This window comes from Bubalus bubalis, chromosome 24 (assembly GCF_019923935.1).
Source record: "Bubalus bubalis isolate 160015118507 breed Murrah chromosome 24, NDDB_SH_1, whole genome shotgun sequence".
NCBI lineage: Eukaryota > Metazoa > Chordata > Mammalia > Artiodactyla > Bovidae > Bubalus > Bubalus bubalis.
The window spans coordinates 40,619,928-40,732,077 of record NC_059180.1 but is presented as its reverse complement, the minus strand read 5'-3'; the positions used below and the strand labels follow the sequence as shown (position 1 = coordinate 40,732,077).

The 112,150-nt window shown below is 58.2% G+C and overlaps 12 protein-coding genes and 3 non-coding genes across 21 annotated transcripts; 7 read left to right on the top strand and 8 right to left on the bottom strand.

The window, feature by feature from the left end:
* Positions 1-25,141: 25,141 nt before the first annotated feature.
* On the bottom strand, positions 25,142-31,349 carry HS3ST6 (heparan sulfate-glucosamine 3-sulfotransferase 6). Of its 2 annotated transcripts, none has more exons than XM_044936017.2 (2): positions 30,841-31,349; positions 25,142-25,890 (listed from the first exon to the last, which is right to left on the bottom strand). In XM_044936017.2, exons 1-2 carry the CDS (start codon positions 31,221-31,223, stop codon positions 25,275-25,277), a joined length of 999 nt encoding a protein of 332 aa, XP_044791952.2. In that variant the 5' UTR covers positions 31,224-31,349; the 3' UTR covers positions 25,142-25,274. The 2 variants fall into 2 exon arrangements, with proteins under 2 accessions (XP_044791952.2, XP_006076914.4); XM_006076852.4 differs by having other exon boundaries at positions 30,811-31,348.
* A 10,903-nt stretch (positions 31,350-42,252) lies between these two features.
* MSRB1 (methionine sulfoxide reductase B1) lies at positions 42,253-47,170 on the bottom strand. The gene is made up of 4 exons (XM_006076849.4): positions 46,963-47,170; positions 45,125-45,273; positions 44,430-44,544; positions 42,253-43,127 (listed from the first exon to the last, which is right to left on the bottom strand). The coding sequence occupies exons 1-4, from the start codon at positions 47,015-47,017 to the stop codon at positions 43,096-43,098; spliced, it is 351 nt and encodes a 116-aa protein (XP_006076911.2). The 5' UTR covers positions 47,018-47,170; the 3' UTR covers positions 42,253-43,095.
* Positions 47,171-47,526: 356 nt separating this feature from the next.
* Positions 47,527-54,455, bottom strand: RPL3L (ribosomal protein L3 like). The gene is made up of 10 exons (XM_044936016.2): positions 54,311-54,455; positions 53,654-53,846; positions 52,088-52,256; positions 50,836-50,971; positions 49,391-49,577; positions 49,136-49,296; positions 48,846-48,947; positions 48,286-48,381; positions 47,920-48,039; positions 47,527-47,667 (listed from the first exon to the last, which is right to left on the bottom strand). Exons 1-10 carry the CDS (start codon positions 54,311-54,313, stop codon positions 47,611-47,613), a joined length of 1,224 nt encoding a protein of 407 aa, XP_044791951.2. The 5' UTR covers positions 54,314-54,455; the 3' UTR covers positions 47,527-47,610.
* A 2,155-nt stretch (positions 54,456-56,610) lies between these two features.
* Positions 56,611-58,959, top strand: NDUFB10 (NADH:ubiquinone oxidoreductase subunit B10). The gene is made up of 4 exons (XM_006076848.3): positions 56,611-56,873; positions 58,057-58,195; positions 58,399-58,538; positions 58,803-58,959. The coding sequence occupies exons 1-4, from the start codon at positions 56,726-56,728 to the stop codon at positions 58,904-58,906; spliced, it is 531 nt and encodes a 176-aa protein (XP_006076910.1). The 5' UTR covers positions 56,611-56,725; the 3' UTR covers positions 58,907-58,959.
* Positions 58,960-59,143: 184 nt separating this feature from the next.
* On the bottom strand, positions 59,144-61,425 carry RPS2 (ribosomal protein S2). Its single transcript, XM_025275207.3, has 8 exons — positions 61,310-61,425; positions 60,967-61,146; positions 60,793-60,882; positions 60,338-60,445; positions 59,908-60,081; positions 59,662-59,821; positions 59,347-59,438; positions 59,144-59,263 (listed from the first exon to the last, which is right to left on the bottom strand). Exons 2-8 carry the CDS (start codon positions 61,141-61,143, stop codon positions 59,183-59,185), a joined length of 882 nt encoding a protein of 293 aa, XP_025130992.1. The 5' UTR covers positions 61,144-61,146; positions 61,310-61,425; the 3' UTR covers positions 59,144-59,182.
* On the bottom strand, positions 59,505-59,635 carry LOC112581921. Its single transcript, XR_003106593.2, has one exon. It is a non-coding gene; the product is annotated as a small nucleolar RNA SNORA64/SNORA10 family (small nucleolar RNA).
* LOC112581920 lies at positions 60,151-60,284 on the bottom strand. Its single transcript, XR_003106592.1, has one exon. It is a non-coding gene; the product is annotated as a small nucleolar RNA SNORA64/SNORA10 family (small nucleolar RNA).
* Positions 61,426-61,520: 95 nt separating the features above from the next.
* On the top strand, positions 61,521-67,012 carry RNF151 (ring finger protein 151). Its single transcript, XM_006076889.4, is given in 6 exon segments — positions 61,521-61,671; positions 61,832-63,004; positions 63,366-63,511; positions 63,816-63,912; positions 66,493-66,938; positions 66,940-67,012. Coding segments are annotated over 5 exon segments (783 nt in total). The 5' UTR covers positions 61,521-61,671; positions 61,832-62,944; the 3' UTR covers positions 66,974-67,012.
* Positions 61,632-61,758, top strand: LOC112581933. The gene has a single exon (XR_003106605.1). It is a non-coding gene; the product is annotated as a small nucleolar RNA ACA64 (small nucleolar RNA).
* A 1,343-nt stretch (positions 67,013-68,355) lies between the features above and the next one.
* TBL3 (transducin beta like 3) lies at positions 68,356-74,478 on the top strand. The gene is made up of 22 exons (XM_006076842.4): positions 68,356-68,507; positions 70,044-70,095; positions 70,190-70,285; positions 70,372-70,419; positions 70,526-70,667; positions 70,753-70,837; positions 70,916-71,086; positions 71,168-71,243; positions 71,328-71,421; positions 71,498-71,679; positions 71,775-71,916; positions 72,013-72,071; positions 72,151-72,254; positions 72,609-72,756; positions 72,842-73,072; positions 73,161-73,231; positions 73,305-73,461; positions 73,546-73,604; positions 73,751-73,854; positions 73,944-74,015; positions 74,099-74,257; positions 74,336-74,478. Exons 1-22 carry the CDS (start codon positions 68,428-68,430, stop codon positions 74,443-74,445), a joined length of 2,442 nt encoding a protein of 813 aa, XP_006076904.4. The 5' UTR covers positions 68,356-68,427; the 3' UTR covers positions 74,446-74,478.
* Positions 74,479-74,569: 91 nt separating this feature from the next.
* NOXO1 (NADPH oxidase organizer 1) lies at positions 74,570-79,012 on the bottom strand. 5 transcript variants are annotated; one of them, XM_006076846.4, is made up of 8 exons: positions 78,880-79,012; positions 76,474-76,554; positions 76,231-76,306; positions 75,956-76,136; positions 75,651-75,832; positions 75,421-75,534; positions 75,100-75,217; positions 74,570-75,010 (listed from the first exon to the last, which is right to left on the bottom strand). In XM_006076846.4, exons 2-8 carry the CDS (start codon positions 76,552-76,554, stop codon positions 74,758-74,760), a joined length of 1,005 nt encoding a protein of 334 aa, XP_006076908.4. In that variant the 5' UTR covers positions 78,880-79,012; the 3' UTR covers positions 74,570-74,757. The 5 variants fall into 5 exon arrangements, with proteins under 5 accessions (XP_006076908.4, XP_006076907.4, XP_044791949.2 ...); XM_006076845.4 differs by having other exon boundaries at positions 78,268-78,964; XM_044936014.2 differs by having other exon boundaries at positions 78,149-78,962.
* GFER (growth factor, augmenter of liver regeneration) lies at positions 78,994-81,820 on the top strand. 2 transcript variants are annotated; one of them, XM_044936015.1, is made up of 3 exons: positions 78,994-79,785; positions 80,050-80,246; positions 81,582-81,820. In XM_044936015.1, exons 1-3 carry the CDS (start codon positions 79,099-79,101, stop codon positions 81,670-81,672), a joined length of 975 nt encoding a protein of 324 aa, XP_044791950.1. In that variant the 5' UTR covers positions 78,994-79,098; the 3' UTR covers positions 81,673-81,820. The 2 variants fall into 2 exon arrangements, with proteins under 2 accessions (XP_044791950.1, XP_025130991.2); XM_025275206.3 differs by having other exon boundaries at positions 79,005-79,785; positions 81,122-81,820.
* Positions 81,821-84,388: 2,568 nt separating this feature from the next.
* On the top strand, positions 84,389-88,619 carry SYNGR3 (synaptogyrin 3). Its single transcript, XM_025275208.3, has 4 exons — positions 84,389-84,662; positions 86,521-86,758; positions 86,929-87,071; positions 87,157-88,619. The coding sequence occupies exons 1-4, from the start codon at positions 84,564-84,566 to the stop codon at positions 87,364-87,366; spliced, it is 690 nt and encodes a 229-aa protein (XP_025130993.1). The 5' UTR covers positions 84,389-84,563; the 3' UTR covers positions 87,367-88,619.
* A 2,055-nt stretch (positions 88,620-90,674) lies between these two features.
* On the bottom strand, positions 90,675-101,196 carry ZNF598 (zinc finger protein 598, E3 ubiquitin ligase). Its single transcript, XM_025275756.3, has 12 exons — positions 100,890-101,196; positions 95,997-96,109; positions 95,344-95,473; positions 94,985-95,196; positions 94,664-94,881; positions 94,177-94,294; positions 93,395-93,588; positions 93,140-93,224; positions 92,235-93,004; positions 91,587-91,731; positions 91,338-91,488; positions 90,675-91,249 (listed from the first exon to the last, which is right to left on the bottom strand). Exons 1-12 carry the CDS (start codon positions 101,112-101,114, stop codon positions 90,896-90,898), a joined length of 2,715 nt encoding a protein of 904 aa, XP_025131541.1. The 5' UTR covers positions 101,115-101,196; the 3' UTR covers positions 90,675-90,895.
* On the top strand, positions 101,113-110,167 carry NPW (neuropeptide W). Its single transcript, XM_044935846.2, has 3 exons — positions 101,113-101,266; positions 109,040-109,751; positions 109,984-110,167. The coding sequence occupies exons 1-3, from the start codon at positions 101,113-101,115 to the stop codon at positions 110,066-110,068; spliced, it is 951 nt and encodes a 316-aa protein (XP_044791781.2). The 3' UTR covers positions 110,069-110,167.
* The last annotated feature ends 1,983 nt before the right edge of the window (positions 110,168-112,150 follow it).

Genomic DNA, 112,150 nt, shown 5'->3' with positions numbered 1-112,150 from the left:
GTGTGTAAACTAAAGCTACTCACATGTAGCAGGAGATAGCGCGTCCATCATTTGCCTCAACCCCACAGGTTGCAATTTCCTCGCAGACTTCGATAAATACTGTGTATTGTTTCCTAAAATATCTCCATCTTTTCCCTAAGTGCCCTCTCTCATGGATCCAGGATGCCCACCCCCTGGCCAGGGATCTGTGGAAGAGATGCAGGTAAAGGAACCAGAATGAGAACAGGGAATGGAACTCACTCCTGAAACAAATGACACACGTTTGTATCCCTCGATTGTGTAACCACCAGCAGCATGAGTCTGACCTGCTTAGCGATTCCTGGGGGACAGGTATGGGGGAGGTTCTGAGGTCTGTCCTTTAAGACTATGTTTGTCTCATAGATGCTGTTCTTTAGGAATCTTTCGCACTGGTTGCCCTCATCACAGCTGATAAAAACGTCTGCAGTAGGTGCTTTTTTTTTAATTTTATTTTATTTTTAAACTTTACATAATTGTATTAGTTTTGCCAAATATCAAAATGAATCCACCACAGGTGCTTTTTAAAAATTTTTGTTTATTTACTTATGGCTGCTCTGGGTTGCTGCACGTGGGCTTTCTCTAGTCGGGATGAGCGGGAACTACTGTCTAGATGCTCGGGCTTCTCATTGCAGCAGCTTCTCCTGCCACTGAGCACAGGCTCTAGGGTGAGCGGGCTTCAGTAGTTGCGGCACAGGGGCTGCACATGGGCTCAGCAGTTGTGGTGCACAGGCTTAGTCCCTTTACCTGCATGTGGTTCCTTTACCTGCACTCAGCACGTGGGATCTTCCCGGACCAGGGATCAAACCCCTGTCTTCTGCATTGGCAGGCGGATTCTTAACCATTGGACCACTGGAGAAGTCCAGCAGACACTTTTTAATCACTCTGATTTTCCAAGTGTTTGCTGGAAAGAAATCCTGCAGAGTCTTCTGAAATACACAAATTCGGATTTTTTTGTGACGGGTAGATGGAGCTGAATTCTGGAAGAATTCAACCCAGCCATCGAGGGGTCTTTTTCTTCATTATCAGTGGATCCCTGCGTGGGAATCTGCACCCTCACTGATGGTCCAGGTGGGTTGATGGTCTCGGTTTTCCTGGCTGCAGGGGAGGGGCGTGTTGCATGGAGTTCCTTCGGAGAGTCTGCATCTATTCCTGCTCTTGTTGCTGACGACTTTGAGCGGAGCAATGGGATGCTTGGGAGTGATTATAAACATTTGAAGGACAGAAAATCTTCGGCTGTCTTATCCTATCACTCCTCATAAACATTACTGTCTCCATGAGATAACAAAATCATTCCAGGGTACCTTGGGGACATCTGGCTTGTGTCTCCTTTCAAGGCTGTGTGCCTAACTGTGCCATTTTGAATAGTAGATTCTTTTATCAGATTTTAGGGTGAGCTACCTTCCGGTCCCTTGGATGCTGGCTTTCAGAGAAAGGCTGGTGAGGCTCAATGTGGTCCTTTCTGCTCGAGGGCTGCTGTCGACAAGGCCAGGGGGCTGTGAGGCATTTCTTCTTTCTTCCTTTTGTCCTAGTCTTTTAAAAAGTTTTGTGGGAGTTTTTTCCGATAGTAGGAAAACCGATACCCTTGTGGACAGGTTGTCTCATTCATAAATTCATCCATGTGTCACACGCTGTTTGGAGCCTTCCCACTGCCTGGCACTGTTCTGATCTCTGAGGGTCTCTAGATGGGGGTGAGCCAGTGGAGGGGGGCTGTCCATTGAGTGAGCGTGGTGGACTGAACTGCCCCAGTTAGGGAGCAGCATCGGCAAGAGTGACAGGTGTGATTGGCACCGTTCCCCATTGGCTGGCATTTATTTTCCCAGATCATCCAACTAAAAAAAAGAGGAATCAGCCTTTCAAATTATTCAACTTTCAAATTCCAGACTTACTTCTCAGCTGAAATTCACAATGATAAAAAACATTTTTTCCCGGGAGTATAGGCGGTCCGTTCTCATTACTGGCAGATTCCATATTTGCAAATTCGCCTGCATGCTAAGTCGCTTCAGTCGTGTCCAACTCTTTGTGACTCTGTGGACTGTAGCCCGCCAGGCTCCTCTGTCCATAGGATTCTCCATGCAATACTGGAGTGGGTTGCCGTGCTCTCCTCCAGGGGATCTTCCCGACCCAGGGATCAAACCCATATCTCTTCTGTCTCCTGCATTAACAGGCAGGTTCTTTTCCACTAGTGCCACCTGGGAAGCCATGATTGGAGGATAAACCTAAGAAAATCCAGGCGTGAGCCCTGGTCCCTCCTTGAGTTTCCGAGGGCCCATATGTGACAATGTGCCATTCATGTGTTCCTTGGATCCAGGAAAGTAGCATTCCAGCACTTTTATGCAAAGGCTTGAAATCAGAAGCTTGTAGAAAAAACAAAAAACACTCTTTTAGTCTTTCCTGGTGGCTCAGTCTGTAAAGAATCCACCTGCAGTGCAGACGACACAGGAAGATGCAAATTCAATCCCTGGGTCAGAAAGATCCCCTGGAGGAGGAAATGGCAACCCACTCCAGGATTCTTGCCTGGGAAATCCCATGGACAGGGGAGCCCAGTGGACTGCAGTCCAAGGGGTCGTGAGAGTCAGACACGACTTAGTGACTAAACCACCAGCCAGAATATTGTTTCAGGTTTCAGTTTTCTGTTTTCTATAGTTATGCTTCTCAAATCTCCAGGTTTAGAGACATCACCACCTGGGGCTCTTGTTAACAGGAAGACCCACATCCCAGGGGAGCCAGGTGGGGCCGAGGTCCTGTTTCTAACCAGCTTCTGAGTAAGGCTGAGGCTGACAGCGGTAAACTCCCTGTGTGTAAACCTGTTTGGACTGCTGTTTTCCTCACTTGCACCCAAAAGATATCAACTGCCATCCGGAGACCTCAGGCTTCTTCTTTCCCACCCTCCATGCTGTTTTTTATCCCATGGCTTCCCTCAGGCCTCCCTTCTTTGGGAAGCTTAGATATTGCCTCCTCCAGGGAGCCTTCCCTGATTCCTGCTTCCTGCCCTCAGGGATTCTCAGAAGCAAACCCCCGGGCAGCCATTCACAACCTGGGAGCTTGGAAACCATCTGCTCTCCAGGCCACACCCCAGACCAACCAACCCAGAATGTCTACAGTTGCAACCATATCTGTGTCTTAAGAACTAGGCTCCAAAAAAAAAAAAAAAAAAAAAAAGAACTAGGCTCCAGGTGTGTGTTACCTCCAACATTTATCAAGTTTTAACAGCATCTGATTGGCTCACCAAACTGGGGGAAAGTCCCAGGTGAATGCTCACCTCGGTGAAGATGATTCAGCCTTAGAAAGGAATGAAGCTCTGATACATGCTTCAACATGGATGAGCTGTGAAGACAAGTCTTCAAGACTTGGTCTCCTGCAGGAAATTCCCTGGCAGTCAGTGATTAGGATTCGGGCGGTGGCCTGCCTGGGGTTCAATCCCTGGTCAGGCAACTAAGATCCTGCAAGTCATGGGCTGCGGCCAAAAATTTAAAAAATGGTGCTAGAAATAGGTTTGTTTCTTATGTTACTAGCATCCAGAGTTTCATGGGAAGAGGTGCAGAATCAGAAGAGACCCTTAGCTCGCAGCACACGCAGACTGCAAAGGCGAATGTTAGTCACCTATTTCAGGAATGGTGCGCTGTGTGGGAGCCTCCGTGGATCCTTATTCATGAGCATGCTTTTCATAATAGATGCTAACTAACATGAGTGAAGATATTGACCAGAACTCTTATGAAATAATTCTGTCACGGGTCCTGATTTATCAGCATCCCAGGTGTACTTTGCCTGTGTTTGTCAACAAGAGAATTGAGTCAGCAGTCACAAGCTTGGTTACCATTTAGAATATTGACATGGCCTCAACCTAACTTCTCCCATTTGAATTTAGCATCTTAAATGGGCCAGAGATTCTCAACAGGTGATACACATGTGAGCTACTCACAAAGTTTTATAAGAATGTAAATGTCTTCTCAGACTTCCTAGTTGGCACTCATGGTAAAGACCCCGTTTGCCTATGCAGCAGACGTAAGAGACAGGGGTTCAATCCCTGGGTCAGGAAGATCCCCTGGAGGAGGGTGTGGCAACCCACTCCAGTATTCTTGCCTGGAGAATCCCATGGACAGAGGAGTCTGGGGGGCTACAGTCCATAAGGTTGCAAAGAGTCAGACACAACTCAGTGACTGAGCACTCACTCATGCAGACATCCCCTCCAGACTTACTGAATCTCTCCGCTTGATGTTGCTTGTTTAAAAAAAAAAAAAAAAATTATGTCTAAGGATGACTATATGTTCTGTCTTGAGATGTTTTTTCATTTATAAAATTTATGTCCATTCACTTTTATAAATAAGAAGTAATATTCAATGTCTTCTTTGAAAACAGTCTTAGTCATTAGGCTCAGAGACATTTTGTCTTAAAAAAATTTTTTGGAATGGTTTTATGATCTTGCTTTGCATGCCCCAGAGCCAATCAGATTTCCTCCACAGTTGCATTTACTCTTATTATGAACTCTCATCAGACCTTTCAGATTTGAAAATTATCATTAATAAGTTAACCAGAGTCACCCAGTCTCAGTGTCCACAGATAGTTTTTGTTTTACTCTGATGCTTGCATGGATGTCTTCCTGTAAGCTATGGACCAGAGCTTGTGCCTTCAATAGGGAAGAATCTTCTGGAAAAAGGACTGTAGCAGGTTGTTTGAAATTATCGATGCTTCACAGAATGACCTCTTGAGAACAGTTTGGAGCTGAGGCTACTAGAGCAGCTTTCAGATGATACTGTCTGAGTCAGGATTTCCAGACTTTCTTATTGGAGAATCATAAAGGCTTCGTGAGACCCCAGGTCCAGCAGAACAAGAATCAATCACACAGGAAAACAACTTAGAGGGAAGTGTTATTACAATTACTTGTTTGGAATATGGTTGGTGTAGTACTAATATTCCATTTTCTGGATATATAAGGAAGACTTTTCTTGCGCGCAATCTCAATCACTCAGTCCTGTCCCACTCTGTGATCCCCATGGACTATAGCCCACCAGGCTCCTACGGCCATGGGATTCTCCAGGCGAGAATACCAGAGTGAATAGCCATTTCCTCCTCAAGGAGATCTTCCCAGCCCAGGGATCAAACCTGCAGCTCCAGCATCTCCCGCATTGACAGGTGGATTCTTTACCACCAAGCCCCTTTCTCTTCTTAAACAATTTGAAATCCACAGAACTTCAGCAAACTCTGCTTTCATAAGCCAAAATGAAACTTTTAAAAATGACATATGATTTTCACTGAATTCAGAAACTCTTACTTTTCATGAGATATTTCATTGCACAGGTTCAATAAGAATCTTTTACCAGGATATAATTGGATACATTTTTGTACACCCAAGGTGTACAAAAGATCATCATGGTAGAGATGATGATCACTGAATCAGATAAGACCAGCCACTTTAAGGAAGAAAAGTTGGTTTTACCCATAAATTCATCCCAGGAAAACAGCCCCTATACAAGGCCTAGTGGGTAAGGAAGGGCATTTAGGACAGCCATTAATGTAGAGAGGAATTTGCCCAAATGTATAGAGTCTGTGGATGAAATCCAATGGAGAGAGCTTCTTGGACTTGGTTTCATATCTCAGGAAATAGAAGCTTTTGAAAGTCCAACCCAAGAGTCCTTATAGAGACTTCTGGCAAAGCAAACTCAAGAAGTCTTATGTGGTGAGCTAACTCATTGGAAAGATACTGACCCTGGGAAAGATTGAGGGCAGGAGAATTGGGCGACAGAGGATGAGATGATTAGATGGCATCACTGACTCAATGGACATGAGTTTGAGCAAACTCGGGCACATAGTGAAGGACAGGGAGGCCTGGCGTGCTGCAGTCCACAGGGTCGCAAAGAGTCGGACACGACTGAGCGACTGAACAACAACTGGGTCTGAGAAGGGATGTCACAGTGTGAGCAGCCTCTGGCGCGCACGACCCTGGACGTGGCCTGTGAGCTCCCGCCAGCACCAAGGTTTGGGGTGGGCCTCCTTCTGGACGCCGTTAGTAGGCTCAGCCTGGAGCCCCCTGGTCACCCATCTCCTGCTCGTCCCACTTGCTGGTTTGATCAACAAGCCCGCTCTGCCTTGGATCCTGTCATCCCCCGGGGGCCAGGGACACAGTCGCAGCCCAGACACCACCACCTCCACCAGCAAACACACCAAATTAAAAAAGAATGTCCCAGCCCCTCAGCTGAAAGCCCCGGAAGGGGGTCTGAGATCTGCTTTCATGAGACGCAAGCTTCTTCGTCCCTGAGTAGTACTTGTGCCTTTGCATCTTCAGGGAGAACCACACACGCCTTCGCCATCCTCCTGCCCACAGGTCCCCCCACAGGATTGCCCCACTCCTGACCCTCCCAGGGCAGCACCCAGCCAGACGCTTAACTGACACAGGACGTGACAAGCGCCGCTGCCCATTGCCCCCTCACCGCATCAAGTGCCCAGCAAGCGGGGCTATCTCCTGGGGAACATCCCAGAGGTTCCAGAGGCTTCAGGCTTGTGTGAGCGTCTCTGCCAAGACTCTCCAGTGACTCACCTCCGCAGAGGTTTCCTGAGCACAGACTCGGGGTCAGACTCTGAGCGGGGCCCTGGGATGGAAGATGGACGCATGACCCCTCCCCTCAGGTCACTGCCGTGGGGCCCTGTCCCGTGAAGACTCGGTGGGCAGAACCCAGCCACTGGAAGGGAGAACCCCAGGAGCTGGGCGCAATCTGTCCGGCCGCATAGTGGCCCACCTTGGAAGGCTCTGGGGTGAGGGGCCCATCTCTGAAGGTGGCCGGCAGCCCGCGGACCTTCACCTGTAGAGACTGAGAGGCGGGAAGAGTCATAACTGCCCAGGAGGTCAGTGAGGGCCATCCCTTCAATGGGCTCTGCGCAGGGAGTTCTTTCTTTATATGCTTTTTTAAAGCCTGACATCCAAGAACAAAGCCGACGTTGGCAGCAAGAAGTACCCTCTTGGGACTTCCCTGGTGGCCCAGTGGTTAAGAATCTGCCTGCCAGTGCATAGGACATGGGTTCAATCCCTAGACCGGGAAGAATCCATACGCCACAGGGCAACTAAGCTGGTGCCCCTCAACTGCTGAGCCGGCGCTCTAGGCATGGGCTCCACAAGAGGAGACGCCCTCTCACGACTGAAGAGTAGCCCCTCCTCTCTGCAACTAGAGAAAAGCTCGCACAGCAACAAAGACCCAGCACAGCCTAAAATAAATGAATAAATAAAATGAAAAGAAGCACCTTCTTGGTTCCCTGTATACATGACCCAAGGGATGGCAGAGGCACACGCTATGTGAGCACGCCTGGAGAGGCACGGAAAGTGACGTTTTACGCTGGTCCCCAAAAGTGTCAGCAATAGGCTGGCAGGCCGCTGCGGAGGGTGACTGGCGTCCATCAACAGAGCTGTGCTGCGGCTGCGCTATCAACACCTGACGTGTTTGTTGTAATTGGTTTCCCAGCCAGCCCCGCTGCCTTCCTTAATTGCACGCATTCCTTGACAAAAATGACATGCTGGTGGCAGCGACATGGGCTTGAAGACGCAGGCGCCTTTTGATCTAGCCCTAAAGTCACGCTTGTGACCAGAACCTAAGACGGGGGCAGAGCCCGCAGGTCATTTCTCTCCTGGGAGCATGGGATAGAATGGCCTGTTCAAACCGCCTGTGCAATTGTGTCACCTTGATGTGCCCACTTGGTGACAGTTTTCCTGGGTCTGCAGGTCTAAACGCATAATGGACTTTAGACAGACTTCATCTGCAGACCTTTGGAAGCTTGAGTTTAATTGTGCAGAGGACGGGGAAAGGATGTTCAGAGAATGTCTGGAATTCGAACCGAACACTCAGTGCATCGCTACAATGAGTGGGTAAAAGTGTGAGAAACAAAATAAGTGTATGATTCCAAGGTACCTCTCTCAATTTGTATTCATTGCTGAGGGAGAAATAGTCACTTTAGGGGGCAGACACCACCTTAACTAGGGGACGAAGGTTCACAGTGCCAGGAACAAGACCCAAGGAGCCCATTAGGGGATACGCTGAAGATCACCTCCCCTGAGAAATTCTTAACCTAAATCCAGAACTTCTATCCAACCGTGAGAGTGCATAGGACAAAACCAACTTGAGGGACTTGTTACAAAACCTAAGAACACTGTTCTTTAAAAGGATCAAGGTCACACAACTTCCCTGGTAGTCCAGTGATTAAAAACCCACCTTCCAATGCAACAGATGAAAGAGATGCAGGTTTGATCCCTAGGTCGGGAAGATCCCCTGGAAGCGGGCATGGCAACCCACTCCAGTAATCTTGCCTGGAGAATCCCTTAGACAGAGGAGAGCCTGGTGGGCTACAGTCCATGGGGTCTCAGAGTTGGACATGACTGACTGACTCTCAGTTTCACTTTCACTTTTCCAACGTAGGACACCAGGAACTAAGATCCTGCATGCCTTGGGGCAACTAAGCCTAAGTGCCTCAACTACTGAGCCTGCGTGCCTCAACTAAAGAGAAGCCCTTGCCCCGCAAGGAAGATCTCACATGCCGCAACTAAGACTCAACACAGCCGAAAATAAAATAAATTAATTAAAAAAAAAAAAGATCAAGGTCACAAAGGGAAAGGAGAAACTGCAAAACTGTCACCGACCAGAGAAGGAGATATGACAATTAAAAGCAACGTGGAGCCCTGGGACAGAGAAAGGACATTAGGAGCAAAGCTGATGACATCTGAACACAGTCCATAGCCACTGACATGTGCGATGTCCGTAATGGTTTCTTGGTCATTGTACTCAGTCGAACAAGATGTCGACATCAGGAGGAAAAAGCTGGGTGGCAGATGACATGGGAACCCCCTGAGTAATCTCTGCAAGTCTTCTGTAAGTCTGAAATTATTTCATAATAAAAAGTTTTTCAAATGTAAAAAAAAAAAAAAGCTCAGCTCTCCCCCACCTAAGCTGCCACACCCCCGGGGCCACCCCTGGGGAAAGTCTGCTACCTCCAGCTGTCTCTTGTTTTCCTGCATTTCATTCTTATAACTGTTAAATCAATAGCTACATCTTCATAGTAAATAATTGTGTCTGTGGTATTTTAATGGTCTCCTACATTTGAGTTGTCAGGAGCATTTTTGTCAGCAGAGCAAAACCATTGATTTTTCTGTCTGAGCATCCAAGGTGCACATGGATGAGCTGCCTGTAGCCTAGGATCAGAGCTGGGGAGACAAACCCCAGAGCCCGGGACTCTCCGCCAGCACAGGCACCTACAAACAACAGATAAAATATTTTATCTCCGCTGAACCAGGTTCCAGTGCAGTTAACTTCCAGGGCAGGAAGGGTTAAGCACCTTCAGTCCAGGAGAGCTTGGGGAATCCCACGTATGGTGGTATGCTCTGCCATTTTTCTGGGGTCTGAACCCTAGAAGCAAGTGAGCAGCATCACAGAGAGAACACGGAGTCAAACTGGTGGGTGACTGAGTGCCTGGGAGCTCTTGGCTAGCAAATGGAAGCATTGTCATGTGTGTGTGTTCAGCCGCTAAGTCCTGACCAACTCTTGTGACCCCATGGACTGTAGCCCGCCAGGCTCCTCTGTCCATGGGCTTTTCCAGGCAAGAATCCTGGAGTCGGTTGCCATTTTCTCCACCAAGGGATCTTCCCCACCCAGGGATCGAACCCAGGTCTCCTGCGTCTCCTGAACTGGCAGGCAGGTTCTTTACCACTGGGCCACCTGGGAAGCCCACATGTTCTCCTGACTGACCATGAATTGCAGCTTCCAACGGCAATAGCTCCATGATTGCACAGTTGTATTGTTCTTGATCGCTTTTAAAGTAGGACCTGTGTGTGCACGCTTTGTAGGCAGAAATAAATGGTGCATGTCCCTGGGGAGAGGCAAAGACCTGAACGGGCAGTGTTTGTGAAACATGCTGCCCTCCAGAGCGCAGCTCGACTCCAGCAGCCACCGAGGGCAGCCAGGAAGGACTGGGAGGCAGGCTGGGCCAACCACAAATATTTGCACAGGTGAATACAATTTAAGAAAGGAAGTCAGTGGAAGCATTCAGATGAGAGGGGAGGAAAGATGTGGTCCCACTGAGCTCCATGCCCTGGGGTTTGACAGGGAAGCTGCTGCAGCCTGAGTTTATGCACTGGTCCAGCTAGTGACTCTGGTTGGCATCACTTACTCTGAGGTGGCACCTCCTCCCTTCTGACCTCCGAGGAGCCTTTCTGGGCTTCCTAGGAGGCTCAGTGGTAAAGAAACTGCCTGCCAATGCAGGAGATGCAGGAGACGTGAGTTTGATCCCTGGGCTGAGAAGATCCCCTGGAGGAGGAAATGGCAATCCATTCCAGATTCTTGCCCAGAGAATTCCATGGACATAGGAGCCTGGTGGGCTACAGTCCATGGGGCCAAAAAGAGCTGGACACTGAGTACGATCTACATGGAGCCTTTCTGCTCATGTGTAGTTGGGAAGGTCTCCTTGACTTCGAGAAGGAGGACTATGTGGTCTCTACCTGTTATCTGGTTTTTCCAGTAGTCATGTATGGATGTGAGAGTTGGACCATAAAGAAAGCTGAGTGCTGAAGAATTGTTGCTTTTGAACTGTGGTATTGGAGAAGACTCTTGAGAGTCCCTTGGATGGCAAGGACATCAAACCAGTCCATCCTAAAGGAGATCAGTCCTGAATATTCACTGGAAGGACTGATGCCGAGGCTGATGCTCCAATACTTTGGCCAACTGATGCGAAGAACTGACTCATTGGAGAAGACCCTGATGCTGGGAAAGATTGAAGGCAGGAATAGGGGACAACAGAGGATGAGGTGGTTGGATGGCATCACTGAATCAATGGACGTGAGTTTGAGCAAACTCCGGGAGATGGTGAAGGACAGGGAAGCCTGGCGTGCTGCAGTCCATGGGGTCGCAAAGAGTCGAACATGACTGAGCAACTGAACAACAGCAATCTTTTATCTGGGCAGGGCTCAGCTCCTCTCTTGTTCCTGTTCTTTTGGAGTATCTGTCCACAGCAGAGGAATCTCCTACCTCAGCTGGAGAGACCCATCAGGGTGGGGTGTAGAGGACCCCGTGAGGGTCCTTGGCCCAGGAAGTGTTGCCTTGGGCCAGCCCTATGCCTCTTGCTCCTTCCAGACCTCCTGATCCTGCCCAGCCTTTGTGTCTGACCTGCTCCAGGCTCCCTCTGGGGACAAGCTGAACAACACAAATCTAATTTCAGTGATTCTGCATACCAGTTCACTGCAGGATACAAAGACAGATGGTAAAAGTCATCCTAATGTTTAAATTTTAATTTTTTTCTTTACTTAGAATGACATTAAACAGCAAATAAAATCACCGTGACACTTTTGAGTGCAAGCGTATGAGCCTGAGAGAAAGAGATTGTGGAAAAGAGGGGAAAGCTTTCTAAATATTTTAGTACCTTTAATGGCACTTTATTCCTACTTTTGAAAAAAACAAAAAAGGATCCCACATTTTCATTTTGCACCAGGCTCCAGAAATTACCTAACCGGCCCTGGTTTTACTCCACACGTGAACAAAAGCCCTTTGGGGTCTTCAATGTTTTTTGAAGATTTTTTTTATGTAGACCATTTTTAGTCTTTATTAAATTTGTTACAATATTGCTTCTGTTTTATGTTTTGATTTTTTGGCTGCAAGGCATGTAGGATCTTAGCTCCACGACCAGGGATTCAATAATTCTTAAGAGTGCAAAAGGAGTCTGGAAAAAAAATGAATAGATTTTTTTAAATGAAAAAAAGGAGTCTGACACCAGAAAGTTTGAGAACTGCTGTCCTAAGAGTCTCAGCTCAGGACCTTCGCACATGCCGTTCCCTCGGCCAGAAAACCCCACGTCTGCTTTCTGCCCATTACTCCTCTCATTTCTTAGGCCTCAACCCGAAAAATCACCTCTCAGGGGAACATCACTGAGTCCTTATATTAATATTTGCTTCCTCTTGCTGGCAGGAAGATCCCCTGGAGGAGGGCACGGCAACCCACTCCAGAGAATGGGAGAATTCTCTGGACAGAGGAGCCTGGTGGGCTACAGTCCATGGGGTCTCAAAGAGTTGGACACGACTAAAGTGACTGAGCATGCAGCAAGCAGCTGCTATAACAAATGCATATTTCTCTTACGGTTTTGGAGGACAGAGGTCTAAAATCGAAGTGTCCACAGGGCTGGTTCTTGCTGAGGACTCTAGAGGAGAATCCATTCCCTCCACTTTCTGGCTTCGTGAGTCCCTGTGTCCCTTGACCCAAGGCCCCTTCCTTGCAGCAGTCAGACCTTAGCTTCCGCCCTCATCCCTCCTCTCACTCTGACCCTCCTGGCTCCTTCTCTTAAGACCCCGTTGACGACACTGGGCCACGCACAGGTCACTCCCCGCTCCTTAACTAAATCCCATCTGCGGAGCCTTCACCCTGGAGGGGACATCCTCACAGGATGCAGGGACATCTGAGAGGACCACACACCCCCGCCTCCAGTCCCCGCTTCTTGGCACTTTGGACTGTGGATGCCGGGGTGACTGTTTATCGTCTGTCTCCCTTGCAGACAGACCCTGTCATCTGCCAGGCTGGGGCCACTTCTGCTCAAAAGGCACCTCCAGAGCCTGGCACGTGGCCTGGTATGTGGTTCACCCCTGGCACATGCTTAAGGAATGATCAAAATCAAGGTTCTCTGCGAAAACAACAGCCAACAAGACCTCCTCGGGTATATCCAAGCTGCAGCTGAAGCAGCTAGGTGGGAGTGGGGGGTGTCTAGAGTCCCCCATCCTGTCTGGTGGTCCGGGACATCTCCCAGAATGACTGTCTTCCCTTTGCCCCCTGGTCTTGCCTCTGTCCTTCTGCCCTCCATACCGATGATCAAGCAGAGCAGTGCTGTGCTGTGCACGAGCCACGGTCTACCTGCCCCAAGATGACTGAAACCCCCTCCGCACTGAGATGCAGAGACGCAGAGCAGAGGGCGGGCAGGGGGTCCCGGGCACTGGCACCAGCAGGAGGGCCTGCCTTGGCCCTGGCAGACCCTGTTGATATGGCCACTGTCCAGTCAGTCACCTCTCTCCAGGAGCTCTCCCTGGCAGGGTTAGAGCAAAAAGTCCTTCCCTGGCAGCTCAGACGGTAAAGAATTTGTCAGCAATGCAGGAGACCCGAGTTCGATCCCTGGGTTGGGAAGATCCCTGGAGAGGGAAAGGACTACCCACCCCAGTATTCTTACCTGGAGAATCCCATGGACAGAGGAGCCTGGCGGACTATAGTCCATGGGGTCTCGAAGAGTCAGACAGTTTCTTTTTTCTTTCCCAGGCCCTAGGAGAGAGGAGCAGGGTCCAGAGGCCCGAGGGCCAAGACACACGTGAAACAAGGGCTCAGGAGCACTGGAGGCAAGGCAGCTACAAAGTCCTGGCAAAATCAGCACACAGCGGGGAAGACAGGCGTGCATTCACTCCCCGCAACTCAGTGCCACTCCCCCCATCCGCACCCATGACAGAGCACGAGGTCAGTCTATGCCCTGCACTTCCTCCAGGGCAAGGAGGTGCCCTGCCCATCAGACCAAACACGTGACCCTGCGCCCCTGTCCTCGGCTTCTCCACCTGCCGTTCGGACTGAGGGGGCTTCAGGGAACCAGACCCTCTAAGAGGAAGCCGGACAGATCTGTGCTTGTCTTCTTGATTCGAAGCCATCTGAATGTGGAGCTGAGAGGCAGGGACTCCCTGCCCACCCCTCCAAAAGAAGAAAAGAGAGAGAACAAGAGTGACTGTGCAGACAGGAAGTAGAGTCGAATCGAGGGGCTTCGGGTGTGATTTAAAAGCCCATACCTAGTCCCCGACGAGACACGACTTTGCCTCTCTCTCGATCTCAGAGCAGGATTCGGCTGATTTTTTTTTTTTTCTGGAATGGGGGAGGGGTGCTGGAGTCACCCTCCTTCTCCTGGCATCCCTCGGCCCCACGAGGCAGGGGACGCGCCCACAAATCATGTCAGGATGTGAATGCAGGAGGGGCCGCAGGCAAATTCTGTGGAGGGCCTGTCAGCCATGTCACCGTGATGGGCAAGAAAAATCCAGTAACCAGCAGTTAAGGTCACACCATCATCATCAGGACATCGGTGCCAGTCATCACATGGTCACCAAGGTGTCTCCCCTAAGCTTCAGGCTGGAAGCAGGCAGACCCGCCCGCCGTGGTGGCTGGAGTCAGGCTTTCCCTGGAGGAGAGAGAAGAGGCCAGTGGGGCAGCCACAGGGAAGATGGCATCAAGGCATGGATGGTTACCAAGACAGAGACCCGGGCTGCTGCAGCCCCATGACGGCCTCCCTTTCCTTAGGGCTTCCCACATGAGCAGCTCTTGGGAGGAAGTCCAGCCCAGGGGGCTGCTCTGAGGGTCTCTGTCCACGGAGCCCACGGAGAGGGGCCTTCTGACAGTGGCTGTGTTGCTGACCAGCAGCTGCCCCCCTGAACCCTTCTTCCCCAGGGCTCCCTGCCCCTGGGCCTTTTTCTTCCCTCTTTATGGGAGGGGAACACAGGTCGGGGGTCCATGGGGCACACACGGAGTCGGGGCCGGGCCCACACGGAGCCAGGATGAGACATGGCTCTTCCCTCGAGGACTCATCTTTGGTTGGTACGAGGCAAGAGGACCCCAGAGGCTGCAGGCGAGAGCCTGTGATTGAGACTTGCGACCGGGCCTAGACAGGATGGTCAAGCCCGCGTCTCTGTGTCAGCAAGGGAGCTCCAGGGAGCGGTGAGGCAGAACCCCAGCCCAGCGTTAGAAAGAGCTGACAGGGACCTCCCTGGGGGTCCAGGTTAAGACTCTGAGCTCCCACTGCAGGGGGTGCGGGTTCAATCCCTGGTCACGCAGCTAAGATCCCACATGCTGCATAGCATGGCCAAAATAAGTAAATAAAATAACTTTTAAAAATTTTATTTATTTACTTATTTATTTTTGGCTGCACCGGGTCTTGGTTGCCCAACCCAGGCCTTCTTGAGCTGCGGGGGCCGCTCTCCAGCCACAGTGTGCAGGCTTCTCATTGCGGCGGCTTCTCCAGGAGCAGAGTACCAGGCTTCAGTCATGTGGTTCCCGGGCTCCAGAGCACAGGCTCAGTAGTCGTGGTGCACGGGCTTAGCTGCCCCTCGGCATGTGGTATCTTCCCAGACCAGGGATCGAACCCGTGTCTCCTGCGTTGGCAGGCAGATTCCTAACCACTGCATCACCAGGGAAATCTCAAAATAAGTAAATTTAAAAAAAAAATGCTTTTAAATAATAGAGATCTATTCTCTCACCTGCGAGGAGACCGGAAGCCTGAAACCCAGGTGTCGTGGGGCTGAGCTCCCTCTGGAGGCTGGGGTTGTGGCTGGGGAGTCCTTGCCGTCTCTTCAGCCTCTGGTGTCACCAGGCGTTCTTGGGGTTTCTCAGCCTGCCTGCTGTCTCTGCCCCACTCACAACATGGCCATCCTCTCTGGGTGTCTCTCTGTGTCCTCACCACTTAAAAGGACATGAGTCATATGGATCCAGGAGGCTCTCATATCAAGATCCTTAAATAATTGCGTCTGCAACAACCCTATTTTTAAATAAGGTCACAGACACAGGCTCTGGGTGGACATGGACTCGGGGGAATGCTATTCAAGCCACCACAGACCCCCTTGGGCAGGGAAATGCCTGTGGACTCTCGCTTTCCTGTCTGCTGAGGCAGGAGCCTCCCTCTGGGAAAAGTCTCCATTTCCCACTCCGCTCACATCCAGGGCTGTGGGAGGATTGTGAGGGGGAGTCCCTTGGACGACCGAAGAGTGAGGTCTGCCTGAAGCACGCCAAGCATGTCTCAGGACTAGAAAGGTCCCCAGGGAAGTTCCCGGCGGCAATACACACCCTTACACAACCCCTCCCAGCCGCTGCCCAGAGAGGACACAGGCCACTCCCGCCACTGTCCGCCAGCCCCGGCTTGATGCAGCCACAGGCAGGAGCCCAGGGTGTTGGCATCAGGTTCGGGATTTTCTAGCCCTGGCTCTCCTACCACTCCTGGAGCTGTCCTCCAGCCCAGCGGCTCTGCGGTGCAGCTGGGGACTTGGAATAGACCTTACACATCTTCCCCGTGACCCAGGGACCCGTGTCCCAGAGCATCTGTGTTTACAACAGGACAGGGACTAAATGCTTGCTTCTGGCGGGAATTAATAGTGAGCTTATGATACTTAATAGAAACCAGACGGTACCCCACGGGGTCTCACCCAGAGTGGCGCCAGGCTTCCCAGTCCTTCGGGGAGGGGGAGTAGGGTAGGTGACCTGAAGCGGGGTATGCCCACCCGTGGGGGCCCCCGGGCAGAAATGAGTCATGGCCCCGTGGCTTCCAGAGTCTCCCCCACACCTTGTCGTCCAGAAAGTGAGGGCAGAACCCTGTCTGAGCCCTGCTCCTCTCTTCCAGAACTTTCTTTCTCACTGGCCACTCTGTCGTGTTGTTTTCTATGCTGACCAACAAATGACCACAAATTTAGCAACTTGGCCCAGTGTGGAGCTTGGCACGCTGGAGCTTAGCCCCCTGGAGCTTAGCTTGGGATCAGCCAGGATGGGGGGCAGGGGCCACCTGAGATCCAGGTACCCCTCCCAAGCTCCGTGGCTGCTGATGTTTCATTGCATCTGTAAGATGGAGGCCCCGTTTTCTTGCTGGCTGCTGGCTGGGACCCTCAGCACTGGAGGCAGGCAACTCCTTTGCAGGTGGCCTTCACAGACCCATTGCCATGTACTGTTGGCTGTCTTCCAGGCCAGCAAGGGGACTGTCTCTGACTTCTTCTGTAACTCCCTCCTAGACCCGCTGTTATAGACTGTGTGTCCCCACGAAATTCCTGTTGCAATCCTAACCTCCCCAGGTGATGGCATTAGGAGGTGGAGCCTTTGGGGTAACTAGGTCGTGAGGGTGGGATCGTGCCTTTACGAGAAGAGACGCTAGTGTTGCCTGCTCCCTCTGCCCCCCACAAGCGAGGACACCGGGAAACATGACCGTCTGCAGGCCAGACACCAGATCTGTCGGCACCTTGGCCTTGGACTTCCAGTCTCTGGAATGCTGAGAAATGTGTCCATTGTTTAAGTCACCCGGTCTGGGGTCTTTATTGCGGTAGCCAATGCTAAGCCACTCCCTTTGTACTGTTGTGTTTTATTTGTGGGGTGGGGAGGGCTGCACCGGGTCTTAGTTGGAGCATGCAAGATCTGTTAACAGTTCCCTGACCAGGGATCAAACCTAGGCCCCCTGCATTGGGAGAGTGGAGTCTCAACCACTGGACCACCAGTGTGTGCGTGCTAAGTTGCTTAACCCCATGGACCATAGGCCGCCAGTCTCCTCTGTCCATGAGATTCTCCAGGCGAGGGTACTAGAGTGGGTTGCCATACCCTCCTCCAGGGCATCTTCCCAACCCAGGGGTCAAAGGTGGGTTCTTTACACGTAGTGCCACCTGGGAATCCCACTGGACCACCAGGGTAGTCCCTTATTTGGTTTTTATTGCAATGAAATTCACATAACATAAAATTAACCATCTTAAAGGGAACAATTCAGTGGCATCCCTGGTGGCTGAGACGGTAAAGCGTCTGCCTACAATGCGGGAGACCGAGGTTCAATCCCTGGGTCGGGAAGATCTCCTGGAGAAGGAAATGGCAACCCACTCCAGTATTCTTGCCTGGAAAATCCCATGGACGGAGAAGCCTGGTAGGCTACAGTCCATGGGGTCCCAAAGAGTTGGACACGACTGAGCGACTTCACTTTCACTTTCAGTGCATTCACAGTGTTGTGCAAACCATCGCCTCTGTCCAGTTCGACAGAGTGTTTATCACCCAGATGAACCACACCTGAATGGGCGAGGCCTAACCAGAATGCTCTTCCTTGTGATAAACTCAAAGATAACTGAGTAGCAATAAGTCACAAGGATGACATCCATCAGGTGCATGCTTAGGGGGAGGGGGTCTTACAGGACACGCACACCACGGACTGGAGACTGTGGGGGCCGTCTCAGAATTCTGATTACCATGCCTGTCCACCAAGGACCAGCCCTGAGGGTCTGCTTCCCTTTCTTCTCCAAACTGGTACCCACTTGAACACCTCACCCCACAACACGGGCGTCCAGGGCCTGAGCCACAGGCAGACGGTCCTGGGGTGTGTGCTCGGCCAGCTGCCGGTAACTCGTGTTCCTTCTTGGCCTCGGTTTGCTCAGCTGTAAAGCTACCCGGTAAATAAAATAGGGCCAGTTGAGCATCTGCCCGACTCTGGCAGTGCACTCAGTACTTTCAACACATTCTCAGTACTCACAACTGCCAATTCCTGGTGCAGAGCGAGTGCCCAGGAAATGCAAGCGGTCACCTGTGTCCTTTCCTTCTGTCCCGTTCTTTCTAATCTCCCAGCTTTGGGGCTCTTTCTGAGCCCCTACGAGGAGTTCTTGGAATTCCCTAGGCATGAAGGGAATCCTGGATTTTCTCCTCCTGCTTCCTGCAGGTCTTGCCCAGGGCTCTGGGCCCCCAGCAAGGCTCGTCCTGGCCTTTGAGCCTCTCCCCACTTCACACCTGACAGGACCAGCGGCGGCGAAGGCACCAAACACCCCTGCCTAAGAGGGCTCCTGCCACCCACTCTCCACCAGAGTCCAGACCGTTTCCGGAGGCTTCCCGCCCCCCAGAATCTGCCTGGTTGATGGAGGGGTCGGCCTGCTCCAACAGCCGTTCCTTTCTTCCCCCTCTCCCACGGGAGGCAGACTTCCCCGCAGCGGTTGCTCCTCTCCATCAGATACCATCAGGCTTTCCATCAGATACTCATCCTTTCCCAGGGCAGACAGAAGCAGGTGATAGGTTCTGACCCACAGGTGGCTGTCGGGTCAGAGGCTCTTCCTTGGGTGCTCAGAGCCGCCGGGAACTCCCGTGGAGGGAGAGACTGGAGAACAAGATCTCTGATTGTTCTCCCCGGCCTGATTGCACCCCACTCTCCCCTTGCTCGGCACCCTGGTGTATGGAATCGTCCTGGCAACGGTTTTGCATTAACTGTCTTGGTTGACTGGCTGTTTTGGTTCGGCTCTTCCAAGAAAGCACAGGCAATGTGGCTCAGATTAAGCAGGAATTCCTCGGCCTGAAAGCCTGGAGCTTGGCTCTGAGCAGAAGAGACCCCAGCCTCTTGTCTGATGGCCCTGGCTGGCTGGGCAGTGCCTGTGCCGCGGATCAGTTTAGAGGAGTCTCCTCATTTCTGAAAGGCGGTGCTGACGGTCTCAGGGCAGCAGGCTTGGGGTCAGAGACAATGCCCGAGGTCAGTGGTCTGCAGTCCATACACGCCTGGAGGGTTTCCTTGGCTTTCATGGGTCTTCCTGGTGGCCATCATGGACAGAGGCCCCAGTGAGCCAGGCCTTCAGAGCTAGGCTCTGCCCTCAGCTGTCAGGAGATACAGCCGGGCAGCCCTCGAACAAAGGGTGGTGCCCTGCCTCCGGACCCCGACACATTGGCCAGCCTCCTGGAGCTGTCCTGAGCTTGCACCAGCGTGTCCACCTTCAAACCCCACCCAGTGTTTTGAGCAAATCTCTCCTCCCCAAGCCAGCTTGCCATCCTTGCCCTGGCAGCGGACCAAAGAGTCTCCGAGGGGAGCAGGGTGCGGTGGGGTGGGACGAGCTGTGAGGAGCTGCTGTGCCTGGCCAGTGGACACTGTGTCTCAGACACATGCCCAACCCAAGGCTCCAGCGGCCCAAGACCCAAAATGTGCCAGAGCACAGTTCACATCAAAGACAAAAGCCCAGCGTGAGGGCTGTAGTCCAGGGTGTAGCAAGGGGCCAGGGCTGCAAAGGGACAGCTCTAGCACAAAAGGACACAGGCTGATGTTCTGACTGTGTTTTCTTAGATTCCATGCTTGTCTGCATGGCACCATTAATCTCAGGGCCAACCTGCCAGCCGCAGCTGTTTACATCTGCCCTGGACCCAGGGCCCGCATCGTGAACCCCTCCACTTCCAATCCTCCCACCAAGCCAATGTCAACCCCTTCCCCCTGCCGAAGTCACCCAGGCCAGGGACCAGACAAAGAGGGTCACCCCCTCTGCCAGAACACACTCACCCATTAGGGGCTGTCCCCTTATCCTGTGTTTGCCTGGGAAGCCCCAGCCAAGGCTGTGATCTCAGCTTCCCTGGCCTCTTTCCTCCTCCTGGGCCAACTCTAGTGCTTCCCCAGGTGGCCCGCCATGGCATGGCATGCCCCTTCTCTCTTGAGAAATGTAAGTAATAAAAATATTCTTTTATGGAACTCCTCTAGCAGCCCAGTGGTTACGACTCCATGTTTCCACTGCAGGGAGCATGGGTTCCATCCTTACCAGGGAAGATAGGATCCCACAGGCTAGCACAGCATGGCCACAGATAAATAAATGAATAAAAGTTCTTTTAATGGCATTGGCCTCTCTGTGTCATCACCCAGTCCATTCACCTCCATGAATGAAAATCCCAAGGGCACAATCTGAGACAGTTGGTCCACAGCCTGGACCTCTGGATCTAATTGCAGGTCCTAGGTGTCCACAACCAGACGGAAGTCAGAGGAAAGGGCAACCTGCAGGCGGTTTCTGGAGCCAAGTTGAGGTTGGGAAGACCCCTCTGACCTTCAGAAGCACCAGGGACCCCAGAGGTGCCGTAGTCCCCAAGACTCTAAGGAGCAGAGTGTGCCCACGGGGGCCAGACATGCCCCCCAGCATGTTAGACAGTGCATCTCCACCCAGCATCAGCCGCTCACCCCCACGTCTTGTACAAGAAGCCCCAAGACCCTCTTCCCAGAACCTGGAGCCCCTCCACCTGACAGCCCCCTCTTCAGGGCATGTCTTGCTCAGAACCGCACCCCCCTTCCAGGTGGTGTTGGCCCCACAAGGCCCTCAGTGGCCCCCTGAGCCTGCGGAGACAGTCAAGGGCCACGCACAGCTCAGTGCAACTGAGTAACAAGGTATGTGGACTCGAAGCCACCTCCCGTGGTACCAGTCTGCCTGGGTCCATCCCGGAGCTGGACTCTCTGACGGCGAGGCCTGTGCACGCCGGCCCCTCGGAGGTCCAGGGAGCTCACGTCCCCCTCCTCCCTCCCCCGACAGCGGCGGCGTGACCCAAAGGCTCCTTCACCTCTAGATGTCAGGACCCTCCTTGAGTCTTAGATGAGGATGAAGCAGGCAGGAGGGATGGGTGAGTGACCGTGGACACCGTGGTGGGCACACGCCTCCAGCCAGTCCCAGCGTGGGCCAGAGTGGTCAGACTTGCCCCAGGAAGTCCGCTGGGAGTCAGCCCTGCCCATCCTGGGATCCTTGGAGGGGACGTGTCCCATTCACGGCGACAGCGGTCCAGAGCCCGGCCAGGGCTGTTTGGTCTCTTTCTTCAGGATGACACAGTCACTTCTTTCTCTCTGACGTGAAATTCTCTGCTTCCGGCCGAGATAGAGTAACAGGAGCTGAATTATCCCTTCTGCCTGAAACAACTGAAAAACGGGACAAAACCCTGCAAAATCATGCTTTTCAGACATTGGACAGCAGGCAGCACCAGACAGTGTAGCTGAGAGACAGGAGACAGGCAGGTGAGCCCCTCACCCCCCACAGCTTGCTGCCCGAGGCGGGCAGGGAGAAGAACCTAGGCCGGCCAGGCGACTCCTGGGAATGCAGAGCTGGGCTGAACATTCGGGGACCAAGCGGCTGGAGAAGAGAGACCTGCGGAGGGCCCCATCTCAGCTGAGGGCTGGGGGCGCAGGTAGAAGACGCGTGGCTGGGGACAGGGCACCTCCCCGACAGCAGAGCCAGGGTTGTGCACCCACCACCACGCCCATTAAGTGCTCACCCCCAGGCCCCGCCCCAGTCTCTGAGCCCCTAGAAACCATTGATCTGTTTCCTGTCTCTGTGTATGGACTTGCTCTTCTGGAAACTTCCTATGCATGCAATCATAAGATATGTGATGCTTTGTGACTGTCTTCTTTCACTGAGTTTTTTCCAAGTGTGCTAATGTTGTTGGTTTGTCACTACTTCGTCCTTTTTATGGCGGAATAGTATTCCATCTTATGGATGGACATGGTTTGTTTATTCTTTCACTCAATGGACACGAGTTGATTTTACCCTTTGGCTCTTGAGAAGAGAGCAGCCACGAACACTGGTGTACAAAGTTTTATTTGCACACTTGTTCTCCACTCTTCTGTACCCACAGAGGGCTTGTTCCACAGGCACAGTTTCCTTACCCAGCCCTCCGTCTCCTGACCTCCCCTGTCTGCCTCCCACTCGAGCCACCTGCCGCCCCCGCCCCTGTGCTTTTCCTGTTACTTTGGAAGGTGGTCCCGCTCCTCAGGAAGCATAATGTGGACACGCAGAAAAGAGAGAAAGCAACTTCAGAGCCAGAGAGCCCCGGGGAGGAGCACAAGGGACCCCACGGATGGCAGGAGGATGAAAGTCAAGCTGCCAGCACTTAGAACCTCCCTGGTGGTTCAGTGGTTAAGACTCCGTGTGCCCAAGGCAGGGGGCCCGGGGTTCGTTCCCTGGTCGGGGAACTAGATCCCACATGCCCCAACTAAGACTTCACACACCACAACTAAAGAGCCAATGCAGCCAAATAAATAAATATTTAAAAAAAAAAAAAAGTTGCCAGGACTGAGGGGCTCCTCCCCCCATCTAGAATTAGGATGCATGACAGAAAAGGATTTTGGGGTCAATGGGAAGGCTGGATCTGGGTCTCCAGCCTGATACAGGAGCCATTCAGGCCCTCAGGGTCTGCTCGGGGTCTCCAGTGCCTATAAGGCTCAGAGTGGAGAACGCTGTCCTCACCCCACTGGAACCAGTACCAACCATGGCTAGAAGTACTTGAGGAAAAGCACCCCCAAGTTTGAAGCAGCCACCTCCCCAAACAGCTCCAAGCCCCTCCCGGACACCCAGGGCTTTGAAGAGCCCCCAGCCACCCCCCCAACCCCATCTCCTTCTCCACTGGGAGGAAGAGGAAGAGGGTAATTGAATCAGCATTGCTCACTCCATCTGGAACATTCCAACATGGAAAACCCACTGAACAGCTGGGGAAGCAATTTAGGGGCTTTAATTAAAGGCCGGTGGCTCTCCCGCGGAGCCCCGCCTCCATGCACAGCCAGGAGGACCCCTACGGCTGCCCTCAGGGCCTTCCGAGGCCCAGCTGGGCACCGGGCACCGGGCGCTGGCCCTTCAGCCTGGTCTCCATGGGCAGCAGGTTGAGCAGAGCAACCCTGTCCACCTTTCTCCTCACTGCTCCCAGACTGCCTGCTGAGTGGGGCCTGGCCCCCAGACCAGACAGGCTAGGGCCCCCACCAGCTCTACATCCAGGAGGCTTCGGGAAGGAGAAGGGGGTCACATGGCAGGCTTGTGAAAGGAACTCTAAGCACCTCTCAGGAGAAATGAGCCAGCTGAGAGTTCAGCTGCGGGGCCTACAGCTGCCTCCTTCTCAGTTGACACCTTCTGCAGGAAACAGCATCCCCAGCAGGGGGAACAGCACGTGCAAAGGCTCTGAGGCAGGCAAGGTCCTGGCAGGTGGGAGGAGCCGATGGGGAGAAGCCTGGAGGCTAGCTAGTGAAGGCCAGAGACCAGGCAGAGGGACGTGCCTCGGAGGGCCTTAAGAGGTTCAGTCAGGCATCCGGTCTTCATTCTAGAAGCAAGAAGGTGGGGAGAAGATTGGAGGATTTTAAATAATAGCATCTGGGTTACTCTGAAGATGCCCTTCTGGCTGCCGTGTGTGCAGAGTGCTCATTGCAGGAAAACAGAAGAGGTGCCCCCGGAGCCGTCCACTCAGGAGGTGGCGAAAGTCTGCACAAGGGTAGGTCCCAGGAGAAGAAGAAACACACAAGGTCCAGGCTGGCCGCAGGGCCAACGGCCTCCCCTCCTGCCCCGTGCTGGCCCTAACTGGACGACTGGGGAGTGAGGCAGAGCTGCCAAGGCGGGTGCTCACCACCCAGCAGGATTCCAGAGCAGGGTGTCACCCCCACTCACCACTGTGACAAGCCAGCCCTCCCCCACACCCAGATCAGGAATCTGAGTCTGGGGGGAGGGGGCTGTGGGCACGTCCACACCCACCCACATCTGCCACCTTGTTTCCACCAGCCCCGGCCCAGCCTGGCCATCTGACACGGACCCAAGGACTGGGCCAGGGTGTGCCAGGCCTGGGCCTAAGGGGCCCTGGAGATCATAGTTAGGACAGCTGGCGGGCACCTGACAGACAGCACTATGCCCAGAGGCAGGTGACAATCATTACTGAGGGGGCCCTGGGTTTCTAGGGAAAGACAGACGGAGTGGGCACCCCAGCCTGCCCCAGTCTGGCCTAGCCTGGTTAAGAGCCGAGCTGGCAGCTGGGCTGCAGCTGGGCATTCTTGCTTGCCCATCCTCAGGGAAGGAAGTTGGATAAACACCACAAAAGTGGGGCCCAGAGGGCCGGGGGAGTGGGCGTGGCCTGCAGAGTCTGGTGGGCGGGGCCTGTGATGGTCAGAGCCTGGGGGGTGATGCAGGGCTGTGCAGGGAGCTGCCTGGAGGCTGTCAGAAGAACCACTCTGCACACAGGAGTCCCCCACACCCGCTGTCTGGAGAGTCCACCAGGTTTCCACGAACAGGTGTTCACTGGGCATATAGGGACACAGAGTGAGCTGGGATCGTGGGTGCATCCTGGAGAGCCGCACAGGCTCATCTCAGGTGGGCAAGCTGGGGCCTCTGCTTCCCCACCTGGAACAGGGACGGCCCAGCTCGGCCTCCCAGGGCTGAGAAGAGAGCCCGAGGGTGGTCTCCAGAGTCACCAGGGCGGAGCTGTGTGTCACCGAGCGGGCCCCTAACCTCTCTGAGCCTAAGTTGCCACTTGTGACAGGCAGCCAATCTCACTGCCCACCTCAAGGGATGGATAAGGCTCGGGTTTCTGTCCACTCCTGGTATGAATGGTCCCCAGTCATGATTATCCCCAACCCCCAAGGGTCTGACCTGGTGACTCAGATGGTCAAGAATCTGCTTGCAATGCAGGAAACCCAGGTTCAACCCCTGGGTCGGGAAGATCCCCTGGAGAAGGGAATGGCAACTCACTCAAATATTCTTGCCTGGAGAAGCCTATGGACAGAGGAGCCTGATGGGCTACAGTCTATGGGGTCCCAAAGAGTCAGACACGATTGAGCAACTTTCACTTTCCACTTCTACCTCCAGGAGGTGGCACCTCCAGCCCCACCCTCCAACCCTCAAGGGCTCCTAGAAGAACACAGATGCCAACTTTATTTTGTAAATATTTCTCTCTGCCCAGCGTGTGCCCAGGGTCTGCTCTGGCCGGGTGATGGGCATAAATTAAGGTCACTGAGCGTTCCCAGACAGGGTGTGGGCCCTGGCCCCATCAGTCCCAGCCGAAGTCCTGGCCGGTCATCTGGTAGAACTTGCGGTTGAAGGGCCGGTAGAAGGCCCGCAGGCGCTGGACCACGGACTCGGGCACGCGCGGGTGGGGCCGGCCCTTGGACTTGCCCAGGCAGCGCGGCCGGCCGCTCCCCTGCGCCTTCTTGAGGCAGGGGAAGCCCTTGGTGGCATTGAAGTAGAAGTGCTTGTCCGTGACGACCCGCTTGAGGCCCAGGAAGTCCTGCACACGGCCCAGCTCCCCGGCGGGGTCGCTGACCAGGCGCTCGCCACTGACGAAGAGGAAGCGGGACAGCGGGAAGTAGTGCAGCCAGTTGTCCAGGTGCTGCGCGTACAGGCCGATGCGCACGGCGCTCCAGGCCGTGTCCACGGGGCCCAGGCCGCGGCGGAAGGCCAGGGCGCCAAAGCTGGGCAGGCCCGGGGTCTTGGAGAGGGTCTGTGCGTAGTCGGAGATGGCCCGGGTCACGGGGTTCCGCACGACCACGATCAGCTTTGTGGCCGGGGACATGCTGTGGATGCGGCGTGGGGCCTCCCGTGTCACGAAGTAGCTGGGGGTCTTCTCCAGGGTGATCTGCCCGTCCAGGGTGCGGGGCATCAGGCTCCTGCGGGACGGAGTGTGGAGAGGGGGCGTGAGTGGGTGCTGGCCCTCCTCCCACACTAGATCTGCCCCAGGGCCAGTATTAACCTCCTCCGCCAGGGAAGCCCCAAACCTCCAAGGTAGCTGAGCCTCCCCTTTGCCCACCCTGCCAGGCCCACCCATCCAAAGTGCCTGCGTGGGCAGCCTGGGGTGTGGACCATGAGGGTGCTCAGCCTTGGGGCAGGCTGGAAGTGGGGCCCATCCTGCAAGGCTGCTCACACCCCCACAGGGCTCAGCTGCACCCCAACCCTGACACGGGTGCCTCTCACCCCAGACCTGGTGCTCATGAGGCCAGGGGCCCCAGGCCTACCGCCCACAAGGCTCTACTTGTCCCCCCAACCCCCGTAGGCCCCTGCACTGTAATTACCCTGGTCACACTCTCATTAAGTGGCTCATGGCGTCCCTTGAATTAGGTCATTAGTTATTGACCAGTGTCCCCAGCAAAGGGCATCCCGCCTTCCTCTCCGTCACTCCCCCCCCATCGCCCCCCCGGCCTCTGAAAGCAGCCCTGCTAATTCTCCCCAACCCACTCCCCACCTCCCAGAAAGCTGAAAGCCACAGCCCAGCCCAGGACACTGCAGAAGTTAGTGAGGCGGCCTGAGGACCCATCTCAGCCGCCAGGGCTGCCCAGACCCCTCTGGGAACCCAGAGCGCAGGGCTGCATGCAGCCTTCTCAGCAGTCCCCTCTCTCTGGCCCAGGGCTGGGGGGCACTGATCCTATCCCAGGGCAGGTGAAGCCCCTTCTAGCACCCCGCCTTGGCAGCGTCCCGAGGCCACCCTGCCAACCAGTAGAGCTGGGTCGGGTGGGGCAGGGTGCAGCGGTGGGGCCAGCTGAGCAAACAGCTCCAAGGGAGGGCAGGGAACTAGGTCAACAGAGGCAGAGGCTGGGACCTGCGCTCCAGAGGTGGGGGGTCTCTGCCCGCTTCTGACAGAGCTGCCCCGCCCCCGCAGACAGCCCCTAGGACTGCCCCCCACCCCCAGGAGGGTGACAGACAGGACAGAACTGAGGTCTCAACCAGCCTAGTGACCCCCAGACTCGGCTCTGGGGAGGCAGGCTCCTCTTCTGCTCTGCTAGGTGGACAGACACACGAGTTAGGGTACCAGCTTGGAGGATGCTGATGTCAGGACCAGAGAACATGCACATGGGAGTCCCGGGGGTCCTGCCACTCCCCCAACACCCTCATTTAGCTCTAGGGAGTGGGGTAGGCAGTGTGGTCGGCCAGCTACGGGAGCTGCCCCCATCCCTTGAAATAAAGCCCTGGGCAGAGCCAGTCTACAGAAGTTATGGGGGACAGTTCTGCTCCCCCACATCCCAGGAGTGAGCTGGGACTCCTTCCACACCAGTCACTGCCCCATCTATAGAGAGGCACACTGAGGTTCAGAGACGAGCAGGAAGTGCTAGGGAGGGCATGGGCCCCCACCCCATCCCTGCATTGCAGCTGTTGGGAGGTGGTATCAGCCCGGAATGCAGGTGGGGACTGCAGGGTGAGTTCAAAGAGACTGGGAGTGGGGACAAGGCCCAGGGCCGAGTCCAGGGCTGCAGCCTGGGATGGCCAGCTCAGGGAACCCCCCTTCCCACAAGAGGGAGGTCAGAAGGAGGGGTGTTCTCCACACTGGACCTCGACGCTGAGACTCACAGACAGAAGCCAGTGCCCCCAGACCCCAGCAGAAGTCAGCACCCCCCGCAGGGAGGGAACCAGCCCTGACCGCTCCAGGACCCTTCTCACCGACTGATACCCCTTCCCATCCGCTTCCTACCCAGGTGCCCGGTGACCCCAGGAGCACCCTCTCTCATTTCCCAGACAGGCCACCCCGATTCTGAGCAGCCCCATCCCCTCACACCTGGGGGGAGGGGCTGCAAGGAAGCCAGGGAGACTGACAGGGGCCTTAGCGCCCATTGTTGCTTTCTCTCCAAGGAAGGGGGAGGTGCCCCACCGTGGAAGGGGAATGGGATGGGATGGGGTGCCCACGCTTGCCACACAGCAGCTTGGAGAGCTAAGATCAATGGGATCAATGACTTGCCCCCCTCCACGGGCCTCAGAAGCCTGTCCCCCAGGCAGGCGGGCAGGAAGGAAGGTGGGGATGGGGACTCCTGGGGGGCAGGAGAGAAGGGGGAAAGGATGAGAGGGGCAGGACTCTGACCCCCCACGGCCAACATCTGACGGGCTGCTCCGAGGACACGCGCTCCCTGATCATCTGGTCTGCATTTCCCTGCGGCTTCCATCCAGCCTGTGTGACTCCTCCCCTCTGTCTCTGCCTCAGGACGCCCCTCCGCCTTGGGGGGCCATCCATGCCCCTCTCAGCTCCCCCTCTGCCCCGGACCCCTCTCTGTCTCAGCCTCCCTCCACCTCGGCGCCCCTCCTCCGTGTCTCACACCTCGCCTGGGCCCCATCCTGCGGGCCCTGGGACTCATCAGGAGCCAGCTAGGGTTCCCATGTGAAACAGGACAGTGCCAGGAGCCAAGGGGGTTCCCAGACCTGCACCCCTCCTGGTCTGTCTGCTTTTCCAAAATGCCACAGTCAGAGTACAGCCCCCACTTGCCCCCAGACAGGGCACTCCTGCTGAACCGAGATTTTGGGGTGTTTGCATGGCCCCAGCCTCTGCCAGACAGAAGGTGATCGGTAAGTCAGCAAATGGATGAACAAGTGCTGTGTGAGACACTTGAGGGCCCCAGTCCCCAAGGAGAAGGACCCTCAAGAGCCTGAGGGAGGAGATGAGGACCAGGGAGGGGGACTGGTTTGGCCAAGGTCAGCTTTGAGCAGCCCAGGATGCCTGCCAAGGCCAAGGGAAGGGCCCGAGACACCGCCTGGTCACAGCCCAGGAGGAACTGGTGTCCCCAGAACTCAACTGGGGCATTAGCCACTCCTCTGCTCACTGCTCCAAACCACCACCCAGAAAGAGCCCTGGAGGCTGGGTCCAGGGTCCTGAGAGCAGACCTGACCAGGGGTTGGGCATCCTCTTTGCAGCTAGGGAGACTGAGGCAGGGGTGGAATTTCAGAGGCTCACTGCACACACACGGCCGCTGGAAGGACAGTCAGGTTCAGGGACACAGGTGTCTGGAGCAACACGAAGCCCAGCTGTGCACGTGTCGGCACCTCCCTTGGAGGGCACGTGGATACGTGCCCTCCAGAAGCTCAGGCCTGCACCAGCAGTGAGAGGTCAGCGCTAGCCAGCCCCAAGGGACAGCTCCGGATTAGAGGGGCAGGAGGGACGGTGCCCCTTCCCCCCACAGAGGCTGGGTGGAGGAAGGACTCCTCCTCCACCACTTAAACAGACCGGAACCCCCACCCCTCCTCATCTCGGGCCTCAGGGATGCCAGGGGCCCAAGAACCCCTCCCCAGAGCTGAAGACCTGACCCGGAATCTGGGTCCAGCTGGCTTCCTCTCAGGCCCCTTAGGCTCCCCAGGCCAGTCCCCCAAAGCTGGAGTGTGTGCCCAGGGAGGGCCCGTCTGGATGGGGGTCTCAAGACCCCCGGCTCTTTGAGAACCCAGCTCTAGATGCCCCTGCAGCCCCTCCCTCATTAGCCGATCAGGGCCAAGCTCTGAGGTTTGCACTTTGGTTACCAGTGTTTCCTCCCCTACCTTTCCCTCCCCCTTCTCCCTCCCCTCCCCCTCTTTCTCCTGTGCACAGAAGTGGTAAATGAAAGATGCTCTGGGATGCTGGAGCACTGTCAGAGCGGGCAGTGGTCTCTCCGTAAGCATCGAGAATGCAGGGATTCAGACACTCGGGTCCAAGGATGGACCCACCTCCCCCATCACCACACAACTTCCCAGACCCCTAAAGGCAGCCGTCCTTCAGAGTTCAGGAGCCAGACCCCCAGTTCTCAGTAGGAACCCTGCAAATCCTTGAGTGATTCTGATGCAAAAAGCAAAGATAAAAAGGAGATGGAGGCCGGGTGGGGTCTGGGTGCAGAAAGCCTGGTAAACATGGAGGTCAAGAGTCTGGGTCCTGCCACCCCCCACTCTCTGCTTGTTCACCAGGTGACTGTGGGCAGGGTCCTCCTGGCCCTTAGGGGTTAGGCCTGGGCTTGGGGATGAGGTGGGTGCCACAGGGAGTGGGGTGACTCACTCTCCATCTGTAAGCTCTCATTTACCCGAAGGAAAGTATAAGACACCGAGGCAGACTTGTGCCTGAGGCAGCAGGCAGGGCCTCACGTTCACTCTTCCCTGAGAACCTCCGCAGGGAGGAGCCGGTGTTTGATCAGCCACCAGGACAGGCTACTTCAGCGTGGGCTGGTGGCCCCCTCATTCCTCCAACCCCCAAAGGTCATACCGGGTGGGAATGAGGGCGGCTACAGAGCCCCATGACATGAAGTTGGGGTCCCAGTTCCCATCCCTGGACACTGACTCAAAGGCACCCTCCTCTTTTGTAAAGACCAGACTTTCTCCAGACCCCCAGGACTGCGGAGAAGGATTCCTCTTTCCAGGATCAGGGATCTTGGGGTGGGAATGGAGTGACAGATACTTCTAGGAGGCTGCAAGTAACGGGGAGGCCCTTCCATAAGGTAATTGACCAGAGTTTAGACAGGCTTTCCTTCCCCGAGAGATGCGGCAGAGAGGTGCGACTGAGCACGAAGCATTTCCAAAGCGCCTCAGACTCCGGTGGCTCGAAACTACTTCTCTGCCGGAATCACACTCTAGCCCCCTAGCCAAGGCTTTCCCCGGAGTTTTCAAAGTTTCTGGGAGCCCACGGCTACCCATCTTCTTTTCCATAAAATCCACTGCAGGAAGTCAAATCTCAACCCGCACGCAGGTTGGTCTCAGCCCCAGAAGATACCCTGAGTCCTTGCCCCGCCGCGCCCCAGCGAGGCCCCTGGAGCGCACCACGCCGTTTCCCGAAGGCACCCGCCAGGAAACCGATGGGGCCGACGGGCCCGGGCGCTCACCGGTACCAGGCGAGGCCGCGCTCGTAGCACCTGTCGAAGAAGTGGGGCTCCGAGCCGAGCGCGCGGATGTCGGGGTGCAGCCGCAGGAACTCCAGCAGGGCGCGCGTGCCGCCTTTCTTCACGCCCACGATGAGGGCCTGCGGGAAGCGCCGCCGGCCCGAGCCATTGGCCACGGGCAGACCGGGCTCCCCGGGGCTGCGGGATGCTCGGGGCGGCTCGGCGCGCGCAGGGGCCGGCGCGGGGACCCGGCCGGCCGGCGGGCAGCGTCTGGGGAGGGCGCAGAGGCAGTAGGCGCCGAGAACCAGCGCGGCGAACAGCAAAGGCGCACGGGACGCCCGAAGCGCGGCCCCGGGCCCTCCCGCGGTGCCCTGGCTGCTCCCGGCCCCGCCGACCAGGCCGCCGCTACCTGCCATGGGGCCGCACCGCGCCCAGGCCTGCGAGCGCGGGCTGCAGGAGGGCGCACATCCCCGCCAGTGCCGCGCGCAGCCCGCCAGCGCCCGACTTCTGCTCTGCGCCCCACTGCCGGGTCTTCTGCGAGCGGGGCGGGACCAGTGCGACGGCGGGAGGCCCCGCCCCGCCCAGAGGCCCCGCCCCGCCTAGACCACTGCTCTTCCCAGGACGCGCCGGCACCCACGGGCGCGACTCGGAGCCTCAGAGACTAGCCTGACACGCCCTCTCGGAGACCCCAGGCCCCAGCCCGCTCGGGATGCGGCGGCGGCGGCCGCAGGACGGTGACAGGACTGCGCTGCTGTCCAAAGGACCCGCTCCTAGAGGGCCGATCGCCGCGCCTGGCGGCGCGGCAGGTGCGCGGGCGGAGCAAGTGGGTCAAGGTGGCTCGCGGTTCCGGGCCTGGTGCTCAGAGGGGCTCCGGAAAAGTGGGAAGTCTGCGGCGGGAACCGGGCGCACCTTACTGACATGGTTTGCTATTGCCCTACGCCAGGGCCACGCACGGACAGGGCGGTTGGAGAGGACTAGCCAAGTTGATTACCATTTTAAAGTCTGGGAGACATGCTCAGGGGAAACAGGCCCAGTGAAATTCAGACCTGTCTCCTGAGCCTTTCCACCTGTCTGTATGTGCAGCCTAGTCCCCCGGGGTCCCCCTGGGATGTCAGTGACCCATCTCTGACACTGGTGAAGCGGCTGTATTGGAGATGTGAAGAATTCAGGAGACCTACCTGCGCTGGGGAAACCAGAAGGAGAAGGTGTCCTTTGAGAGAGCTTCCTCTGAGGGGCAGGGAGACTCAGGGCCCATCCCAGTGGAGACCTGCTGGGCACTGGACACTCAGGGAGTTTTCTGATCCCCCAGGCTCACTGAGCCCCTAGCACAGCACAATGAAGGCCGGCCAGGAGAGGGCGAGCCAGCCCCAGGGACAGACAGAATGGAACCCATGTCCTCCCTTTGCCTGTTCCCCAGCCTTCCTGGCCTCGGGGCTGGGGCAGGTGGGCATGAACTCCTCGAAGAGTCCAGGCTTCCCCCAGTCAGCGCCCAGAAACCAACGCCCCAGCTTCTGCTGGTTAACAGGCCGCTCCTGGGCCTAATGGTATCCAGACCTAAGAGCACCCTGCAGAACTTCCCCCAGGGCAGGAGCCTCCACGACCCACCTGCAGAGCCAAGGGGTGAAAACCACTGACCAGGGTCCCAGCCCAGTTCCCAGATGCCATACCTGCACCTGCTTGTCAAGGCAAGACTCAGGCAGGAGCCCCGTGGGCGGAGTGTTGGCAAAGCACCATCTCAGGTGCGTGCCAGCACATGCAGGGTCACAGGAAGTTCTTCTTCTGGTCTAGCTTAAAACAGGATTTGTTCCAGACAGTCTGGCTCTCGTTAGAGCCGCCCGCTCCACCTGCAGCACCCACCCACAACCTCAGCAACCACTTCTCAGGGCTCTGAACTCCAGCTTTAAACCCTGGTGGCCCCTCTGTCTCCCTGCCCCAGCACCAGCATTGGCTAGGCATTGGCTGTACTCCCTCCTGGGAATGCCTTTCCCTTAGTCCCCGGCCTACACACACACACCTGTTTGGAGACTTTCCAGGAAGAATTCACCAAGAACAGCAGGACCCTGAACACACTGCAGGTGGGGGAGTGATGTCCAGGGACAAGAGTCTGCTCAGTGTTTGGCAGCTGATCCCCTATCTCCACCCACCACCTGGCTCCCAGGTGAGTTGTCATTGTTCAGTCACTAAGTCGTGTCCGACTGTCTGTGACCCCATGGACTACAGCACACCAGGGTTCCCTGTCCTTCACTATCTCCTGGAGTTTGCTCAAACTCACATCCATCGAGTCGGTGATGCCATCCAACCATCTCATCCTCTGTCATCTCCTTCTCTTCTTGCCCTCAATCTTGCCCAGCATCAAGGACTTTTCCAATGAGTCAGCTCTTCACATCCTAGGTGGCCAAAGTATTGAAACTTCAGCTTCAGCATCAGTCCTTCCAATGAATATTCAGGGTGGATAGTTATTCCCTTCTCCGGGGGATCTTGCCAACCCAGGGATTGAACTCGGGTCTCCTGCATTTTAGGCGGATTCTTTACCATCTGAGCCATCAGGGAAGCCCTCTCAGGTGAGGGGTAGGTGCAGATCTGGGGACATCCAGGATGGCAGCCTTGGGATGTTTGTTCACCAGTGTATCCCCAGCACCTCATGGAGCCTGGTACCCGACAGGCACTCAATAAAGACCAGCCAGTGGAAGGATGGGAGTGGAGGGAGAGGCTGAGGAAGGATTTCTAGAGATGATGGTGAGGCAAGTGGCAGGACAGCATCCCAGTCGGCCAGGAGAAGGCTCAGCTCAGAGAGCACAGTGATGGGAGCTGGGTGGGGAGGCGGAGAACGTGTAGAGCCAAGGCCGTTCCCGGGGGAGTGGGTCCCAGCCTCCTCCTCCTCTAGAGCTTGTCCTCAGGCTCCTGCCAGCCCAGACCTCTGGTCCCTAAAGTGGAAAACTCCATCCTGACTCTGAAGGAAGAGCTTCAATGAAACACAATTCCCGTACCATACAATTCAGCCATCTAATTCGGCCACCATTCTCAAATTCAACAGTTTTCAGCATATTCACGGTGTTGTACAATCATCACCACAATGAATTCCAGAACATATTCATCACTCCAGAAAGAAATCCCAGACCTGTTAGCGGCTCAGTTCAGTCCAGTCACTCAGTCATGTCTGACTCTTTGCGACCCCATGTACTGCAGCACACCAGGCTTCCGTGTCCATCACCAACTCCCAGAGCTTGCTCAGACTCACATCCATTGAGTCGGTGATGCCATCCAACCATCTCATCCTCTGTCATCCCCTTCTCCTGCCTTCAATCTTCCCCAGCATCAGGGTCTTTTCCAATGAGTCAGTTCTTCACATCAGGTGGCCGTATTGGAGTTTCAGCTTCCACCTCAGTCCTTGCAATGAATATTCAGAACAGATTTCCTTTAGGATGGACTGGTTGAATCTCCTTGCAGTCCAAGGGACTCAAGAGTCTTCTCCAACACCACAGTTCAAAAGCATCAATTCTCCCCTCTCTCAGCCCCTGGCCACCACTATCTACTTTTTGTCTCTGAATCTGCCTCTTCTCCACGTATCATATATGTGGGATCATACATTATATGACCTTCTGCAGCTGGCTTCTTTCACTCAGCCTAGTGTGTTCAAGGGTCGCTTATACTGTGGTGTGAGTGTCAGTGCTTCGCTCTTTTCATGGCTGCATAATACTCTGTGTGGCTGGATCACGTTCTGCTTATCTATTCATCAGTTGTGCTTTTTCCCACCTTTTGGTTACTGAGAATCATGCAGCTGTGAACGTTCATTTACAAAATCTCATGTGAGCATAAGTTTCGTTTATGTTGGGTATATACCTAAGAGTGAAATTGCCCAGTCAAATGGTAACTATGTTTATCCCTTTATGAAGAGTCCTCTTTCATTTTTTTTAACTACATGAAGCTTGTGGGGTCTTAGTTCCCCAACCAGGGATTGAGCCAAGGACAGTGGAAGTGCCGGGTCCTAACCACTGGACCACCAGGGAACTCCCTGAAGAGTCCTTTTGAAGGTTAAATATGGAAGTTTCAGCATCTACGTCTCTGTACTCCTCAACCTCAGGGCTGCTGCCTTCCCTCCTCCCCAGGATGTCTGAGTGGCCCCTCCACCCTGCCTTGCCATCAGAGTCCAGCCCCAGCTCACCACTGGCTGTGTGACCTAGGGAAGGTGGATCACCCTCTTTGAGCCACATGGTGAAAAGTCACTTTGGGGCCCCAGAAGACAGTAGGCCATGGGGACTCAGGGCGAGTGGCTGTCCCTGTGCTCTGAGAAAGTGGCTTAACTCCTGCCCTGTCTGGTCACACTTCCTGTCCAGAAAAATCAGGTGTCAACCAGGCCTTTCTGTCCAGTCTGATCTCCCCAGGAGCCCCTTAGCTTTGAGCGCTCCACATGGCCCAATTTCAATTCCCGTTTCACCTCGTCTGGGTCCCCTGCCCAGTCAGGGGCCAGGCAAAAGTCCATCTGCTCACCCTCCCTGGCCAGCCATCGGACATGCAGAGAAGTTGGATCTAATATGGCAGAAGGGCCTGAGCAGGGAGAATGTGGAAGAGGAGGTGGACTGAGCTGGGTCAAGTACACAGCATCCCTGGGAGAGGGCCAGAGCGGGTAACCCCAGGGAGAGAGTCCAGGGAGCAAGGTCGTGGTGGATGGACAGACCAGCCTGGCCTCACAGGTCTATGAGCCAGCTAGCCCACTTGGGTCTGCATTTCCTTCGCAGACGGTAATGATTTCCCTGTGGGCGATTTTGATCTCCATCTACCTCCTCCACCTACCCATGCTCTCTGCAAGGCCAGGGATGGAGTCAGTCTTGATCCCTTCTGTGGCTCCCTGCCTAAGCATGGTGAGTGCTCATGAAACTTTGTTGAGTGGCTGAGTGACTGATTCTGCATGTATGTCTGAGACAGTCTAGGTGTGGAGCCCCTCCCCCATTCTCCTCTCCTTCCCAGGCTGTCCCCTCCCCAGCCCAGGCCCCCAGAGGCAGCATTGCAGGGTGTGCAGCTCTGCTCTGGAAAATGATTAATAACACCGTTCAGTCCCTCCCTCCATGGGGCACAGCTGGGGGAGATTTCACACATGCGGGGCTTCCAGAAACTTCCTCCCTGAGAACCACACCCTCACCCCCCAGACCCACTGCCCCGCAGCCCTCTAGGATTCCTCAGTCTGAGAGGGGAGCCGAGGGGAGGGGGCTGAGGCCGAGGGTGGGCCCAGCTGTCCTTGATTTGTGTGGGGTTTTTCCACTTCAGATGCCGGGTCTACCCGAGCATATAGAGGATGCGGTTTCCTTCCCGGGGAGGCGCCCCTGAGAGACGTCTCCCCACCTACCCCACCCACCCCCAGAGCCCAGCTCAGTCTGGTAGGGAGCGAGGGCCAGGAGGCCATGGGGAGGGGGGCGCGCAGCACAGCACAAAGCCAGCAGCAAGGCTTCTCGGCGATGATGGCGGGCTCAAGCCCAGCTCTGCCCCTCCCAGCGTGTGACCTGGGCAGGTAGCCAGCCTCTCTGAACTTCACTCTCCTACTTTATAGGGCGGAGATGACACCAGCCCCCACCTCTCTGGGTGCCTGGCTTTTAAGCTCTTTATGATACGGAGGCAGTGGGCATGTGACAGCGACTCTGGCACAAGAAGGGGAGCCCTGAAGGTGCTCCCACCCTGGGAGCCCTAAGTACTTCTTAATTTGTCCTCCTGGGGACCAGGCTGGAGAGGAAGGGCCTCCCTAGTCCCAGGGTGTCCCAGGTGGCACTAGTGGTAAAGAGCCCTCCTGCCAATGCAGAAGATGCGTGTTCCATCCCTGGTCGGGAATATGCCCTGGAGTAGAAAATGGCAACCCACTCCAGTATTCTTGCCTGGAGAATCCCATGGACAGAGGAGCCTGATTGGCTACACTCCATGGGGTCACAGAGTCAGACATGACTGAAGCAACACAGCAGAAGTAGCAGCAGGATCTTCTTCCCAGAGACCAGCTAAACGTGAGGACACAGAAGGACAGAAATGCTTGCAGGGCGAACAGGATCCCTAGGAGAAGGGGCACACTGCGTGTTCACACAAATGCGCCGAGCCTGCCTGGGGCCCTGGGGTTTGCCAGGAGGAGCCAGACCCGAGCAGGAATGGCCCCAGCTTGCCTCCAGGCACCCCCACCCCTCTCCCTTGGGTCTTCCTGGGGGGTGCGGCAGAAAGAGGCCCATTTGCCACCGGGCCCCTGCTTCCCCAGGAGAGGGCAGGGCTCCAAGTCCAGGACGCATAAGTGGGCCCTGCAAACTGCTTCCCACCCACCAGCCTGGCCCAGCTCCATTTATAACAGTCCTCCCAGGCTGGGAGTCCCAGCCTTACAAAGGAGAGGGCTGGTAACCGCCTTTAGACCCAAGGTGAGTCTAAAGAGGGGAGAAAGGGGGGCCCACAGAAACAGGACTCCCTCTGTCCCCCGTCCACCTCCTCCAGCTTTGCAGCCGCATGCCGGGCTTCTCAGAGCCTTGGGGAAGCCTGCAAGTCATCCAAGAACCCCCATGTTAGGCCGCTGGGGCTTTGTGGCCAGGTCTGTCTGTGCCCTGAAGAGGGCCCCCGTGGGCTGAACACATTCCATCAAGAGCTGGGGGCTAGTGCAAGCTCAGGAAGCCCATGCTCTGCAAGGGCCAGGACCATGCTCACATACACACAGGCAAGAGGGGCTTCAGAGGCCTGCCCACCGGCCCCTGCCACCATCCCCTGCCCTATGTGGAGAGCCCCAAGTTTGAACCTCCCTGCACACCAGTGACCTACTCACAGCCAGCAAGGCCAGGGAACAGCCCCCCATGGAGGCCCATGCCCACCCATCCCCTGCGCTTCCAGGGGAAACACCCCATGCCCACAGTTGGCCAGACAGACGGGCAGATGGGCATTCAGCCAGGCTTGTTCAACTGGGGCTTGGGAAGATCCAGAGCCCAGAGCCCCGGGGTCGAGCATCTTGGACATGTGCCTTGCACTCTGCTCTACTCCCCTCCAGACCCCCCGCTAAGTGGCAGACTCCCTGCTTGGACAACAGGACCTTCAAGCCTGACCGCCACACTCTCCTCAGAGAAGTGATTCCGCCCTTGTCCCCCATATGGTCAACACTGTCCTTTCTCTGACACTGGCTTCCCTGTCCTCCCCCAACTTCCAGGTACACCCCAGGGGCTCCGGCCTCAGAGATGGAGCATAAACACCCCACACCGACCGAGACTAAAGGACCAAAAAGCCACCAGCAGCAGGCAGATGGCATCCCAGGGAGCAGAGCCCATGGGGCCTTCTCCTCTCTACTCCAGCCTCTAGCAGTGCAGCTGCCAAGCCCTTTGAAGCCAACAGGAGCTTGTAAATGTCCTGACTGGAGATGAAACATGATAAGACATGAAGCCAGAGGCTGCAACACAGATAATCTCCACAGTTTTACAAGGAACAAGTCACGCCTAGAGACAGGTGCTGGGGGAGCTGAGGTGCTGGGGCGGAAGGAGATTATCAGCAGGTAACCCCCTTCCCGGCAGCCCCCCTCTTGTCTGCTGCCAGAACCTCACCAACCATCTTCCCTGCGCATCTTACCCCTAAGCTCTTCTAGCAGAGCCCAGGGCCAGGGGTAGGGTGACAAGTGGTCCTGGGGTTCCTGCCTCCTCCAGGCCATGGATACACTCACACAGATGTGTGGTTTATTCATCCTGAGACTATGTGGCTCCCGCAGAGGGAGCAAGCAGAGGCAGTGCGGTTTTATGCACGTTCATCTGGTGCTGCCATAGGCAGCCCCCTTTCAGGGCTCACTCTTTGGGGTAGGGAAAGAGATTGTCGTTGTTCAGTTGCTCAGTCGTGTCTGACTCTTTGTGACCCCATAGACTGCAGCACGCCAGGCCTCCCTGTCCTTCACTATCTCCCAGAATTTGGTCGAGATTCATGTCCATTGAGTAGGTGATGCCATCCAACCGTCTCATCCTCTGTCACCCCTTCTCCTCCTGCCCTCAATCTTTCCAAGCTGAAGGTCCGATACTTTAGCCACCTGATGAAAACAGCATCACTGGAAAAGACCCTGATGCTGGGAAAGATCAAGGGAATGAGATTCCACCACTCTAGAGTGGAATTTGCCTGATCTAGAGGCCCAGGCACAGGGGGTTTGGGTGCAGATGGTGTGCGTAATATAAACAACACAGTTACGATAAATAAATAACTCTGCTACCACTTATGGAGTCAGGGATCAAGGATCAAGCCAGAGAGGGGGTTCTGCGGAGCCTTGGCAGGCAGAGCGTGAGGGAACCACTGAGGGAAGTTACCTGGTCTGATGATTATTTTTCAAAGACCACACTGGTGGGGACAGCTGGGAGCTGTCTCTACTGTGCGGGAGAGAAGTGGACAAAGATGCATGGGAGGTGGAACCTCAGGAATTGGTGCCCCCTCAAATGGTAAAGAATCCTCCTGCAGTGCTGGAGACCTTGGTCCGATCCCTGTCTTGGGAAGATCCCCTGGAGGAGGGCCTGGCAATGCACTCCAGTATTCTTGCCTGGAGAATCTCCATGGACAGAGGAGCCTGGTGGGGTACAGACGATGGAATCGCAGAGTCAGACACTGAGCAGTTAACTAAGCACTCAGTGTGGGCCAGCAGGTACAATGAAGGTGTGGAAGGGCCACAGAGAGGAGGCTGGGGCTTCAGAGCAGGTGGGTCCCAACCAAATGCCCTGGAGAAGGGTCTGGGGCTTGGCTGGGGCTGGGAGGGATCAGTCACCACCTTCCCAGCCCCCAGCTCTGTCTACTTCTGCGGACTCCAGAAGGGGGCACACTAGGCCTCCACTGCTCTCCCCACACCAGAGCATAACCCCTGCTTCCTGCTCTGAAAGCAAGGAGTCTCCACCACTGGGCTGCCAAGGAAGTCTCAACCAGAAACTTTTTCTTTTTTACTATTTATTTATTTCCCTGCACCAAGTCTTAGTTGCCGGCATGTGGGCTCTTTGACCTTGGCTGTGGCATGCGGGTTCTTTAGCTGCAGCACGTGGGATCTAGTTTCCTGACCAGGGATCTAACCTGGGTCCCCTGCATTGGAAGGGCAAGGTTTCAGCCACTGGACCACCAGGGAAGTCTCCCGAGCAGTAACTGCCTTGAAGCCCACCAAATGCGCCTCCGCCGCACCCTCGGACGCCAGGAGGCCTCTGCCCGTGGTGGAGGTTGCGGGGCACCGGCTTGTTGAGCCGGCCGGCTTGGAGCCGGGACGATGCGGGCGCTGACTCCTGGGTGCGGCGGGGAAGCGCGGCGCGGGCGGGAGCCCGGCGCGGGGACCCGCCCAGCGGTCGAAGCTGCTGCCGCAGCGCCCCCGGCGGCGCCACGGGGAAGTGCCGTGCCGCTCAGACCTGCTCAGGCGCTCCTGGGGCCCGAGCGGCCTCTGCCGGTCCGCCCTGCACACGGTCCCTGGGCCCACTCCCTGAGGGGACCTTGAAGACCGGTTGATTCAGAAGGGGATCATAGCGCTAGACCCCCCAGCAGGGCCTGGGATGGGGTGGGGGCACGTGGCCGGCTTGGTGGTGACCTTCACCGACCTCTGCTGGTGCCCCCTTCCACGTGCGGCCCCTGCCCACATGCATGCAGAGTGTCAGGGGGTCCTGAGACCTACCAACAGGACCGGAGTAGCACCCTCACCAGGGTCATGGCTCTCCCTGGCACTGGACTTGTCACTCAGAAGAAATGAAACCCTTGGATGAGCGAAAGCCCCAGGCATCATCAATTCAGTCATCTGCTCTGTGTTCACTGAGCCCGGTCTCCAGGCTTCCCAGGTGGCGCTAGTGGTAAAGAAACTATCTGCCAATGCAGGAGATATGAAAGACTCAAGTTCAATCCCTGGGTTGGGAAGATCCCTTGGAGGGGGGCATGGCAACCCACTCCAGTATTCTTGCCTGGAGAATCCCATGGACAGAGAAGCCTGGTGGGTCACAAAGAGTTAGACACGGCTGAAGCGACTTTGCATCCACTCACACCTCCAGGCTGGGGATCAGCAGAGTCCCACTGGTCCCCTGCCTGAGGTGCCCTGCCCTGCCAACGCCCAGGCCTGCTGGCTGGGTTTGACAGAGCAACCGGAGCTGTCTGCCCCTGAATGCAACCCTTGGCTCAAAAGGCTGTGTCCCGGGGCCTCCACCTGGCAAAGAAGCAGGCAAGGGTAGGGGGCAGAGGGGGATGGGCTCTCAAAAAGCCTTTTGTTTCTCAAGAAGGAACTGCAGCTGCAGGCCGGAAGTTGTGATGCAATCCTTCGGGGGGTGGGGTGGATTTATGATTCCCCCCAGCCCTTGGTAGAGACGTTGTCAGGGGCCATCCACTTCCAGGTTCGCAGTATGAGGGGACCTTGGGGTCCTGGTGCTCACCCTCCTCACTCCCCTCCTCCCAGAACACTGCTTGCCAGCCCCCAGTTACCACCCTGTACAAATGAGCGTGAGGTCCCTGGGGTGCAGGCATCAAGCACTGCCACTCACAGCTCCCCTACAAGTCCCACCATCCCCAGGCCCAGCCCTCCGGGCTATAGCTCTGAGCCCAACGGGCAGCCACAGGGGCGTGGCCTGGACACATGGGCCCAGCTTGCCCCAGAAGGCCAGCTTGCTCTTGGGCCAAGTTCAAGCTCAAGGGTCACCCTAGCCAGGATGCAGAGCCAGGAGTGCTGGAAGACGTGAGCAAAGTCCAAGGTCCTTCCTGGCCCTGGAGCCCAGAGGTTCCTGCTGACCACTCAGCTGGCTCTGATTCATTCAAAGGGTTCTGGGCATGCAAACTGGCTCAAGGGCTTCCCAGGTGGGCTCAGTGGTAAAGAATCTGCCTGGCAATGCAGGAGACAGAGACGTGGGTTCCATCCCTGGGTCGGGAAGATCCCCTGAAGGAGAAAATGGCAACCCACTCCAGTATTCTTGCCTGGAGAATCCCATGGGCAGAGGAGCCTGGCGGGCTACAGTCCATAGGGTCACAAAGAGTCAGACATGACTGAGTGACTTAGAACAAACTGGCTCAAGCCTGTGAATTGACAGAGGGAGTCTAGTGTCTGTCTTTATGATTCAAGTTAGATCTCTGCTCATACAGGGCTTCCCAGGTGGCGCTAGTGGTAAAGAACCCACCTGCTAATGCAAGAGAGATGAGATGCAGGTTCAAGCCCTGGGTCAGGAAGATCCCCTGGAGGAGAAAATGGCAAGGAGGAAATCATCTTTATGATTCAAGTTAGACCTCTGCTCATACAGATCAAGTGAGATCAGACTTCCAATCTACTTCACTTTGAGAAGCACCCTGCCCAACTGGCTGACTCTGTAACTCTGTGTGAGTCAGATCATTCTGACAGCTGCTTTGACTCTGTTGACTGGCACGATGAGCCACCATTGGCCCTGCTGCCCTGGGACCCAGTGACTCCCATGCATTCCAGGCTTCAGTTCAATGACAGCAACTCTCCTGTAATTCCTGATGTTGTTAATAAAGACAGCAAGCCTGGGTTCCATTTGTTTACTGGTCTCCTCCTGATTACTCTAGAGAGGATTCAAGGTGGAAGGGGCTTCACTCTCCTCCCCCCAACCCCACCCCCACCAATGGCAGGGGCCTCAGAGCACATGCACTGAGGTTCGCTCACTGTCTACCGGGAGGGGTTGATGGGAAGCTGTGAGCTCGGGGTCCCCAGCCTCACACTGTCAAGGTGATGAAGCAATAGCTGCTTTCCTAAGCCCGAGTAAGGCAAGCTGCATCCGCACAGATGGTGCAATGGGGTTTGGGATTTCTCCTCCTGTAACCGAGGTCAGAGTCCATCCCCTCCGCCTGCTCCCCCAGGGGGTCACGGGTCATCACCACTCTGGCTGCCTGCAAGGGTTTAGCCAGAGAGAATCATAGAGTGACCGGGCTGGGGCAGCTGGCAGGGCCACCCCTATCTGCATCCTATCTCCTGGCACAGCCTGGAGAAGGTGGGCAAGAGCTTTGGTGAGGGCGGAGCCATCTTAGGGCTGGGCCCCATGGGGTGAGTCCAGAGAGGCAGCGAGGGGGCAGTGGGGTGACAGGAAAGGAAGGTGGGGCTTGCAGATCATCCAAAGATAGACCAGGCCTGGAGTCCACACCCTGAGACACCATGTGAGCCAACAGAAGGGCCCATCCTGGCAGCCGAGTGTGAGTCTTCTTCTCTTCCCAGCAAGAGCCTGTTCAGAGCCAAGGGCTCAGGAGTCTTCCTGAGGTTTCAGCTACTCCCTTCTCCCAACCCCGACACCCCTGCTCTGAATGTCTGCGGCTCCACGACCGAGGTGGGTGGCATCAGATGGTGTCCACCTGATCTGGGTATGGGCAGCCTGCCTACTGTCCCTGGGAGGCGGAGGTTTCTTCGGCTGAAAGAAATGAGGGAGGAGAGAGAAAAACAAGTCGCTGTTAACAGGTCTGCCACCACTCCCTGGGCTATCCCAGTGTCTCCAGCCTGCAGCTCAGGGAGGCCAGGAGGACCCAGACCCCTAGCCTGGGGGCGTCTGTGTGCCCGGTTCATCCGCTGAGACTGCAGGATAACCCAGAGTCTATCCTTCCTCACATGTCCTGGAGGACAAATAACTACAGAAGGACAAGGTATTATCAAACCTTTATCACATGCTGGCCCTTCCAGACACCTTCACTTAACCGCCACAGTGAGGGAACAAGCAGGTGCTATTAGCAACCCCATTTTACAGAGGGTAAAACTGAGACTAGGAGGACTTCCCTGGTGGTCCAGAGGTTAAGACTCTGTGCTCCCACTGCAGGGAACCAGGGTTCGATCCCTGATTGGGGAACTGGATCCCACATGCTACAAGTAAGAGTTTGTATGTCGCAACTGGGACCCAGAGCAGCCAAAGAAATAAATATTTGAAAAACAAAAACTGAGATTAGGGGCTGGCCACAGTCCTATGGGCAGCAAATGAGGAGAGGGAATTGAGCTACAAAGAGTGCAGAGAAGTTCAGAGGGCGGCTGGGGAGGCAGAGAGCAGAGGGCCAGAGAGGAGGCTGGGCTCAGATGGGGTTAGTTGCTCAGTCATGTCTGACTCTTTGCGACCCCATGGACTGTAGCCCACCAGGCTCTTCTGTCCATAGGATTCCCCAGGCAAGAGTACTGGAGTGGGTTGCCATTTCCTTCTCCAGGCCTGACCCAAGGATCAAACCCGGGTCTCCTGCATTGCAGGAGGATTCTTTACTGTCTGAGCCACCAGGGAGCTCAAATAAAATGCACACAAATGAAAAATGGCCCCTAAATATCTACCAATGATGAATACTGCCAACACAAGCACACATTTGCTAGCTCCTACTGCATGCCAGGACCCAGCGCACTTTAGGGCAGCCAGTCTCAACAGGCCTGGGAAGGAGACTCTGCCATCACGCCCACTACACAGAAGAGGAGGTGGCTCAGACAGGCCGACAAGCAAGCCTGCAGCCACACAGCCCTGGTCCTCAGCCTTTGTGCTGCCCTGCATGTGACCAACCAGCGGGGGAGGCAGGACAGCTGTCTTTTGTCCCTGCCCCGCAGCCACCCTCCAGTGGCCCTGGGCAGAACCTGGGTGGTGTGCTTTGGTGCCCCCACCCTTTGTCATCATAAATGAACAAGAACAGTGTACCCTTGGGCCTCTGAAGTTTACACAGGCCTGTGCCCAGGTGCCAGGAAGCAAACGCACCTTTAGGGATGAACTTCAATGAGCTGCTGAAAATTCAGAAGCGGGACTGTCCGCGCTTGGGGCCATCGTTCAGGAACTCATGGCCCAGCCCGTTGCCACACCTGCCACAGGACACCTGGGGAGACAAGGCAGCCATAAAAACAGCTACAGCCATGGCCCCCACAATGGGGGTCCTCACGCCCATTTCCCAAGGTAACTGCTGTCGGCCCCATCTCACAGCCTCCCCGGAAAGCCGTCATTTCCCTGTCCTCACCAAGGCCCCAGGGTTTCCCAATAGTTTGGGGTGGCAGCTCCCCAAGCTGCGGCCAGAGGCCTGGAATAGACAGATGCTAGGCCCCCGCAGCTGAGGGGGAGTAGCAGGAAGGGGGGCCCGGTTCTCGGGTCCCCTTGGCCAACACCCCTCCCCCGCCTCCCTGCTGCTGCTGCTAAGTCACTTCAGTCGTGTCCGACTCTGTGCGACCCCACAGACGGCAGCCCACTAGGCTCCTCTGTCCCTGGGATTCTCCAAGCAAGAATACTGGAGTGGGTTGCCATTTCCTTCTTCAGTGCATGAAAGTGAAAAGAAAGTGAAGTCGCTCAGTCATGCCGGACTCTTAGCGACCCCATGGACTGCAGGCTACCAGGCTCCTCTGTCCATGGGATTTTCCAAGCAAGAGTACTGGAGTGGGTTGCCATTGCCTTCTGCTACCACCCACCTTTATGGCTCCAGGCCGATTGTGCTCTGGCCGCTTGGCCACACTGTCAGCATGGATGGTCTCGGTGAAGGCCGGCCACGGGGATGAGTGTGCGTACTTGGAGCGGCTGGAGAAGAGCTCATAGCCACACTTGGCACACACATAGATACCTGGGGCGGAAGGGAGGCAAGAGCAGAGATGCTGGCTCCAGCACCTTGGGGGAGAGCTCCCAAATCCTGGGCAAGACCCCAGGAGAGGACAGCAGGACTCAGGTTACTAGGTGGGCTACACATCCTCCCCACACACCCACCCACCACCCACAGGCCTGGACATTGACTCTGTAGGGGAGACACGGCATGGAGTTCATGTTGAATGGTTCTGAGCCTGTGCCAGAGACCAGGAGAGTCACTTTTCACACTTATCTCACTGGCTCTTCTTAACAACCCTGTGACGCAAATGTTCCCATTTTACAGATGAGGAAGCTGAGGCACAGGCATACAAAACATTCAGCTACAGGGTGTGCAGCCAGGAAGGAACCCAGGCAGTCTGATGAGGACACAGCTCTGCCCCCCAAACACGCAAACAGGCCCCACCACCACTAGCCCACCTCCCTTCCCATGTGGCTGACCCTCTGCCCAAAGAAGCCTTGAGCTGGATGCCCAGCCACCGGCCTGCTCTCCAAACAGGAAAAGAAAGATCCCAGCAAAAACACTTCCGGTCCAGACAGAGGGCCCAGGAAGACAGAGGGGCAGGGAGAAAAATGGGTTAAACTATCCCCAAAAGATCACTTTGATGGGGGGAAAAAAGGTTGCAAAATTGACTTGCAGAACAGGAAACTGCTTGGGGGTCCCTCAAGGGGTACTGAGTCACCTTTTGCCCCCTGCCAGGCCTAGAGACAGTCTACCCTGGAGTCCATGACCACTCAGCGTTTACCAGTAACTTGAGGAAGAAAAGAGGAACCAGGAGGTACTGTGGAAGTGAGGTTTCTAGTGTGGCTGAGTACCCGGAGGACAACCCCAAGTCCCACAACCAGAGGGTCCTATGTCGCAGCTGGCTCACAGAGATGCCAGGTGTCACAACCCAGCCCCCTAAAGGGTTGACACCCAAGAAACCCCGCCCAGGGGTAGGTCGCAGCTCTAGTCTTGCCTGTGGACATATTTTTACCAAATTAGTCCATGATCAGGCAGCACAGCCCAGAATGTGATTCACCTGGATCTCTAAGCCTGGGTCCAGGGCTGAGGGTGGGCCATGCCCCAACCAACCACTCACCCCCCACCTTCCACCCCTCCTAGCTGGCCCAGGCTGTTCAGTCAAACTTGACTGGCCATTGGCAGCCTGGCCTGGTTACCCAACCCTGGGCCCCCCGAGAAGGCTGGGGAGGCACCCAGGTAGTTATATTTGGATCCCAAAGAAACATTCTGTGCTTTCCAGCTCACCCCGCAGGTCTGGGGAACTGCGGAGGAGAAAAGGCTGGGGTCATAACCGGTCGATGCCCCAAGGAAAGGGAGCCAGTCACAGGAGCTGCCCCTGGACAGGACCTTCCAGCGCGTCCCTCTAAAGTCCCGATCCTGACCGGGATACCCCGAAGGGCGTCGCCTCCCGCGCTTACCCCGACCGCACAGATTTCCCCGGAAAGGGCCACGCTCGCACTCAAGGCCTGTGCTCTCTCCAGTGTCTCCCTCCCCTCGGGTACCCCTACTCTCCGGGCCCCCCAGACTCCTCCCTCCTCCATATCGCCTTTGCCCCGCATGCGCTCTTCCCCGCGCGGCCACACTCGTCCGGCGTTCCTGGGGCTCCACCGCCACCCGGAGGGCAGCGACGGCCCGGCCCGCTGTCCTCCCAGAAGTTACAGATCGTACCCGGCTCAAAGTGGTTCTGGAAAATCTCGCCCCCGAAGAAGCTGCAGAATGACATGGCGCCGGAGGCACGGCCGCACGCCCGCCGCTTCCGACGGATCCGAGGCCAGACTCAGGACCCGCCGCTTGTGTCCGCCTAGCGAGAACCAATCCCTCTCTGATCCCCACCGGGCCCAGGAGCCCCGAGGCCCAGCTCCCCCAGGCAGCCAATCAGGTCCGGGGATGCCACATACCCTCGCAGGGCCCGCCTCCCACTGCCCCGCCCCTTTCCGCGGACCAATCCCTCCCCGGGGCTAGCTCTCTGACTTCCGCCTCTGGGAGGGCCCTTCCGAGGACACGCCCCCTCCATCTTCCAGCAGGCCCCGCCCACCACCCAGGACCTTGGCTCTGCGGTTCCCGAGGCCCCGCCCCGAGCCGCAGTGCGCTCAGCCGAACTGCGTCCGCCACCTGGCGGCGGCTTCAGAGAACCGGGAGACACGTCAGCTTTCTTCCCTTCCCGGCTCTAAGCCCCGGAGTACCGGCTGTTGACCAGCCTTTCCGTGCCCTCCAACTCTGAGAAACCGCGGAAGAACTGCCTCTGGCTTTTATTAGACTAGGGCACCAGCGGGGGTTGCGCCGCGCTTCTTCCAGGCCCCCTCCGTTCCATCCTGCCTACAAGTCTCCCGAGGTCTCCGGCTTTTCCTTCTCCAGATGCTTCTTCTGGGGACCCTGGCGGGCGAGGGATAGGAGGAGGGTTAAGTCACAGGGTCTCACCAGCCGCCTGGGTTCTCGGAGCCAGCCCCGCGCCCCCTCCCGCCAGTCCCTCCCCTGCTTCCTTTCCGGCAAGACCGCGTGCCCAGGACTAGACCCCTGAAAGCCCCTCCTTTGGATGAGTGCAGGGGCATATGTGCCACAGATGCCTGCCCTGGGGCAGATGGGATGTGGGGTCTGAGCCCCAGAGAGCAAGGCGGATGGGCTCACCATGAAGGCCCTCTTCTCTTGGGCTGTCTGGAAGCGGCCGTGGCCAAACTTGGAGGTGGTGTCAATGAACTTGAGCTCGATGTTCTCCAGGGCCTGGCGGTTGTGGTGCACCAGGAGGGACTGGGGCCCGTGGGAGAGGGAAAACAACAATGCGGGAGGTCCCCACTCAGCCCCTCCCATCACCCCCAGTCCACACAGGAGGGTCTCACTCAACCCACCTTCTGTTAGAACCCCTCCCTTTTTGCTTTCCCCACCCTGCCCTCCTGGAGCAGGCTGGAGGACAGAGCAGGCCAGCCCCCCACCCCCAACACACTCACTCCACAGCCCATGGGGCTCCCACTCCCCAGCTCGCCACCTGGCACTGACCTTCCTCAATGTGATGACCCGCTTCTTGGTGCCCGCGATGCAACCCTTCAGCATGACGAAGTCGTTGTTGACTTCCCCGTAGTGCGGGAAGCCTCCCTGAGGGAACGTAGGTCCAGAAAAGAGGCTCTGGGTTTAGGGGCAGCTGAGAAAACTAGGGGAACTCCCCTGGCCTGGGGTGACACTCTAGATCACATCAGGACAGTCTCTGAGCCAGACCCTAAGTCCATCCTGCGACTGTCTTATTTAAAACTCTGTATTTTACAGAGGGGGAAACTGGGGCTAGGGGTGGGGGGTGATGTCACTGCTCCGAGCCCTACAGTTGCCACATCCTGCGGCTGGGGTGTGAGCCCAGGCAGCCTGGCTCCAAGGGCAGAGTCGGAGCTGCTGCACCCCGAACACTGGGACAGCAGCTGGAGGACATGCTGTCTGCAGCAGAGACTCTGAGGCTGGCGGCGGCTTGCTGGTGCCTGAGTTCTTGGGGAGGGTGGTGCCCCTCAGGCTTGCCCCACACACACACACACACACCAGACCCCTCAGCCAAATCAGCCACCCACTCTCACCAGTGGCGTGATGGATTTGTCAGTCACGTCGTAGCTAGTGGATGCATTGTTCTTAACCACCTTCCCGTCCTCCATGTGGAGCCCCCGGCCGATGCGGTAGATCTGCCAGGAGGACAGAGCATGTGGGGGACAGCAGGTGGCTTCTGGGGTCAACAAGATGTCCATGCCCATGAGAACGTGGGCTGAGACCCAGGTGCTGGAGGAGGCATTTCAGAGCCTCAGGAGCGAGGAGGTGTCTGGGTCCCTGGGGTGTGGCCATGGACATCCCCCCACCAGACCTGCAGGCACACCTTCTTGTTGAGCTCCGTGCGGTGATGGTAGCCCTTCTGCCCAGCCCGGGCGATGGAGCAGCCCACGCGGGCAGGGTGCCAGGCACCAATACAGGCCACCTTGCGCAGCCCCTTATGGGTCTTCCGCGGCAGCTTCTTTGTATGCCAGCGGCTCGTGACGCCTGCAGGCAGGAGGGGCTGGTGGCTGAGAGGCCAGTTTGGTCCCCACCCCCTCCAGGCAGCCTTCCTGGAGCCACCACCCCCATGCAGCCCTACCTTTGACGCCCCTGCCCTTGGTGACGGCAATAATATCGATGATCTCATTCTGGCTGAACACGCTGTGGACGGGCACCTGCTTCTCCAGCCGGGCCTGGGCCCAGGCTACCTTCTCAGCCACCGTGCCGCCGTTCAGCTGGACCTCCATGATGTGGGCCTTCTTTTGCCGGAAGGGCAGCAGCTTCATCTGACGGATGCAACATGGCTGGTTGGTTCTCAGAAAGTCACACTGACCCCCCCCCCCATCTGTAGACATGGCATGGCCAGCTGGTGTCCCCTGGCAGGCCTCTATGCACGTGTTCATTCAGCAGATGATCCTGTCCTCTGGTGTGGCTGCATGTCCCATTCTGTGTGAGGAACTGGGGACACAGCTTGCCATGAGCAGACAGGGTCCTGGCCCCCATGGAGCCACCAACCAACTAGGGAACAGAAGCCAAGAAAACTCTTGGAGAGGCTTATGTGTTGTGATGGAATAGAGGGTGGAGGAGACAGTCATCGCATGTGAGGGTGGTCAACGAGGCCCTGTCTGAGGAGGTGACATCAGAAACAAGAAGGATCCACTAGGTGAAGATCTGAGAGCTTCTAGGGCAGAGGGAACCACATATGCAAAGGCCCTGTGGCAGGGAAGATCCTGGTTGGTGGGAAGGGGGACAGAAACAGGGCCAGTGTGTCTGGATCACGGTGAACAAGGAGGAAGGTTCAGGATGGGGAGAGGCGAGCAGAGGCCTGGCCAGACAGGTCTCACGGGGATTAGCTGGGGATTTATTCCAAGCGTGGGGGCGATGTGGTCGGACGCGTGCTTTTAAACATCTCTGTGCCGTGTGAGGCACAGGCTGTGGGGACCCCCCCCCCCAGCAGAAGCAGGGTTGGGTTAGGTCACAGCATAGGGCTCAACCAGCACAAATGGATGACCTGCTGGGGGCGCAGCAGTGAGAGGAAGTTACAGACCATGAAGTTCACGTCCATGCACGGAGACAGGTTAACCAATGATGCACATAACTGGAACTGCAAGTGTGAGAGTAACTGAGGCAGGTGGGCAGGGCCACCGCCACGGGCCTGGAAGGCTTCTCTGAATGTTCCAGAATAAGGCGGAAGCTGTTGGTTACCTGGACCCTACTTACAGATGGGGTTCACACACATGTGCCCAGAGGGAGGACCCAGCCCTCCACACTGCCACAGGGCAGGAGACCCGGGGCCTCCGGGGCCTTGGTTGCCCGCTGCTGTGGTCAGTGCCCCGCAGCCTGCAGAGCTCACAGACGCCCATCACGCCAGCCCCAGGCTGCCAGCGGCCCACGTGACCGGTCAGCCAGCACCCTGGGCCTGTGCCCGGGGCTCATGGTATTTTTAGGCTGACATTTGTCAGGGCTCCCGGAAGCCCGGTTGGGGGAGGGTAGGCCTGGGGGCTGGACTTACTAGCCAGTGTGGACCAGAGAGTGGGGACTGACCTGGGTGTGGACGATGACCCGGATGACCTTGCAGTACTTCTTCATGGCGGCAAAGTCCTTCTGCAGCTGCTTCTTGCCGTCGGCATCACGCCACCTCTTACAGGCCTTGGTGAAGGCTTTTTTCTTGCTCTTGTGCCTGAGCCGTGCACACAAGGTACTCAGTGTGGTGAGCGGGGTGGCCTCCACTGCCCATAGTCCACCAAGCACAGGCTAGATGTCCCCCTCCGCCCTCCTCCCCTTCCCAGGGGAGGCACTGCTGGGCCCCTGGGGTCCCTGGGCTAGTTCCAGTCGCCCTCTTTAAGCATAGATGGTCCCACCCTCAAGGCCTCAGTTTCCTCCTCCATAAAGTGGGTACCCTCCCTGCCTCCTGGAGCTGAGAGTAAGCAGCCGTGCAGGAGCCCCGGGAAGGGACGTGCCAGCCGGCCTGTGGCCACATGCCCACCTGGCCGCGGCTGCTGAGCCCACTTCTAAAGTGAACAGCCGGGACTGGCCAGGCCCCAAGCCCTGTCATGCCTAACCCTCCGCAAGACACTGGAAGATGGACATCAGTATTCCCACCCTACAGACGAAGAAACTGAAGTTCACGAAGGTCAGAGCCCCCGGACGAGGAGCAAGCTGATCACAACTGCAACAGCAAACATAGGCCAGGTGGCACTTGCCAACCTCTTTTTCTGTGCTGAGCACTTGACACGCACTGCTCATCTCATCCTCATGACGGCCCCATGACGCGGGGACCTGTCCTGTTCCTGTGTGATGGTGTCTGTGGTGAGTGTGTGTATGGCAGAGGGTGGGGTGAGAGGAGATTCTAAGAGGTCCATCAGCTTGCCTGTGGTCACACAGCCTGCTCTGACACTGGGGCCCAGGACCCTCACCTCCCGTGGAGACTCTGGTGCCTCTACCTCCATATGGAAGGAGGGTCTGTGAGGGTCCTCAGGCAGGGAGGGGGCCTTCCCTTTCAAGACTTAATGCCAGGGAAGATTTGAGACCTAAAGATGCCTTTCTTTCTGATGAGCTTGTCAGTTGTCATTTCCCTTTTCACCCTGGCTGCTAGGAAGCTCAGAACCAGCTCTGACAGGCATCACCCTGGGGGGAAAACGTTTGCTTTCTTTTTTTCCGCTAACAACTTCCTCTCCAGCCCTTAGTCCTTGTCTTCTCCTGGAGTGAAGGCACCACACACACACACACTTCCCTGTCTTCTGCTCGCTGTGACACCCCTCCCCGCACCCACCCACCCTGCAGGAATGATCCTCACCAGTCCTTGTAGAAGCGGCGGCGGCACTCATCACTGAGATGCTCTGCAAAGATGGTCTTGAAGCTCCGCAGGCCCCGCGGGGTGGCCACATAGCCCACCACACCCACCACCACCAGGGGTGGCGTCTCCACAATCGTCACTGCCTCCACCTCCTCCCGCTTGGAAATTTCTGGATGAAACCCAGAGATGGAGAAGACATGGTGGGGGGGCCTCCGTGTCCCATGGGGAGGAGAAGGGTGGAGGAGCTGACCACAGCCCCATCCGCCTGCGAGAGCATGGAGCACCATAGCCCCAGGGCTGCTGTGGACAGAGGCCCCCGTGTGCAGGGCCCCAGGCCCCCAGCCCTCAGCCTCCCCACTCCCTGCCCTTCTCCCTGCTCTGCCGTGTGCGTGGAGTCACTGCCGGGCAAGACCCCGCCATAGGTGTCCACGCGAGCTCTGACTTGGATCTCAGGCAAGGCCTGACCTGCTCCTGCCTCAGTTTCTCCACCAGGCTGCCCGGGAGAGGGCCAGGAGAGCCACAGCCTGGGCAGCTTCCCCCAGAGGGTCGGGCTGGCCTCCTGCAGTGGAGTACAGAAGAGCTCTAGAAGAAACCAACGACTGGTCCAGACGCATGATTTTATAGATGGTGTTACTGAGGCTGATCCAAAGAAGTGTACATTTAAAATATATATTAGAGGACTTCCCTGGAGGTCCAGGGGTTAGGACTCTGAACTTTCTTCGGTTCAATCCCTGGTCAGGGGGGCTTCCCAGGTAAGTGCTAGTGGTAAAGAAGCCATCTGCTAATGGAGGAGATGTAAGAGACGCATGTTCAATCCTTGGGTCAGGAAGATCCCCTGGAGGAGGGCATGGCAACCCCAGTATTCTTGCCTGGAGAATCCCACGGATGGGGGAGCCTGGCGGGCTACAGTCCATAAGGTTGCAAAGAGTTGGACACGACTGAAGCAACTAAGCATCACAGGGAACTAAGCTCCCACCAGCCTTGTGTTGAGGCAAAAATATATATATACAATAGAAGAGATGAAGAGCAGATGAGGGTTTCCAGGAGATTGGGGGTAGCAGCTGTGGCTGTAAAAAGGTCACCAGGATGGACTCTTGTGGGAATGAAGTGTCCCAGGGTGGTGGGTACATGCATTTACATGTGACAGAACCGCACAGAACTACATAAACACACATCTTATTCAGGAGAATCCTGCATGTCACTCTCTGGCTGTGACATAGTACCATGGTTACAGGAGACGTTTCCATTGGGGAAACCTTCAGGGTACGTGGCATTCCTCTTAAAACCACACGTGAATCTACGATGATCTCAAGACCAAAAGTATACTGTCACACCTGCCCTGAATCCCAGCTCATAACTTCTCCATTTCCTCATCTGTGAACCAGGGGCGATGACAGATGGCTTCTGGGGGCGTGGCCAGCAGTCAGCCTCTGACCCTTTCTGGGGCTGTTCCCTCTCCGTGAGCCCAGCTGTGGCTCCTGGCATCAGAAGGGCCTCTAGATCTCCCGGAGGTCCGGGGTGCTCTGCCCGCCCCCCGCCCCCAGCAGGGCCCCTCGCAGCACTCACTGAGGCCAGGCCGGTGCACCTCCCGCAGAGTGTGCGTCATGCCCGCCTTGTAGCCCAGAAAGGCCGTGAGGTGCACGGGCTGGCTGGGGTCGTCACGAGGCCACGTCTTCACCTTGCCCCGGTGCCGGCGGCTCCTCTTGTGGGGCAGGAAGCCCAGGTGTCCATGCCGGGGGGCAGAGAACTTCCGGTGGGACTGGGGGTGGGAGGGGAGGTAGGTCAGAGCTGGGGTCTCCCCGGGAGGGGCAGCTAGATGGTCCCAGAGTCCAGACTGGAAGTGAGCCGCAGACCCCAGGCTGCGGCCGGTGGTCCTCCGGGCCTGCATCGTCCACGAGAAAGGAGGGAGGCTTCGCCGAGGGCAGTGTCTTGGGGACAAAGCCAGCTTCGGCCTCTGGCCCCCAAAGGCTCCCCGCTTCAGTGGTCCTGCCCAGCTGGGCCCAGCAGATCCTCGCTGTGGCCAGGGCAGAGGGGCAGGGGGCCACTGCCATCCATCCCCCCACCTTGCTGGTCCTGGAGGCCTGAGCCCAGGCCTCCCGCTATCCCCGTACTCACTGACCCCTTCACAGGCCCACGGACCTTCTCTGCTGGGAGAGACCCCAGGAGCCCACCTGCCCCTCCCCAGGAGGCCTCCATGCCCTGACCCACCCACAGCCCACTGACCATGGCAGCTAGTCCTTCGGGTCAGGAAGGGAAGGGGCCTTCCCAGCAGGCGCTGGAGGTCGAGTGGCAGGGCCAGGATGCACAGTGGCCAGATCCCAGATTTAGCCCCTGGCAGGGGAGCTCTGTCATCTCCCGTGGCGGGTGTGGGCTCTGGTGCCAAGAGCGGGCCTGGCCCAGGGCCAGGTGAAGGGGGGCAGCTGGGGCAGCCGGGCGGACACCTGGAGCCAGGGCTGGCACTCCTTCCCCAAGGGTCCTGGGATGGTCACACACCTTGTCTTCTGCCTCACGGGACCCTCCAGGACAGGAACAAGTTGGCCTGGTAGAGGGCTGAGGAGCCCAGGTCGAGGGGCTTCCCTCTGGCAGCTGCCATTAAGAGAGTCTGCATCCAGTTTGCTGGCCTTGAAGCTGAGTGGATTCCTGTCCTGTCCTGAGGGCTGTGAGCCTGAGCTGGGCAAACTGGGGGGAGACGGCGAGGGCTGGATGAGTGCCCAGAGGATCACCAGAGTATCATTCAATGTCAAGGCCCTGGACTCCAGTAGCTGTGAGCCAAGAACTCTTAGATACTTTTATGAACTTATATATTTTTTTGGAACTTATATTTTGAAGCTAAGTTTTGAAAGAAAAGGGGATTGAAAACTCCTATTTTTTTTTTATTCAAAGAGTCCATGGCTATAAAGCCTTTTAACTTTAGAGCGAGAGATTTTTTCATATTTTTTTATTTGACTGCACTGGCTCTTAGTTGCTATGTGTAGGATTCTCAATCTTCATTGCGGCATGCAGAATCTTTAGTTGCAGCATGTGGAAACTAGTTACCCAAGCAGGGATCGAAACTGGCCCCCTGCATTGGGGGCACAGAGTCTTAGCCACTGGTCCACCAGGGAAGTCCCAGAATCAGATTTTTTATAGGCCTGAGATATCTCTGCAAGGTCTGTAGACTTTGCATCACTGGGTGCTAAAATTCTGTGCTAATGAAATGTTATAATTCTTCATTTTTGTCATTGTTTTTTAATGACAAAGCTATTTTTAATCCTTTGGGCTGCGACCAGCGGGGAAAAAAAAAAATCCCTGGGCAGTGGTAACCCCCTCAGCCCAGAAGTGACCCGGGGAGAGGGACTCTCTGAAGGAAGGAAGCAGAGAAAGGACACACTGCAGACTCAGGGCACACACCCTCGTGCTGCACCAAGGAGCACGTGCTAGGGGCTGCAGACACACAGGAGCCATGAAGCTTCTTGGGTTCCCCCTTCTCGTTTGCCTTTTTCTTTCTGCTGCATGATCTCCAAGTCTGACTGTGGCAGGGTGGCAGCAGAAAGCCGTCATCTGGGCGCTTTCCCTTAACGAAGTACTGAACTCTGCTTTCGCTCATTCCTGTCATGGTGATGCCTCTGGCCCACCGCCGTTGGGTCCCCTGGTTCAGTCCGACACTGCAGTCCAGTGTTATGATTTGCTGACTCTGACAGTGCTATGAGTTCATGATTTGAAGATCTGAGGATGCTGTGATTCTGGATTCTGTGTGTCCATAGAGTTAATGGCTGACCCCAGCCTCTGGGCAGGAAGTGACCAGCACCCACCCTCCTTGGTGCTAGCCAGTGGCTGTACCAGGTATGGAGATCACAGAGGGTAACCAGCAAGGCCCTGGTCAGTGGAGCTGGCCTCAAGGGGACAACAGTGCTCAGGGCCAGGATGGGACCCTCAGAACCAGAAGAGAGAGCCCTGTATCCAGGGGAGGAGCCACTAGTGGGGGTGGGGATGGGGGTAGATGGGGCAAACCTTACACCCTGTGCTGCCCCAGGCAGCATCCTGTCCCCCCAGGCGTCCTGCAAGCTCACGGGCATCAGCCAGTCCATGAGAGGCCCTGGCAGAGACAGTGGGGCCCAGAGAGGGCTGTAGGGAATGGACAATCCAGGAAGGCTTCCTGGAAGAGTAGGGTGTTTGGTAGTTTGCTTTATTTGTTGACTTTACTCTTCTGGAACTGAGTTCGCCATCCTGGTGTGTTCACCATCCTGCTCCCTGCTGCACTTGGCACGTGCATCTGAAATGAGTGGTTTCCTTACTCCTTACTTACACTTCTTAAAGTGTCTCTCCGCTCCCAGAATTAAACTAGGGATCCTCTGTTTCCTTCACCTCTGATAGCAACGCCCAGCGCACGGCAGGCACTCCTCCCGTATGCGATAGCGCTGCGATCCCACGCGGGGGCGCTCGCGCCGGCCGCGAAGAGTCTCCAGAGAACCCGTAATCCTCCCGAGGCCACCCTTGGGCGGTCCGGGCAAACTACAAGTCCCATGGTGCCCCGCGGGCGCCGGCCGTCCTGCGCAAGCGCGGCCGCGCTCGGGCGTCTGTGAGGGCGAGCTAGGCCGCGGAACCCAGGTGGAGGCCGGGCATCGCGTCCGAGAGCTGAGCGCACCGCCCGCCGCAGCCATGCCGGACAGCTGGGACAAGGACGTGTACCCCGAGCCCCCGCGCCGCACGCCGGCGCCCTCGCCGCAGACCTCGCTGCCCAACCCTATCACATACCTTACGAAAGCCTTTGACCTCCTTGTGGACCGGCCGGTGACCCTCGTGAGAGGTACTAGCCCCGCCGGGCCTCCCGCCCCCGCCCCGGTCACTCAACGTGGACCCCGCTGCACCCCAGGCCTCCTCGCCTCCCGGGACGCCCCCCGTCTCCCCCCGCCCCTTACGGCCCTTGCCTCCTGGGGAGCCGTCCACGCACCCCTGGGCTCAGGCTTCTCACATATTAGGGGCTGTTTGCGGACCGAAGTCATCTGCGTTCCGAGAGGCTTGTTAGATCCCACTCTCCCAGCGCGCTGGGCATCCCGCATTTTGCACAGCAGGCGGTCCCGGAGGGCTGTTGCGGTGCAGAGGTGCTCCGATACTCCTTCGCAGGCCTACAAAATGGCCCTCCCACCGAGGTGTACTGTAACTTGCCCTCCGTGAGCTGCCCAAATGCCGCCATCTCTGGTCCAAACCAGGTGAATGTTTTTTTAAGGCATTGTTTTGTCACCCAGCTTGGTGGGTGCAGCACCCAGAGCACTGTGCCCGTAATCACTAGTGCCAGGCGATACGTCTGTGCAGTTAATCCGTTCCTTCAACAGCAAAACATTTGGGGTGCATAGCATGCCCTGGTGGCTCTTTTTTGGCGGAGGAACTAGATGCCTGCTCCTGCCAAGGTTTGGAATAAACCGGAGTGTAGCAGTTTTTAAGGAAGTGTTTTCTCTGTCTGGATAGGTGAGATCTCTCTCACTAGGTCCAGCTTGTTCATTTACGCCTGGGGAAGTTGAGACCGAAGGTCAGTGGTGGCAGAACTGGGACGAGTCCTGCTGATGGCTCCCTGTTGGGGCCTCTTTGCCTCCACAGTGGAGTCCCCGTGCTCTGGGGGAGGTGGGCTAGCAGGTGGGGGCTTGCAGAGCACAGACTCTGAATCCTGCCGTCTCAGAGCCTGGATGTCCTCTTAAATGAAAAGGCCCCGCCCTACACAGGGTCGTGGGGACAGAGTGAGATAAGGATGGTGCCTGCCTTATAGAACTCTCCATAAACTGCAGACGTCTGCTTGTAGCCCAGTCCTTTCCAGGACTGGCTGCCAGCCCTCCCACACCTCTTTGGGAGTCCAGTTGCCAGTCTTTGTAAAACTGGGAACATTTGAGAAACCTGCCTCTTCCACAGCTTACAAGAAATACAAAGCCAAGAGCCCCATCAGACTGTGCCCTGTCCAAACCAGTAGCCTTTTTGGGTCTGGGCTTTTCTCTTTGCAGAGTTTATCGAGCGGCAGCATGCCAAGAACAAGTATTACTACTACCACCGTGAGTTCCGCCGCGTGCCAGACATCACCGAGTGCCAGGAGAAGGACGTCTTGTGCATGTTTGAAGCGGAAATGCAGTGGAGAAGAGATTAGTAAGGCTCCCCCCTTGGGCTTGTTTAGTCAGGGGATAGAGAGCCCTGCACAATGAATGTACCCTGCCGGGGGCCATCATGCCCTTGGGAAGCTATGGGTGGAAAGGCCAGACCACAGGGCTCCCAAGCCCTGCCTTCATTTTATTTTCTCTCAGTATAGGGAAAGGAGTCTTTCTAGACCATCTTCCTTGTTTTCCTTTCAGCAAAGTTGATCAAGAAATCGTCAACATTATCCAGGAAAGGCTGAAGGCCTGTCAGCAGAGGGAAGGTGAGAGCCACAGGCAGAACTGTGCCAAGGAGCTGGAGCAGTTCACCCAGGTGGTCAAGGCCTACCAGGACCGCTGTGAGTGAGCCCTCCCACCCAGCTGCCCCCAGACCCTCCTACCTCTCCACCTGCCTGCCTTCCTGACCCTACTTCCAGTCTCCACATTGGCTGTGCTAAACGCTTTACTCATTAGTCCAGTCTCTGGAGGTTTTAAGAGTCACCCTACCTGTCTGTCTGCTCAGTGACCAAACTTGGCTGCCTGACTCCTCCCTGCACAGAGAAAAGGCAAGTTCCCCTCATGGCAAGAATGGCCCATGATCCCCCTCCCTATCTCTTTCCCAGATCACGACCTGGGAGCCCATTATTCTGCCAGGAAGTGCCTGGCAAAGCAGAAGCAGAGGATGCTGGCAGAGAGAAAAGCCGCCAAAGAGGCTGCTGCCGCCTGAGGCAGCGGTGCCACCCTTGTCACTGCTGCTAAAATAAAGAGTAACAGAGCCTGTGCCTGTGGTGGTACTTCAGCTCCCGACACTTTTCATCTCACTGGTCCTACTTCCCCTCCAAATCCAGCCGCCACTGAGCCTAAGTCCAGCGGCCTTCACTGGGTTCAAGCCCCGGTTGGGAAAGATCCCACAAGCCACACAGTGCAACCAAGAAAATTTGGGAAGAAAAACAAGACACAACTATAAACTGGTTTCATTCACTTTATTATTCCCTTTATAAAATTATGTGGTGGCTACAGCTGGGGCCTGTGTCCTCTGCACGGAGACTCTGGTGTGGGTCTTCACAAGATGGTCAGTGAATTCCTAGAAAAACAAGACACTTTTAGTTGTGCAGCTAGACAGAGTACTCCCCTCTGCTCTTCAACAGGGTGGGGGGCGGTCAGTACCTGATATGGAGACTTGGTGAACACTGTCTCTTTCCAGAGGTCAGGGGTGAGATAACTGTAGGTCTTGGAAATGGCATCAAAAGTGGCCTTGGCTGGAAAAGGGAAAACCGGAGAAGGTTAGTGAATTCACTCGAGATGAACCCCCAGATGGAGATGGAGGCTGTTGCACTCCTAGGAACAAACAGGCCACTACGGGCCAGTCTGTCGTGCATTAGGAGGGCCTTACTCTCTCTCTCTCTGAAAATACGCCAACCACATACAGAACGTGGTTAAGCGGAGCTGAGAGAAGCTGGAGTTGGCTTGCGGGCCACCTACCGAAGTTGCCCAGCGTGGCAGTGCAGCCCCTGGCAGAAGTGTAGCAGTCGTCGATGCCGGCCATCATCAGCAGCTTCTTGGGCACAGGGGCGGAGACGATGCCAGTGCCTCTGGGGGCAGGGATGAGGCGCACCAGCACGGAGCCACAGCGGCCAGTCACCTGGGGAGGGGGAGAGACGTCAGGGGACAAGACAGGCGGGAGTCTACACCACAGCAAGCCCTACTGTGCATGCGCATCCAGCCTACCTTGCAAGGAACTGTGTGGGGCTTGCCGATCTTGTTCCCCCAGTAGCCTCTTCGCACAGGGACGATGGACAACTTAGCCAGGATGATGGCCCCACGGATGGCAGTGGCTACTTCCTTGGAGCACTTGACACCCAGACCGACATGTCCGTTGTAATCCCCGATGGCAACAAACGCCTGCAGAGAGACTGACGTGGGTGGGGGGCCAGGGGCTGCCACAGGATCAGTAACCACCCACCACACAGGGTCTGTTGCGCCCCTCAAGGGAAGACTGGCCACCAGGAGGCCAATCTGAGATCCCGAGGAGATCCTTCCTCTCTCTCCCCTTTACGAAAGTCACACGTGTGACGACAAGTGCAACCATGCAGAGCTGAGAGAGTCTCACGAAGATCCTTGGCAGAAACTGCCCAGGAAGGTATGGTAACTGGGGTACCTTGAACCTGGTCCGCTGGCCAGCACGGGTCTGCTTTTGCACGGGCATAATCTTCAAAACCTCATCCTTGAGGGATGCTCCCAGGAAAAAGTCAATAATCTCAGACTCCTGCAACAAATAAACTCATTACAAAAAAAAAATTAATAAACACCTAAAGGGGAATTAAGTGTTAGTTGCTTGTGTTGGAGTTTTTAGGACCTCATGGAATGTAAACCACCCAGCTCCCCTGCTCATGGAGTTTTCCAAGAAATAATGGGTAGCCATTTCCTTCTCCAGGGGATCTTCCCAACAAAGGGATCGAACCCGGGTCTCCTGTACTGAAGACATTTTCTTTACCGTCTGGGCCACCAGGGAAGTCCAGGGAAAGTGGAGTCTAGAACCTCTCAACGTTTGGCCAACAAGAGTTCCCTCGACTGCAGGCCACGGCCCCATCCAGGATGAGGACCCGTGTTTACCTTGATGGGCAGAGAGAAAAGGTAGATCTCCTCAAGAGACTTGATCTTCATGTCCTTGACCAGGCGGCCCAGCTTGGTAACGGGGAGCCACTGCGAAAGAAAAAGGCGCAGGTGACCAGGGCCTCCTCCCCGGTGCTTCTAAGGGCCCGCCTAACGCGCACAGCTCAGACCTACCTCCTTGTCCTCGGCCTTGCCTCCGCGAGCTCCGCGGCCTCTGCCCCGGCCCCGACCCCGGCCGCGACCCCGGCCCCGGACGCCACTACCGAAGCCTCCGCGGAAGCCACCGCGGCCTCCCATTCCGGGGCCCCCGGGGCCTCCGGGCCCTCCCGCAGCACCGGCGTCATCCGCCATTTGCTGAAAAGAGAAACAAGAACCAGTCGGTGAGCGAAGTCCTAGCATTTATAGCCGCCTCGGGCGCCCAGGCCGGGCTCCACAATGGAGCGCGGGCGCAGCATCCCGGACCCCGTCCGATGGCGGCCCAGGCCGATCTGCGACAGCCACGGATAAAACCACTCACGTGTTTTCACGAAGAAGAAGAGAGAGACCTCGCGCGACGGTGTCTTTATAAGGCGCCAAGGGTCGCGAGATCTCGGTTGTCCCGCCCCAATGGCGCTGTGCCAAGAGTATATAAAAGAGCCTGTGATTGGCTGCGTGGGGCCCCGCCCCCGCCGAGCTCTGTGTGCGCATGCGTGTCTCCGGCCCCGGAACTTGCGCGACCCATATAAGGGCTCGCGCCGGCGCCACCTCGTCTTTTCCGGCTGCAGGTAGGTGGTTCCTGTGGTTCTGCTGGCTTCCTGCTGTTCGCGAAGCTGTTGGGGCGGGCGGTTCGGGAGATCGGCGTTGGTTGAAAATCACCTTCGGCTCTGACCATGGCCGCAGGTGAGATTCGGCGCCCAGAGCCACCGGGGGCCTTAGCTCACTGCCCGCTACTCTGTGTGGGGATGTGAAACCCAGGCCCCGACACGCGCCGCCGCTCCGGGCTCGGTTGCGGTCTCGCATGTTTCGGACTCTGGTATCTAACCTCGTCTTCTACCCGCAGGACAGCTGGATGCTCAGAACCTGAGGCCAACGCCGCAAAGACCGTCGCGGGGCGGGGGCGGGTAGGGGGGCTTTCCTTTCATCTTTTAATAAAGCTGTTGATTTAATTTAACCGTGTGTGTGTATGTGTGTGTGTGTGTGTTCTTGGTCCCCCCGTTATTAGCGTGCAAATCGCATCTGTGGCTGCTGGGACCGAGGTGTGAGTGGAGGAGGTACCTTTGTGTTACACCTCTCTTCCAGCCATCTCGGCTCTGCTTTGAATGCCACACAGGGATAGAACCCGGTCTTGAAGGTTGGCAGGCGACTCCTAACGTCCCACCCTCCAAAATCTTATAGGATTTGATGAACTCTACACTCTGCCTTCCTTGATGGCTCAGATGGTAAAGAACCCACCTGCAATGCAGGAGACCCGGCTTCGACCCCTGGGTCAGGAGGATCCCCTGGAGAAGGAAATGTCTACCCACTCCAGTATTTTTGACTGGAGAATCCCATGGACAGGGGAGCCTGGCGGGCTACAGTCAATGGGGTCTCAAAGAGTTGGACATGACTGAGCGATGTAAGCCTGCGCAAACACCCAGTGGCATGGAAACCAGTTCTCTTCTGTGCCTCCTATATGGTAGTTACCCAAGTTGGAATTGGTTTACCCATCCATGCCTTTCCTCATAGGCATACCCAGGTGGTCAGAGCAGGCTCTGGGAGGCTCTCCACATGCTAGGCTGCTGCTTTGGTACCACAGAAATCAGGTCCTCATCCCTGGTCTGTACCCTGGAAATAACTGGCTCTGATCCCAAGAGGCCTGGTGATGGGTCAGTGTCTAAAGCCCCCAGAGCTCTTGGGGACCTAGTCACCAGGGCGGCAACATGTGAGGAAGGAGAAACAAACCCTGCGCCTCAGCTTTGAGGAAGTAGCCCCTGGAAGCTTGGTTCCAGCCTTAGTGCTGTTTGAAGGTCAACTGTCAGCCACCCTGAAGTCAGGTTCCAGAGACCTGTCCTGGGTATGAGTTGCCCTACCTCCGAGGCTCTTGAGGCGGGAGCAGAGCCAGGTGGTACCCTGGGCCAGGGCTGTGATTGGCCCGAGCTGGACAATGCTCCTGTGATGTCAGCCTGCTCCTGCTATGAAATGGCAACTCCTGAGCCCTGGCTTCAGTGGAGCTGCCGTCCAGACACAGATCATGGTGAGCTCTTAGATTTGTGCCTAATTTCAGAGATCTGCCCAAGCTGGACCCCACTCCTTATTGAAATGATCTGCGCAACGGGGTACAGGGCCCCAAATGGGACAAGGAAACCTTTCAGAGACCTCTAGCCCGGGTCTAACTCCAGGCCAAGGCCAGCTTCTGCATCTGGGTCTGGTAGAAATGGGGGGTCTTGGGCCTCACTGCTGCCCCCTCACACTGGGTGCTGACCCAGCCCTCCACTTGGGGTTCTCATGTGGCCCACCTCCCACCCAAAGCTTCCTGGAGTCCCTTTCCATGCATGTGGAGTGGGGAGTCAGATCCTGGTCCCAGCCAGGCCCTGATGCAGGCCTGGCCTTTGCAGAGTGGCGGGTATGATCTCAACCTCTTCACCAGCCCTCCCGATTGCAACTTCCTGTGTTCTGTCTGCCACGGAGTTCTCAAGAGGCCGGTGAGGTTGCCGTGCAGCCACATCTTCTGCAAGAAATGCATCCTCCGGTGGCTAGCCAGGTGCTACTGGGCACCCAAGAGGCTCGGGGGCCAGGGCATGGCTGGGGGGCCATTCCTAGGACCCAGAACAGAGAGGAAGGTCAGCCAAGCACTGGGTCATGGTGGCCATTAGGTTCAGCTAACAAATCTGGGACGCTAATATAGGAGCTGGGCCCCTGTGGAATCTGCACCCCAGCCTCAGAGCTGAGTGCTCCCTATAAAGCCCTCTTATGCCTCTTCCAGCTAGAGAGAAGGAAGGGCCGCCAAGGGAGGCATGTTGCTGCCACCTCCACGCCCAACAATCACCCCCACTCATGTCTCCTAGACAAAAGACCTGTCCATGCTGCAGGAAAGAGGTGAGACACAGAAAGATGGTCCATGTGAATAAACTCCAGAAGATCATTGGCCGCTTGGAAGTCAAGGTAACTCAGAACACCCCCTCCCATCACCCTACCCTCCTCCCCTCTGCATGTGTCGGGGCAAAGCCAGCAGAGGGGTTGAAAAGAACCCCACTCTCAGAACTGAGGGTTTCTATTCCACCAATACACTGCTCCCCTTAGGGTTATCAGACCTGGCTGAATGTGAGTCACTTCTCTACAACATACTTGATGTGTGGTTTGGGGCAAGTTACCTAACCTTTCTGAGCTCCAAGAGCCCCAGCTGCAAAATGGGGATTATAAAGGATGGAGAGCCTGCTGTGGTGCCATTGCTCTCTAGCCTCATAGTTTTATAGATAGGGAAATTGAGATTACAAAAAAACAAACAAACAACAACCACCTTGGCTAGGGAGTGCCTTTTTGGTCTAGTGGTTAGGATTTGGCACTTTCGCTGCCATCAGTTCAGTTCAGTCACTCAGTCATGTCCAACCCTGTGACCCCATGACTGCAGCACACCAGGCCTCCCTGTCCATCACCAACTCCGGGAGTTTACTCAAACTCATGTCCATTAAGTCGGTGATGCTATACAACCATCTCATCCTCTGTTGTCCCGTTCTCCCACCTTCAGTCTTTCTCAGCATCATGTGACTTTCACATGAGTCAGTTCTTTGCATCAAGTGGCCAAAGTATTGGAGTTTCAACTTCAGCATCAGTCCTTCCGACGAATATTCAGGACTGATTTCTTTTATGATTGACTAGATCTTCTTGCAGTCCAAGGGGCTCTCAAGAGCCTTCTCCAACAGCACAGTTCAAAAGCATCAATTCTTCGGCAGTCAGCTTTCTTTATAGTCCAACTCTCACATCCACATATGACTATTGGAAAAACCATAGCATTGACTAGACAGTCTCTGCTTTTTAATATGCTGTCTAGGTTGGTCATAGCTTTTCTTCCAAGGAGTAAGCGTCTTTTAATTTCATGGCTGCGGTCACCATCTGCAGTGATTTTGGAGCTCAAGAAAATAAAGGCTCTCACTGTGTCCATTGTTTACCCATCTATTTGCCATGAAGTGATGGACCAAATGCCATGATCTTAGTTTTCTGAATGTTGAGTTTTAAGCCAATTTTTTTCACTCTCCTCTTTCACTTTCAATAAAAGGCTCTTCATTTTCTGCCATAAGGGTGCTGTCATCTGCATATCTGCATATTTCTCCTGACAATCTTTATTCCAGCTTGTGCTTCATCCAGCCTGGTATTTTGCATGATACACTCTGCATAGAAGTTAAGTAAGCAGGGTGACAATATACAGCTTTGACGTACTCCTTTCCCGATTTGGAACCAGTATGTTGTTTCATGTCCAGTTCTAACTGTTGCTTCTTGACCTGCATACTGATTTCTCAGGAGGCAGGTAAAGTGGTCTGGTATTCCCATCTCTTGAAGAATTTTCCACAGTTTGTTGTGATGCACACAGTCAAAGGCTTTGGCATAGTCAATAAAGCAGATGTTTTTCTGGAACTCTTGCTTTTTTGATGATCCAATGGATGTTGGCAATTTGATCTCTGGTTCCTCTTCCTTTTCGAAATCTAGCTTGAACATTTGGAAGTTCATGGTTCACGTACTGTTAAAGCCTGGCTTGGAGAATTTTGAGCATTACTTTACTAGCGTGTGAGATGAGTGCAATTATGCTGTAGTTTGAACATTCTTTGGTATTCCCTTTCTTTGAGATTGGAATGAAAACTGACCTTTTCCACTCCTGTGGCCACTGCTGGGTTTTCCAAATTTGCTGACATATTGAGTGCAGCACTTTAACAGCATCATCTTTTAGGATTTGAAGTAGCTCAACTGGAATTCCATCACCTCCACTAGCTTTGTTCACAATGATGATTCCTAAGGCCCCACTTGACTTCGCATTCCAGGATGTCTGGCTCTAGGGGAGTGATCACACCATCGTGGCTATCTTACAAATAGCTGAGAAAAGAAAAGAAGCTAAAGGCGAAGGAGAAAAGGAAAGATATACCAACTTGAATGCAGAGTTCCAAAGAATAGCAAGGAGAGATAAGAAAGCCTTCCTCAGTGATCAAGGCAAAGAAATAGAAGAAAACAATAGAATGGGAAAGACTAGCAATCTCGTCAAGAAAATTAGAGATACCAAGGGAACATTTCATGCAAAGATGGGCTCAATAAAGGACAGAAATGGTATGGACCTAACAGAAGCAGAAGATATTGAGGTGGCAAGAATACAAAAAACTATACAAAAAAGATCTTCATGACTCAGATAACAACGATGGTGTGATCATTCACTGCTATATCCTGGGTTCAATACCAAGAAAAAAAGAAGGAAAAAAAAAAAGCCCAGCATACATACAACCCACTAGACCAAGCCAACCATGTAACTCCCTGTTCTCTAAACCTCCTGTCCCCACTCCTCTGAGATCTAGATTTTTCCTACCTTCAAGCATTTGCTACAGTTTCCCTCTCTCTACCACATCATTGGTAGCCTAAGAGCTTGGGAGGCTGCCAGTTCAGTGTTTCCTGGTCAGTGGAACCTCAGGGATGGGGGATTCTTGGGGGTGGCTGGAGATGTCCCCAACCTGGTTTGGCTCACACGATGCTCGCCTCTACCCCCAGTGCAGGAACGCCGAAGCTGGCTGCCAGGTGACGTGCCCCCTGGCCCATCGCAAGGGACACCAGGACTCATGCCCCTTCGAGCTGATGGTCTGCCCCAATGAAGGCTGCATGTCGCGGGTGCCTCGTGGGGCCCTGGCTGAGCACAGGCAGAACTGCCAGCACGGTGCCCATCATCGCTGCTCCCTGGGCTGCGGGGCTACCCTGGGCCCAGCCGAGCAGGCAAACCACAACTGCTACCGGGAGCTGCGAGAGGCCTGGTGCCAGTGCCAGCAGCGCAGCCGGACCTTGGTGCTCTGCCTGCTGCAGCACATGCGCAAAATGCACCGGACCACCGGCCTCATCCGCCGGCAGCTGGCGGACTTCCTGGAGGAAGATGACCCCCTGCTCGTGGGTGCCCCGCAAGAGGAGGCTGAGGCCACCCCAGAAGGCAGCATTGGGGTTGAGGTGTGGGGGCCCCAGGGCCAAGCTGCCTTGTAAATAGAGGGTAAATAAATGCAGAGCCCAGGCCTGGCCGCCTTACTACCGCTGTGCTTGCTGACCTCACCCCGCCTCCTCCAGGAACTACTCCTCTCAGGGAAAAGAGGAACCTTAGCTTTTCCCCTGTACCTCTCCAAGTTCTTTCCCACCAGTTCCTCACACTGACTTTTCCCCTCAGCTCTCTTTCTGATTTTTTCTCACTCGACTGTCTCCTCTGCAGAGGTTTTCCCTGACCATCCTTTCCCAGTCCTCCTTCCCAGTTACCTTTTTCCAATCTGTTTCCTGGCTTTGCAGCCAGTAGCACCAACAGCTCAAACCCCTGAAGTCAAAGTACAAGCCAACTGCTCACAGTGATTCCAGAGGATCCCTCCTTATCTTGTTTCTGCCCTATATTCTCCTTCCTACTCACTCCCGGCAGCCACACCGGCTTGTTTCTCCTAAATGCCAGGCTTTTGCACTCCCTGTTCCTCAGTCTGAAGCATTGTTCCCCGAGATAATCAGAGGGCTCCCTGTTTCACCAACCTCGGGCTTTGCTCCCGCGGTTCACCTTTACAAGGAAGCCTCCTTCATCGCCCAGTTTAAAGCTGCGCCCCCTGCACTCCACTCCATCCTCACCCTGCTACATTCTTTCCAGGTCACTAACCCACTCCACTGTTCTTGCCTGGAGAATCCCAGGGACGGGGGAGCCTGGTGGGCTGCCGTCTGTGGGGTCGCACGGAGTCGGACACGACTGAAGCGACTTAGCAGCAGCAGCAGCAGCAGCAACCACTTAACAAGATTATTCCGGGCCCTTCCTCTGCCCAGCCCTCACCTCACTAGCACGGTATATTCTCTGGTGTTTCTCAAGTGCCTAGAGCAGAGAACGTGCTCAATCAACATTCGAACGGCTCCGAAATCGCCCGATTTACTACCAGGAGGAGAAGGGGACGACAGAGGATGAGACGGTTGGATGGCATCACCGACTCGATGCACACGAGTCTGAGCAAACTCCGGGAGTTGGTGATAGACAGGGAAGCAGTCCATGGGGTCGCAAAGAGTCGGACTGGACAGAGCGACTAAACTGAAGTAGTTTACCTGCGATATTTCTCATACCATACGCTAAGGCGGAGCCCGGTTCAGGGCTCTGCTAACCCACCGCGCTTAACCCAAACCCCAGAATGCCAAGGGGGCAGGAGTCTTGGGATTACTTCAATAACCAGTTCCTACGAAAACCTTTTCAAATTTCCATTTAAAAGACAGACGGCTGGAGACTCCAGCACCCTCCCAGTTTACGCCTCCCGCCCCTGCCACTCCCACGTTACTCTATGCCCCACCCTCCAGGCCGGAAACGCCTCTGCCATCTTCCGCTTGCTGACGCCGCGCCTCTGCCCACAGCAAAGATGTCGCCGAGGTCGCAGCGCAGATGACGTCACAGTAGTAGTGGGCGGTGACGCCATCTCTGCGAGCCCAAGGTGCGGAATGGCTCCCGGGTCTCCCTCACGCGGTGGCACCGGCGACATGGCTGAGGTGGCGGCCGGAGTGGGCCGCTTCAAGTCCAAGTAAGCTGGGGCGCTGGGGCTGGGGGCGAACCCGCCGCTGGGGCTGGGGGAGCCGCCGAGGGAGGGAGCCGGGTTCGCAGCCGGAGTAGCGAAGGCGCCGGCGTGGGTCCCACACGCATCGGTTTGGGGAGGGATGAGGTACTGACGGGGCTGGGTCCTAACAGGCGGGCGGCGGCGTCGCGGCTGCGGCATCAGGTGGCAGAGCAGGCACTGACAGCGCTCAGCTTTCGGAGGACAGGCCCTGGAGCCTGGCCGGGTGCAGCTAGCTTCCACGACCTAAAGTTGAAGCAGTTTCGGTCGGGGGCGGGGACAAGAGATCCCAAAGCGAGAGGAAGGGTCGAGGCCGGTCCTGGACGGTGGGAGTCCCCACCGCCCAGACGACGGCAGAAGAGCCACCTTTGGGCCAGGCGGCCTGGGGAGCTTTCACATGCTGTCTCTCTTCTCCAAGGACTGGGAAGAGAGGTCAGGAGATGAGCTAGACCTCCGTGGCCAGGAGTCCCTGAATCCCGGGCTTATGCAATCCCCAACTTTATGTTGAATGTCTAAGTGCTCAGTTCCCGGGTCCAGACAGACTCAGTGTAACGCGCAGGAGCAGAGTTTGATGGGGGTAAACCTACCAAGCAGATCGTTTCCATCAGTAGCTGTGACAAGCACTAGCAAGGGGAAGCCCTGATGCCAAGACTACCTCTGTTGGATGGTCGAGCGGGCTCAGGGGGCCTCCAGCTTCCTCTTGGCCGTCAGGCTTCCTTTAGTGAAGTTAGCCAGGCACCTTGGAAATTCAGAGAGGCCCAGGCTGGGAATAGGGAACAGCCTGTCTGAACACAAAGGATCAGCAGAGACTCCTCATGGCAGGTTTTTGGGAATATGTAAGGACAGGAGAGGGTTTCAGGGCAGGGGACAACACAAACGAGTTGTGTTCTAAAACTCCTCTCTGGGAGCAAGCTTTAAGAGAGTGGTGAAGAGGCTATAGCAGCTCCCCAGAGAGGAGAGTGCCGTGGCCTGGACCAGCAAGGAAGTAGCCGAGGTGAGGGGTGAGGATAATTTGCCTGGAGAGTGGGGTGGAGGAAGGAACTGGGGTTGAGGAGGGGCAGGCTGGAGTTGGACCTCAAGGATAAGGATGTTGAAAATGATGTTGCTCTGGGCTGGTACCCAGGCCTGGCCTCCCATGGCCAGCAGAGGGCGTCCAAGGCCTGGCTTGCTAGGCACCCAGGAGTCTCTGGGAAGATTTGGACTGCCTTTGCTTCCCTGGGACCATGTGGATCACTGACCCGCTCAGGGTCCTAAATCTTCTATAACAAGAGGGTACTAACACCCACCTCCCAATATGGTTGAGAGTGGTAAAGAACGTAACAGACGAGCTCATCACCCCACCACGCACGCGTGTGCACACACACTCACACCAGAATCCCAGCCCTCCCAGAAGCTCCTCAAGGGCAGGGCCCTATTGGTTTGACCTCCGGGAGAGCACCTAGCACAGGGCTGGGCACTGGGGACCACGGGGTGGTGGTTCACTCTCTTGCCCTGTCTTCCCTCCAGCTATGCTGTCGAGCGCAAAATCGAGCCTTTCTACAAGGGCGGGAAGGTGCAGGTACTGGCCCCGGGGTAGGGCGGGGGCTTGGCAGGGTGATGAGGCAGCCTGGGGCTGCAGGGTGTTCCCTTGGCTGAGACCCCTTTGTCCCCAGCTGGACCAGACTGGACAGCACCTCTTCTGTGTCTGTGGCACCAGAGTCAACATCTTGGACGTGGCCTCAGGGGCTGTGCTGCGGAGCCTGGAGCAGGTGAGGGCGGGGAGGGTCAGGGCGAGGGGCTGGTGTGGACGGCGGCCTGTTCTCATGGTGCCCTGCGCACCCACTCTCACCCCTAGGAGGACCAGGAGGACATCACTGCCTTTGACCTCAGCCCCGACGACAAGGTATGCGGGATCAGGACAGGAGGCGGGCTCCGGTACCTCCCACCCAGACTGAGTGGGTGAGGATGGCACGCACACCTGTGCCCCAGCTGAACTGCGTCCTCCCCAGGTGCTGGTGACAGCCAGCCGGGCCCTGCTGCTGGCTCAGTGGGCCTGGCAAGAGGGCAGCGTCACCCGCCTGTGGAAGGCAATACACACAGCCCCTGTGGCCACCATGGCCTTCGACCCCACCTCCACACTGCTAGCCACAGGTAGGACCCCGGCTGGGTTGGGGGCGGCGAGCCAGGCGGGGATCTTTGGGCCCACAGCGCCCCCACCTCAGATCCACTCCCACAGGCGGCTGTGACGGGGCCGTGCGCGTCTGGGACGTCGTGCGGTGCTATGGGACACACCACTTTCGGGGCTCCCCAGGCGTCGTGCAGTGAGTCAGGGCGGTGGGGGGCGGGGGTGGGGGGGGGCGTCACGGCCAGGCTCACAGCCCCGCCCCGCCTGCCCGCAGCCTGGTGGCCTTCCACCCGGACCCCGCTCGCCTGCTGCTCTTCTCCTCGGCCGCAGACACCAGCGTCCGCGTGTGGTCGCTGCAGGAGCGGTCGTGCCTGGCTGTGCTGACTGCCCACTACAGTGCTGTCACGTCTCTGACCTTCAGCGCTGATGGCCACACCATGCTCAGGTCAGAGCCCAGCGCCGCGGCCTTGGCAGGGAAGGGAGGGCCACAGCTGCGGCCCGGGCACTGAGGCGGGTGTCCCCCCAGCTCGGGTCGGGACAAGATCTGCGTCGTCTGGGACCTGCGGAGCCTCCAGGCCACAAGGACCGTGCCAGTGTTTGAGGTGGGGGCGCCAGGGCCAGTGAGGGCGGTGGGAGGGGAGGGACGGCGGGGCTGGGGGCTCCACTCCTGACCCGCTTGCCCTCAGAGTGTGGAGGCCGCGGTGCTGCTGCCAGAGGAGCCGGCGCCAGAGCTGGGTGTGAAGTCTGCGGGCCTGCACTTCCTGACGGCCGGTGACCAAGGTGTGTGGGCTGGGCACGGGTGGGAGGGGGTGGGGGCCGGCGGACCCTGAGTCCCAGCGGCCTTGTCCCCGCACAGGTGCGCTGCGTGTGTGGGAGGCAGCCTCTGGGCGGTGTGTCCACGCACAGCAGCGGCTGCCGGGCCCTGGACGGGAGCTGACCCACTGCGCCCTGGCCCGCGCCGCCGGCCTACTCCTCAGCGTCACTGCCGACCACAACTTGCTGCTCTACGACGCTTGCTCCTTGCAGCTGCGGAAACAGGTGCGTGCGTGCTGCCCCTGCTAGGCCCCGGCCCTGGCGCCAACCCCCCCTCACACCGCTCACCCAGCCTGCCCCATGTCCCTCCTGCCCCACAGTTCGCAGGCTACAGCGAGGAGGTGCTGGATGTCCGGTTCCTTGGGCCTGAGGACTCTCACGTTGTCGTGGCCTCTAACAGCCCCTGCCTGAAGGTGTTTGATCTACAGACCTCAGCCTGCCAGATTCTCCACGGCCACACAGGTGAGGGCAGGAACCAGGCCCTAGGCTCTTACGCGGATGGAGTGCCCGGCCTGGCCTCAGCTAACCTCTAGCCATGGCCACTCCACTTTCTTCCAGACATCGTCCTGGCCCTAGACGTGTTCCGGAAGGGGCGGCTCTTTGCTAGCTGTGCCAAGGTGAGACACAAAAGGAGCTGGGGGGCAGGGACTGGTGGGGAAGCCCCGCCCAATCTCCGCTCACCCTTTGCATCCCCAGGATCAGAGCATCCGCGTCTGGAGGATGAACAAGGCTGGCGAGGTGGCTTGTGTGGCTCAGGGCTCTGGGCACACACACAGCGTGGGCACCATCTGCTGCTCCAGGTAGTGGTCAGGGCCGGGGGTGTCGCAGAGGCAGAGGCGGCTCTCACCTTGCTCTCCGAGTCTCCAGCCCAGGGGTGTGGAACAGAGGCTGGGGCAGGGCACCGCAAGGGGCTGTGGTTCCTTAGAAGTAGCCTTGAGGTTGGTGGGTAAAAGGACACTGAGCGATGCCCGGGGGAGGGGTCCCACTGTTGTACTGAGTCACCAGGGGTGCCGGGGTGGGGGGCACATAGCAGTTCCAGTCATGGGGCAGGCTTCCTGGTCTCCCGAGGTCTGGCAGGCCTGAGCTGTGGGGCTCTGCTGGCAGGGCTGGTCAGGGCTCAGCAGGTGTCTCCCCTCCCCTAAATCCGGCCACAGGCTGAAGGAGACGTTCCTGGTGACGGGCAGCCAGGACTGCACTGTGAAGCTCTGGCCCCTCCCTGAAGCCCTGCTGTCCAAGGGCACAGGCCCCGAGGGCGGCCCGGTCCTCCTGCAGGCCCAGGCCACGCAGCGCTGCCATGACAAGGTGACCGCACGCAGCGCCCGGGTGGGGTCATGGCCAGGCCCTCACCAGGACGGGGGTCTGAGTGGCTGCCTGCTCTCGCCACCAGGACATCAATAGTGTGGTTGTCGCCCCCAATGACAAGCTGCTGGCCACGGGCTCACAGGACCGCACGGCCAAACTCTGGGCCCTGCCACAGTGCCAGCTGCTGGGCACCTTCTCGGGCCACCGGCGCGGCCTCTGGTGTGTCCAGTTCTCGCCCATGGACCAGGTGCTGGCCACGGCCTCGGCCGACGGCACCATCAAGCTCTGGGCCCTGCAGGACTTCAGCTGCCTCAAGGTGAGCCGCCTCTGGCCCAGGCCTGGCACCCCCTCCACCCCAGACCCGGCCCCCCACCCCACGCCTCACCCCCCCACCCCGCCCACAGACTTTCGAGGGGCACGACGCTTCTGTGCTGAAGGTGGCCTTTGTAAGCCGCGGCACGCAACTGTTGTCCAGGTGAGTAGGAGGTGGGCAGGGCCGGGGTGCGCCGGGTGGGCCCAGGCTGAACCCCTCCCCACGCCCACCCCAGCGGCTCTGACGGGCTCCTGAAGCTCTGGACCATCAAGAACAACGAGTGTGTGCGGACGCTGGACGCTCACGAGGACAAGGTCTGGGGGCTGCACTGCAGCCGGCTGGATGACCGCGCCCTCACCGGTGCCAGTGACTCCCGCGTCATCCTCTGGAAGGTGTGTGGGCCAGGGAGGGCATTGCAGTGGGCAGGGCAGCGTGGGGGCCAGTCTGAGCCCAGTGTGACCCTGGTCTGACCCCAGGACGTGACCGAGGCAGAGCAGGCCGAGGAGCAGGCCAAGAGAGAGGAGCAGGTGGTCAAGTAAGTGGGGTCTCCCCGCCCCCCAGCTCGGAGTCGGCGTGCTGGTCCCTCCTCTCTGGAGCAGCCACCCTGCTCGCCCCCGGCGGGGGTTAGGTCTGGCCAGGTTCCCCAGGGGCCCTGTGCCCTGTCCCCTCCTTGCCCTCCAGGCAGCAAGAGCTCGACAACCTGCTCCACGAGAAGCGCTACCTGCGGGCGCTGGGCCTGGCCATCTCCCTGGACCGGCCCCACACTGTGCTGACTGTCATCCAGGGTCAGTGCTGCCTCGGGCTGCGCGGGGTGGGGGTCTCCCGGGATCTGTGCTGCCCGTTCCCTATGGCTCAACCTCCTCTCCCCCCGCAGCCATCCGAAGGGACCCCGAGTCCTGCGAGAAGCTGGAAACCACGGTGCTCCAACTGCGGCGCGACCAGAAAGGTCTGGGGTGGGCAGGTAGGGCCGGATGGGGCCGCGTGAGGTTGGGGGCGCGGGGGCAGGTGTGACTGTGCCGTTGCCCACAGAGGCTTTGCTGCGCTTCTGCGTCACGTGGAACACCAACTCGCGGCACTGCCACGAGGCCCAGGCCGTGCTGGGCGTGCTGCTGCGGCATGAGGCCCCGGACGAGCTGCTGACCTATGACGGTGTGCGGGCCTCTCTGGAGGGTCTGCTGCCCTACACCGGTGAGTGGGCCGGCCTGGGGGCGGGCAGGGCCGTCCGCCACACTCGGCCGCCCCTGACAGCCTGCGGTCCTCCCCCAGAGCGGCACTTCCAGCGGCTCAGCCGGACGCTGCAGGCAGCCACCTTCCTGGACTTCCTGTGGCACAACATGAAGCTGCCCACCCTCCCCACAGCCCCCGTGGCCCTGTGAAACACACGGAAACACGGACTCTGCTGTCTTGGCTCCCTGTGTCTGTCTTGACTTCATCTCACCCCCTGGTCCTGGGCCACAGCTGGCCCACCCCCAGACCTGCCCTTCAGCACAGACACGGCTCTGTCAGTCAGGATAGCTTTACTCAGGGCACACCAGGGGCGCGCAGCCCAGCAAGCCCCACCTCCACTGCTCCTCCTGTGGCCCTGAGGCTGAGGCGGCTGCTAGCCGTCATCCCTGGGCTCTGGGGCCTGGGGTGGTCCCTGGGGTCTGGGGCGCACAGCACCGCCCTCCACGATGGGCCGCACTCTCTCAGGGGGCTCCCTGCCGCAGTGCCTTACGGGTGATGGTGCAGCAGCGGCTCTGAATGGTGCTCAGAGGCGGCCGGGCAGGCACAGGAGGCGGACGCATTGCAGCCGGGGGGGACCTGGGGGAGCTGTGGGCCTTGCCCTCCCTGCCCTCCGCACCGTCAGCCCCGCGGTGGAGCCATGGCCCGCTGAGGAGGGTGCCCAGCCCATCACGCTGCAGCATCACAGCTGGGAGAAGACCAGTGCGGCCTTGGAACCTGTAGGATGCAGAGTGTGGTTGGCTCTGAGCCCCACCCACCCCACCCCCTCTGCACCAGACCGGCTGCCGGAGCCCCAGCCCACACACCTGCACAGCCACCAGCCTCGGTCGCAGGCTTCCAGCACATGCACGCGTGCCCCTGCGGGCACGGACAGCTCATCAGCCCGGCTGCTCTCATAGGCGCGGACAGCACAGAACTGGGGCCCTGGGGGTAGACGCTGGATGGTCACCATAGGGCTTCAGAGGTCTCTTAATACCAGAGACCCCTTCTAGAGCCCAGTGGGCTCTGGCTCGCTCTGGGACCAAACACATACTGCAGGGCCACTGTCGCCCCCACCATCCCATGGCCTCCCTCCCCCAACACGCACTGGACGCTGCCCCGTTACGGCGGAGGAGGGTCAGTCTCACCGCTTATCCCCAGGGGCTGTCCCCCATCCTGTCCCTGGTGTGGGGCCGCCTCTTCCAGGTAGGGAGCAGGAAACCACGCCATCTGCTGGTCCTCGTTAGCCACCAGCCACCAGCCTGTGCCCGAGAGGGGGATGGACGGGGGCTTCAGCTCTGCAGCCCGCTGGGATCCCAGGGGCAGGAGGGCATGTCCCTCCAACAGGCGCCAGCCCGCCTGCGGGGCGTCAGCCCACCTGAGGGGTGTCGTAGCAGCACATCCAGGGCCTCCTGGGCCTGAGCACGGAAGGGCTGGCCCTGCATGTCCTGGGTGCTGAAGGTCTGCAGGCAGCGCAGGCTCTGGGCCTCCAGGGTGCGGACGGCAAGGCTGCCTGAGGGGCCTGGCGGGGGCTCTTGCTGGGTGGGCAGGATCACCAGGCTGGTGAGGGCCCAGGATGCAAGGGAGAGGTGTCAGGTGTCTCCCACAGGCCTGTCAGGCCTCCAAGCCAACCCGCCTGTGGGCCCTTCCCCACCACGCCTCCCCCGTCCTCCAGGCAGGCACCTGCCGGGTGGCAGCATAGGCTCCAAGTCCGGAGGTTGTGGTGTGAAGAAGCCAGTGAGCACCGGGCTGCGGGACACATGCTCCCCGGCCGCCAGCAGTGCCCTCAGGTAGGCCTCTAGCAGCTGCAGGCGGGCCAGGCCTCGGCCCGTGCGGCTTCGGTGCACCAGCCAGGGTGCATCGGCTGCGGGCAGGACGGGGCAGCTGTGGGAGCCCCGCCCGGGCTCCTCACGTCCCACTGCTGCCGCCCCCCCCTCCTGGATCCCTGCTGGCCTGACCTGGGAGCTTGGGGAGAACTCGATCAGATCTCCGCAGCAGGCCCGCCTCCACCGGGAAGGTCTCCTTGAGGGTTTTCTGAGAGCAAGAAGAGGCATCACTGGTCTCTGAGGGCCCACTAGGTTCCCCTGGGAGGGCAGGCAGGGGTCCCTTGGCTGAAAGCCTGAGTGGGCACAAGGGCAGGGCATGGGTGGTCTCTCGTGGGTCAGGCTGCTAGGGGAAGTTGGGTGACCAGGTTCACTCACGTGGAGTCTCCTGAAGTCCTCCCAGCTTCTGCGTACAAAGCTGTCGCTGTCATCCGACCAGCACACAGAGAAGGTGAACATCTGCTGGGGGAAGGTCAGGAGTGTCTTGGAGGCACTGGGCCAGGAGCTCCCCCACCTCCTCTAGAGCTGGCAGGGGTCCCACGGGCTCCTACCTGGAGCCTCTCTCTCTGCACCAGAGCTGCCCCGCTCACACACACCGGGTGCCGGGCTCCCTCCATCCTGGTGACCTCCCTAGATCTCCGTGAGGGACTTCTGGGAGTCTGCTGGGCGTGACCCCGGGTCCCACTACCTCCCTGCCCATGTAGGGAGGAGGGGAGGCCTTGGGAACCCGGAAGGCTGGAATTCCCCAGCAGCGCCCCAGTCCTGGCTGCACTCCCCTACCCTTGATGGGCCTTCCCCACTTCCTCGCCGCACCCCTCACCTGGGTAGGCAGGGGCATGGGGCTCCCCAGGTAGGAGGGGAAGCAGTGATGGTGGAGGGGCTCTTGCCAGAGTGTGAGCGTGGGGGGAGGAGGGGAAGGCAGGGCCATTAGAGCACCAGCAGGCCGCCCCTCGCCGCTCGCCACGCCCTGCTGGTGCCCAGGCTAGGCAGAGCCGCCCAGTGGCCCGGTGTGCCCCTGGCTCTGTCCCTGAGCTGATTGCAGTCGTCACCAGGAAAATATTAAAGGCTCTAAGTGCTTTGTTTGGCTTAATCCTCACATTGGAGGAAAGGTCTCTTAATGTCCCCAAATGGCAGAGGAGGAAATTTGTGTTAAACAGATATTGTCAGGGTTTCTTCATCATCTGGGGAGAGGCAGACCTCACAGGCTCACTCCACAAGTCCCACTGTGGTGGAGGGGCTTGCGGCAGGATGAACAGGGTCCATCTGTAGTCACTAGCATTGGGAATGGCGAGGTGGAATTGGGAATGGCTAGGACTGTTCCAAGAATCACCTCTGAATTCATGATTTATCAGTGTGCTGCAGACACAACCTCTGAGGTCAGGAGTGACCTTCCCCCAACTGTTAGCTGGGGTGGTGAAGGGAAGGCCCTAGAATCCCCAGACAGACGCTGTGCCCAGGGGCCCACATCTCAGGACCACCGCCTTACAGGGGAGACGAGAGCCCATCCAAACCTGGCGCATGGGGGTTCTTCCTTCCCCTGCCCACAGCTCTGAGAGCTGGGAGGGGCGGCCAGCCTGGCAGCACTCTGAAGGCCCTTCCCCTCCTCCCTCAATCACACGCAGGAGGGCCTCAGTCCCAGCCCCCCACCCAAGCCCTGGAGGGAGGGAAGGGTCAGGAAGCCACCCCGGCCTGACAAAAGGCCTTTGTGCATCTGTCCTGCCAGAGGCACTCTCTGAAGCCTTCAAACCTTCCCTGGTCTTGGCCCAGGCAATGAACACCTGTGGACACAGGCCTAATTTTTGCAAAGTGCCTTCGGTCCAGCTGTCACATTCTTGCCAATCTCAGTGGGGGTCGCTGGCCTGGTAGGGTACAAAGTGGGATGGCTCCTGCTCCCTTGGAAGACAGCGATGTTGGAGAAGGGCCAGTCTGCTCACAGCCAGGGACCTAGAAGGATGCTGCGGCCCCTCCCTACACTGCTGACAGCCCCATGTTCCCCACCCCCAGCAACAGAGATCCTCTCAACACTCTCCACATCCCCTCCCTCACCTCTCACCCGGACCACTACAACAGCTCCATGCTCCCCCCACAAAGCCTGTGGTCCTCACTTGCTGCCGTGAAATACTCTCTCCAGAGGAATCTATGCAAAACCGAAATGGGATCAGGCCAGGGTACCTTGCCCCAAACTTCCCAGCACCGTCCCAGGGTCCTCAGCATACATCCCCAGCTCCTGGGTCAGTTGATGGTGTCCTCAGTGGGCCCCTGGCCGCCTCAGGACCTCTGCCCACACCACCCTTCCCAGGTCCTGTCCCACACTGGCCTTTCTGCCCTTGCAGGAAGTCAAGCTCCTCCTCCCTCCTCCGTTGGCTCTGACTACCCTCCTCAGCTGATTTCTCATTCTTCAGGCCTCTCTGCCTAAGGGTCAACTCCTCAAGGAGGCCTAGATTTAACACACCCTGTTCATAGCCTCCATCACAGCTTGTACCTAAACACTTAGTGTGACTCTTGTTTTTTCCATCTTGACCACTAGACCAGGGCTGAGGAGGTCAGGGAGGAACGAATCTTGCTCCTCGCCCTGTCCAGAGCCTAGAGCAGTGCTAAGGACAAATTAGGCACTACACAGGTATTTGCAGAATCAATTAATGTACATATGGAATGAATGTACACAGGGAAGCAGTGGTATCCCTGAGGCCACGCCCCACCTGGGTTTAACCCCTTCAGGTAGGCTGTGGGACTGAGCAGAGAGGAGAGGGGCTGCTCAGGGCTCCCCGGAGTCCAGAGACGCACCTCCTCCTTTGCACGCTCGACCCTCCCAGCCTAGGCGGGCACCCGTTGCCATGGCGCCGATCGCCTAGGCTGACTCGCCGAACCCGCAGCCGCACCGCCCTTTGTGCGCTCACAGCCCCGCCCCGCATTGCCCAGGCGCCAAGCACCCGGCCCCGGGCGTGCCCCCAGCGGAGGGCACAGAGCCAAGCCGCAGGCACGCGAGACGGTCGGAGCGGAGCGATGGGGGCGTCGCGGGCCGCAACACGGAGGTCCAAGAGGCCGCAGCCCGAAGCCGCGTCGCGCCGACGGCGCGTCGTCCACAACACACTAATCTTCTTCAGGAGGAAGCGGGAGCACAAGACCGGCTCGGGCCGTGGAACGAGGCCCCGGGGCGAGGCTAGGACTCGGGGCTCGAGAGCCGCGCATACCGCGGCTCGGGCCTCCGGCGCGTCTCCAGCTGGCACTCCTGCATCTCCGGGGGCGCAGACCCGGGCTGCCAGCCCTGCCCCCGCGCCGGGCCCCGCCCCCGGGCCCAGCTCCGCGCCCGCGGCGCGCGCGCCCGGCTCCTGCGGCCGCGCCCTGGCGGCGGCGCGCGCGCTGGCCTGGAGGCCTGCCTGGATGCCGGTGTGGAGGCCGCGCTGGCCCGGCAGGCACTGCGCGAGCAGCATGGCGGCGCCCGGCGAGCGCGGCCGCTTCGGCGCCGGGATTCTCTTCTCCTTCCTGCCCGGCGGCGCGCGCTCCGAGGTGACGGACGACCTGGTGACGGACGCGCGCGGCCGCGGTGCGGGGCGGAGAGAAGCCACTGCTTCGGCCCGGGCGCCATCCGCGGGGCCGGCGTCCGACCCTCCGGCCTCCGAGTTCTCCTTCCCGCGGCGGCCCTGCCGGGCCTGCGTGGACTTCAAGTCGTGGATGCGCACGCAGCAGAAGGTGCAGGCGTAGGGGGGCCCCCACACCTTGTCCTCGGGCACCCGGGACAGGCTGCCCGCCCCCTCCCCGGGGGTCGGCGCTTCCTAACCGTGCCCCCAAGGTAGGCCCAGCCTTTCGGCTCTTGGCCATGTGTGGGCTGGATCGGCCCCAGGACTTCTGTCTCCGGTCAGTGGGTCTCCGGCTGGGGCGAAAAAAAAACAGGGAGCTTTGTAGGTTTCTGGTCTGGGAAAACCGAACTGACCCTTGGTCGGCCTCCTTCCACAGCGGGACAGCAAATTTAGGGAGGATTGCCCTCAGGATCGCGAGGAACTGGGCCGCAACAGCTGGGCTGTCCTCCACACCCTGGCTGCCTACTACCCCGACCTGCCCACCCCAGAGCAGCAGCAGGATATGGCTCAGTTCATACATTTATTTTCCAAGTTTTACCCGTGTGAAGAATGTGCCGAAGACATAAGGAAAAGGTGAGTCGTGTCTGCAGGGTGTGCAGCCTGGGTTTGGGGCCCCTGGCAGATGTCATAAAGGGGATCCTAGAGAAGTAGAGGCCGAGGTGGCAGCGGGTTGCCAGAGAGCAGGGACCACCAACAGCGGAGGGATTCTGGAGCCACCGCCTTTCTCCTCAAAGGCCAGGCCTGGGGCTGCTGCTGGGGGCTGCTGCTTTCTGCAGCCACAGAGCTCCCTCCCTGGGAGTGCTACTCTCATGAGATCCCTTGCTTAGCACTGATGAAGACTCTGGCAGGTTTCTAGGGACTCCACTGTGCCTAGCTTCTGGAGCAGGACCTTCAGTTTCAAGGCCTTGGGAACTCACCGCTTTTGCTTCCAAGAGCTGCCTTTTTGGGGAGCTCAAGAACTGTTATTCGGCAGCCATAAGTATTTCTGGGCTGGCTGTGGGGGAAAGGGCAGCCCTTGCTGTTTGGAGCCTGGGCATTTATTTATACGAGGTCTCTTGCTGAAAAGGTGTGAAGAAGCAGACCTGGTTTTCAGGTAGGCCTTTATTCCAGCCCCGCCCCTCCACACACTGCCTGGGGCCAGGGACGCTGGGGTGAGGCCTCCTGATTGTTACGAGGTTGTAAAGCGGAGACCTTGTGTCTTAATGTCTTGCCCGGGGCTCTTGTCAGGGTTTGCCACGCGCCCTAGGTAGGTGTTGGAGCAGGCCTAAGAGTCCACTGGGACTTGAGGCTGGAGGGTCAGCCCCCTTCCAGGAATTCCTCAGAGCATGAGGGCACCCCTGGATCTAGGCCCCAGCTCTCCTCCCTGGATTGGGCAGGCCAGGAGATGGTGGGGCGGGCACGCTGGGAGCACCACCTGCCCCCTCCTGCACGTGCTCCCCTTCACGCAGGATATACAGGGACCAGCCAGACACACGCACTCGGGTGAGCTTCACCCAGTGGCTCTGCCGTCTGCACAACGAGGTGAACCGAAAGCTGGGCAAGCCGGACTTCGACTGCTCACTGGTGGACGAGCGCTGGCGTGACGGCTGGAAAGATGGCTCCTGTGACTAGCCAGTGGCCAGAGCCTGGGGAGGCCCAGCCAGAGGGGGCGGGGCTCATTAAAGTGCCGTCACACACAGAGCCTGTGGTGTCTCCGTTGGGTGCTCCCCAGACCCTGCCCTGGGAACCCTCTCCCTCTGCGGTTCGGGGGTGAAGTAGAGGAGCCCAATAGCAGGCACCCCGGTGGTGGCCTCCTCACCGCGGGCCCGCGAGGCTGCCGACGGGGGAGGCAGGGGCAGCCCAGGACGTCCCTTCCCTTCAGGATTTGGCCTCCTGCTCACCCACCCCGCCGCCTGCTTCTCCACACAGGAAGCCCACAGGCCTGGCTGGGCACCACCGTCTCACCCCTCAGGCCTGGCCAGTGTCTCCCCACCTTGTAGTGAGGGACAGCGCGGGATAGTGACTGTAGCCCCGGAGGCTGTGCGCTGTTTGCACATCAGGAAAGAGGCTTATGGGTCGAACTCTGCTGCTCGCCTCCAGTCCGGCCTCTGGCCTTACAGGTTCTGTGGATCTCGAGACCAAAATAAAATGCTGGAGAAATGACCGAAGCCCTGGCCTCAGCGTGTTTTGTGCTGGGACTTGCAACAGCGGACAGGCCTGCTGCTTCCTTATCTGGGTTCTGGCTCCCCAGGAGAAGGGGGCCTTTCCAAGGCCAGAGTGGGCTAGGATATACAGGAACAGGAGGCTGAGTTGCTGGAGCTGAGGGAGAATGGATCAGAGGAGGGGAGGTTGAATGAAAGGTCCTCAAGGCCCCAGTAAGGGTGTGGTTCTAACACCCAGCTCTGACCAAACATGCATCGTGGAGGATCTGGAGCCGAGGGACGGCAAGGTGTGACTTTATAGCTGGAATGTGGCGGAGGTGGCTGAGAGTAGGGAGGAACGACACCTACTCTGCAGCAGCTGAGAGGGAAGCTCACCCCAGGGTGGGTGGCAAGCATCACTGGATACATTCTGAAGGTGGAGTCCAAGGTGACTACAGGCTTCTGGCCCAAGCCACTGGAAGGAGAGAGCTGCCCAGTGTGTCCCCTTGGAAAGGCCCCCTTCTCCTGAGATGCAGAAGGCTATCAGTGGAACAGGTTTGGGGGTGACCTAGACCCAGCTTTAGGGCCTTCCCAGATCCTCTCAACCACACCCATTCCCAGGGCTTGGCTCCCAGCTGGAATGCCCCAGCAACACTGTGCCCCAGCCCTGTGGTCATAAAGCTCTGGTCACCTCTCCCTAGCGTGTCTCAGCCCCTTCCTAGGCAAGAGCCAGCCTTTAGCAGTCAGTCTCTCCTCGGCATCTTCACCACACTGGCCCCACGGGGGTGCTGGCTTCCACAGGGGCTGCCCGGAGGGGCCAGGTGACACAAAGAAATAGGGGTAACCAGTGGAGAAGTCACCATTCTTTGGTACACCAGATGGACGCCCCCAGCACAGGGGAACCTGTGTTCTGGGAGCCAGCGGGGCTGTGGTCAGCACACGCCTTCCATGTTGGCTCTCCCCTCTTCCCTGCCTCACTTCCCTTCTTCCCTAACTCTGGCTTCCTCAAAGTTTCACCTCCCAATAAAACTCTAACTTTGCAGCAGACTGATTTCCAGGCTAAGACAAGAGGGACTCAAGTTCAAGGGAAAGTCCTGGCTCAAGCTGTGAGCATGGAGACCAAGGGAGTGAGCACAGAGCAGGGAGAAGATCCCCAGGACCAGACACGGAGACTCCTAAGCTCAAAGGTCACAGGAAGAACAAGAGGAAGAGACAAGAAAGGGCCCATGAAGTAGGAGGAACAGGAGCAGAGGGTGATGTCAGAGTGTTCCCAGGAGGATGGGAAAAGGATGGCAGTGCCTGAATTGCCCCTGGGACTAAAAGGAGAAGTGACAGCTGGAGGGAAGTGGGTTCAGGAGTGGAAGGAAGTAGCAGGTTTAGGCACCGAGGTAACCAACCAAGTAAAGGGGGAAATGAATGATGGGTGAGACGGAACCGTTGCTGACAGGTGAGAGGTATGGGACTGGATGCACAAAGCATTGAGTCAACCAGGCCACACCTTTACTCAATGTCCTGGATAGAAACTGGCGTCATCTGTCCTGGCATGGTAGTGGCCTGGGTTTCAATCCGGGCTCTTCACTTTCTGTGATCAAGGAACTAAACCAGTTTTGTTTTTTTTTTTTTTTTTAAAAACTCGGTCAGATTGTATAGCTTACGTGATCTTACTAGTTCCCCGACCAGGGATCAAACCCGGCCCTGGCAGCGAAAGTGCCGAGTCCTAACCACTGGACTGCCAGGGAACTCCCGGACTGGCTATTTACCATCTGAAGAAAGAGGGGGTAAAAGAGTCCCCTCCTCCACAGAGGGTGGTGGAACGCCAGGCACTGTCAATGCTCAAGGAATGTGGACTTTCCTCAAATGTCCTAGACAGAAACAAGCGTCACCTGGGCCCCTGCCCAGCTCCCTGGAAGGACAATGAAGGAAGGGACCCTGTCCAACCCCAAGCTGGGTGATCTCTGGAAGAAACCCAGCAGGTGTGCAAGGGAGCCAGGCACCCGCTCTGACAAACTCCCCATCTCCGATGCTTCGCCCCAAACTGTCTGCCAAAAGTCAGTTGGGGAGACCCAGAAGTGTGGAGGGGGCTCAGTGGGCACTCTCCGCAGGACCACATCCAGCCACAGGATAAGAGCAGAGACACCCCACCTCCCACCCAGCGGGCCTCTGGGCTCTGCCTGCCTGGGCAGTGCCCTGAGGGCAGAAGTGCCCTCAGTGAAGAAGGGGGACTCATGGAAGCTGGGTTCTCTTTCCCTGAGGTCTGGGGAGAGACACTGGAGCCCTGGGTTTGTTACCTCCTTATATACTCAGCAAAGGGCCCTGTTCAGAGGAGCAGGGTCACGACGGTCCGTCCATCCGTGTGGCTACCGCAAAGGCTGAGCCCAGTGTCTGCGGGCCCTGCTGACTCCGGACTATTTGTGGGGTGGGGGCGCTCGGCCCCTTGACCTTGCCTCCTGGTGGGGACTGGCGGGTGGAGTGGTCTCCTGGCTGGTGAGGTGGTCCTGCGGTGCCAACCGGGGGTGGAAAGTGGGCGGGGCGGAGGGAGGTGAGGGCTCCAGCCCTGCGCCCGTGGACCAGGGTAGGGGCGCGGGCTCGGTGCCGCCCCGCGCGTCCCCGCCGCAGCGGGCGCGCGCTCCCGAAAGGCGGCGGCGGCGGCAGCACTGGCCGCACCGGCAGCATCAGCACTCGCAGCATCCCCGGGCGGCCTCGGGCGGGGCCGGCCCGACGGAAAGGCGGACAGAGGGCCCTGGGGGCGCGCGGCCCGCCCAGGCTGGCCATGGAGGGAGGCTCGTTCGGCGCGGGACGCGCGGGGGCAGCCCTGGACCCTTTGAGCTTCGCGCGGCGGCCCCAGACCCTACTGCGGGTCGCATCCTGGGTGAGTGGCGGGCCCCAGCCCCCGCCCCGATACCCCCTCCCACCTCGCCTCGCCTCCCGCATCCCGATCACCTGCGCCTCGCCCCTGCCCTTCGCCCCTTCCCCATCCACGCCGGCCCTTCCCCCGCCGGCCCCAGGTTAGGGTGACGTCACCGGGCTGGGTGCGCCCACCTGCCGGCGGGGGAGGGGCCGGTGGCGACAGCCGGGGACCTTGAGGGGTCACCACCCGCCGCACCCACCTCCCAGTTCTTCCTTAGGTCTAACTCAGTGCCCTTCCTCAGCCCTCGCTCCGTTTTTCCTGTGTTCACGCTTGGAAACGGGCACAGGGGTGGGGACGGGATTCGCGGAGGGCTTGGGCGCTCAGCCTCAGCACTAGGAGAGGCTACCGGAACCGAGAGAATCTGGCCGAGCCTCCCCCTTGCTTCTCCTGCGCGTACATCCTCCCGGCTCCTTCGAAGGGAACTGGCCCTTCCCAGGCCCCCCAGTTGCAACCGTGAGTTGGGGGTGGGGGTGCTTCGGGATTCCTCTGCGTGGGGCAGCTGGAAGGGGCTGTGCACTGGGAGGGCTTCCTGGAGGTGGTGTGGGAGGGGCAGATTTGGTGCAGCCTAGCCTACTGGAGCAACCCTAGGCCCAGTGGCCTGCTCCTCCTTCCCATCCATCCAGGCAGGAGACACGGAAGGTGGAATGCCAAGTTCTGGGTTGTGCCCACCTGCTGGCAGCTGGTGCTGACATCTACTCACGTGTCTTCCAGGAGGGGGGTGCTCAGGGTTGGGCAGGGGCCCTGGGGGTGGAGTGACTCTGGCTAGACCAGATAGTAGGGACCCTATGTTCTGGTTCCAGCTCTGACCCAACTGGTGGACCAGTGGGGGGGTACATGTCAGTATCTTGCACTTTGGTTTCCCTCTTAGTCTCGAGGATCTGGGGCAGGAAAGGAGAAAAATGAAGTTGAAATTGGAGGTCTTTTCTTTTTTTAGAAACAGATGGCTGCCCAGAGCTCCAAGAGCAGCATCTGGTTTAAAAGGGCTGTGGCTACAGTCCATGGGGTCACAAAGAGTCAGACATGACTGAGGGACTAACACTTAACACCACCTCCCTTGCCTTCCAGCCACAGGGCACTGAGGTCTGACTGAACCCCAGAACTTATGGATGGTATTGATGATTAATCCCAGACTGGAGTGCCCACAAAGTGCAGGATGCTGGGTGGGCATTATTTCTAACCCAACCGCCCCATGAGTCGTGCCTGCTACATTTGGCATGCTGGGAAACAAGACTGCACAGCTGGGGCATGCTGAAGGCGGGGTGCACTCAGGTCCTGGCTGACAGCTCTGTGCAGCTGTCCCTCTGCTGTGCGCCCCATACCCCCTCTCTCCCCACTCCACATCTACTCTCCCAACCCTGCTGACTCAAGCCTGGGGGTCACAGATCCTGTCCCCACGCTCTGGAGTGGGCCATGGGAGACACTTCGGGCTCCACAAGGTACAGAGGACACAGCTCGAATGCCAGCCCTGGCTCTTACCAACCATGTGACCCCTGGACAAGTCACTTCACCTGCTGGAGCCCCGAGCTCCCTATCTACAGAGCAGATAAGAACCATGGCACCTTCGCGGTTGTTTCGAAGAATTCCATGCGCTAATAAGGCATGTAGCCATTTTAAGTACAGTGCACAGTAGATCCTCACTAAAAGCTGTGTCTATAGTTGCTACACCTGAGGTAGGTATTAAGGGAGGGGTCCCTGAAGACACCGCCCCCCGCCCCCGAGAGATGGATCCTGGGCTTCAGGGGCACGTGGGCGCTCACGGTGGGCTAGGAGACCTAAGGGGTACCGCAGGGCCCTGAGCGCCTCCCGCCGCCGCCCGCAGGTGTTCTCCATCGCCGTCTTCGGGCCCATAGTCAACGAGGGCTACGTGAACGCCGACAGCGGCCCAGAGCTACGCTGCGTCTTCAACGGCAACGCGGGCGCCTGCCGCTTCGGAGTCGCGCTCGGCCTCGGGGCCTTCCTCGCCTGCGCCGGCTTCCTGCTGCTCGACGTGCGCTTCCAGCAGATCAGCAGCGTCCGCGACCGGCGGCGCGCTGTGCTGCTCGACCTGGGCTTCTCAGGTGGGCGGGGCCCCGGCCGCGGAGCTTCCGGGTGGGCGGGGATTGGGCGGGGCCAGGGGCGCGGTTCTCATCGAGTGGACAGGGACAGGCCCGGGAGCGGGGTCTCCTTCCTGTTTGGGCCCGGCGCCTGCGTGGAGCGCCCCCCGACCTGCCCGTCCGCCGTCCCGCAGGCCTCTGGTCCTTCCTGTGGTTCGTGGGCTTTTGTTTCCTCACCAACCAGTGGCAGCGCACGGCGCCTGGGCCGGGCACGGCGCAGGCGGGGGACGCGGCGCGCGCCGTAATCACCTTCAGCTTCTTCTCCATCCTCAGCTGGGTGAGTGCTGCCGGCTGGCGGCGGGGCTGGGGCTCGGGCAAGGTCCGACAGGGTCAGCCTTGGCTGACCCCGGACTCCCCCTCAGGTGGCGCTTACCGTGAAGGCCCTGCAGCGGTTCCGTCTGGGCACCGACATGTCGCTCTTTGCCACCGAGCAGCTGGGTGCTGGGGCGGGCCAGACCTACCCGGGCTACCCGGTGGGCAGCGGTGTGGAAGGCACGGAGACCTACCAGAGCCCGCCCTTCACCGAGACCCTGGACACCAGTCCCAAAGGGTACCAGGTCCCTGCCTACTAGAGGCCAGCAGGCCCAGACGAGGCGCAAAGGCTGCCCCACCCATGCAGGGTCCAAGGCCTCCTGGGGCCTCCCTCAGGTCCTCCCGGCCCAGCAGCAGGGAGTGGATGCTGTGGGTCATCTGGGGCCAAGAGAAGGTGGCCTCCAGGGTGCCTAGGCTATGCCCCCCAAGTTCCTCCGGTCCCTTTAGTCCCCAGCTCAGGGCCAGAGGTCCTGAGGAGGGAACATCATGGCCCTGGGCACGTGTCCTCCAGCCTCAAATGGACCAGTCTGGCAGGGAGCCATTCCCCTTGTGAGCCAGCTAAGGCTCACCTGCCCACTCCGGGGTCAGAGGTCCAGCTGCCCTCCATAGCCGGGTGCGGGGGCTGCCCTGGACTCGGGGTGCCTAGGGGAAGGGACACCGCCCTCACCCCGTGGCCCGGCAAGCGTGGCCAGTTCCCCACCCCCTGTCCCCGTGGATAGTGGTGGTCCTCGCTCTGCCCTGGTGTCTCACCCTGCGGGGCCCCCTGCTCTCCCTGGAGCTGCCCCCGTTTCCTCTCACAGGCACACTAGAGTAGCCCGGCCCTGTGGATGTTGTGATTGTGGTCAAGTCTAAAGGTTTCATCTTGTAGTTCCCCACAAGCAGCCCCTCTGTCTGTGGCCCCAGCTCCAGCCCTTACCTGCCTCAGCCCAGGCCCCTGCTGGGGTGCGGGCAGCTCTGGCCAGGAAAGCACAACATGGCTATAGGCCTGAGTATCACCCTCTCGCAGCCTTTCAGTAAGACCTTGCCCCAGGGAGGCTCCAGACACTGGGTGCCTGCAGGACACGCCCCCCACAAGGAGAGGTCTCGAGGCTCCACCTGCCCGCCATGCCCTGGAGACGGCCATTCCCTGCAAACCCCTTTACATAGGCCTCCTCGACTAGTCCAGCTCCCCACACTGCACCCCACTTTAAGGCCCAGCCCGAGGTGGGGGGGGGTCCCTTTGCATAGCTGAGTACTCATGCATTGCTCGAAGCTGGCTTTTCACATTAAGTCAATACCAAATGCGGTTGCCACATTCATTCTTACAGATGCCTCTCTCAGGAGTTGCAGTTGAGTGACAACCCTGTACATTGTAGCATAGACCAATTATTTGTGGATATTTAAGTGAACATGTTTACAATTTTTGTATATATGGATCTCTCCTTCCCTCTTCTGAAAGAACAATCCGTGATTGTGTATTTTCAGTGTCCCATGTTCCAACTGCAACTTCTTTACAATAAAGACGGTAAATGAGTTTACTGTGACCTTTCCACTCCTACCCCTCCAGTACCGGAGATTGGGACCCGAGGAGCACCAGGGCCCAGAATCCAGAAGGGGGCCGGGAGGTAAAGACCAGGCTGATGCCCCTGTTCTGGAGAGTGCTAGGGAAAACCATTGCGATTTCTCCAGATGTCCCCTTCTTACCGCCTCCTGTTCCTGAGACCCCTGCCCTGTGAACCATGCAGTGTCCAGAGCCACGTTCCATGGCCAGCTCCCCTTCGGAGACATCCCCAGCTTGGTCTTGTTGACTTTTGAATTCGTCTTTTGGGAGTTTTATTTCAGTTGCTTTTTCATTTCTTGCTGGTTAACAACCTTCTAGTTGATTCAAGGAAGCAGGCAGGACCTAGGGCTGGGGTTCTGGCTTGGCCATGTTCAAGCTTGGTCTCAACTTTTACCCTTCCAGAGGAGAAGAGCAGTTCCCATGGTCAAAGGTGCAGTTCAGTTCAGTTGCTCAGTTGTGTTCGACGCTTTGAGACCCCATGGACTGCAACACACCAGGCCTCCCTGTCCAACTCCAACTCCAACATGAGCTTCCTCAAACTCATGTCCATCGAGTCAGTGATGCCATCCAACCATCTCATCCTCTGTCATCCCCTTCTCCTCCCGCCTTCAGTCTTTCCCAGCATCAGGGTCTTTTCCAGTGAGTCAGTTCTTCTCATCAGGTGGGCGAGTATTGGAATTTCAGCTTCAGCATCAGTCCTTCCAATGAATATTCAGAACTGATTTCCTTTAGGATGGACTCTTTTGATCTCCTTGCAGTATATGTAGTAGTTGCTAAGGTGCAGTAGGTGTTAACATAAACTTGTTAACATAAACTACTCAGGGTAGTGCTTGTCATCAAGCTGTGTTGCCTGGTATTGTTATGGTTCTTGGTTCTTCGTTAAGAATCAGCATTTTTAGTATCATGAGTGAGATAGCCCAGCTTCCAGGTTACTCTTTGCGGGTGTTGGCTTGTGTTCAGGTCTTCGGGGTCTTCTCCTGTGTGATAGGGAACGCAGGTGGCCTCCTAGCAGCCCTGTGGGGTGAAGAGGGTGACGGCGCTGCTTCCTAGCAGGCGCTGAAGCCCAGCCATCAGCCAGAAACTTGCTCCAGCCTCACCGTAAGGAGGTAGGCCCTCAGGTTCAGACAGGCAGTGCCCACCCCTTCTTCTTCTTTCAGAAAGACATCTCCATTTCTTCTCAAGCAAGGATGTTGCCTCATTTGGAGGTGGCTATGCGTTTAGATCTTGCTTCCTACTATTTATATATGTTTGTGGCAGAATGGGGAGATTTCAGCACATGCCTGGTCCGTTTCCAAAATACTGGATCCGTTTCTAAATTGTTCCTGCTGGAGTTTACTTTAGAAGCTCTCCCAGTGGCCTGTGGATGTAAACCTTGGGTCTGTGTGACTCCTGGGTTCTGGAAAGACAGTTTCACTGGGTACAGTGTAGGTCAAGCATGACTGGCTCTGCTCCTGGAAGGCTTGGGCAGTGCTTGACCTCCAAGACCCAGGCCCAGGATCAGCTGCTTCTGCCTGTGAGCAGAGCCTGGCTGCCCACCTCTCCCCACAGGCCCCCCACCCCTGGCCCACAGTACTCACTGAGACCACCTGAGCTGTAGTGTCTGACCACTCTGAGTGGGGTGACCCCGTAAGGCAGAGAAGCTCAGAACACCAGCTATGTGCATTATTGCAAAATAAATTTATTTGAAGATAAACTGTCTTATAAAAGTTCAGAGGCAATTGGAGATCCCAGATTCAGCTAGTCTCATAAAAAGATTCAACTTCAAGTAGCACAATTTTGTGTCTTTTAATCCTGAACGTTCTTTAGTCACGAAACAGCCAACTGTTTACACAACACACTCAACATCTGACTCCAGCACCCGTGGACCCTAGCTCAGGGACCACGGTGCTGCAGCCCTCGGACTCAGGGGCTCCGGGAAGGGGCCACCGTGGCCACCAGCCCTGACACAGCACACAGGTCCCGGCACCTGCCCCTTCCCTCCCCGGCGCCCTCCAGGGCCTGAGAACGTAAACCCAGAGCAGCCTGCTGCTGCGGCAGGGGTCTCTCTAGTTTCCAGGAGGCATCCAGAGGGATCCCCCAAGAGGGTGTGCCGGCAAGTCGTGGCGGGCCTTCCCGGTGATCCCCGGAGAGCCGGCCAGCTGAGGGGCCTGAGCAGGTGGCCTCATTGTCTGCCTGGGGGTGGGGATGGGGAGAAAGGAGGCTTGTGGGTGCGGTGGCTCCTGCCTGCACTGGCGGGAGCTACATCAGAGCTATGTGAGGATCCTGGCGAGGGCCTGCAGGGAGGGGAAGTCATCGTCCCGGGCGGCGTGCAGCGCCTGGTGGCTGCCCACATCGCCGTGCGCCAGCACCTGCTGGCAAGTGGGGCACACGCAGCAGTCCAGGCCCACCTGCCGGGTGCTGGCCTGCCACGCGCTCTTCCTGTTCTTCTTGGCCTTCGTGCTGGGAGGCTTCTCGCGGCCCCGGAAGTCCGTGTGGGCCAACAGCAGCTCCTGCTGCTTGGCCGTATCAGGCAGCAGCACCAGCAGCTCGTTGAAGATCTTCTCGAAGTTCTCCCCCAGCAGGTCCCGGCAACTCTTATAATACTGGGCTGCAGAGATCGCGCCCTGCCGGCCAGAGCCAGACCCAGTCACCCCCAGCCCTGGCCTGGGCCCCGGTGGCCGGGCCAGCCCCCCACACCCCTGCCTGTCTGACCTGTCTGAACTCCCCCGAGTAGCTCTTGAACTTGCTGAAGCGGGCGTCATCGCTCTGCAGGAAGTCCCTGATGGACTGGATGAGCTGCAGGTTCCTCTCTCGGAAGTTCTCAGGGACCAAGTAGGCCCGGGGCACAGGCGTTGGCCTGGGTCTGAATCGGAAGGAGGTGGAGGCTTCCGCCTTTGGGGAGGCCCAAGGTGAGGGCACTCTCCCCTGGGGGCACGGGGCCAGGGGCCCGCCCACACTTACGCTTTCGTGGTGGTCGTAGTGCTGGGGACACAGGCCGGGTGGGGGCTAGATGGAAGGCCGGAGAAGCCGGGGGGTGGCTTGCTGACGGGGGGTGCCAGGCCCGGCGGAGGCGGGGTGCCCTTTAGGAGCACCACAGCATTGAAGCCTGCGGGGCGTGGGGTGCACGGGAAGGTCCCAGGATATGACCTCACTGGTCAGGCACAGCAGGCCCTGGTCCCCTCTTCCCACACGCCGCCCCTCCCCGCAGAGCAGCCTGTCCCCACAGAGCGGGTCCGGGGCCCGCTGACAACGCCAAGGGCCGGCACGCATGTTATGCTCCTCATGGCAAACCTTGGCCTGAGTTAACTGCTTTGTCCTCATCTCCAGAGGGTGCCAGGACTCCCCGACTTGCGGAAAAAAAGGTCGCAGGGGAGCTATACGGCGGACCACGGCCATGGGCTCACAGGCCTGCCACCTGCATCCAGATCTGGCTACCAGGCTCCGAGGCAGTGGGAAGGGCCTACACGGGCCTCCCTGCCCGCCTGCACCACTCTGGGCCGTGAAGGGCCTACACGGGCCCGTCCGCCCACCTGCACCGCCCTGGGCCTCACTCCACTACCGCGGCCCCTTCCCAGGGCCCCGCAGCAGGCCTGGGCCCAGCACACCTACCTGGGGGTGGGGGCATCCTGGGTGGGCAGGGGCCACAGAGCGCCGGGAAGTCTTCCTGGGGCGTGGGGCAGGGGGGTGGCCCCAGGGGCCTTGGGAGCCCAGGGGGTTCCTTGGGGGTGCTCCGAACCGGGGCCGGCCCCTCTGAGTGTCCATTGACGATGACGGCGGCGGGCCCCTCAGCTCTGCCAGGGGGTGCCGTGGGGGCCAGCTCGGCCCCAGGGGGCCCCTCTTTGTCAGGGGGCGGGGGCGACGCGGCACCTGACTTCTCGGAGCCCACCTTCTTCTTCTTGCCAACCTTGGTGAAGGTCTGGGTGGCGGCCCCGGCCAGCAGGGAGGAGACGGCGACCGTCGTGGGCACGCTCCGCAGCTCCTGGGCCGTGAGGCCCGCACGGCCATCCTCCTCCACCTCCTCTGCGGGCGGCGGCCCACCCTTTTTGCCCCCCTTTCCCCCCTTGCCAGACTTCCTGGGGGGCTGGCTACCCCCGCTGGTAGACTGGGACCCCGGGGCAGGATGCGCCACCTTTTTGCTGGCCCCACTGTTCCAGGCAGAGATGAGGCTGGTGGGGGTACTGCTAGGCTTGGAGGCAGAGGACACCAGGGCAGGGAAGTCTTCCTCCTGAAAGGTGGTCCTGCCCCTGGCGGGCACAGGGTAAGCCAGCGCCAGCCCCACAGGGCCTGGGGTGGCTGCCACGGAGCTCGAGGACGAAGCGGAGGCACAGAGACTGGGGAAGTCTTCATCCTTGAGCTTCGAAGTGGGGGGCGGGAGAGTGCTGTGCAGAAAGCAGACAGGGGTCAGCGGCCTGTGGGCTCTGGCCTGCCCTGCCCCCCGGCCCTGCAGGAGCCCTGGCATCCGCACCCATCCTCCCCAACCCTTGGTAGGAGCCCCGAGCCCCACACGCGTGTACTTTGGGAGTGTGGCTCCTGCAGCTGGGCCAGTGGTGGAAAAGGCCTCCTGGCTCACAGGACCGTTGGCGGAGGCTTCCTTGGGACCTGCGAGACACACGAGAACCCTTGTCAGGGCTGAACAGTGTCGAGGGGGCAGGATCAGGCCTGACGGGGTGACCAACTGGAGGGCAGTGGCTTCTCACCGACCTTGTGGTCAGGAGCCCACGTCCCGCCTGTTGGGCCAGGGTGGGCCTGCCTGCAGGGGAGCTGCTCACCTGGGCCCTCGCCCGGAGTCCGGGCTGGGCGCCGGGGGCCGCGGGCCTCCTCAGGACCCCGCAGCCCCGCCTCCTCCTTCTTGGGCCTGCCACCCTCTTCCCGGTCCTCAGTCCTGCGCGTCTCCTGCTGCTGCTGCTGCTGGGTGGCCACCGAGGCCCGGATGGCAGCTGCCACTTCTCGGTCCTCTTCTTCCCTGGGATGGGGAGGCCTTCAGGCTGGGCCAGGCCCAGAACTATAGCGACGCGACGTAAAGGGCTGGGGAGGGGCCTCACCCCGGGAAGCCCGGACACCAGAGGCTGGCCTGCCAGCAGCCAGCGGAACAGGTGCCAGCCCGGCCTTCCCAGGCAGGCGAGAGCACTGTGGGGACAGCAGGACCACCTCCCCACCAACCTCAGGCTCTGGCGCCCGGCAAACACCCAGCCCAGTTCTCTGGGGCAGCGCCTGGGTACCACAGATGCCTCGGTCCAGCTGGCCGCGGGACAGCCCAGCCAGAGCACGTGCCTGCCACGCCAGGGCCTCCTGGCACACCTGCACTGTACCCCCGAGACCGGGGCCCCTCACACCCCAGTCTGCAGGGTCATGGTGTCCCTGGTTAAATGAGCAGAGAAAGGAGAACACCCGATTCAGGACACCAAGTGACCCTGTTGCCATGCCCGGGACACAGAGGCCAGAAGGCCAAGGTCCCTGACCCAGCGCCTGTCTCAGCCCAGCTGTCCACACTGCCCTGGCCTCTGGTGGAGCCAGGTGGACAGAGGTCCTGGCGGCTCGCAAATCCTCCCACCTCTTGTACCTCCAGCTTCCTCGGCGGCTCTGCTGGGCTCCGCGGCCACTGGCCCGGCCTGTGCGGCCCTGGCGGTTGTACCTGTCCAGCTCCTCGTAGTCCTCACCGCCGATGACCCCTGTGGCCAGCACACAGCCAGTCAGGCCCAGGCCGGACCCTGCAGAGGCCTCCCTCTGTACCACAGCGTGGACCCGAGGGGCAGGCAGAGACGCCTCTCAGAGGTCACAGTGGCCCCAAACCCCTATGGCCCGCACATCAGGTCAAGCAGGAACTGGGTTGGGAGAGGGGCCTGGGCCTCCTGACCCAGAGAAGAGGCCCACGGACCCGCGCACAGCAGAGCCGAGGCCTCTGGGAGCCAGGACTCATGAAGAGCTCCCGTCCGCACGTGCTCAAGGCTGTGTCCCTCGTCCCTGCTGATGCTGAGGGGTTGGGTCAGGGCCTGGGTCTGAGGCCTGCAGGGTGCACAGGCGGCGGGGACCCCGCTCACCCTCGCTCCGGCGCGAGTGCCGCGGTGCATAGCTGAACTGCAGGTCGATCTGGCGGTTCTGGCGGGCCTCGGCGCGGCTGCGGCTGTGGCAGGCCGTCTTGTGGGCCTTCAGGTCGATCTCCGTGCGGAAGGCGTGCGTGAACTGCTCGGTGCTGCAGCGGCCCTCCTCGCACAGGAAGTGCTTCTCGCGGAAGTGCTCACGCAGATACGCATAGTCACTGCAGGGACCGGGTGTCAGCAGGGCCTGTGCCGGCCCGCCTGATCCAGGAGTCCCCGTGAGCCCATGCCCACCTGTGGCACTCCGGGCCCCACCGCACCCACCTGTAGTAGTCCTGGGCCCCATCCGCGTCGCAGAAGTGGCAGAAGTAGTGGTCACGACGCAGGTGCTTGAGCAGCTCGTCGTTGTCCAGGTAGCGCTCGTCACAGAACTTGCAGAGGGGGTGTCCGCGGTGTGAGGTGTCGTCGGGGTCCCCCTGCATGCGGTGCCGAGCCAGGTCCTTGCGCGAGTACCACTTCCGCTCATGCGTGAAGATCTGCGGGAAAGGGGCGCTGGGCACGGGCGGGCTTTCAGGCCTCCCGCCCCTCCCAGGCTCCACAGCGCAGAGGGCCTGTGGTGGCCCGCGGAGTGAGGGGCAGGGCTCCGGGAGGCGGGGCTCCGGGAGGCAGCCTGGCGGGCTCACCTGCAGGTGCCTGAGGCACAGCTTGCAGCAGAACAGCTCGTGCTGCTTCCGCATGTGCTGCTCCAGGTCCCCAAAGAGGCTGAAGGGCGGCCGCTCAGGACAGCGGGGGCACTCGTGCTGCAGCAGCTGCCTGGGGAGACACCGGGCCAGCCCCCCCGGACACTCAGCGCCACCGGCCCCAGGGAGCACAAGAACCCCACGGCTCCCGCCGCGGCCCTGCAGACACCCCGGGAGCGAGAGCCAGGAGGGTGGGCGCTCCGACTGCTGTGTCAGATGGCGCCGGGGCCAGAGCCGAACAAGGCCCCAGTCCAGGAGACGGCCCCCCACCTGGAAGACGGGGGCTACCCTCAAGACGACCGTACCCCTCATGGGGTTTTTCCTCTACAGGTGAAGAACCTGACTCACACCAGCTCTGGTGCACCTTACAGAACCCCGGAATTCCCCCACCACACCCCCCACCTCCACTACCACCTCAGGAGGGGGCTGTGAGCAGCTCCGTTCCAGGAGAGCCCGCTGACAGGAACCAGCCGCCAGGCCCTGACGTCGCACCCCTGAGGGAGGCGAGGAGCACAGGCGGGGTGAGGTGGGTCTGTCCGTCCCACCGCAAAGCGCCCGCAGACCCGCAGGACCCCGGCCGAGAAGTCCGCTCTCACCTGTAGAGGGCAAACACTCTCCCGTCCATGAAGTAGATGTCATATTTCTTCTCGTGCTGCAGCTGGTGTAGAGGAATGGTGGCAAAGGCAGGGAGAGTCTTCCCGAAGACCACCTGAAACCAGAGCCAAAGGGACCGCTGGGCAGGCTGTGGACGCCCACTGCAGGGCGCTGTCGGGTCGAGAGCAAAGGGGGCACTGAGGGCCCCTCCTGGGAGGCCCCTCTCCCCACGCCCGGCCAGACCCCCGAGGGCGGCCGTGACAGAGAGGCAGCAGCCGGCTACGCCTCCAGGGGACAGCGACCCCACCCACCCCAGACAGACAGGCTGCCTGGGGACAGTGACGGATCAGACAGCCGGCCACCAGGGGCTCAATCACACGGGTGCTGAGCACAGGACAACAAGCCTGGGAGGAAGAAGAGACAGTCCAAGGAGCAGCCGAGGAAAGAGTGGCTGCCGCCTGCCAGACTATATCAGGCAACCGTGCATCAGGCCTGGCCGCCCTCCACGCCCCCTGAGGCTTCCGTGATGTCACGGGACGGGGTGCCCCCCAGGACTCGGGCATGGCCCCAGCTGTTCTTGGCCAGCTTCCTGCCCATTAACTGCGCAGTCTGGGGGTGCCACACGGCTGACCTGGTGTGATGGACGTGAAAACTCTGCAGCTGGCCGCTTCTCAGGGTCTCTAGCACTCGGTAAAGCTGCTAGGCCAGACCGTGACGCGGGACAAGGTCACCCCAGCCTGGCCCCCAGGGCCCTCCTGCAGGCGCAGGTCCCCCCTGAGCTGACAAGAGCCCTGCAAGGAGGGCCCTCCCCGTCCTCCCCGCCCTGCCCTGCCCCTGCACCAAGACCACACAGGCCCACCTCCTCGCTCAGAGGCTTTCTGATCCACCTCTGCCCCCGGCCTGGAGCTGGCTACTCGCCTCAGCTCAGCGTCCGTGCCAGCACACCCAGGGGACATCCTCACCTCAGGAAAGGCCACATCAAGGTCACCCCTGTTATATTCAGGCCCAGCTACAGAGAATGTCTAAAATCAGAACAGCCATGAAATTGGGAGAGTGGAGGACTGGCTGGAGAGACTGAGTGGTTATGCCAGCCCCCACAGCAAGGTGGTTAAAACCGGTTCCTGGGGGCTCTGGCGGTGGGAGATGGGGAGCTTAGCCTCCACTTCTGAGGACATGCCCCATCGTTTGGGGGCAACCAAGCCTTGCCCCCTCCTGGCCCAAAGGAAGTGTCCCAGTCCAGCCACGCCCGACCTGGAGAACCAGGGGTGGGGGGATGACAGGCCCTGAAGACCTTCCCATCACCACACTGGCAAGCCAGGCAGAGGGACGTGGGGGCTGTGGCCCCAGCTACACCAGCCGTACTCCTGTGGCCTGTCTTCACAGCAGAGTCTTGCTCTGCCTCCAAGGCTCACCCTAGACCCTCTGCCCAGGATCTCCTGACAGGTCCCAAAGGGACGTAGGAAAGGCCTGGGCCACACTGGCCTCTTCTCGTGGAATCTGCACTCCAAGAGCAAGCCCACTCCCAGCCCTGCCTTCCCCCCACTCCCAGGGGTGCTTTTCCAGAACAGACCCCCATTTCTGCCTGGGGACAGGTGCCCGCAGGTGCAGGGCCCCAAACTGTTAAGGACCTGCTGGTGCTGCAGAGCACAGGAGCCAACCTCCAGGATGCCGCACCCCATGACCAGCCCTCGAGGGATGCCCCAAAGCTTCCAAAGTGTCCTGGGCTGGCAGACAACAGAGAAACGATATCCCTCCCCAGAAACCCCGGTGTGGGGAGGCCCCTCTACTCAGAGTTCCACTCTGATCCACCACAGGTGGGGTCTGTCCCTGGATGTGAGCACCCTCACTGGACCGGGTGACCATCAGCTTGGGGGGGTCTGTCTGGGCTAGGCGCACCTAAGCCAGGCCAAAGGGGGACGCTGGGCAGGCTCAGGAAGGGACTGGAGTACAGAAGAGGCTTAGGAAGGGAACGTGGCCGTGGGCACACAGGCTCAGGCCGTGTTCATTTGAGAATGAGGTGAGCAGGCTGGCAGGTGGCACGGGGCAACACTGACTGCCCCTCGCACACAGCCTGGGAGCAGCACAGGGCCCCCCAGGACTGGGCCAGACAACGGGCGGGAGCAGCCAGTGTCCCTGCCTCATGAGAGGGTGAGGTGAGCGGCAAGACCGGATGGCTGCACAAGGAGGAGGGTGTGGTGGCCTGAGACCCCCCCACCCCGGGGATGGGAAGGGTCCCAGGATAGAGGTACAGGCCAGGCCTAGACACTTGAGGATGGGCCATTCTGGGCAGCCCCTGGGTGGGCCAGGTAGTAAATGACCAAGCGGGAAAGGGTGCCCCTGGGTGGGCCCCAAAAGGATCAGGCCCCAATGAGAGGGAGAGAGGGACGAAAGCCCTTTTGGACTCCCCGACCAGGGGGGTGTCTGCCCAGGGCCTTGCTGCTCCCCACTTCCAGCGAGCAGGGAGCACTCACGGAGAGTGAGTGCAGAAGAGAATGGTGTCCACCGTGACCAGGGTGAGAGCAGCTCCCTGGGGAGGAGGGGCCGGGACAACAGGGAGCACGACCAGAGTCAGCAGGTCCGGCCTCCCTCCCAGTTCCTGCCTATGAGATGGGGCAGAGGGGCTGCACCAGGCTGTCTGCGGGGCCCCTCCTGCCTCAGACACATCCCACTTTGTACAGCAGCCCCATCAAGCCCTTCCGACATCCCCAGGATCAGGGCCAGGTGGAAAGCAAGAGGAGACTTGTCTTTTAGAAGAACGTGGCCAGTGGGAAAGACAGGACCGGGCAAGAGGGGGCAGGACCCCGGGACCTGACATCAGTCTCAGTCAGCGGCCCCGTGCCGCCACTGCCCACCAGCTAGGAAGGAGCCTCGGCCTCCACCATGAGCACCTGCTGGGCAATCTTGACTCATCAGCTCCTCGTCTGAGCAGCAGTTGCAGGACTGTCCCCCGGGTCGGCCAAGGGAGGCACAAGGTGAAGATGCAGGAATTAAGCAGACAGAGCTGCCCTGTCCCACAAAGCATCTTGGCGTGCTTTCCTTCCAATCTTTTAGAGGCTTAGTCCCATAGAGGAGGCAGAGGAGAGGCAGGGTTCAGAAGTTTCTGAGCAGGCATAGGACACAGGATGAATTCAGAGGACAGTGCAGGACTCAGCCAGGGAATAGGATGGGGGTGGGGTGGGGTGGATTCCAAGTCCAAGAATGGGAGGAAGCCGGATGAACAGAGAGGAGCATCATTTTCCCAAACTGCCCAGAACCTCCTCCTGCTGCCAAGCAACTCAGAGCAGGCCTGGTAGGAAGGCGGCTCGGCTGGGGTACCTGATGCCAAACCACACCCCAGCTGAAGCCAGTTGACAGTTCATATCCACGCCCCCTTGCCACAGAGCACCTGAAGGGTGTGGGACCCACAGGAATGAGAGAGGCCAGATGCTAGCTATCAGAGCCGTATATAGGTGTCTGCTTACTTCCTCCCCACTCCAGTATTCTCGCCTGGAGAATCCCATGGACAGACGAGCCTGGCGGGCTACAGTCCATGGGGTCTCACAGAGTTGGACCCAACTGAGTGACTAACACTTTACTTTCTCAATGAGACATGCAATGCCCAGGGCTGGAGACTCCGCTGCGCGTGCCTGCCTACCTGCCTGACTGCCAGGAAGCTACACGTGCTGGGAAACCTGGTCATTCAAGAATTACGTCATGTCACGCAAGCCTGGCCTGCAAGGCAGGCTCTGGCGTAGCTGGGAGGAACCTTCTGACTAAGACACAGACAGATCCAGTTTCACCGACTGCTCCTGCACCCTAGACCTCTCCCAGATCCGAGTCTGTCGCGCTCCACCCCATCACAGACTGACAGCATCTCCCAGTGTCTTCTTCTGGTAGGATACAGGCTATGTGCCCACAGAGCTCATGGGATTACAGCATTTGCTTGGCTCCTTTAACATAAAAGTCTACTTAAAAAAATGAAAAAGGGATGTCGTTTCTGCATCACTTGTAGGAAAAAGAAAGTTAGATTCCCTGACAGGTATCACCAGCCCAAGCTTTCCATTCACATACGAGGAGAGTTTCACAACTCTGGAAGCAAACAAATTTCAAAGCACAGCAAACCCAGAGAGTTCCAGCTAAGTGCCCCCAGCCAGCAGCTGGCATTGCAAGGAGGGTGGGGGGTGGGGGGATGATGCCCTCTGACCTCACTGGGACTTCCAAGTCTGAACAGTCTGAAACTCCCGCCCCTCCACTCTGGAGCCGAGCCCCCCCAGCTGAAACTGGCAAGGAGGATGAAAGCTTCTAACACTTTTATCCCCACCCACCAGGCACCCTGAGGAGACCTCAGTGGTTTCGCTTTCCCCTTGGGTGGCAGGTCTGAGTACAACAGTCACTTAATAGATGAAAACGCCAGTCTCAGAAGGAGTTCCCTCAGCGTCGCCCAGAGAGACCCAGACACACGGCTAAGCTGGAAACGCCCAGAGTGACCCTCTGCTCCCGGGACAGGTCGCCTCTGAAGGTCCCCACTTTCCCCGCTGCCTTCACCGGGATGGAGACCCCTGAGAAATAAACCCCGAAAGCCGAGCGAGTCGGGGAGCGCCGGCTCTGACCGTGCCCCTTCCGGCGGCCTGGCAAGAGTCCTAGGGGTCAGCAGGAAAGCCCGCAGGCTCTGGGCCCATAGGGACCTCGGCCACCGCCTGCCTCCCGAGCCCAGACGGACAACAGCTGGACCAACGATGGGGATCCCTCCTCCGACAGGCGGCCGCGCCGGGCCTCCCGTTTGGAAACCGGCGCCACCAGGCCTGCGGCCGGACACCAGGAAGGCAAAGTCCCCTTCCGGCTGCCGGGTGCCCCGTCGTCCTGCCGGGCCGCGCCCGCCCGGGAGTCCCGACACGCGGCCCGCCGGCGCGGCTCACCTGGCGCAGCTCCTCGCGGCACACGGCGCAGTACCGCTGCTCGCACAGCACCCGCATCTTGGTGGAGCAGCGGTAGCACACCGGGTGGTCGCAGCGGCCCAGCGCTGTGGCCTCCAGGTCCCCGCAGCACAGTACGCAACTCCCGCCGCCCCGCTCGGGTGCCGCCGCCGCCGCCTCCTGGGACGCAAGCCGCCCCTCCGGGCCCGCCGCCGCAGCCGCCGCCATGGTCCGGGATCCGGCCCGTTCCCGGCCGGCGCGGCACCGCACCGCACGGCCTGGCTCCCGGCGGGCCCGCCTCTTCCGGGGGCGACGTCACCGCCCCGCCCAGCAACGGGCCCGCCCGGCGGAAGTGCGTGCGCGACTTCCGCCTCTGCGAGGTGCGGGCTAGAGCGGCGACTTCGCCCCGGGCGCTCTAGGCAGAGGCGACCGCTTTGGGGCCAGCCGCCGTCCCCGCGCCAGGCTGCGAACATCCGGCTTCTCTCCGCCTAGGCCTCTGTCCTGGGCCCGCCCTCTCTTTTGGGAGCAACGTATGACCCAAATATTGATGGGTCATACTGTTGTAGCCACGCGTTCCGGGAAACAAATTTACTCAGAAGGACAATGCAGATAGTGAAGTGCAGTTTATTACACCAGCGGGCCCAAGGCAGAGTCTCCTCTTAACCAAGGACCCGGACCAGCATTTGTGAAAATCTTTATATCCCATGTGTTCTTGTCTGAACCCACCACTCCAAATTCCTTGAGACTTATATAAACAAAGGGAGGGTAGATATAATCCCAATAACACCATCATTCACGTGTTATGTGCTCAAGCAGTTAAACAATTGGCCAATAATCAATAAGCCCAAGGTTACACTCCGATAGGTAAGGAAAAATTTATGTCCTGTCCAGAGGAGGTCTAATCCTTCTGTTGTCGTTTCCATAGGCACTAAACACAGAGTTCAGAGTCCATTGGAGAGGTGGCCGAGCATGATCAGCATGAACAGGCCTAAGATGGAGTCCAGGCCCTATGAATTCTCTCTTCAATACTTAATACTAAAATGCTATTCATGGTTCCTCTGAAATTCAAGTTTAACCGACAGCCCTGTATTTTTATTTGCTAAATACTACGACCTTACTAGGAACCCAAATCTCTCTCCAACCCAGATCTTATGTTGTATTTGGGACAAACAGGGGCCTGGTCATCGGGCACACGTGCGCGCACACACAAACACAATCCCTATCGGAAAAGACAACATGTGGTGACATCTGTCTCTGAGCCAGGGGTGGACATCCCCAGTCCCACTAGAAAAGGCAGGTAGAGAATGTGACCTCTTCATGGGCAAGTTGACCTCACCCAGCTGAGCAAGTTGACCTCACCCAGCTGAGCCTGGGGTCTTGAGGCAGAGAAATAGCAGGACGGGTTTGCAGATTGAGGGTAGTGAATCCAGGGGCTTTGGGACTCTGCAGTATGTTTGGGGCCTCCTCAGGCACACTCAGGACCTCTCTTCTGCTGTTAAGGGAGGTTGGTTCAGATCTGAACCCTTCCAGAAAAGAGGCAGTGTGTTGTGGGAGGATGAGCTTGGACTGTAGAAGCAGAAATGGGCTGGCAACTCCAAATACGTATTTGCTGGTGACCTTGGTCAACTTGCTGAGCCTTTAGCTTCCTCGTTTGCAAAACAAGGATCATCATACCAATTAAACCTGGTGGATTGGCCATGGGCAGGTGTCATCTCACCCTCAAAAAATCCCACTAAAAGGACAGCAAAGGAATAAAAGACTTTCCATGAGCACAAAGAAGAAGAAGGGGCCAGCAATGAGTGAAAGACGCAAGCAAATTGTGAAATGACAGAGAGCAGGTGGAGGGTGACTGCTTTTCATTTTACAAAGCATCCTTAAGACCTTTGGGGGAACTCCACAGAGCAGTTCACTGAAGGTGGGGTTGAAAAAGGAGTGCATGGAAGTTGGTGCATTGACTGGGCACCTGGGCCCTTCCCTGTATCCATCCAATCCTCCTCCCACTCACTGTTGGTGGGAAACTGGAGGATTGTTCACTGAGGAAATGCACCACCTCAGAAAGAAGATCTTTATACCCCATTAGAGATTGAAAGGCTCTTGGTGCCCAGCTGCCCTGCAATGAAGCTCACCTCTCAGCAAGCCACGCCCCTTTGAAAGGAGCCAGCCTGTCAGGATCTGACTGGCAGCCAGCGATCTGCAGACTCAGGAGGAAAGCCTGCGGTGTGAGATACAGGGACAAAAACAAGCAGACCCAGAAAGCAGAAGGAAACTTTGGGGGGGGGGGGGGGGGAAATATATATATATATATATATAAACCTTTGGAGTCCTTTGAACAGCAAGGAGATCAAACCAGTCAATTCTAAAGGAAATCAAACCTGAATGCTCATTGGAAAGACTGATGCTGAAGCTGAAGCACCAGTACTTTGGCCACCTGAAGCATGGCCAATTTGAAAGTGTCCGGTCTTTGGTGCTCAGCCTTTTTTTTTTTTTTTGGTTTCCTATTGCTGCTGTAAAAAATTACCACAAACATAGTGACTTAAAACAATGCATATTTATTATATTACAGTTCTGGAATTCAGGAATTCAAAATGAGTCTCATTGGGATAAAACCAAGGCGGGCTGCATTCCTGTTTCCTTGACTTTTCCAGCATCCGGTGGGCTGCCTGCTTTCCATGCTCCTGGCCCTTCCTCCTTCCACAAATAGCATCATTCCAGCCTGTTTTCACTGTCACCTCTCCTTCTCTGACTGCCTCTCTCCTCCACACTGGGGAACCCTTGAGATTACATTGGACTCACCTGGATAATTCAGGATGCTTTGCTTATATTGGGTTGGTCAAAAAGTTCATTCAAGTTTTTCTGTAACATCTTATGGGGAAAACCCACAAGAACTTTTTTTGTCAACCCAATATGAAGTTCAGTTGACTAGCATCCTCAATTTTATCTGCAACTTGAATTCTGCTTTACCATGTAAATAGTCACAGCCTCCAGGCATTAGGGCACAGACATCTTTGGGGAAGGGCTCTTTTGCTGCCTACACAGTCACAGATGCTGCTCCCCATCCTTCGGGGCCCAGGACAGCCTCACAAATGCCAACTATGCTGAGGTTGAAAAAATGCTGATGAATTCCGCTGGGGACTTCTGTCTAGGAGTAAAGGGAGCCCCCTGGTGGTGGTGGTTTAGTCACTCAGTTGTGGACTGTAGTCCAACAGGCTTCTTTGCCCGTGGGATTTCCCAGGCAAAAATACTAGGGTGGGTTGCCATCTCCTCCAGGGGATCTTCCTGACCCAGGGATTGAACCCGGGTGTACTGCATTTCAGGCGAATTCTTTACCAACTGATTCATCAGGGAAGCCTGAAAGGAGCGCCCTAGGGCACTAAAATCCTTTCTACCTTGATCTGGGCTCTGGGCACATAGGTGTAGGCATATGTAACAAATGCAGTTAAGGTGTGCATACTTTACTCAAAGCATACCTCCTTAAAAAGACCACCCTTTGGTCCGGAGTTAAGAATCTGCCTGCCAATGCGGGGGTGGGGGTGGGGGCATGGGGGACACAGCTTCGACCTTTGGCCTGGGAAGATTCCACATGCCCCGGGGCAACTAAGCCCAAATGCCGCGATTACGAAGCCCACGCACCTAGAGCCTGTGCTCCACAACGAGAAGCCGGTGCACCGCAACGAAGAGTAGCTCCCAACTGCTGCAAGTGGAGAAAACCATGAAGACCCAGCACAGCCAGAACAGAAAAGACCACCCAGGGACTGCCCTGGTGGTTCAGTGGTTAAGACTCCATGCTTCCACTGCATGGGATGCAGGTTCAATTCCTGGTGGGGGAACTAAGCTCCCATAAGATATGTGGCATGGCCGAAAAAAAGACCACTCATTTTTAGAATAGCAGTTGTTCGTGATTTCAAAATATGAAGGCAAATACTAGGAGAAATAGCTGAAACAGTTGGAAGTCATTGCCCCTGGAGGGCAGGATGCTGATGTGAGGGGGTGGAAGAGAGGGCACTTACTGTGCCCCTTATACTAGCATTTGACTTAAGATGTATGGTGGTGCTAGTGCTAAAGAACACGCCCGCCAATGCGGGTAGATGTGAGAGACGCGAGTTCAATCCCTGAGTGCGGAAGATCCCTTGGAGAAGGAAATGGCAACCCACATGGACAGAGAAGCCTGGCAGGCTGCAGTCCATAAGGTTGCACAGAGTCAGACACAACTGAAGAGACTTAGCACGCGCGCCCATGTACAATCTTAATAAAACATGCCTTTTCCTTCTCCAAGGGATCTTCCCGACCCAGGGATGGAACCCAGGTCTCCCGCATTACAAGCAGATGCTTTACCCTCTGAGCCACCAGGGAAGACTTAATAAAACATAATCATTTTAAATGACGAAATGGAGAGGTTTTCATATTTGCTGTGTCATTAGGATGGGGTTCCTGTTGGGGGAGGAGGCAGGTGCTGTGCCTGGAAGGGGGAGTATGAAGCAGACATGGTCCCAGCCCCCTGGAGGGCTTGGTCCAGTGTCAGGGGAGGTGATGTGCAAATAGCATCCATGGTCATCCAGCTTCTAGAAGGGTCTGTGTGTGGATGGAAGGTGCAGTGAGCCCCAGAAAGACCAGGCAGCTCTCATGGATCATTAGGGCCACTACCTCCTCTGGCAACACACTTTTGGCTCCAGACTTCTAGGGGGTGGGGGGCTGGCAGAGCCCTTTGTCCCTGGGCCCGTGGGCTCAGTGCTGGGCAGGGCACAGAGACCCTCATCCTGAGCACCCCAAACTGGGAGCCCCCAGGGACCATGAAGCTATTCGGTGCTCTTCTTCCTCCCCCGCCCTGGGCTCCATCCCTGCCTGCCTTCTGCACACCTCCACCTGACAGGCAGCCACCGACTCTGTCCCAACTGGCCCTCCACCTCTCACCTGCACGCGGACATTTTTCCTTCCCTCTAGTTCACAGTCATAAGCCAGCCGGAAGGATTGCTGGTATTTAAACTTCAGACACTGAACATTCCGTTGTGCACGGCTTTTTTTTTTTTTTTTTTGGTCAGGTCAATATGGCATTTTCAGATTTATCCACTCTGCTAACTGTAGCTGTCTTAAATTTTCTAACTGCGCAGAAACCTCCATTACCGCATCGACCACGATTGATCAGCTTTCACATAGATGACGTCCTGCCTGCAGACGCTTCCTGCCCGCTGCCCGCAGTCCCCTGCCTCCTCTCAGCAGGGAGTGGGCGGCAGTGCCAGGGGACCCTTGCGTCGTGCCGCGCTACCCGCCCACCGTGCACTCCAGGCAGCTCTTGAGGCCAAGGGGTCCCAGGAGAGAGAGGCAGCGGTGGGTGGAAGGGGCAGCTTTCCACTCGGCCCAGTAGTCCCTGCGCTCCTCCAGGCCCCTCCAGGCGCACAGGCGTCTCCCTCTGTGCCCCCGCCCTGCCTGGACCCTGCACCATCACCCCTCCGTCAAAGCATCTTCTCTGACAGGTTCGGGGACTAGGCAGCCGCTGGCACAGCAACAGTAACAGATGTTAGCCTCGCCATTTACCTTCCCTGGTGACTCAGACAGTAAAGTGTCTGCCTGCAATACAGGAGGCCTGGGTTCGATCCCTGGGTCAGGAAGATCCCCTGGAGAGGGAAATGGCAACCCACTCCAGTACTCTTGCCTGGAAAATCCCATGGATGGAAGAGCCTGATAGGCTACAGTCCGTGGGGTTGCAAAGAGTCGGACACAACTGAGTGACTTTACCGGTTACTGCATGCCAGGTACCATGTCAAGACCCAGCCTGGATTTTTAAAAAAAATTTTGACCATGCCACATGGCATTCAGGATCTTACTTCCCAGACCAGGGATCAAACCCATGCCCCCTGCAGTGAAAGTGCAGAGTCTCAATCACTGGACAGCCAGGGAAGTCCCAGCAGCCTGGATGTTTAGTGCTCACAGCAAGCTGGTCAGGAGGCTACCATTACTGTTTACCAATGAGGAAACTGAGGCAGGAGTGCCTCCCCCCACACCCACCAGCGTCCAGCCTGGGGCACTGAGCTCCAGGGAACGTTTCTCAGCTGCTCCACAGGGCCTTTTTGGGGCGAGCCGACGGCTTCCAGATCCCAGGGGATCACCAGACCTCTCTGCCCCTCCTGCCTCAAAACCAGGGGCCTTCCTTGGCACCTCTGAGCCCCTCTGGGCCTCTCCCAACGTGCAGGTCTGAGAGGAAGGACAGACCCAGACTGTGCCCGCCTCCTGCCCCAGATTCGCCCCTCCTTCTTGCTGAAGTGACAGGCAGAGGGAGAGGGGAGGCTTCCATTAAGCACTGTAGCTGGGGTCCTCAAACTGGAACTCTCAGGCTGGGGGTCTAGGTTGGACCCCACTCTGTCCCCAGTGCTTACCCAGGTGACTGGAGCAAGTTAATTTCCCCCAGGCCTTAGTTTCCTCTTTGGTAGATGGAATCAATAATTGTCCCACCTTGTGGCATTGTTTGGGAATCTCCCAGGTGGTGTCAGTGGTAAAGAACCCTCCTGCTAATGCAGGAGATGTAAGAGATGCGGGTTCAATCCTTGGGTCAGGAAGATCCCCTGGAGGAGGGCACGGCAACCCACTCCAGTATTCTTTTCTGGAGAATCCCATGGACAGAGGAGCCTGGCAGGCTATAGTCCATAGGGTGGCAAAGAGTTGGATATGACTGAAGCAACTTACCACGCATACACGTGGCATTGTTTGGAGATCAGAGTATGATAATTCAGGATCCCTGGTGTCTGGAACTTAGAAGGTACCCCGTGAGTGGTGTGGTTGCTGGTGGGGTGCGGGGGGATGAGGTCTGATTATTTTGACAGCTGAATCCTCCCTGGCTTAGGGCTCAGGCAAGAATGGGTCAGGCCCTGACATCTTGAAAGAGGCTATTAACCCCAGGCTGGCAGAGAGGGATACTCCAGTAGAGTATTCAGACAGGGACTATTTAAGCAGGATCCTGAAAGATGAGTAGGAGTTTGGTCATAGATTGAAAAGCCCAGGGTGTCCGTCCCAGGCACAGAAGCACAGAAATGGGCCAACTCGTGGATTGTTGGGTAAAGCAAAAGAATTGAGACTGGTCTGGCCAGAAAACATGATTTTAGGGGATCATAGACAAAGAGGAGGGCTTCCCTGATAGCTCAGTTGGTAAAGAATTCACCTGCAATGCAAGAGACCCAGGTTCGATTTCTGGGTTGGGAAGATCCACTGGAGAAGGGATAGGCTACCCACTCCAGCATTGTTGGGCTTCCCTTGTGGCTCAGCTGGTAAAGAATTCGCCTGCAATATGGGAGACTTGGGTTGGATCCCTGGGTTGGGAAGATCCCCTGGAGAAGGAAAAGGCTACCCAGTCCAGTATTCTGGTCTGGAGAATTCCATGGACTATATAGTCCATGGGCTTGCAAAGAGTCAGACAGACTGAGTGACTCTCACTTTCAGTCAAAGAGGAGGCTGGAGGTCTGCAGAGCTTTATCTTGCCCAGGGCAGGGGCTGGGGGTAAGAGGGACTGACTCTTTATTCTGGGAGCCTAATCCTAACCACTGTCTCCTAACTAAACTTGCGGCTGCAAGCACCACCACCTAGCAGCAGCTGGGAAGTAGGTTGGTGGGGAGAAGCTAGGGGTTAGGGAGCAGAGAAGAGGGTGTGGGCACAGATTTGAACTGTGTTAGGTGAGGGCTTCCCAGGTGGCTCTGGTGGTAAAAAGCCTGCCTGCCAATGCAGGAGACATAAGGGACACAGTTTCGATCCTTGGGTCAGGAAGTTCCCCTGGAAGAGGGCATGGCAACCCACTCCAGTATTCTCGCCTGGAGAATCCCCATGGATGGAGGAGCCTGGTGGGCTATGGTGTATGGGGTCTCAAAGAGTTGCACAAGCCTGAGCACACACAGGTGAGGATAAGGAACAGCCGTCAGGGGAGGAGGCAGGCAGAGGGGTCTTGGTGGCGCAGAGGGCCCCCACCAGTCAGCTCTCCTGCTTTCCCCCTGGGGCGCTGCTGGCCCCCTAGTCTGATCTGCGTGTGCCCCACCTTCCTGTCCCCATCCCTTCGCCTGGCAGCTCCTCTCCTTGGGGACAGAGGAAAAGGGGCACGAGACAGGGGAGGAGGGGAGCCCCCAGACTGGGGAGGAGATGAATTCCAGGGAAAAACCCACTCAGCCAGGGTGCTTCAGGAGCCCACGTCCTGCGGCGCGGCCTGGGCTCCTCTTCTCCCTTCATCCCGCCCCCACCCTTTAGGGAGCCAGGCAGGTACCGCGGGGGCGAGCAGGGGCGGGGCCGCCGAGCAGTTATAGCCGGACCCGCGGGGCCCAACTCCCCGCCTGCAGCTCCCGCACTCCGGCTTCTCCACGCGGCGCGCACAGACCCGACGGAGCCAGTGCCTGGTCCGCGCCTCCGGGCGGACGTCGACGTGAGCACCCTGGCGCGGGGCACAGGGGTGCGGGGCCCGGGGCCGGGGGCCACCGCCAGCCGCCGGCTGCTCGCCCTGCTGTGGCTGCTGCTGCTACCGCCGTCCGCCGGCGCCTGGTACAAGCACGTGGCGAGCCCCCGCTACCACACTGTGGGCCGCGCGGCCGGCCTGCTCATGGGGCTGCGCCGCTCGCCCTACATGTGGCGCCGCGCGGCCGGGCCCTTCACCTGGGACACCTTGGGCCTGGGCGCGCTGCCCCAGGGGCCCTCTGCCAGAAGCACCCTCTCTCCGGGGCCCGCGGCCCTCGATGCTCTGCTGCTTCCCTCCGGAGCTCAGAGACTGTGGGAGGCGCGACGCAGAAGCTCCGGGGCCGGGCTCCAGGTCAGTGCGCCTCGCAACCTGCGCGCCCCGGAGTCCGCGCGCCAACCCGAGTGGCGGCCGGGCGCCTACTCCTGGATCTTGGCGGAGCAGGCCAGGTACGCGGGGAGAGGAGGGGGACAGGACGCCAGCAGACGGGGGGGGGGGGGGGGTCTCGGGAGATCTGAGCCGTGCTGTCTGCCTGCCCGCAGGGCACCCAACGACCTTTCTATCCCCGACTCCGGGGAAGGCTCTCCCGGAGCAGTGTCTACGCTTCCAGCCCGGGGAGTCGGGGGAGCGGTAGTGGAGAGCGCACGGCCCTCTCCCCACGGGCCTCTCTGTTCTTTCTAGAGCCTTCGGAGAGTCTCCGGCTCAGCCACGGTCTGCGCAGGGAACCGCCTTCGCCAGCCCCCGCCTCGCCCCTAAGCCGTCCTGATAGCCGCCCCTGCTAGCGCCCCTGCGCCTGACCCAGACCGAGTGTCTTCGGCCAACAGGCCGGCCGTCTGTTCAATAAAACTCGCCTAGTTGCCGCGCCCCCGCGTGTGACCCCTTTCCTCCGAGTTGTGTACTTTGTCATCTGGCTCCGAGGCGCAAACTGCCGCGCCCACGCCCTGGCAAATGTCAGGAGCCCTCCCGCCCGCCGGCCTGCCGGGGGACGCGTTCCCACCACCCCCCAACCCCGCGCCTCCTCCCGCCCCACCCCTGCTCCGCCCTCTCTGCTCCAATCCAGCCGAGATCTGCTTGTCCTTGCGGGGCAGAAGCGGGGCACAGGGGCAGAGACACTGCTGGGGGCTGGGTCCCCTTCTCCCTTTTCTGCCATTGCTGCCCCTCCTTGTAGGGGGTGGGGTCATAACACCAGGGTCCCCAGGGAGGGGAGGGGGTATCTCACAGTGGTGGGGGGGGCGGTGTCCGGCTGCCACATCAACGTGTGCAGAAGAAGGAGAGCAGCAGCCCCCATCCCAGCCTCCCAGGAGCCCCACAGGGAGTCTCCTCACTGTGCCCCCTGGCCAGCCTGGGGAGAACGTCTTCCCCAAGGGAGCAGTATCTTAAGACCTGGCAGCCCATCCCCCACCTCCCAGCGTTCATTTGAAACCTGGATCTCTTTGGAACCCCTCCCTCCCCTCAGCCAAGCGCTGCCAGAGAGGAAGTGGGGACCTCTTGGCCCCCTTGCCACGGCCATGCTCTCTTCCTAGGAAGGAAGGACCTCCACCTGACACCCCCTTGCATCCTCAGAGGCCCCTCAACTGCTAACCCCCTTCTGCATTTCCAGTTATTGTCCCCAGTCCCCCGTATAAATGTGTTCTGCCATTTTGCAAGGGCCTCCCTCCATCTGGGTCCCTTGCCAGTGGTCCCCTCACTCCACCCTTCTGCTCCCCCTTCAACCCTCTTCAATATGGGCCTGGAGTCCCACAACTGTCCTTGACCTTGGAGTGCTTGGTCACTGTGCCGATGCTGTCTGGCTGCCCTTGGAATCCTTGTTTGGCTATGTGGCAAGGCAGACCTTGGGGCACCCAGCAAGGACAGGAGGAAGGGTGGCCTCTGGTCTGTCTAGCTCTTGGCTTTGGAAGGCCCACGTGGAGCCAGCCCCCATGCTACCCCCTCTACCCCGGCCTTAGGAAGCACCTTCTGGAGGTATCTCCCCACTGGCAAAAGCCTCTCATCTACTGGGTGCACCTTTCTCCCACATGGCCTGCTAGTGTGGGTAGTACTCTGTTTGATTCCACCCTTCCAATTCTTATGGCTCCCTGAGTCCACTCAGTTTTTTTTTCCGTCTAGGATCTGCACTGGGGGAAGTCGCAGACCACTCAGGTCAACCTACTGCCCCACCCCCCCCAAAGTTCTTGTCCCTGCTCTTCACTGAACATGGGTGTCCTGACCTTGTTACTACCTCCAGTGCAGTACACCTTAAGGGCTCCCACCACTCATGAAACGGAATTCCCACTCTGAGGCCGGGCCCTGTTCTCCTCTCATTCCTCTCTCCCCTCCCCACACAGTCTGCAGGAACTCCTGGAAGATTTCAGAGTGGCCCTGTGGCCCCCTCTGCCTGAGCACTCCAGGGCCCCAGGCCAGGTTATATGCCTCTCCTGGGGGCTGCCCCAGCCCTGCATGTCCCCTCGCTAAGGTACACAAATCTGCTTCCCTGGGTCTCAGCGATGCCTCCCCGGTGCTCACCAGGGCCTGACGCCAAGTGGCCTGTGAATGTTTGGGTCACTCAGTGAGGGGCTAGATTTCATGTTGCCTGGAGAAGACGCCCAAGCAGAGCCCATGGGGAGCTCGGCAGAGGCCCTCCTTCTCTGTCTACCATCCCCAGGGCGGCCCTATGCTCCAGCAGTGCTCACAGCGCTAGGGCGCGGGCCTCACCCGAATCTCCCATCGGGCAAGGCTGGAGCCGTCAGAGCCAGAAGGGTGGGACCTTGGGCGGCTCCCTGGACGCTGCAATCCTACACAGGGCCGGCAGGAGGCGCTGCGCGGCTGCGCTCCTGGGCTGCAGGCGCGGTCCGAGCCTCCGGCGACGGGC

What these genes read in the sequence shown, in the direction of transcription:
- HS3ST6 (XM_006076852.4), bottom strand. Translation starts at nt 31,223, where the DNA reads ATGGCAGGTAGCGGCGGCCTGGTCGGCGGGGCCGGGAGCAGCCAGGGC. An exon ending in CGCGGCCTCGCCTGGTACCG is followed by an intron (nt 25,891 to 30,810) that starts GTGAGCGCCCGG and finishes TCCGTCCCGCAG; the next exon opens with GAGCCTGATGCCCCGCACCC.
- RPL3L (XM_044936016.2), bottom strand. An exon ending in CAAGGGCAGGGGCGTCAAAG is followed by an intron (nt 49,297 to 49,390) that starts GTAGGGCTGCAT and finishes TCCTGCCTGCAG; the next exon opens with GCGTCACGAGCCGCTGGCAT. An exon ending in ACAAATCCATCACGCCACTG is followed by an intron (nt 48,382 to 48,845) that starts GTGAGAGTGGGT and finishes ACGTTCCCTCAG; the next exon opens with GGAGGCTTCCCGCACTACGG.
- NDUFB10 (XM_006076848.3), top strand. Translation starts at nt 56,726, where the DNA reads ATGCCGGACAGCTGGGACAAGGACGTGTACCCCGAGCCCCCGCGCCGC. An exon ending in GCCGGTGACCCTCGTGAGAG is followed by an intron (nt 56,874 to 58,056) that starts GTACTAGCCCCG and finishes TTCTCTTTGCAG; the next exon opens with AGTTTATCGAGCGGCAGCAT. An exon ending in CAAGGCCTACCAGGACCGCT is followed by an intron (nt 58,539 to 58,802) that starts GTGAGTGAGCCC and finishes TCTCTTTCCCAG; the next exon opens with ATCACGACCTGGGAGCCCAT.
- RPS2 (XM_025275207.3), bottom strand. Translation starts at nt 61,143, where the DNA reads ATGGCGGATGACGCCGGTGCTGCGGGAGGGCCCGGAGGCCCCGGGGGC. An exon ending in CCCACACAGTTCCTTGCAAG is followed by an intron (nt 59,822 to 59,907) that starts GTAGGCTGGATG and finishes CCCCCTCCCCAG; the next exon opens with GTGACTGGCCGCTGTGGCTC. An exon ending in TCACCAAGTCTCCATATCAG is followed by an intron (nt 59,264 to 59,346) that starts GTACTGACCGCC and finishes TTGTTTTTCTAG; the next exon opens with GAATTCACTGACCATCTTGT.
- TBL3 (XM_006076842.4), top strand. Translation starts at nt 68,428, where the DNA reads ATGGCTCCCGGGTCTCCCTCACGCGGTGGCACCGGCGACATGGCTGAG. An exon ending in TGCTGCGGAGCCTGGAGCAG is followed by an intron (nt 70,286 to 70,371) that starts GTGAGGGCGGGG and finishes TCTCACCCCTAG; the next exon opens with GAGGACCAGGAGGACATCAC. An exon ending in CGCAGCGCTGCCATGACAAG is followed by an intron (nt 72,757 to 72,841) that starts GTGACCGCACGC and finishes TCTCGCCACCAG; the next exon opens with GACATCAATAGTGTGGTTGT.
- NOXO1 (XM_006076843.4), bottom strand. Translation starts at nt 76,712, where the DNA reads ATGGAGGGAGCCCGGCACCCGGTGTGTGTGAGCGGGGCAGCTCTGGTG. An exon ending in AGGACTTCAGGAGACTCCAC is followed by an intron (nt 76,307 to 76,473) that starts GTGAGTGAACCT and finishes TCTTGCTCTCAG; the next exon opens with AAAACCCTCAAGGAGACCTT. An exon ending in GCTGCTACGACACCCCTCAG is followed by an intron (nt 75,535 to 75,650) that starts GTGGGCTGACGC and finishes TCTCGGGCACAG; the next exon opens with GCTGGTGGCTGGTGGCTAAC.
- GFER (XM_025275206.3), top strand. Translation starts at nt 79,099, where the DNA reads ATGGGGGCGTCGCGGGCCGCAACACGGAGGTCCAAGAGGCCGCAGCCC. An exon ending in GGATGCGCACGCAGCAGAAG is followed by an intron (nt 79,786 to 80,049) that starts GTGCAGGCGTAG and finishes CTCCTTCCACAG; the next exon opens with CGGGACAGCAAATTTAGGGA. An exon ending in GCCGAAGACATAAGGAAAAG is followed by an intron (nt 80,247 to 81,121) that starts GTGAGTCGTGTC and finishes CCCTTCACGCAG; the next exon opens with GATATACAGGGACCAGCCAG.
- SYNGR3 (XM_025275208.3), top strand. Translation starts at nt 84,564, where the DNA reads ATGGAGGGAGGCTCGTTCGGCGCGGGACGCGCGGGGGCAGCCCTGGAC. An exon ending in GCTCGACCTGGGCTTCTCAG is followed by an intron (nt 86,759 to 86,928) that starts GTGGGCGGGGCC and finishes GCCGTCCCGCAG; the next exon opens with GCCTCTGGTCCTTCCTGTGG. An exon ending in TCTTCTCCATCCTCAGCTGG is followed by an intron (nt 87,072 to 87,156) that starts GTGAGTGCTGCC and finishes ACTCCCCCTCAG; the next exon opens with GTGGCGCTTACCGTGAAGGC.
- NPW (XM_044935846.2), top strand. Translation starts at nt 101,113, where the DNA reads ATGGTCCGGGATCCGGCCCGTTCCCGGCCGGCGCGGCACCGCACCGCA. An exon ending in GCGACTTCCGCCTCTGCGAG is followed by an intron (nt 101,267 to 109,039) that starts GTGCGGGCTAGA and finishes AGGGTGCTTCAG; the next exon opens with GAGCCCACGTCCTGCGGCGC. An exon ending in ATCTTGGCGGAGCAGGCCAG is followed by an intron (nt 109,752 to 109,983) that starts GTACGCGGGGAG and finishes TGTTCTTTCTAG; the next exon opens with AGCCTTCGGAGAGTCTCCGG.
- ZNF598 (XM_025275756.3), bottom strand. Translation starts at nt 101,114, where the DNA reads ATGGCGGCGGCTGCGGCGGCGGGCCCGGAGGGGCGGCTTGCGTCCCAG. An exon ending in GACTCCGGGCGAGGGCCCAG is followed by an intron (nt 93,225 to 93,394) that starts GTGAGCAGCTCC and finishes TGTGTCTCGCAG; the next exon opens with GTCCCAAGGAAGCCTCCGCC. An exon ending in GCAGGAGCCACACTCCCAAA is followed by an intron (nt 93,005 to 93,139) that starts GTACACGCGTGT and finishes CTTTCTGCACAG; the next exon opens with CACTCTCCCGCCCCCCACTT.